Source organism: Mytilus californianus, unplaced genomic scaffold, assembly GCF_021869535.1.
Source record: "Mytilus californianus isolate M0D057914Y unplaced genomic scaffold, xbMytCali1.0.p SCAF_3, whole genome shotgun sequence".
Classification (NCBI taxonomy): Eukaryota; Metazoa; Mollusca; class Bivalvia; order Mytilida; family Mytilidae; genus Mytilus; species Mytilus californianus.
Genome location: NW_026262679.1, coordinates 47,208,421 through 47,352,599, shown reverse-complemented (window position 1 = coordinate 47,352,599; position 144,179 = coordinate 47,208,421). Strand labels below are relative to the sequence as shown.

The 144,179-nt window shown below is 32.4% G+C and overlaps 5 protein-coding genes and 1 long non-coding RNA gene across 9 annotated transcripts in view; 3 read left to right on the top strand and 3 right to left on the bottom strand.

The window, feature by feature from the left end:
- LOC127734702 (gamma-tubulin complex component 4-like) overlaps positions 1 to 18,255 on the top strand; it is an 18,843-nt gene extending 588 nt beyond the window's left edge. Inside the window, exons 2-16 of the mRNA XM_052244708.1 lie at positions 3,540 to 3,675; positions 4,162 to 4,322; positions 5,471 to 5,527; positions 5,918 to 5,997; positions 6,532 to 6,721; positions 7,257 to 7,431; positions 8,332 to 8,456; positions 8,785 to 8,941; positions 9,315 to 9,416; positions 10,221 to 10,350; positions 10,939 to 11,116; positions 12,105 to 12,239; positions 16,780 to 16,896; positions 17,312 to 17,451; positions 17,939 to 18,255. Of these exons, the coding sequence (XP_052100668.1) occupies positions 3,540 to 3,675; positions 4,162 to 4,322; positions 5,471 to 5,527; positions 5,918 to 5,997; positions 6,532 to 6,721; positions 7,257 to 7,431; positions 8,332 to 8,456; positions 8,785 to 8,941; positions 9,315 to 9,416; positions 10,221 to 10,350; positions 10,939 to 11,116; positions 12,105 to 12,239; positions 16,780 to 16,896; positions 17,312 to 17,451; positions 17,939 to 17,945 (1,890 nt within the window). The 3' untranslated portion in view covers positions 17,946 to 18,255. The remainder of the gene's footprint in view (positions 1 to 3,539; positions 3,676 to 4,161; positions 4,323 to 5,470; positions 5,528 to 5,917; positions 5,998 to 6,531; positions 6,722 to 7,256; positions 7,432 to 8,331; positions 8,457 to 8,784; positions 8,942 to 9,314; positions 9,417 to 10,220; positions 10,351 to 10,938; positions 11,117 to 12,104; positions 12,240 to 16,779; positions 16,897 to 17,311; positions 17,452 to 17,938) is intronic.
- Positions 18,256 to 20,849: 2,594 nt separating this feature from the next.
- LOC127734714 (hydroxylysine kinase-like) lies at positions 20,850 to 28,057 on the bottom strand. 3 transcript variants are annotated; one of them, XM_052244728.1, is made up of 7 exons: positions 28,009 to 28,057; positions 26,496 to 26,686; positions 25,275 to 25,597; positions 24,501 to 24,634; positions 23,740 to 23,838; positions 23,161 to 23,245; positions 20,850 to 21,366 (listed from the first exon to the last, which is right to left on the bottom strand). In XM_052244728.1, exons 3-7 carry the CDS (start codon positions 25,588 to 25,590, stop codon positions 20,873 to 20,875), a joined length of 1,128 nt encoding a protein of 375 aa, XP_052100688.1. In that variant the 5' UTR covers positions 25,591 to 25,597; positions 26,496 to 26,686; positions 28,009 to 28,057; the 3' UTR covers positions 20,850 to 20,872. The 3 variants fall into 3 exon arrangements, with proteins under 3 accessions (XP_052100688.1, XP_052100687.1, XP_052100685.1); XM_052244727.1 differs by having other exon boundaries at positions 27,931 to 28,046; XM_052244725.1 differs by having other exon boundaries at positions 27,867 to 28,040.
- Positions 28,058 to 28,070: 13 nt separating this feature from the next.
- LOC127734708 (DDB1- and CUL4-associated factor 12-like) lies at positions 28,071 to 41,156 on the top strand. Its single transcript, XM_052244718.1, has 9 exons — positions 28,071 to 28,226; positions 30,817 to 31,082; positions 31,749 to 31,955; positions 32,466 to 32,526; positions 33,807 to 33,979; positions 35,709 to 35,771; positions 36,319 to 36,478; positions 36,955 to 37,100; positions 38,699 to 41,156. Exons 1-9 carry the CDS (start codon positions 28,211 to 28,213, stop codon positions 38,852 to 38,854), a joined length of 1,248 nt encoding a protein of 415 aa, XP_052100678.1. The 5' UTR covers positions 28,071 to 28,210; the 3' UTR covers positions 38,855 to 41,156.
- A 23,435-nt stretch (positions 41,157 to 64,591) lies between these two features.
- Positions 64,592 to 97,354, bottom strand: LOC127734705 (ubiquilin-1-like). 2 transcript variants are annotated; one of them, XM_052244711.1, is made up of 15 exons: positions 97,219 to 97,354; positions 83,543 to 83,695; positions 82,450 to 82,533; positions 80,814 to 80,936; positions 80,359 to 80,484; positions 80,002 to 80,052; positions 79,419 to 79,496; positions 78,399 to 78,516; positions 77,324 to 77,479; positions 75,861 to 76,000; positions 74,898 to 74,981; positions 74,152 to 74,267; positions 70,132 to 70,381; positions 68,326 to 68,410; positions 64,592 to 66,150 (listed from the first exon to the last, which is right to left on the bottom strand). In XM_052244711.1, exons 1-15 carry the CDS (start codon positions 97,324 to 97,326, stop codon positions 66,086 to 66,088), a joined length of 1,737 nt encoding a protein of 578 aa, XP_052100671.1. In that variant the 5' UTR covers positions 97,327 to 97,354; the 3' UTR covers positions 64,592 to 66,085. The 2 variants fall into 2 exon arrangements, with proteins under 2 accessions (XP_052100671.1, XP_052100672.1); XM_052244712.1 differs by having other exon boundaries at positions 78,405 to 78,516.
- Positions 87,295 to 89,464, bottom strand: LOC127734734 (uncharacterized). Its single transcript, XR_007997728.1, has 2 exons — positions 89,129 to 89,464; positions 87,295 to 88,694 (listed from the first exon to the last, which is right to left on the bottom strand). It is a non-coding gene; the product is annotated as an uncharacterized LOC127734734 (long non-coding RNA).
- Positions 97,355 to 101,933: 4,579 nt separating the features above from the next.
- Positions 101,934 to 127,449, top strand: LOC127734697 (DNA polymerase subunit gamma-1-like). The gene is made up of 23 exons (XM_052244695.1): positions 101,934 to 102,028; positions 104,484 to 105,173; positions 105,759 to 105,954; positions 108,958 to 109,113; positions 109,799 to 109,942; positions 110,416 to 110,495; positions 111,133 to 111,315; positions 111,774 to 111,861; positions 112,462 to 112,562; positions 113,763 to 114,029; positions 115,006 to 115,225; positions 117,754 to 117,813; positions 118,301 to 118,458; positions 118,922 to 118,975; positions 119,727 to 119,844; positions 120,500 to 120,632; positions 120,843 to 120,949; positions 121,671 to 121,807; positions 123,064 to 123,093; positions 123,553 to 123,667; positions 125,088 to 125,339; positions 126,159 to 126,276; positions 126,987 to 127,449. The coding sequence occupies exons 2-23, from the start codon at positions 104,503 to 104,505 to the stop codon at positions 127,094 to 127,096; spliced, it is 3,498 nt and encodes a 1,165-aa protein (XP_052100655.1). The 5' UTR covers positions 101,934 to 102,028; positions 104,484 to 104,502; the 3' UTR covers positions 127,097 to 127,449.
- Positions 127,450 to 144,179: the final 16,730 nt, after the last annotated feature.

Sequence of the window (144,179 nt, the reverse complement as noted above, 5' to 3'; positions counted from 1 at the left end):
TTCACTATTATTAATTGTTGTACAACCAGACCCTCGATATAGCTACGTGTGATCAATAAACAGTACGTCTTCATAGGAGTTGTAACCCATTTAAGGAATAACTGTACTGTAGTTGAAGAGTTGCCACCGTCAATTGGCGATGTGACGGTCGCAAATGCAGTTTTACTGGCAACGCGTAGCGGAGACATTTAAACGGATATTTGCGACCGTCAAATCAAAATTGACGGTGGCAACTCTTCAACTACAGTACTGTTATTCCGATTCTAATGCATTACAAAAGGAAATAATACGTTAAAACTTAAAGCTTGAAAAAATGTATAAATTTGAAATTTAATAGAATTCCACGAAACTTCATGAATGATTTTGGCGCAAAGACGTCATGGCTAAACATGACATCATACAAATGAAAACTTACAAGCTGAAGGTAATTTTGTTACTACTACGATTCAAATTTGGATAATATGACATCAAAACGGCGATTTTGAGGTAGGTGTTGTGTTATTTTCGATAATATTGCAGTAACCGAACATTTCTTAATCCACGAATTCAAAATGGCAGGTCCCTCCTTAGTTACGACTGGTCAACTGTGGATTTGACGGTAACTTTTAGCCAATGAAAAAAATTGTTACATAAAAATTGCATTAGAATTATGCATTTAAGGCAGTTCGATCAGTTTTTCGTAAATTGTTTTGTTATAAATTAGGCTGTTAGTTTTCTCAATTGAATTATTTCATATTTTTGGAAGCAGGACAAATCGCCCCACTTTTTTACCAACTCGCCCCACTTTGAAAAATCGCCCCAAACTGGTTAACCAACTCGCCCCACTTTTAAAAAAATCGCCGAACTTGTGAAAAGGGTTAAATCCCGTTAATTTTTCTCCTGCCAACTCGTCCCACTTAATGAAATAATGTAAACCTAGATGAATATATATTTTCAGGTCTGCCAACTCGCCCCACTTAACCAAAAAAATCTTATACACAGAATACAAAAAAACGAAAATTTACTAAATCATTATTATTGACATTGAGTTGGCATGACTCAACTTGATTCATCAGGTATTTTCTATTTTTCATAAGTGGGTCTAGTTGGCATTACTCAATTCATCAGGATTTTTCTATTTTTCACTGGTTGGGCTAGTAGTACCGGTAGTTGGCATTCACGTCACAGAAAATACTGTTACTCGCTTCTTTATGCTTTATTTCAACAAAAAGAAAAGAACTACAAAATAGATATAAGAAGATGTGGTATGAGTGCCAATGAGACAACTCTCCATCCAAGTCACAATTTGTAAAAGAAAAACCATTATGTATAGGTCAAAGTACTGTCTTCAACACGGAGCCTAGCTTGGCTCACATCGAACAGTAAGATATAAAGGGCCCCAAAAATGACTAGTGTAAAACCATTCAAACGGGAAAAACATGTGTATCTTAGGTTTTAATAGGTATTGATTTTATTTATAAGAGGGGCAGGAACATAGATATACAACGGGATTGCATCTTTTGTCATAAGTGGGGCGAGTTGGCATTACTAAATTCATCAGGATTTATCTATTTTATACAAGTGGGGCGAGTTGGCAGACCTTATATCAGAGGGATTTTTTTCCCTTTTCATAAATGGAGCAATATATCCAACCTATTTTCAATGGGATTTTATCCTTTTCATAAGTGGGGCGAGTTGGTAAACAAAAGTGGGGCAATTTTTAAGAAAGTGGGGCGAGTTGGTGAAAAAGTGGGGCGATTTGCCAGTGGGGCGATTTGTCATGGATTCATATTTTTCATGTTGGGGCCTTTTATCAGTTTATAGCCGACTATACTGTATTGTTTTTTCTCATTGTTGAAGGCTGTACAGTTGCCTATAATTGCTTACATCCACTTTCATTTGAACTTTGGTGGATAGTTGTCTCATTGTTAATCATACCACATCTCATTATTATTATAATAATCCCTATTTGGAATTCTGTGTCCGGATCAATTTTCTGATTTGGCTGCCCTCAGATGCCCTTCTGCCAAGTCAGAAAATGCTTTTGGAAAAATTGAGTTAACTAAAATAGATACATGTACATGTGGAACTGTAAACTAGAAAATTGAAACTTGGTCCTTGGAGCACCTATTTTTTGTTGTTAGGCTCAACAGGTTGGGGAAGATCCTCTTAAATGGGTACCATCCTGATTTATGGGTATTATCCCCAAAATCTGGTATCAATTACAGCAGAGAAATATTATATGTCTCTGATTACAGTGATAAAAAATCAAATTTTGTATTTCATCATGATAGCTGTCATGGCGTAAATATTTATATAAATCATAAATGACAACATTTTTCCCTATAAGACCATAGTTCAAATGAGAACTGAATACAAAGATAATGGCCTCCAAAAATCCTAGATTTTGAAGGCTGTTAACTTTTATCCTGATGATATTTCAGTCATGGAGTCTTTAGCCTACTTAAGGCAAAATGTTTACCTGAATGTTTGCGTCATGACAGAAAATACCTGTAAATCCAAAGTTTATATTTTTATCACTTAAATTCATACCCGGTTTGGGGTATAATACCCATAAATGAGGATAGTACCCATTTATGAGGATCTCCCCAACCTGCTGAATTTGGATACAAAGATTTCTGGAGAACTCCCAAAAACTCAATATGAACCTGAGTACCGATAGATATTAACTCGATTTTGTATAGTGTAATACTGCTTTTATTGATAAGTTTGACTATAAATTTGAGATATTTGTCATTTTTACTTAATAAAAGTACAATTTAACTTCAGGAATTCTATTTGTGTGTCTTCTTATATCTATCTACTTGTATGTAAGTTCCTTGTACAACAATATGGAGGAGGTAATTATTCAAAAGGTAGATAATTATTATTTAAACAATGAAGGTATTTATTTTTATTAGGAAAATTTAATTTTAACTACAACGGTACCCTGCACAAGGCACGTACATACCTTATGTGATTCAAGTTTGAATAATTAAGTACACTCGAGTCCAGAAGGGAACTTGTATTAAAGACACACAAAACGAATTCATGATGTTAAATTGTACTTTTATGGAGTAAAAGTGACATATATCTCAAAATTATAGACTTATTTATAAAAGCAGTATAACTCCATATACAGTAAAGTCTTTGTACCAGCTCAGCATATGGAAATTGTTGAATTAAAATCTTTGTATAATAATACTGGTAGGTGTTTTTGATGAAAAGATGCTTTGCCTGGCCTTAAATTTTAGTTGGCAGTTTAATTGGCATCTTAAAATTTCATTTATAAGTTGATAGTGAGCCCAGGATACATGTATCTTATACATATTTCCATGGACTTTTAGAGTTATTTCATTGCTCAGTGTTAAACTTTGTCATGATCAGGACATAGGGCTAATAAGAAATAGATTTAAAGTTAACAAGATATATATCTACTCTTCATTATCTTATTTGCATGCACAAAACAAGTAACAAACTATTGAGCTTCTGTGTTCTCTTTTATTACAAAGCAGGTGAAACATGTCTTTGTTCTAACTGATGTATTTACATTATTGTAGGTGTTGAGTGATGTTCCTTTTATATCACCATCAGAGGTGGATCAACTGAACAAACTATGTAAACTTGGTACATTCTACAGGGATTTTAATAACTTCATTAGACAATATGGAGGACATCTTAGTCTACAACCAAATGGTAAGTTGCATTTGACTGGAAGACATTTAAATTTGTTATCCTGTTAAAATGCGATTTTGATTGGTTATTACTAGGGAAACATTTTACTCTTTCCCATGGCTTCTAGTATATTATGGTTCATGGTGACGCTGTATCATTTGTGTGCTTTATTAAATATGGATGCTTGTTCTGTACATGACGTCTTAGTTTATTACTTTTAATTGAGAATTTTAAAGACACAAATAACAGAATTTTGACTATGATAAATATATTAATACATAGCTGAGATGCTGATAGAGCAATTTGCTACCCCTCCTTTGCTTTGCCTCGGTTGACAATGTTTTCTCAGGTTAACAATCTGTTCTATCAGCATTTCAGCGATGTTTTGATAAATTTATTTCCATCCCTGTATTGCAGGGAAGGGGAGGCATTCAATTTTACAATGCAACTAAGTAATAGGGTTTAAAATGGTATTTTATAATTGTAACAAATATAGTTTCTTTTCAGACAAAAGAAAGTCAGAGATTCATGGTTTGTACTTGAAGTCTTTCTGTCATGGCCTAGATAAAGTTTTAGAGGACTACAGAGCATCCTTACAGAGACTTGAGATGGAAATACTAGCAGACCCAGACCTCACAATATCCCACCTTTACAGAACATTATTTCAAGTGTGTATTAAACATCTTATGATGATGTTGTGTCAATTTTGATTGGAATGTTGTTGCATTGACATAAACCCCACATCTCTGTTTATTCATATTAAATACTCTTCAAAACAACTAGACTAGTACACATATTAATTCCTCTGGGAAAGGAGACAAAATTAATAAACAGTTCTTCTGATTGAGACAGTATCAGAACTTTAAAAAAAAATTGCTCACATTATTTATTGGATAAAAAAATCCCATAAAAATGCTGTGAATCAGTTTGTTTGCTATATGAAACAGATTTCACTCAAAATTCAGATTTGTAAATGTATAGTGTGTTTAGACTAGTCAAATGGTTTGGCTTCGAAGAATTAAATTAAACTTGACAATCCAGTATACTATAGATTGTTAGAATATTTTAGTAAGTATTACAGTCAGGAGTACTACTTGTACAAGTACTCTTTATTTACTTGAAGAAGTAAATTAATAATAATATACTTATATAATTAAATTATAATGTTTGAATAATCTCCCCTTAATTTTCTCCAAAATTTACTTGTATAAGTAATTTTTTTTTACAATCCTGAATAATTCTCAGGTTAGCTCATAATTTTTTATTAGAGTTCAATGTTTCATCTCATTAATTCAACAAAGAAACTAAATGCGCAAAGATATTAAGTATTTGGGCAAGGCCTTCAAAAATTGCCCCTTGGGGCTTGTAAATGAGCAGTGTTCTGAAGATATCAGACAAATGAGATTTTCATTGTCCATGAAATTACACTTAAATGATAAGAAGACATCTGCAAAGGATAGACAATTAAAAATTTTATTAGAGCAAAGAAGTCCTAAGAAATTCAAGAAAAGAAGATAGGATGACTTTTTACTTGTATAAGTAAAAAATCTGAATGTCTAAGGGACATAACTAAGCCAAAAAAAAAATGTACCTGTACAAGTAAATAAAATACACTTGTATAAGTATCCTACAAATTTACTTATATAAGTATATTACAATTTACTTCTTCAAGTAAGTAAAAATTACTTTTACAAGTAGTACTCCTGACTGTATTAGTTTGAAATTTATATTTGACATAGTTGGTCCTTGACCTTTCCTAATGACAAATAGACCAGTTTTATGAGTTTAGTAAATTTTACGTTGTTTCTGCTTTCAGTATTTTTTGCTGTTTCCAGCTTTATCTGCAATGGTAGAACAGATCAAATCACACAAGGTATTTTTTTAATGGTCACTTTACAGTACCGGTATTCAACACAATATCTATAATATTCTAGACAGTTCTGGTCAGTGATAAAATGTCCAATATTTTGGTAATTCCTATAAAATCCTTGTTATGTATTAGTTCGGTTTGTCAGTTTCAAGAGAAAACAGTTTCTGCCTGCCTTTCTGCAGTTTTCCATAAAATTGATATTATATGTTCAATAATTACCATATCATGACCAGTTTTGCATTGCTATTTCTACAAACTGTATGAAAGTTATGTTATAAAATTAGTGTAAAGGATTAAAATGGTATCAATTGCATGAAATCATTAATATTGTATATATGAATCTTGAACAAGGGAATGATATTGGATCATAATGTTTTCTTTGTGTATTTTCAGGCACATGGCTGTTATATATTAGATATTGTACACAAACACTCTAACTGTGGACAGCCTAGTGTTAAGGAAGCAATGAATAAGTGAGTACATTTTATTGTTCATGAAAAATCGGGTACAATAACTCATCAATTTGTCAAAATAAGCTCATAAACATCGCTGAGGTATTATTGACTTGCAAGTCAATAATTCAATCTCATGTGAATCCGTATTCTTTAAAAAATTCTTTATTCTGAGAGTGATGTTGGAAAAAGCCATATCATATACACTTTATTATATACCTAAAAGTGATGTTTTTTCGTGACATGAGCTAAAAATATAAGGGGTTTGTTAAAGTCTTTGTAACTATGACTGATTTCGTCTCGGATTGCTGACACAGAACAATTGTCATTATTGTTTTACACAAACAGTTTACTTGTAAATGTATTTACTACTAAGTATATAATAAATCATTATACAAGGAGCAAAATTTCACATTTTGGAAAGACATACCTCCTAACAGAATTTTTGATTGATGACAACATTTTCTTTGTACTTATCCTTCTGAACATGCATGAAATATTTGCCACTGGGAGTTAAGCAACCAACAAGCATCAATCAATCTTTGTACTTTACAGAATTCTACATGTATGTCATGACGTGTTGTACAAACAGTTATGTTCATGGTTGTTACATGGGTCTTTGTTTGATCCTTACAAAGAATTCTTCATACAACATTCTACAGGACAGACAACAGGTGTCAGCTCTGAGACACAGGAAGAGGAAGATTATTTAGGAATTATGGGTGTGACGGGAAGGCAGCTGCAGGTAAGGAATTATTGATTGATTGATGATTGCTTTACACAGCATCAGTGCAAAAAGGCTATATTGCAGCGAAGGTAAGGAGTTAAAACTAAAAGGTATGGGGCATAATCTTATTAGAAAGATACTAAGCAATAATACTAAGCAATAATTGAAGAAATATTGGAATAACATCAGCATTTGGTATATCATAGAAGAGTCTTCAACAGTGTAGTATGTTATGGTAGATATCACATACTTAGTATATACTGGATAATATACTATACGTTCTCATGTTTTATTTTCAGAGAGCAATACCCATGACAGTACCTTGTACATACTTAAAATGGCTGCAAACCTGAATAGTGTTCTCCTCAGTATTTTCATATAGCCCCATTGTATTTGAAATAGTACTGTTTCCCTAGAATTATAGCACAACATTTACTAAACATTCTGTTATAAAATCTTTTTAGATAGCACCATGGTACCATGATGCTTTAAGGCTCTTGGGAGAACAGTGCTGATACTTGACATATGCTGCATGTTCTTCTATATTTTGTAGAAAGCATTGTCTATGACCTTACCAGATACTGGTGGTGGCAGTCATCAGACTTTCTCTATACAAGCAGACTTACTTCCTGTTTATATTCCAATACGCGTGGCGAACAAGATTCTTTTTGTTGGAGAATCAATACAGATGTTTGAGACAGATAAGAAACCAGCTACACATAAAAAAGGTAAGTTATCTTTAAAATTGGTAAGTTTTTAGATGCAAATTTTTTTTAAGCAAACATTTTTGGCTCGCCTTGACTATGGCCTGCTGTTTGCAGCGGCAGGGTTGGCTTCAACAGTTTGTAAGTTTGTGATAAAGTTAGTTTATGGGGATCAACTAATGCTAACTCAATGATATTTGGTATACAGTTGAAGTAGCATTTGTACATGTCAATTCCAAGGGGGGATAGGGAGATTTATAGGGTATACATCATTGAGACAGCAACACAATGCCACTAGAAACCAAAAACATGTATTGGTCAATAGGCTGTCTTCATTTTATAAACAAGGTCTATAGAATATTGTCAGCAATTAGATTAGCATCAAGATAAAAATAACTTCTTTTATGAAAAAAAATATGCCAAAGGTTTTGAAATATTCAGTCTCCTAGAAAATTAAAGTAAAATGAAAAAAAAATATTTGGTTATGCTTTCTCAGAGAAATTGTAAACTGTGCTTTTCATTGTACAAAAAAAGAAATCATCACTATAAAATTATTATTTCCTCAGTGAAAACTGAAAGCCTTGGGTGTTTGTATTATAGATGAGTCTTTGAAGGATTTAAACATAAAAGGATATTGTAAGCTTATTACACTGTTCCTTTTAAATTTTATCAAATTATGTGTATGATTTAAACAAGATGCAATTCTGTTTGAAGGAGTCAACTAATGCAAATTATTATTCATTTTCTGCATCTAAATATTTGCATATACTACACTAAACCCTTACAGCTTTATTTGAATGATGAATGTAAGATGAAGAGATATTCATAGTCAAGGATCAAATATGAAGAATATGAATTATTTATGTTTAAAAATAGAATAAAAATTGAATTAGTTCTAGCTTTATAAGGTTGTTTTGTTTCTAGGTAGTATCCTGAAAAATCATGAATCAGAATTTGCCAAGGATCTATATAATTTATCTCTAGAACCAGATTTTAATAACATGTCATTTGAAGCACTGATTGATAAAATCAGGACACATGTTGCTGAGGTATATATAAATATCCTTTTAAAATTATATTGTTATTAAATTTGGATCTGTTCCTGCTTGGATGTTAAACTTTTAGTTTATCTGTTCTATCTTTTTGTATGCAGGTAATCCATTTTAAATTCTTACATTGTATAGTTTTATGACAAAGTTGTTTAAATATTAGAATGTAGTGATGTTTAAAGTTTGAATTGGATGAGTGAAGTGTTAGGATGTATTTAATTTATTAGCCTTTTATACATACTTTTTAGAGATGTTATTTGTTTTATCATGGATATCAAACTGTAACTTGCACTATCTGTAAATTTTAAAATATTTTTCTCTTATCTAGCATTTGTGGATGTTAGTAGTGGAAGATTCAGATCTAGTGCCACATTTAAAGATCATAAAAGATTTTTATCTATTAGGAAGAGGGGAGCTGTTTCTCACATTTATAGATCATGCACAGAATTTATTAAGAGGACCACCTATAGGCACCACAGAACATGGTAAATACAAAAAAAACTCAATTGTAAAACCAGAAACACAAGTAAATCTAACTTGATCTATTGTCCAATAATTTAAAATTCTGTAAAAACTTAACAAAATTTTCATTACTAGACATATTCAATATGTACAGGTTTCAATGTATAAGAATCACCACTGAAAACATATGATTAATAAGTAATATAGTTTATGAGAACTTATTTACTGTGCACACATTCAATTATTACCTATTGACTATGATAGCCCTGCACCGAGAGAAAAAATATGGCGATTTTCACAGTTTAATGGCTTAAATAATTTAGTTAAATGTAACCACTTATGTTTTGAGCTGTTTGAATATCTTGTGTAATACATTTATATGATGATCTGTTACAGATATCAATACAGCATTTCAGCAAGCTGCAAGAAATGTTTTGTTTGATAATGAGAATTTATTACAGAATTTTCATCTCACAGTAGCAGCACCAATCACAAACAGTAAGTTAATTCAAAATGCAATCCCTTGCAAATGTGAAAACCCTGCAGTCCTATTTCTATCTTGATATAATAAAATCTGTCCAATGACATGGATCTAACATACATAATTCAATTGCACACCAAGAGAATAATATGGTATACAAATAAAAGAACAACACATAAATGGAATCAATCAAAATCCTTATGGGACTGGCTTTATAGTTATAAATTTTCCAGACATTATCACTACTTTTAAGATAAAAAAACCCAGTGCATTGAGCAAAACATTCTATACATTCTATCCTTAAACATTTCAAGAACTTTATCAAATGATATATACACTCAGATATTCAAGTTTCAAAATGATATGTATGTGCATAACCATACTTGTCAACAAAATTACACACTTCATTTTTTTTTGTGGATACCAATTTTCATACATGGATTGGTTATTCGTAGATATTTGATTTCGTTGATTTGCCAAACTGCAAAAAATATAGAAAATGTATACTTTGTTGAACATTTAAATTCATTGTTCACCTTTACCTACAAAATCCACAAAAATTGATATCCTACAAATAATACTGAATCCACAGTCATACCGAGAAATCAAGTTGTTGTTACACAAGTCAAATGAATAAATAGTTAAAAACAAATATACAATACATAAAAATTGAGCATCATAAAATTTACATATTTACATCTTAGACATGAAAGCAGGTACTAGCTGTTTTTATAACATTTAGCTTACAATTAAAATGCAGAAAATCACAAAAGTCAAATCCACAGTGGAAAACCAGCTGAAATCTGTTTGTTTTTTTTCAGAATCTACAACAGATTCCACCAGTAGTAGCAGTAGTCAGCAGTCGGTGGAATCGGGGTGGAATTCTTTAAGTCTGACATACACAGTGGATTGGCCATTACATATACTGTTTACACCATCAGTGTTAGAAAAGTAAGTATATTATGAAGGTATACCCAACACACTAAACCAATATATTCATTTGTCCTCATTATACCAAGTGTATTAAGTATGTCCAATTGAATTAATGTTAGATAAATTGGTACACAACAGTGAAGAGCTTTAATGAAGGGTGCAATTATAATTATTGTAAATCAATTGTTTTGGTACTGAGAAAATTCTTTGATGATTATTTCAAATTTATGCATAAATTATTATTTCTAAAAGGTTTTAAAAATTTAATAAATGAGTTCAGTGTGCCAGGAAGTTAATGACAACATTACATTCACTGAATCACAAATTCCCTGAGTCCCATTAAGTGTAAATCTGGAATTCTCTCAAAAATATAAGCCCAATCATGATGTCTGAGAGGGTCTTTCTGTCCCTCTATACTAGATTTAAATAATTGCCAGTGTAGATCATTGATCTTTCAGTACATGTTGTAACAAAATTAGTTATCTCATGAATCAAAAGAACAGTTGAAATAAATTTGCTTTGAATTTGAAAAAAATGTAAGTATGAGAAATGTTTGAGATAGTATGGATTTTGGTATTTTATAAATCCAATAATAATGTATTACAGATATAACAGAGTGTTTAGGTTTCTCCTACTGGTTAAAAGAGCCCAAATAGACATACAACAGTGCTGGGTATTACAGATGCAGTATAAACAAAAAGCTGTTAGTCGTGAAGAAATGACTAAATGGCAGCTACGAACACATATGGCTTTCCTGGTGGATAATTTACAGTATTACTTGCAGGTAAAAATATATAAAATGCAGTCAGTCTGTTGAAAAGAGTCACTAAAATTGAATGGATATAGCACATGTAATGCTGTTAAATTGTACAATTAGGGATTCCTTTGTACATTTATAACATTAATTATAATTCACATGAAGTGATGATTGCATGGTCGGGTAAATAGGGGGTCCTGAAAATGCAATGCTTGTTTTTGTTAAGGAAGTTCGCTACTCAGTTTCAAAATAACAAGCTTTTCATAACACTAGTATATATTGATAGGGGATTAATAAAGGAACCAAAAGAGCGAAAAAAAAATATAGGTCCGTGTGCTTGTTTTTGGAGATATTAGCCATTGAAATTTTGGCGGGAAAATGTTCTCTCTTGATTTTTCATAGCTTTATCATAGACAATTTTAAGACTTTTACAGATGGCTTATAATTATACATGTAAAAGATTTATAAAAAGAAAAAAGAGGGTTATTGGGCAAATTTTTTCAAAGCATTCAAGTGGATAAAACCAGAGGATTCAGAAAATCTGACAAAAATTCCAAAACATGACAAGCGAACATCCTTAAACATGTAAACCAAAATAGAATAATTACATTGTACTTAGCAGGGTGTTGTTGTCTTTAATGTTGTTTTACTTATAACATTAAGAAGAATACTGAATTGATATAACCAGATGTGACATTCTAGACTGTATACAAATATTTTTAATTAAAATATCATCAAGGTAAAATTAGGTTATTTATTATTGAGCTGCTCACATATAAAATTGTCGGGTAAACATGATGTCAGAAACCAATATACCAGCAAAGCAATGAGATATTGACTTTTTGTACTAGGAAATGGTAGGTGCATGAGGTGAAAAATAGTTTTTGCCCATTTTTCATGTAGCGGTTTTAGTTATTTTACCTTTTTTCTTGTATATTGCTGGTAGTCCTTGATATTGTCAGGTTGTTATGGTTACTCATTCTTCCCAGTGTATGAGATATTACTGTTTTAACAGGTAGATGTAATAGAATCACAGTATGGTATACTGGTAGATAAGATTCAGTCTACAAGAGATTTTGAGGCAGTACGATTAGCACATGATCAGTTCCTATCAGCATTGTTAGCACAAAGTTTTGTACATATGAAATCAGTAAGTAAATAAGTGCTCTTCCAGAAAAAAAGTAATAGGAAGCAATGGGAAATCCAGCGTCTTTTCGTGAATATAACAATTTAAAAGTCGGTCTGTGCAGATTAAAAAAATAAAAGATAAATATCTTTAATAAAGTAGGTATCTTTTTACTTTTTTTACATTTTTAAGAAAAGGTCGTCTCGATTTTTGTACATGTAATTGTGGTTTTCTCGATCTATTCACATTAAATGTTTACATTGGAATAAGGTCCGTTTGAATTTGCTTAGTAACTTAATTTCAAAAGTGTTAATCTTTGCTGCATATCAATTGATTCCTTTGGAATTTTCTCTCTGATTTTCTCTGATCTAGCTGCATATGTATACGGCTAATTAGCATGTTCCAGAGAGGTATACAGCCAGTAGAAAACTATTTGTAATAATAATGTTTTTATTTCAATTGATTTCTATTTTTACTATTTACAGAACGTTTTCCTGTGAGTTTATAATTGATATTGTCCTTTCTAAAACTGGACAAACATTAAAAAGATCTAGTTTTCAGTGTTTACAGGGGAGGTACAGGTTTTTTTTGGGGTATTTTGGAAAACAGGACCCTGTGGAGTTTTGGGAATTTTTCACGTGATTTTCAATCAAATTGGAAAAACAACAAATATACCAGATGTGAGTTTTAGTGTGTATAATTCATTAGGGATGATATTTTTTTGTGAAAATAAAGTAAGACCCATTTCTTATGTTATAACAGGAGATCTTAACATCGTTCAAGACCGAGAGTTAAAATCATTCCTCAGTAAAGGACCTAAATATCGTCCCCCGTCAATTATTAATTGGAATGAGTGTCGTAATATCATCCACGACTCACTCCATACTTACTGTTTGAAATGGATAAAACGGGAAAAAGCTGACAAAAAATCTTTGGACTCTTTTTTTAATTCAGTAATGAACATAGTTGATATACGTATTCAACATTTTAAAGAACATTTTACTCTTAACAATAACCACAATAAACCTATTTCTCGTATCAAACATAAACTTAAAGAACTAGCCAAGGAATTTGTTTTTGTCCCGGCCGATAAAGCTGCTAATAATATTATTATTGTTTGACGTAAATTTTACATTGAGGTTCTGAAAAAAGAAATCACCAATTCACCAACATTCCAACTGACTCCATTTTCAGAAATGACATCTGTAACAAACATAAACTTTTAGCTACCGCTTTACAAGCAGAACCAAATACAATGAAAGTCCCAACTATGTATTGGCTTCCAAAGCTACACAAAACACCTTACAAATATAGATTCATTTCGTCTTCAAGTCATTGTTCCACTACTAAATTGTCTATTCTTCTTACCAGTACACTTGGTACAATCAAAAACCAGATAATAAATTATTCAAATAAGGCCTTCGAAAATAGTGGAATTAATTACTTTTGGAGTGTCAAGAACTCGTTGGAAGTACTTGATAAATTGCATGCATATATTGGTGATTTTGAATCTGTTCAAAGTTTTGATTTTTCTACCCTATATACCACATTGCCTCACATTCTCATTAAGAAAAAATTCACACACCTAATTAAATGGGCATTTAAAAAGTCAGAATGTGAATATATATGTTCAAACTCTTTTAGGTCATTTTTTAGTAGCAATAAACAAAAAAACTATGTCAATTGGACATGCTTTGATACTATATATGCCCTTGAATTTTTACTAGATAACATTTTTGTTCGCTTTGGAGATTCCGTATATCGTCAGGTTATCGGAATTCCAATGGGGACTAACTGTGCACCACTTATTGCGGACCTTTTTTTGTATTGCTATGAGTTACAATTTATGACAAAAATCAGCAAAGACCCATCGAAACAACATCTGATACACAAATTCAATAATACTTTTAGATATTTGGATGATATTTTGGCTCTCAATAATGACGACTTCAGTATGTATACTAAAGAAATTTATCCTGTTGAACTTACTTTAAATAAAGCTAATACTAACAATTACCACTGCCCTTTCCTCGATTTTGATATCTATATCATTAACGGAAAGCTTAATACTAAAATATATGATAAAAGAGATGATTTTTCATTTCCTATTGTAAATTATCCATTTTTAGATGGTGACGTTCCCTTGTCACCATCTTACGGTGTTTATATATCTCAACTTGTTCGATTCGCTTGTGTATGTAACAATGTTTTAGATTTTAACGAGAGAAATTTATGTATTACTGAAAAATTATTACACCAGGGTTTTTGATATCACAAACTAGTCAAAACATTTACTAAATTTTATCATCGGTATAAGGACATCATTCGTAAATATAGCTCAACATGCAGACTTCTTATACGTTCAGGTATTTCACATCCAATTTTTTATGGAAATATTCTTTATAAAGCACAAAAATGTCAGTATTCACCTCTGAAGCTAACAAAACCTTTAAATAGACTTATTAAGAAGGGATATAGTTACGATACTGTTGTCGGGTCATTAAAGATTGCATATTTTGGCGTTAATATTGATTCACTTATAGGGTCTTTGCATCGGAACTAAACACATTTATTTAAAAACCAGTTGTTGGCATGACACGGGTTATGTTCTTCTCATATATGTTATGATGGTATGATACTAAACCCCTAACGGGAAGGATTGTGCCTGATATTCATATGATGAAGACATAATCTTTCAATCAGTTTAATTGAAGTCTGGAGCTGGCATGTCAGTTAACTGCTAGTAGTCTGTTGTTATTTATGTATTATTGTCATTTTGTTTATTTTCTTTGGTTACATTTCTGACATCAGACTCGGACTTCTCTTGAATTGAATTTTAATGTGCGTATTGTTATGCGTTTACTTTTCTACATTGGCTAGAGGTATAGGGGGAGGGTTGAGATCTCATAAACATGTTTAACCCCGCCGCATTTTTGCGCCTGTCCCAAGTCTGGAGCCTCTAGCCTTTGTTAGTCTTGTATTATTTTTAATTTTAGTTTCTTGTGTACAATTTGGAGTTTAGTATGGCGTTCATTATCACTGAACTAGTATATATATTTGTTTAGGGGCCAGCTGAAGGACGCCTCCGGGTGCGGAAATTTCTCGCTGCATTGAAGACCTGTTGGTGACCTTCTGCTGTTGTCTGTTCTATGGTCGGGTTGTTGTCTCTTTGACACATTCCCTATTTCCATTCTCAATTTTATTAAGAAACTACATGATTTAAAATTTTATTTTCTGTCCTTTTTTTTTAATTTCACAACAAGGCCATCAAATTTATTTTAGTAACAAAATTATCGTACTTCTAAAACATGTTAAAGCACACATGTAATAAAAATTTACCGCCTTTTTTATCTTCAAAGACAGTAATAGTTGATAAAATAAATAATTCAGGAATAGAAATAAGATTTATTTTAACTGGCCAAGCATGTTAACACTTTTCTAAATTCACTAGCCCTTCTAGATTTTTAATGGCCCTTCAAAATTGAGAAGAAATTACCTCCTAGATCTGTAGTTATATGTGATAAAGAAAAGTGATGTCACATTTTATTGGATTTTGACATGAAAATTTGTGAACTAAAATTAATTTTGAGTTTCTGTATAAAATTTTCCTGTTTCTTCTTTCTTTTTCATATATCTTTTTGTGTTTATATTTTATAGCTGTAATTTGTCACCTGTCTAGATTTTTTTTGGATCTATTTATTGTATTTGATCGGCAAGCCCGGAATTAGTCTTATCTGCTCCCTGAATCTGCAATAATGTCATATTTCAGGTTTATTGTATCCATTTGACAAAGTTGCTTTTGTCAGTCAGATATGTTTTTACTCGGTTTTACACATTAATTGTTGCAAATTTTTAGCATAAAGCTAGCGGTTGAATAAAATGAACATCGCTGTCATGAATAATATAGGTGAAAATGAATTTTGAGATTGTTCGGGAATTTTTTCCTCCCGAAATTGGGAAAAATGTAGGGGTTTTGCCATTGGGAATAGGTCCCAATACCGGACCCTGTGGAATTCTAGAAAAATCCATAAGGTAATATTTTATCACTAGATTTCCCACTGGAAGGTTGGACACCACATATATTTTTCTTTGGATAAAAGGGATGGAAGCCAATACAATTTTGTTACTAATGAAAAGAAAAAATTATGGGCATTGGGGTATTAAAAGGTGTTGTCTAACCCATATATTTGTTCTTGGAATATTTATAATTAAGTTAATGTCTTTAGATTTGATAAACATTTGAAAGCACAATCTTTGAGTCAAATGAGGAAAAACATGGAAATTAAGTATATCTACTCCAGAAAAGAGATATAGTATAAAAGACAATCACAAATTAAATATAAAAAAAAATAAAAACATATAAATCATTATGATAGGAGTGCTTATAAGAATTTCTATCCAGTCTTGTTTTCTCGAATGATGTTCTTTTAATTTTAGTGTTACTCTCTATTTTCTTACTCTAATCAAGATAAAATATAAAATCAGTGAGAGCAACTATAAGTCTATTGACATACTTGTAATTGGTTTTTTTTTAACATTTTTAGATAAAATCTGGATTTTTCAGGTATCTCATTGTTTACATGAAATATTAGACCAGTGTGGGGCTTTTAGTAAGCTGTTGATGCATTGTGAATCTCCTATGGTACATAGAGAACTTAACCAGTTAGAAAGTATAGCTAAAGTAAGTTTTTTATCTATCAATTTATATTTCATTTTGTCTACTTTCCATCAAAGTTAGTGACAGCATTGATTTTTTAACGATTATGGAAATTCTAAATGCCACTAGATTGACAACAACACTTAAGTAATCTGCAAATTTAATAAGTCGACATGTTTCGCCGATTAGATCGGCGTCATCAGGACTATGGAAATTATAGATTAACTGATTAAATAACACTTTATAACAGGTGTATTTTCTATAAGAATGAAGAAGACATTTAATTCCATGACGATTTAAGACAAATCTGAAATTTTTTTATCATATTTTTTTACTGTCTATTTAGTTCAAGTCAAGCAAAATTTAACTCATCATAATACGACTCAAATGGAGTTTTCATGTATTTATTATTATAGTTTTTTGCTTTTGTCTATTTCAGAATTTCCAAGGCCAGTCAAACTTATTATTTAAGATATTATCAAGTGTCCGGAGTCACAATGCCAGTCCACATTTAGCACAGTTGTTACTAAGACTCGACTTCAACAGATACTTCAGTATAGCTGGGGGACAACTTGGAAGGTAAGTACCATTAACTTCTTTGAGGAAAAACCATGAAACCTTTTTATTTGCTGCTTTGGTTGACTGTTTCAAATCTAATGTTTTCTGGATGATTACTTCAGTTTTGCTTCGATTAATTTGACTGATTGTCAAACAGAACCAAATGATTACTGGATGATAAAGATCTTTGAATGTTAAAAAAACAATGAAAACACGTAATTTTGAATGTTAGATCTAGAGAGATCAGGTGAAACTATTGAAAGTTCAATTTTGCTTCGCTTGTGTTGTTGGGTTACTGTCTCATTCATATAAACCAGGCATCTCATTTTATTCATGAATGAAAAATGATACAGCAACCCACCAACCTATAACAAACTGAGAAAAAGTGACTTGAATTTTGATTTTTAAATAAGTAGAAGCAGAAACAAAAAATGTCCATCTGTCCACAATTTTAAGATTTGCTTTACCCATTTTTTGTATGAATAATAATCATATTTTTTTTTTTCAGTTACTGAGAGTAAACAGACTGCCTGTTTAGTTATAAACATTGATTGATAATATCTCCTTTGATTGATGATGATGATGATGATGATGATGATGAAATGTAACAAACAAAGCTTATTTGATATCATCACTGGATTCAGCAGTGAATTTCATATGTAGTATCCAATCTGTAGCTGCCCCAGAGGATCTTAATACACAGGACCATCAGAAAAGTGTTACTAGAAATTGCATATAGTAAAATCACAGAACAATTATTAAGAGTGCTGCTGTTTGTTAATTTATAAAAATTTTAATGATTAAATAAAATTAATAAATATATAATATGTTTTATAAGCTCAAGATTTTATTACAAATCATCCATTTGACATCATTTTCATGGTTCAGCGACTGATTGAGGAATTTTTAGTCATGCGAATTTCTCATTTAAAATCAGTAATAGAACAACTATATTTGGTATATGGGATCCTTGCAAGGTCTACATGTCCTTCAGACAGGGTTCACCCAACTTCAACCTTATTTCATGGATAGGTGATTATTATTTAAGTTTTGTGGTCAAGTCTGTATCTCAGATATTATAAGCAAAAACTCCATTTGGTGTGTTGAATGATTGTAAGATGTACATGTCAGACTGACAGGTTTCATCTGACCTTGACTTATTTTTATGGTTCATTAGTCAATGTTAAGTGTTTCACAGATACTATAAGCAATATATCAGCTGTATTTGGTTTCAGAAATAATTTAAAGTTGTACATGACTGTCTGGCAGGTTTCATCTGACATTGACCTTTTTTCATAGTTCATTAGTCATTTTCAAATTTTTCTGGTTTGGTCTATTTCTCAGATACTATCAGCAATAGGGCCACTATATTTGGTTTCGGGAATGATTGGAAAGTGTACAATGTCTGTCTGGCAGGTTTAGTTTTCATTGTTTATTGGTCAGTGTTAAGTTTTCATGGTGGTGTTCATTTATTGGATACTATAAGAAATAGGTCAAGTGTATTGGATACTATAAGAAATAGGTCAAGTGTATTTGGTGTATGGAAAGATTGTAAGGTGAGCATGTCTGTCTGGCAAGGTTTATCTGACCTTGACCTCATTTTCATGGTTCATTAGTCAAAATTGAAATTTATTTCTTAGATACTAACAAGCATTAGGTCAACTACATTTATATTCTGTGTAAGGAATTATTACATTGTGTTCATCTGACCTTGATCTCATATTGATGGATGATTGGTAATTAATAAATTTTCGTAATTATGTCAGATTCTCAGATACTATAAGTAAAGTAGGCAAGACATTTTAGCATGTGCAATACTATTTAAGAAATAATTCATGGATGCCATAGATTTGTTGGACATTTACACATGGCCTGGGCCTTGATATTCGAATTTTATCCTGAGCGTTAAATGTCCAACAAATCTATGGCTTCCATGAATTATTTCGATTCTAATAGGACAAATACGGTAATTTAAAAACTGAAGCGAAGGTAAGATTGCCGTGGGAATGGCTGTTCTAATTTACCCCCTGTAAGACAAAATCTTCAAATTTCAAATAAATCTAAGTCTTGCTAGAATTATTTCTTAAATAACCAGTAGTAAAAAGGTGTTCAATCCTTATAATTCTTAACCCAAACATTTTTTCGTTGGCTACTATTTACTGTCAAATCCACAGCTGACATGTAGTAACTAAGGAGTGAGCTGCCATGTTGACTTGCTGAAATCCACAAATGTGCAAATGCAATGAATAGAAAATGAAATAACTCCTACCTCAAAAACTCCACTTTAATGTGATATTATCGGAACTTAGGACATATACGTGATGTAAAACTTTGAGATTGAGAGTTCTCATTCGTATGACGTCATGTTATGACATGACGTTGATGCGCCAAGATCATTCACAAAATTTCCCGGAATTTTATTTTGATTTTATACATTTTTAAGCTCTTGTGCATTAATTCTTTTAATTATGCATTAGAATAGGAATAACAGTTCTGTAGTTTCTTTTTCAATTTCAATTTGAACACAACGAAATCGACATGGTGTTTGCACAATAGGTTACGATACATGTGGATTTACATGGGAGGTAAATAGTAACAGCCATCAATATGTAATCTCTGAGTCTGCGCTAAGTATAGCTACATCGAGATTTTTATCACACTGTTGTGTACAAAGCGAAAGCAGCACGTCATTTTAGAATTTTAAATAGAAAGTATTGGAATGATCACTATTTTTTACCAGTATGTACGCCAGGTTTGAATTTCATCAACTTTTTAAAATAAACTCGTAAAAAAAGAACTGAGAATTATCACTTTAAAAGAAACAAAAAAGACAAAACAGAGAAAAGCAGGTACATTTTGTGTAATCCTTTTCACTTTGAATACATCCTATGGAAAATCATATATCAATGTCCAGAAAAGGGCAGAGAAATGCTGTAAGCATTGAAGTCAATTTTCTGACTTACTCGTACAAGTTTAGTATAAGCCGGAATAAAATTAAATGTTTGATAAACCATGTCAGTGCATCAGTGCAGTATTTGTACACAGCTGGTTTGAATCAAAAGCTGTTATAATTGTAAGCTACAAATATGAGAATAAAAACGGGGAATGCATCAAAGAGACAACAACCCGACCAAAGAGCAGAAAACAGCCCAAGGCCACTAATGGGTCTTCAACACACCAAGAAAATCCTGCACCCAGAGGTGGGCTTCAGTTGGCCCCTAAACAATGTATACTAGTTCACCTATGTTTCTTTCCACTGATTTCAAGTGTTTCAATTTCTTGGGTCAAGTCTCACAGATATCCAAAAAGTGATAAAGTCTATATTGTTGCTTCATATTCAGATACTCCAGTGGCAACCTTTTCATGCATATTCATTCTTTTGACACATAAGACTTTCTTTAAAAATAAAAAGGTGTAAATGAATCATGTTAAATTTTATTACCTAGGAGGAATGTATCAAATCAATGTGAAATTCATTTTGTAAGAACTTTGACAGAAATGACATAAAAATATCATTTGTATTATGAAATTCCATAATCAAATGATATGCTTCTTTTGCACCTAGTGTTGCATATTCATTGTCAGACTGTCCATGGAATTTATATTCACTTATAACATAATACTGACAAAGTGATGTCATTATAGAAATAAACAAAATACTTAGTTCATGTTGATTTAATTTTCTGCATTTCAAATAACCTGACAAAAAGGTAACTGCCACTATATAACAATTATCTGGGCATGTTGAAACCATTAAATCACGAATAATCTGTCCAACTTCATAAATATAACAGGAAACACACATATCACTGAAGTCTATTATTCCAAACAGATCTTGAACTGTATAATTCCCAGAAAAATGACAATGTGGCTGAAGTTGACCATCTTTCCAGTTCACAATTAGATTCATATCATGTAAATCTCCATGAACTATTCCTGCAAAAGTACAAGGATATATAAATATATATCATTATGACTATACCAAGATGTCTTGGGATAATTTACAATCTATACAAAATTGAAGCATTTAATTGTTGTCAAATAAGCGTTGTTTGAAAAGAAGGTTACACATACGATCATCATGTGCCATCTCTATCTTACACAGTACAGGAAGACCTTATTGTATAGGGTGGATATGGTAGAGTACGGTCCAAACTTTTTTTTTATGTATTAACGGTAACCGATCTCCAGGTTAGGGGAGGGTTGAGCGCTCACAAACATTTTTAACTACTTCAAATTCTATATGTGCCTGTCTCACGTTGGGAGCCTGTAATTCATTGGTTGGTGTTGCTGTTTCATGTCCAATAGAAAATTCAATGCATATTCAGGATGAGAATATTTAAATGTTACAAAGATATAAACCCTGCTTTGTACTAGGCCACATGTTGACCTAAAGTTGCCCAAAGGGCCAAGTAAGCTTTTCTCATCACTTGGCGTCTGTTGGCCTCTGTTGTCGTTAACTTTTACAAAAATCTTCTCCTCTGAAACTACTGGGCCAAATTTATCCAAACTTGGCCATAATCATCATTGGGGTATCTAGTTTAAAAAGTTTGTCCGATGACCCTGCCTACCAACCACGATGGCCGACATGGCTAAAAATAGAACATAGGGGTAAAATGCAAGATTTGTCTATTATTTTGAAAACTGTTAAAAATAGAGAAAATCTGTCGGGGCGAAAATGTTCAGAATGTTGAGCTCTACCAATTGTTTATATACATCAAAACTGTCAGATGACTTCTTATAGGAGTTATTGCCCTAAATGACAAATTTTACCATTTTTTTCATTTTTGCCTATTATCTTGAAAACTATAATAGATAGGGAGAAACTTAAAAATGCTAAAATGATCAGCAAAAAAAGTTCTACAAATAAGTCTATGAGTCGAAATCGTCAGTCAACTCATTATTAGAGTTATTGCCCTTTGATGACAATTTTCACCAATTTTTTGCGTTTTTGCCTTATATCTTAAAAATTATAATAGAAAGATAGAAACTTAAATTAGCAAAAATGATCAGCAAGACGAGATCTACAATTTAGACAATATGGAGGAAATCGTCCTACAACTCCCTATTGAAGTTATTGCCCTTTAATGACGATTGTTATCATTTTTTTGCGTTTTGCCTAATATGATAAAAATTATAATAGATAAATTGACACTTTAAATCACAAAAATGATCAGCAAGGCAAGATCTACTAACAAGTCAAATTTTGCCAATATAGTTATTAGACTGTCACCCTTTATATGAGTGATTGCCCTTAAATGAGGATTTTTTTAACCCTCTTTTGTGTTTTGAGCAAAAACTAAAGAAAATAGAGAGAAACTAAACTGACTATAAAATGATCAGCAATTTAAGATCAACAAAACAAGAGATTTTTGTCATGAATTCTGTTCTTGTCTACAATGTTGGAGAGTTTCCTTTGTTGAATATGCACATAGACCAAGGTGAGCGACACAGGCTCTTAAGAGCCTCCAGTTTATGTACTAGTTTAGTGTAACATTCAGAAGACATTTCATCCTACTAGGTTACATTACTGTGACTGCAAGACATCCAGTCTTTGCTCTTACTACAAATTTCTGTATGGTAAGCAGAGAAGCAGTAAATACCAATTTTCAAATCTTTGGTTTTACCCAGCATGGGTTCAAACCCATGACCTACCACACTCCAAGGTTAGCATGTTATCTGGGTATCAGTCATGAATCAACCAATGCGATAATTAAATAACATGTTTACCTCTTGTAAAATGTTCTCCATTCTGCTCCATTAAGATAATAAACTGTTTAATTATTGATTCTATTACCTCCCTTTCCTTATCATCCTAAAAAAAGAAAATGAAATTAAAAACAATGTGAACTTAAAACTTTTATTTGTACTGTAGTACAGAGTACTGATTTTCATCAAAACAAAAAGTTATTATACCAAAGGATGTTCATATTTGCTATTGATTTTTTCTGTGTAGAGTCTGAAAACAAAAAATTACAAACCCACAGTCTAATGATATGTCTACAAACCTCCACAAATTCAGAATTTGTATTTGATAGAAAATCTTCCATTGAATTAAAACATTTGCATATTCATCAATATGCAGCTACATACTAATTAGTCAGGTAAATATGCACAGGTATATTTTGAAAAAGTCTAGTCAAACATATTAATTTCCAATTTACATAATTTTTTAAGTCCCAGCCACTATGTGAAATAATATATATCTGGTTGATAAAGACCTTACCAATAACATAAATAAATCAAATGATTAAAAATATGAGATGAATCAGCAGGAGGATGTTCTAAGAAAACTTATTAACCTAGTACCTTGATTGCAATTAAATATCCTAACATAACACTGGCATTTTCTAGGACCCAGGCATCTTCTTCATCTTTCTCTGCAGCCAACAATGAAGGATCTAAAGTCTAAAATGCAAATTAAAAATTGTACTTTAAAGAGTTGTTTATATACTACAAGCATTTAGACACAAAGTCAGATTTTCGTAATTGACATTAAATCCCTTATTGAACAAAAACATGAGCTTGTTAATTAAGAAAATAACTATTTATACAGTGCTCCCTCACTAATCCCAACTTTTTTGGACCAAGCAAATATTGGGCAATATGCAAGGGTGGCAGTATATCAATGGAAGACAGATTAGAAATTACAAAGGAGTTGTGAATGACTGGTTAGTTAAATAAAATTAACACTACAGAACTTCGAGGAAAAATGTACATTGGTACGTGAATTACAAAACAACAACATTATTTGATTTGCAATTATTATTTTTACCACTAAAGACATTAAAAGATCAACACAGCTTTAGATGACTTTCTAAAGAAGAGACCAATCTCAAGTTGTTTTTTGTGAATGAGTTACACCCTTTGACCTGAGGTAAATCGGCGTGAATGATGTTAATGAACAATTGGTTTTTACTGTGATGTAATATCATAAGCATTGTGATCAGATCAACATTTTTCTGCTTAAAATAATAATTCACTGTCTGTTCTGTGCATTTCAAGATCAATTTTGAGGTCATCCATATTTACCCTACTTCTTTACCATGATTGGTCTCTGATTAACATACCTGTAATGTGTTGTGTAAATTAGCTACCATTTCTCCCACTTGTTTAATCACCATAGCCTTATTAAGTTTTGACCAATGGTACATCAATGGGCTTCCTTGTATGTAATTCAAAAGTAGTACTAAATAATTTTTTCCTGAAATTATAAAACAAAATATATATATGCACATATCACAAAAAGTAATTTATACCAGATTCTAATTGATTAGTTTTATCTTATCTTTAGTAAAGCACAGTATTCTGAATTCAAAGTATGAGATGAAACTTCAATTTAATCTCTATTTATATGCTATTCATTGTTGAAGAAAGACTATGCTTATCATTCAAAACTTAAATGTAAAAGCAAGATAAGAATAGGAAAAAATATCTCACTGATGTATACAAATGTACCTTGCATCTTCTACTATTCAGTATTGTGTTTAGTGGACATGCACATTGTATCTTGTGTTCTTTTTTCAATGTACTAGTTTGTAGCCAATATTTTAATTCATTTAAAGGAATCAGTGCTAATAAACTATTTATTAAAATAAAACTAAAAACATATTACATTGGAAAAACTGGGGACTTTATGTCTAAAAGCTGCATACACATAGTAAACAATAAAAGAGTTATCCCCCTTTAAACATTTAAAATGAAAGTTAATATACGAATAAGATAAAAAATGTGGATAAAAGTATATAATTTTTTCTCTCGAAAAGTCCAAATACAAATGCACAGTGACTGTAGTCCCAAGTTTTAAATAATCATTGTACAAAATTATACATGTATAAACTTACCATTCTTCTCCATCTTATATGAAGTTAATAACTTTGTGCAGGTAAAACCATTATGCAGAAGGCAGTTCAATATTTTCTTAAGAGATTTCCACTTTAATTCGCTCATTTCTTCACATTTTGTCACTTTTACTACAAACTCTGTTAAATTCCCTATGTAATCACACTGGTTTTGTTCACTCGTTACAATTCTTAAATAAAAATTCCTGTCTTCATATGCTTTTAGTTCTTCAATATGGGACACTGTACAGACAATATTGGTCTCCAGTAAAGATATCATATCGGCTGCATTTGGTCGAGTATCTTTCTGAACATCCATGTTTTCTCTGAAAATATTTTAAAAAGACATAACATTTATTTATGCATTTTATTCTTCTATGCTACCTGATCAATACAAAACAAGGATTCTCAATAGATGATATATGCCAATAATCATTCATTTGAAGTTTCAAAAGAAGTGGTCTTGTACTTCCCACGACAAAAAATTTAAAAATTGACTCCTGAGAATTAAGAACCCATAATGTTTATCCCATCATACTGAAATAATATATTCATATGAATGATCTTCCATATAATATACCTGATAAATTTGGTTCAGATTATTCATGAAGTTTCAGAAAAAGATGAAAATTTTATCTCCAATAGATTTTAGGGTAATTTATGAGGCATTATTGCCGTCATGGCCCATGCATGTACAAAATGTCATCCAACAAAATAAAAGCAACATAAGGTCAACATACCATATTTGATAAAACATTAAGAAAACAAAAGACAACCACTGACATGACTGACAAGATATCTAAATTTTCAGCCACATTAAAATTAACATGTGGCAGTTAAACTAGATTTTTGAGTTCTCAACTCTCTCTCTATCTCTTTCTTAATCTCAGTGGGGATTAACAAAGCCATTAAGGGTTACATAAAATAATCTAAACAAAATATTGAAACAAGCATGATGATCTACATACAATTTTGTATTTTCAATCAAATCTGGAATACATATAGACATTTAACTCTCTACTCAGGAACATTTCAAGCTCCTAGAGCCCTTTCAATATCTGATGAGCTGACACCTACATTTTGTATTTGAAATGCTCCTGTTGGTACATTTGGTCTATCCTGTACATGTATATTCAAAGCTTTAAGTTGTTGATACATTTTATTACAAACAACGTATTATGATTGCTCTTCAAGACTAATTTTTTATATCATAATATATCTTACCTAAATTGTCCTTGTGGACATCAATTCATATCTTTGGACACATATTGATGGATTACATCTCTGAAATTCTATACAACTGAACATGTTTTGGCTTACACATATTCAAACTTCCATTTCCATTCCAATCTATCTAATGCAATGAGTTGGTATATCTTTTGAATTCTTCTATCCATCAAAGAAATATGTTTCACCTGTGAGTGATATAATATGTTTTTAATTTGATGAAAGTATGTGTGATCAGGACTAGCATGACTAGTTATATTTTAATATGAATTATTACCATCTTATGTCAAAATAAATATAACCAAGGATATACAAAGATAATTCGCCATCATTGTCCATAGTCAATTAATCACGTAAAATGTACATTACATGTCACTGAATATATAATGGAACAATAAACTCTTCCTTGGATTCTGTATGGTTAATTAAGTGAATATCAAAAAATCTCCACAGAATTTCTGCAGTAATCTGAACTCCATATTATATCTATGTTAAACAGTAATAAAACTGTATTAACACATAACTTCACATTCTATGGCAAAAATTCAGTACAATGTATTACTTGTAGTATTACAATACAGGGTTATAGGTTCTCCCAAGTATCTATACTATTAAACGAGAAGACCTCATTTTGTGTGTCGCTTCTCTTCCTTCCCCAATAAATTAATCATCATGCCTCTGTGTCCTATAGGTACCATGCATAGTCGCATTTGTCATCCATTCTTATGATTATTCAGTTTGTGTTATTTTGGGAGAAAAACGAAGAAAAAGGCTTCCGGATATTGTTTCCGTCATCAGACCGACTTTTAAGTCATACCCAAGACTTCCGATTTTAAACTTTAAAAGAGGGGGTAAAGGTTTTTTTTTCGAGCAACATGTTTTGCCACTTTTTATTTCATGTGCAGCCGTGAAAAAGGTTCGTTATTCACCATGTTTCTTGAAATCGATAAAAAGATCAACGTGCAAGAATTTTTTCATTGTTCGCTCATCGTGAAATGGCAATTTTATTTCGCGTTCTTTCGATCGTGCAGATACCTCCCTTTACTCCCCTCTTTAAACATAATTTTCATAATTACTCGGGGACAGGACAATTATTTTCGCGTTATTCTGCATTATACTATGATTATAATCCTATAATATATAGAGACTCTCTATATAAATTATATAGCAGTGATCGCCGTGGATGGAATTGATAGTTAATAGCAAATACACTTTATTTATATTATATGTAGTTCTATGGTCATAGTATACAGAAACGCGAAAATCATGCAATTTAACAGAGAGCAAAAAAATAACAGACTTTGGAAAAAAGGGAGAGGGCTTAAAATAATTGTCCTGTCTCCAAGTGCTTATGACTCAGTTTGATACCTTTTCTGAATTTCTCCAGACATAAAATTTTTTACAAAAATTCACCCTATAACAGTTTACATACTTTCAACCAAGCTCTAAATACCCGCGATTTCGCGGGTGTGTTCTAGACTCTAGTTTTTACTGAAACTGTCAAACTCACGGTGGGTAAGTGAAAGGTTAATTTTCAGGGCACTAATGTTAACACCAGATGGCGCATTTAATTTGACTTCCGTCAGTCGCATTTCCGTTGAGAATGTAGAAATAAACCAAACAGATACAAAAAAATAACATTTTGAGCCCTCAGTTTGACATTTATGAGATTGGAAAATACTGATATGTAGCAGAAAGTCAGCATTGAGAACATGTCCAGGATGAAAAGTAAATGAACCAAGTTTTTAAGAAAACATACAGCTGTTCTTACCGTCTCAAGTTTAAACAAGCAGCTAACAAAAATTATTCATTTGTAGTGTTCTGTTTCTATGAATTATACATAGATATAGATAACTTTATTTGAATTTAGCATAGTATAAAACCTATTAACATTAGCTCTGGTGAACTTTTTATAGAATAAAAAAGGTATACAAAACAATTGAAACAAAGCATTATGTGCAACTGTTGTATAACTTGAAATATAAAGATTGTCTTAACTGGTTGAGTTAGGGAAGATCTTTTTTGGCTTAATCGGTTAAAGCACTGCCTTTGGATCCCATGATTCAGAGTTCGAATCCTGCTGGTACCATCAATGTATTTACAAAAAGTCAATATTGCCATTATTGGTGCTGTGAGCATCTACTACTGGTATATACAAGTGAGTGTGATGCCTGGCAGTTGAGGTCTGATCAGGTCATTAGATCAAGGAACTGGTCAGAGGGTTTCCAAGTGAAAGACTCAAAAAGGACCTGTAAGCTGCTCTGATGGATGGTTCGCAGTGCGAAAAAAAAGGGGGGGGAGAGAGTGTTGTATTTATAACAAGAGATATATTGGTAGTCTAACTGTTTGAGTTAGGAAAAATTTTTTTTGGCTGAATAGGTTAAAGCACTGCCCTAGATCCTGAGATTGAGAGATTCCGCTGGTACCAATCATGTATTTTCACAGTTAATACAAAAAAACATACAATTACATCCGACTTTGCCGTATCATTACTTCAAATAGTATTGGTCTGCCTTTACTACAAATCACAGACGTTCCCAGAAAACTTTGACATCACAAGAGAAAATGATTGATGAGACAAAAGAAAAACGATTGTTGTAGGACGTCCATACATGTAGTTCAAGTGTTGCAAATTCTTCGGTCAAGTGTCACAGATTCTGAATGGACCAAGACGTGCAGAAAAAGTGTAAGGAAAAATATAAGCAGAGGAAAGGACAACCTGCATCCTGAAGCGAAGGAAGACCTTTGAAAAAATTTCAGGCTGAGGCTGGTCACCTAGGAAAGATAGAGGTAGACTGTCACCATAGACACCCCACCAACCAAGAGGACATAATTCCGAAAAGGGCCAGGAAAAGGCCTGATTTAAGTTACTGACATATTTTAAAAGAAGCCTTCTTCAGTAGGATGCAATGAAGATAAATAAAATAAAGATATATTTCAATTTGCATTTATTTAATGATAGATATATATACTGCTACTACTCTTAATTATGCTGCCAGGTTGATAAATATTGGCAACTCATCGGTCCAAATGTCTGGTACAAAAATGTGGGATCCCATATTTTGCTGCAAAATTCAAAACAAACCGGATCCCATATTTTGCTGCAAAATTCAAAACAAAACATGTTAACATATTTTTTTTCTCATCACCCTCATAATGCTCATTGTGATTACAATCTAAAATTATGCACCTGCTAAGTTTTTCTTTTTAAATTTGATTTATTATGTAGAAAATAGCTTAATGCTTTGAAAACTAAAGTTCTTTTTTTATCAGTGCTAGATATTTAGGTGGTAGTTTCTGACAAGACAACTAATATAATCAATGTGCAACTAGATATGATAAACTTAAACAGCTTTGAATTGGAACTGTTACTTTAATTGTATACTCAGGTATAAATTTAACAACAATATAAAAAAAGATACATATATAGCCCTTTATATTATAGTTAAAACCAAACATTGTAGCGCCGCGAGCAACTTTGAATACTCCTCTTTCAAATCTCACCACTTCTCCCTATCACATGTATCAGTTTCAAAAACAGAAGTCACTTCTCGGAATCTCCCTACGAATCTGAAGTAGTGTGAGCCCTGAGATTATGGTATAATTGTCAATGATTGAGACAACACACCCACCCACAGTGACACCCTCCACAATACAAAAAAAAGATTATTGGAATTCATAATATACAAGACAACACATTTATTATTATACATGTTATACCACAGTGACATTGACAGTGTAGTGCTTTATGTATATGGTTGCCTGGCAATATATTTGTAAACTTAACAAAACATTACATGCAGTTCTTTAAATATGATGAAACAAGCTCAGTATAACCTAACACCAAAAGCACATTAATTTTGTATCTTAGTTACTGAGTTATGAAATATTTCATGTAAAAGTAGAACCTAGGATTTAGGTGTGGACCTTTCAGTTTGGAGTGTCAAAGGTCATGGACCTTCCAGTACTAAATGTTAATTTGAACCCCTGATAAAACCACTTGATATATATTTTTTATTGTGTCACCAAATTGAATCATTGAAGTTGCACTCATTTTTCTGATTTTGTACACCTTTCATAACTGTTTGCTACAAATACACACCATGTAAAATGACTGAGAAAAGAGGATCAGGTTTAATAAGAGAATCCGTTGAACATTCGTGACTTGTAAAATAGCATTTTCATCATATACATTCCACAAAAATCGTACTACTGAATATAAATATTAACATACCAAGTGTATTTGCATATATTCACTTGAAATAAATAAAATCAATTAAATGGCAGATCTAACATAAATTTCTTATCTTTTATTCAGGTGGGACACGTAGGAAGTGTAGTACTTGCTGCTCAGATGGACAACAGTATAATTATCATCCAAGCAAGGAAATTTTTCATCATCTATTTAAAAGACAATATTCAGGAACATGTACAAATGCTCAAAAAATTGTCAATGACTATGTTTCACACCAGGCCCCAGGATTAATGAAAGAAAAAGAATATGATCTGGGAAGTAACAATAAAGTATTTGCATCTAAATGGCTAGATGATAAGCAAGTTGTTTTTGGAACAAAATGCAACAAGGTATGTATTTTTCCTGTGTAGTTTTTCTATTCATGTGTCATTCTTTTTTTAGTGTCATCTGAAAGCAAGAGACCTAATTTTCCTGTGTAGTTTTTCTGTGCATGTGTCATTCTGTTTTAAGTGTCATCTGAAAGCAAAAGACCTAAAGACATCAGAGTTGATTGATCTTATTTTTAGTTGTCTTTCTGTTTTACTGTGGTATACTAGTATACATCTGTTCCATAAAATTTTAATAACACTTATCTCAACACTACCAATCAGAGTTTCCCACAATTTGGTATCAAGCTTCATGTTAGCAAACTTTATTGTGTGATGGATTTTGAGATTCATTGCTCATCAACTTCCTGTAACCTGAATACTTGTATATTCTTGATCAATGATCATCATAATGGCAAAATGATAATTTATTGCATTTTTCTAAGGAAATACAAATCAAGGCTTTCTGAAATTTGGAATCAACCTTCATGTGAGCATGCCTTACCTTTTGGTTTGCTTTTACATCCATCAAACATCATCTTTCTGTTTACAGAATACTTACAGCTGGGTGTCATTAGTGAGTAATATTTCACAACTTGTTTGATTCTGATAAATCTCAGACTTTTCTGTAAAGATCATAAACATTGTACATACTATTTGAAAGAATATAAAATAAACTTTTTTTTCCAGTTGATGGTAATGGATGTTTATACAGGACGAAATATTCAGATTCCATCTTTAAAAAGCAGTGATGAGAGTACACCAGCTGATTGTCCATGTGGTATACACGCTATAGCTCTTAACCCATCAGAATCCCTCCTGGCAACAGGTGGAGAGAATACAAATGATTTGGCAATATACATGCTTCCCACTTTTGACCCTGTTATGGTTGGTGAGGTAAGAGTTTGGCTGTCTAAAACAAGGCAATACATGTATATATTGATATTTATGATGGTTAAAATTTTTAAATTACTGCACAAAAAAATGTCAAGCCTGTAACCAATCTAAGGTTGATTGATGTTTAATGCCACTGTTAGCACTATTGGCTATTTTTTTGCGACCAGTTTTTATTGGTGAAGGATGCCGGAGTGCCTGGAAAAAACCACTGACTTTTTGTAGGAAAAACTGACAATACTAGACTATCAAGATTGGAGTCAAACGCAACTGTCACGCACTGGATTCAAACTCACAACCTCAGTGTTGACAGGCTAGCTAGGGATAAGTAGATGAACTAAGAAGACTTTCTATCAAGGAGTAAATTGAAAATCTAAAAAAATCATTTTTAAACTGTTGTTTGAATAATTTTTTAAGTAGCTGAATATATGTACAGAATGCTGGTGAAATTCTGCTAAAGATTATCATAAATTCTTATTTCTTATCAGACGAAATTTTAATATTCTTTTTCAGTGTTCACATTCAGACTGGATATTTGATATAGAATGGGTAGATGATGAGTATGTCTTGACAGGTGAGAATCTCAGCACAACAATTGTTTTCATTAAAATTTTTAGTTTTCAATAATTATGAAAATAAGGAAACATAATATGATTGCCAATAAGACAACTTGAGATGTGATATGATTGCCATTGAGACATGAGATGTGATATGATTGCTAATGAGACAATATGAGATGTGATATGATTGCTAATGAGACAACATGAGATGTGATATGAATTACCAATGAGACAAGAGATGTGATATGATTACAAATGAGACAACATGAGATTTTAAATGATTACCGATGAGACAACATGAGATGTAATATGATTACTGATGAGACAACATGAGAAGTGATATGATTGCAAATGAGACAAGAAGAGATGTGATATGATTGCAAATGAGACAACAAGAGATGTGATATGATTGCCAATGAGACCACATGAGATGTGATATGATTACCAATGAGACATGAAATGTGAAATAATTTCCAAAAGTGACCAAAGGTTTATATATTCGGATATGACAATTGTGTCAGGGTTGGATGAGGTACAAAACCAGCTTTTTGTATGGTGATGTCTGGCAGGGGGGGGACAAGTTGGTACTTGATTTGTGTGCTACAGTTTTTAACCCAGATCCATGAAACTTCACAGGAAGATTGCACATATGTTGAAGTTGTGCACCTGCTATTATGGAATTGTTGAAATATTTTTTTTCTCCAGCAAAATTTATGAAATAGGGTACAAGTAACAAATTCTTCTTCCATTTAATAAGGTAAATCATTTTGATCTAGTCCCAAGATTGGCTTGACATCTGACAGCCTTTTTGTAACTTACTGGTGCCTGGGGACATCAGCTCTCCATCCATATGTCATATAGTTAACATGGAAATTTCTGTCCCAGGCTTTTGGTGGCAAGTGTCTGTCTCAAAATCATAATCGATCAATTGTCAAGCAGATAAATCTTGCATCATTTGTTTTTATTCATTTTCCCCCACTTATATGTACCTTTAATTATGATCACTGACTACCCGCATATAGCATACACAAAAGCTTAATCCCCTCAACCCTTTATTTTTGACAACTAACTTTCACAATCAACAAGTTTTCACTGGACTCGTGAATTAGTTCCCATGATTACACATTTTTTGTCAGAGGTATTTATGCCAAATCACAATATCATAGAAAGTAAAAGTTATGTTGCTAAGTTTGGAGGTGTTTCTTTCATAAGTACTTTATTTATGATGAAATAGACTTATGTTGTTCCATTTGCTGTTTGGTGTTTGCCTATAACATTTAAATTTTTGTTGCAGGTTCAAGAGACAGTCAGTTAGCTTTGTGGAAAGTAGATAATTTAGAAAAAAATGAATCTACAGAAAGCACAAGTTTACAGTTCCCAGAATATACTATTAAGAAACCAGAAGTGGTTAAACTATGTGATAAAGCTCAGAAAGTCAGGGCATTGTGTTTTGATTATAATAGAAAGGTGAGAAATTATCTCCACTGTTAAACTTGGTAATATAGAGTTTACTTTTTATGCCCCCGCCACGGCAGAGGGGAGCATTAAGTGTTACCCTTGTCCGTATGTCCCTCTGCACTTCCGTACGTATGTCCCAAAATTAGTTTCTGTTCTCTAACTTTAGTTTGCCTCAACCAAATGTTATGAAACTTGTACACAATCACAACCACAAAACACAGATCAAGTTCACAATTTGGTGGTGTTACTTTTACTGTTCTTGAGTTATGCCCCTTTATAAATGGAAAAATTGCTGAATTTTTCGTTTCAGTTCTCTAACTTTAGTTTGCCTCAACCAAATGTTATGAAACTAATACACAATGCTTATTACCACAAAACACAGATTAAAGTTTGAAATTGGGTGGCGTCACTTTTATTGTCTAGAGTAATGCCCCTTTTTAACGTGATATGCAAGCGGGAGCATGGACACATTCTCCATTTATTTATCTCTGCACAGTGACTTATCCTAAATGCGCAGTAGATTTTAAAACTGAAATTGAAGGATTAATAACCATTTAATCGTAAGGTATCATTGACGAATTGCTAAAACAATCCCAAATACATGAAAATATTAAATCAATTCCGTTAAAAAAAAATATTGAAGACAAAGTTATCATCAAAATACAACAAACTGGTAATCACTGTGCTCACCTTGTTTCACCGAAAATGGCGCGAATAATAATGTAAACATGTTGAAATGACACGAGATCTTAACAACAAAACAAACAGCAGTAAATTTGAAAGGATCTGACCCGATATGGGTTTCACCTGATGAAAATGTCTATGATAACTGAAAGGCGTTATTACAGAAATTGCTTCTTTGTACAATAACGGACATGTGTTATGTCAACACAATTCATGGCAGGAGGACATAACTCTGTCAGAATTCCCACAATAACAGTACACCTGTTATTTTCTGTAATAACTTGTTTGAGTTAGACCCTTGACTGGTAACTTGGATTACTTGAATCTTATATCTGTAACACATTAAATAATTTATCTCATGATACATGTGATATGTATTAGCACACATTTATGGATAATGATCAAGGCAAAATAATAGGTTTATTAAAATTTCAATAAGGATTTGAATACAGTTAAACGTCTACTAATGTTAAAATATCAGCTCATATAAAATAAAAATATGTTCTCTTTATAAATTCCATAAAGCTGATTTTTATCTCAACAAATATATTATAGCCTGAAGATATTTTGTTGCTGTTCTGAGAATTTTTGCTTTAATGTGAGAGTTTGAAGAATCTGCAAATTATCATTATTCTTTAAGATTATGTATGAACTGGTGGTAAAAGTGAATTAATGAAAGGTTGTCAATTTAAACATTACACCTAACTGCCTCATTGATCTTGTGAAAGTGGGCACACATCAAGTGTGGCAGGTCATGGATTCAACCAAAAATTTGAAAATTGGTATTTGCTGTTTCTCCTCTAAGTGTGTGGCAATTAGGAGTAAGAGCAAAGATTGGTCACCAGGAGGCAGAACAATGTGTTCTGGTAGGGTGACATGTCTTCCTGCCGACTGTTACCTCATACGTTAAAAATCCATTAATCCATCGGTCACTCTAGTAAAAAAGCAGGGTTTATAGTCATTCCACATTATCAATTTCTCTGCCTGGATATGCATTTCAGTTGTCATTGGACATTAAACCACCATCTATCCATCTTTATATTTCTATTTGCAGGAATTAGGTGTATTGTCATTAAATGCGTATTTCCATATATGGGATGTAGAATCATTTTCGCCTGTAAGTACTGTATTTAATTGTAGCTGATAATAGAGAAAATTTAAGAAAAGATGGAACAACAGATTAAGATTATATATGATATAGCTATTTGTAGCTTCTCTTTTTTTGCCATTAACCGGGATATTAATTATTCAAGTAGTACTGATAGTAAATCTATTTACTTTCTTTTTATTTTAATCTAAAGATATGATTTGTGAGTCACGATTCCTTTAGCTTAGGGAATAGACCTTAAGCTTCATAATGTGTGAAGGAGTTAAAATTTTACCTTGTAAAAATGTTTTTGATATGTGTTTTTGTCATTTTATGATTTTTAATCTTTTCCATTTCTATTTTATGCTATTAAATGAAACCAAAGTACTCTAAAACTAAAGTAAGTTATAAACTTTACGACATTCCTTGTTGATAAGACAATAACTGAAGTTTTGATAAAATCGAGTTTATCAATGCACATGTAAAAGATGCTTACAATTCTCTTAACCCTAGAAAAAATTTCATATATATTGTTATGTTGAATGAATTGCATAAAATGTATATTTTTTATTCATAGGTCAGCAGTAGAAAATTATTCCACTCTAGAGAGAATGTATGTATGGCTGTTTCTATAGATAAGACGATGTATGCAGTGGGATCTCAATCTCATATCAATTTGGTAGACCCAAGGTCACCTAATACTTTAACAACTGTGATATCTAAATACAGAGGTGGTGGTAAGTACCGTGTTTCTGCTTGTTTCTAAAGTTGACCAGTTGTTTATTATTCTAAAACGATAAATCTATTAAAACTTGTTATGAAATGAAATGCCTTCGAAAGGACCAGTTTGTTCATTCCATTCAGTCTGTTTAAAAATAACAATATTATTGATGATTTCAGAATTGCGTTGTTGCAGATACTTACACAGTTTTTATTTTTAATTATATATTAAAATAAATACGGAGGAAGACATATTTACACAATATCATATCAATTACTATGTTATACAACTTAACTTAATTTGGGTTCAAAACACATTTATAACCCCCAACCCCTCATCTTTCCCACTAAAAAAAATACTAAGACTTTGGTAAGTGAAAACTGACAATTGGAAAATTTAATCATGGAAACCACCTTCCCTAATACTAATGTCTTTTTCATTTACATTGTCATATGTGTATTGTATTTCATTTACACCTTTATTTGTTGATAGGTGTGCGGTCACTGAGTTTTAAAGGAGACATACTAACAATTGGAACAGGTGTTGGACATGTGTTGTTCTTTGATGTTAAAGGTGGAAAATACATAGAAACTGAATGTGGGGATGTGTGTTCACTTAAGGTTGCCAAAGGCTGGTTGGTAGGTATATTAAATAGAAAAAGGCTATATAGAGAGGATATCTGAAAGTTTAGAAAACATGAAACAAGGTCAAGTCCATTTCTTTCCTTTTCATAAAGTTCACAACATTACTGTGCAAAGTTTAAAGTCAGGTGAAAAAGGATTTGTTTCTCAAGTCAGCTACCAATACCATGTTTTTTTGGAACTAGTAAGGAAAAATCATGCAAAATGATCTCATAAATTGTAGGACACAGTTTTGTTTGTCTTAGAATTTTCAATAAAATGGTCATCATGGGTAATATATTAAAATTAAGGGTTAAATTGCAATTACATCCCAGATAACTGTAGAATAGAAACAATCATGGTTACCCCTTTATAATTTGACTTAATTGGTCGGTCTCAAATATGGAACTTGATGCTGTACTGTGGATTAATTTATTTTCATAGTTACCAATTTTCATGGATATTTGATTTTGTGGTTTTGCAAAAGCCTGCATACAAGCCAAAAAAGAATTCCTTCTTCATTGAACATTTAAATTCGTGGTTCACATATGCATATACCCACTAAATCAACGAAAATTGGTTTCCCACAAATAGTAATGAATCCACAGTAATATCTATACAGTTATTGCATGAATATTGTCCAGAGTAGATTTTATATTACATGAGCTTATATGTGCAATATATATTCTACAAAAGATAATATGTTCATGCAATAACCTTTTATTGAATAGCAAAGCTTGAAAAACTTAATTATATTTTGGTCAATTTGACATCAATAATTAATAGCTCTAGGGCAAAATCATTGAATATTGCACACTAACTTTTTGTTAACATCTATGGGAAAATTTTAAATGCTTTACTATACAGCTTGATAATTACCTCCTGATGGCTTAAATATCAGTTGTTCATTGATTGGTTCATCCACATTAAACTCTTTTATAACAGAGGTTTATAAGCATATCTTGTCTAGTAGGTATACAAGAAACAGCATATCTTAAGCAAATCAAACAAGCTTATATCCCTATAATATGAGTCCAGGTCTGCTGTCAGCTGTGGAAAAGCCTACAGTACTTACAAATTTTGTTGAAGGGATTTGCTGTACTTGATACAATATTAATAAGAGGAGATGAGGGGTATACATCAATGAGACATCAACCCAACAACACATAAACCAAAAGAACATTTAGCATTTGTCTAGGGTTTAACATACAACCTTCAATGGACAAATGTCTATTCAACATGTCAAGTTCACCCTACGTCTAAAAGAAGATTTGGAAAAAATTAAGCACAAAATAAAAAACAGCCACTGATGTGGTTCCTGACTTTGAACAGTCATGAAAACATGTAGCAGGTTTTTCCATGGCACTTAAGTTTCTTCCATCAATAAAGTAAGACCACCATGAAAGTTACTGTAATGTTTGAAGTTTCACTAGGCCACAACTATCAATTGTTCATACTCCATAATCCATAATTTGATTGTTAGTAAACATCTGACATGTAAAAATTACTACAAAATAAGCATTACTATTTGTAATTTGTATCAGGAAATAAATAAAAAGTTAAATTTTTCTTAATGAAATGATGATGTACAAATGATTGTTAATTTGTTTTTTCAGCTGCATGATGAAAACTATCGAGAGTTTTTTATGGAACACCTTTATCCAAATGCTATATATACACATCAATATGACCACACAGGAACTAGACTGTTTACAGCTGGAGGACCATTACCAGCTGGGCTCTGGGGAAATTATGCTGGACTATGGTATTAGTATTTCCATTTCTCGATTGACGGAAGAAGGTAGCCATGTAAGGATGATTGATTGCAAACCTGGACTAAAATTGTTTTCTGGAGTTCATCACCTCAATGGTTTGAATCGTAATACACATGCCAAAAAAGTGTACTGAAAATGGCATTGATGAAGGAATGTTCAAGGAATCGTATGCATGTAAAACAAAGTTCATAAATTCACTTTATTCAATTTTGTTTCATTGTAAGAAACAAGTTATGGTCAGTACTGTTTTGTATAACAACCACAGATCATTGTAGATAATCTCATCAATGGACCTTATTAGAGACACCCCAGTTAGTTCCATTGAAATATTGTTTTATCCATTTTTGCATAAAAAGGCTGTTGTTGAGTCAAGTTTTGTTACATTTTTGCCTTTTTAGTTTTCTGAATATCTTGTATAAAATGAACTAGTATTTTTGGAATTGTTGAGGCTAAAAATTGGTCATATTGGAAGTTACTCAAAGCTATCTATTTTAGTTCTTTCTCTGGGTGTATGTACTTTAAAATTTTCTTAATATGCAATACACTTATTTCAGTGGGCATCAACTGTAAAATGTATTAATTAGGCATAACAAATTCATAATGTTATTAGAACAATAAAGAACATGGAGTAGATGGACTTTTATATAAACAAAAGTGGTTAGAAATAATGGGTATGATACACATATACATATATATGTCCCAATTTATAAAATATATAAAATAACTGGCAAAGTCTTTCTTGGAGTATTGTCATAAGTGACTATAAACAACAGACTATCTTTCTTGGGTACAATATACAATTTATAAAGATATTTGACATGGAAGTTCAGTATTTGTGTAATTAAGAATAATATCCCTTCAATGGGAATATGAGTTACTGATATTCGGATGACTCAGTAGAAATAAACATTGGTTCATATCACCACATCATGTTTTGTATTGGAATTCACATTCATGAATATTTATAAAACCATTTTATAATTTAAATTATTTATTATTTTGATTTTAAAAATGAGAATAAATCAAATAAGAAATGAACTCATTTTGTAAATTTGTTACACTTTTCCCTTTACATATTCATTAATTATTAATGATTATGCTTGAAAAGGAATTTTAATTTTTCATACAAACATTTTTGGTGGCCTTCATCTGTTTTCTGCTCTTTGGTCGGGTTGTTCTCTCTTTGACACATTCCCCATTTCAATTCTCAATTTTATTTTTCTTCAGAAAAGCATGAAACAGGTTTTTTTTTTTATGAGCAGTTTAGTTTGATATTAAGAATATAAAATTTTATTTTGCAATTCTATTGTTAACAGTACCAAAACATATCTTTTGAAGAAATAATGCTTTTACTAAAGCAATGTCTTCCTAATCTAGACATCACAGCTTTGGAAAAAAAACTTTTAATGTATAAAGTGAAAATTTGTGAAAATGTAATGACATTTTTTTAAGTTAAAATTGTTATACACTGCCATGCTGATTTATGTTGAAATAGTTTTATTTAATTTTTTTGTGTATGCCTGTTATGAAAGAGCACAGATTGATGTAGTGAAACCTTTGCTTGTTGTGATAAAGCAAGGATAACTGTTATGAATATTTGTATAAAACATAATTAGATGCATTTAATTACTAAATTAAAGGTTAAACTACTTGGGGAAAGTTTGAAATTTAACCAAATTAAAGAAGATTTTATTTAGATAAGTTGCAAAAATTTTGAAATGAAGTTGCACATATGGTACATTTATGATTTACTTTTCAACCAGAATTTTATCAAGACTAATGAATTTTAAACAGAATGTGTGGCTGAATGTTCAAAAATAATATAGTGAGTGACAGTTTAGTATGATGTGTTCATGTGTTGTTTACACATAAATTTGATGTATGAGAGGTGAAAGCTGTCGATACATAGAATGATGACAGAAAAGTTTGGAAAAGTAGATGAACGGTAATATTAAAATCAGTTGGGTTATCCTGAGATGCAATTAAATATTTTGTGTTTTAATTGAAGTGTTAATGTAGTCTCTGACTATACTGTCTTCATAAATCTGTTTACTATAAACAATATTGCAATATCTCCAAGAGGAAATTTTTATATAAAGTTGACATTCACACTGAATATTACTGCATTGGAATTGTCTCAATATTCTTGGTTAGTGTCTTATTTTTGTTATTTTTTTTTTAAATCACTGTTCTAAAACAACATAAAAAACCTCTGATGATATATCAGAAGTGTTCTATAATGATGTAAAAATGATATACTTTTCCACTGAAAATGTCATACATTAAAAATAGAATGGAATTTTACTTTTTATTTCTTCCCTATAGCTAGTTGGACTATTGGACTACAAAAAAAAATGAGGTCTAATTATGGAACAGTTGTATTGGGATTGTCTTTGTCCATCTGCGGACACAGATTTTAATTTTTTTTTAGTTCACAAGTCCGTTAAGCTTGATGTTAATAAACATGAGAGAAAGGTTTGTATTGACATTTGGAGTTATGGCCATACTTGTTTTGGAAAAGGGGCTTATTGATTTACTAGTTTTACACATGCATTAAAGGATGTTCGCTACTCTTGCTTCTGACTTTTTGTCAGATATTCGGAATCCTCTAGTTTGATCCATGTAGAGCCAATAAAAATTTTGCCCGCTAACCCCTTTTCTTTATTTTATAACATACAGTTTAAAAATCGTATAAAATTCTTGTTATTTTGTCATAGTTTTTGAAAGAAAAAGAAAGTTAAACGTATGAAAACTCAAGAGAGAATCATTTCCCGCCAAATTTTCAATTGATTATACATTGTATGTCAAAAACAAGGACACGGACCATTCATTTTTTTCTGTTTATTAAGTTCCTTTACTTATATACTATCAATGTATTACAGCCTTTTTAAAAAAAAAGCTTTTTATTTTAAAACAGAGTAGCAATCATCCTTAAACACCCTGCAAACAAAAGTTTTTTCTGAGATATTAGGAATCGACCTCTATCCATCCATCTTGTTAGAGTAACTCCTCCCTATAGTCTGAATCAATATGGAAGAAACTTGACCCATTTATAGAACACTTCCTGAGAATGTGCATAAAGGAATATAATCTAGATAAGATTACCATCTGTAGCCTAGATGCTGACCTACTTTCCAAGATACCTCCTTACAAAAGTTAAATAAATGGGAATTGTGTCCATGGGACACAGATGATGCCCCCGCTTGCATATAATGTTATAAAGGAACATAACTCAAGAACTGTAAAAGTGACGCTACCCAAATTTGTACTTGATCTGAGTTTTGTGGTAATAAGCATTGTTTATAAGTTTCATTACATTTGCTTAAGGCAAACTAAAGTTGAGAGAACAGAAACGAATATTTCAGCAATTTTTCCATTTGTAAAGGGCCATAACTCTAGAACGGTAAAAGTGACGCCACCAAACTTCGAACTTGATTTGTGTTTTGTGGTAATTAGCATTGTGCATAAGTTTCATAATATTTGGTTAAGGCAAACTAAAGTTAAGAGAACAGAAACAAATATTTCAGCAATTTTTCCATTTGTAAAGGGCATAACTCTAGAACGGTATAAGTGACACAACCAAAATTCAAACTTGATTTGTGTTTAGTGGTAATAAGCATTGTGTATAAGTTTCATAACATTTGGTTGAGGCAAACTAAAGTTAGAAAACGGAAACGAAAAATTCAGCAATTTTTCCATTAGTAAAGGGCATGACTCTAGAACGGTAAAAGTGATGCCACCAACATTCAAACTTGATCTGTGTTTTGTGGTAATAAGCATTGTGTATAAGTTTCATAACATTTGGTTGAGGCAAACTAAAGTTAGAGAAAGGAAACCAATTTTGAAATGTACATACGGACGTACAGACAGACAAGGGTAAAACTTAATGCCCCCTCCGCTACGGTTTGGGCATAAAAATCCTTGTACTTATTGGTATCAATAGTTGTTAAAATAAAATTTTCAATGTCAATGAAGCATGGAATCTAGGTTATAGTGACCAACTTCATTCCTGATGATGAACTCTCCCTGAAACATCTCTATACATATGATCCTTTATACACTATTAAAAAACAACATAAAAACTGCCCTTTTCCTAAAAATGCATATCTACACATGTTTTATTTTAGATGCTCCTATTACTTGTATGTCACAGTGACCACATAACTTTGCTTGGAAGTTGATCCACATACAAAAATGCATATAGTTAAGCTATTTGCAGCTTATTTTACAGTTTGTTCTTATGTTGTGCTGCAACATAACACTGCCAGGTTAGAGAGAGGGTTGAGAGTTTAACCACGCCACATTCTCTATGTGCCTATCACAAGTCAGGAGCCTGTATGGTAATTCAGTTGTTGTCGTTGGTTCATGTCTGTCATATTTGTTTTTATACGACAGCAAAAAATTTGCGTTCGTATACTGCTATCATGTCATTGTCGTCTTGGTTTCCAGACAATAACTTTAGTATAATTGAATGGATCACCATGAAATTGTACCACAATGTTCCATACCACAAAGGGAAGGTTGGGATTGACTTTGGGGGTTATGGCCCAAACAATTCAGGAATTAGGGGCATAAAAAGGGGGGGAGGGGGGGAAACAAGGTTTTTCTGGTTAATGGACAATTACTTAAGTATTAGTCTATGGATCTCTATGAAATTAAAACACAAGGTTTGACTTTGGAGGTTATGGCTCAAACCGATCAGGAAAAAAAAGGGGGGGGAGGAACAAGGTTTTTCTGGTTTCCGGATAAATACTAATGTATTAGGCAATGGATCTATATGAAATTGTACCACAAGGTTCCATACCACACACAGTAGGTTGGGATCGATTTTGTGGGTTGTGGCTGTAATCGTTAAGAAACTAGAGGCCAAATAGGGGTAAAAAACAAGACTTTTCTAATACTGGCTAAGCTGGTTCTAATGTAAATTATTTCTGATCTATATAAAGAAACAACAAATACTGATATGGCAGAAGATACACACCTAACAGGGTGTGTAAATTATTATATTTAGTTTGTAAACAGATTTACTAAGTATTGTGCAACAGCAAAGTATTGCACAACAGCAAGAAATCTTCAATTGAAAATAAATACAAATCTTTTAACCCATTTCAATGAGGATTGATTTAAAGTCTTGAATTGTTTGAGATTTTTACCATGTATTACTAGGTCTACATTGAGGTCCAAAATTAGATTTTGGTTGATTTCATCAAAAACTGAATTCTTGTGGTTCTATGATATGCTGAATCTAATTGTGCATTCAGATTTTTAATTTTGGGCCCTGTTTTCAAATTAGTCCATATTAAGGTCCAAAGGGTCCAAAATTGTCTTGGTCTCCATTAATTTGCAGTAATTTACAGATAATGGCATTCGTCCTAAAGAGAAATTTTAGTTTTGCAGCATTTTCATTAAACATTGAACCAAGATAACAGTATAAATTAAAACTTGTCTAATAAAGTATAAGTCTTGTCCTTTAATGTATTAAGATACTGAAACTCATGCTTTTTGTTGAGCCTGTGACTTTTGTCACAGAAAGCTCGACATAGGGATAGTGATCTGGCAGCGTTAACTAACTTTTTAAAAGCTAAATATTTCAGAAGGTAGAAGACCTGGATGCTTCATACTTTGTTTATAGATGCCTTATGATATGAAGTTTCCTTCTGTCATATGTCCATTGTCCTTGACCTCATTATCATGGTTCAGTGACTACTTGAAAAAAAAGTTCAGATTTTTTGTAATGTTAATTTCTCTCTTATTATGAGTAATAGGATAACTATATTTGGTATGTGCGTACCTTGCGAGGTCCCCATGCCTGTCAGACAGTTTTCACTTGACCTCGACCTCATTTCATGGATCAGTGAACAAGGTTAAGTTTTTGTGGTTGAGTCCATATCTCAGATACTATAAGCAATAGGTCTACTATATTTGGTGTATGTAATGATTGTAAGGTGTACATGTCCAACTGGTAGGTGTCATCTGACCTTGACCTCATTTTCATGGTTCAGTGGTCATAGTTTAGTTTGTGTGTTTTGGTCTGTTTTTCTAATACTGTATGCAATAGGTCAACTATATTTGGTGTATGGAAATATTTTATGATGTACATGTCAGTCTGGCAGGTTTTATTTGACCTTGAACCTCATTTTCACAGTTCAGTGGTCATAGTTTAGTTTTTGTGTTTTGGTCTGGTTTTCTAATACTGTATGCAATAGGTCAACTATATTTGGTGTATGGAAATATTTTACGATGTACATGTCAGTCTGGCAGGTTTTATTTGACCTTGACCTCATTTTCACGGTTCATTGCTCAATGTTAAGTTTTTGTGATCTGGTCTGTTTTTCTGATATTGTATGCAAAAGGTCAACTACATTTGGTGTATGGAAATATTTTAGGATGCACATGTCAGTCTGGCAGGTTTTAATTGACCTTGACCTCATTTTCATGGTTCATTGCTTATGTTAAGTTTTTGTGTTTTGGTCTGTTTTTCTTAAACTTTAAGCAATATTTCAACTTTATTTGGTGTATGGAATGGTTGTAAGGTGTATATGTATGTCGGGCAGGTATCATCTGACCTTCACCTCATTTTCATGGTTGATTGGTCAATGTTCAGTTTTCCTGGTTAACTTTACTACCCAAAAGCTATTTATTAGAGCAGAATCTATAATCCCTAGCCATACAGAACTGCCAGGGCGATGGTTTTGAACAAGTGGGTGACCCCAGTGCATATTTTATCAAATATGACTTTTTTTCCGTGTTACGGACGAAATTTTCGGCCTTTAAAGAATGCTTACCCCAGAAATTCTTTACCCTCACGTTGTAGTACTATCCAATAGCTATTCCTTTGGGCAGCGTCTATAATGCCTAGCCATAAAGAACTACCGAGACAATGGGTCGGAAAGTGGGTGTCCCCAATGCGTATTTTATCGAATTTGGCTTTATTTCCATGTTTCGGACGCAATTTTCGTCCTCTAGGAATGCTTACCCCAGAAATTCGTTGGCCCCTCGTCGTAGTACTACCCAAAAGCTATTTATTAGAGCAGAATCTATAATCCCTAGCCATACAGAACTGCCGGGGCAATGGTTTTGAACAAGTGGGTGACCCCAGTGCATATTTTATCAAATATGACTTTTTTTCCGTGTTACGGACGAAATTTTCGGCCTTAAAGAATGCTTACCCCAGAAATTCTTTACCCTCACGTTGTAGTACTATCCAATAGCTATTCCTTTGGGCAGCGTCTATAATGCCTAGCCATAAAGAACTACCGAGACAATGGGTCGGAAAGTGGGTGTCCCCAATGCGTATTTTATCGAATTTGGCTTTATTTCCATGTTTCGGACGCAATTTTCATCCTCTAGGAATGCTTACCCCAGAAATTCTTTGGCCCCTCGTCGTAGTACTACCCAAAAGCTATTTATTAGAGCAGAATCTATAATCCCTAGCCATACAGAACTGCCAGGGCGATGGTTTTGAACAAGTGGGTGACCCCAGTGCATATTTTATCAAATATGACTTTTTTTCCGTGTTACGGACGAAATTTTCGGCCTTTAAAGAATGCTTACCCCAGAAATTCTTTACCCTCACGTTGTAGTACTATCCAATAGCTATTCCTTTGGGCAGCGTCTATAATGCCTAGCCATAAAGAACTACCGAGACAATGGGTCGGAAAGTGGGTGTCCCCAATGCGTATTTTATCGAATTTGGCTTTATTTCCATGTTTCGGACGCAATTTTCGTCCTCTAGGAATGCTTACCCCAGAAATTCGTTGGCCCCTCGTCGTAGTACTACCCAAAAGCTATTTATTAGAGCAGAATCTATAATCCCTAGCCATACAGAACTGCCGGGGCAATGGTTTTGAACAAGTGGGTGACCCCAGTGCATATTTTATCAAATATGACTTTTTTTCCGTGTTACGGACGAAATTTTCGGCCTTAAAGAATGCTTACCCCAGAAATTCTTTACCCTCACGTTGTAGTACTATCCAATAGCTATTCCTTTGGGCAGCGTCTATAATGCCTAGCCATAAAGAACTACCGAGACAATGGGTCGGAAAGTGGGTGTCCCCAATGCGTATTTTATCGAATTTGGCTTTATTTCCATGTTTCGGACGCAATTTTCATCCTCTAGGAATGCTTACCCCAGAAATTCTTTGGCCCCTCGTCGTAGTACTACCCAAAAGCTATTTATTAGAGCAGAATCTATAATCCCTAGCCATACAGAACTGCCAGGGCGATGGTTTTGAACAAGTGGGTGACCCCAGTGCATATTTTATCAAATATGACTTTTTTTCCGTGTTACGGACGAAATTTTCGGCCTTTAAAGAATGCTTACCCCAGAAATTCTTTACCCTCACGTTGTAGTACTATCCAATAGCTATTCCTTTGGGCAGCGTCTATAATGCCTAGCCATAAAGAACTACCGAGACAATGGGTCGGAAAGTGGGTGTCCCCAATGCGTATTTTATCGAATTTGGCTTTATTTCCATGTTTCGGACGCAATTTTCGTCCTCTAGGAATGCTTACCCCAGAAATTCGTTGGCCCCTCGTCGTAGTACTACCCAAAAGCTATTTATTAGAGCAGAATCTATAATCCCTAGCCATACAGAACTGCCGGGGCAATGGTTTTGAACAAGTGGGTGACCCCAGTGCATATTTTATCAAATATGACTTTTTTTCCGTGTTACGGACGAAATTTTCGGCCTTAAAGAATGCTTACCCCAGAAATTCTTTACCCTCACGTTGTAGTACTATCCAATAGCTATTCCTTTGGGCAGCGTCTATAATGCCTAGCCATAAAGAACTACCGAGACAATGGGTCGGAAAGTGGGTGTCCCCAATGCGTATTTTATCGAATTTGGCTTTATTTCCATGTTTCGGACGCAATTTTCATCCTCTAGGAATGCTTACCCCAGAAATTCTTTGGCCCCTCGTCGTAGTACTACCCAAAAGCTATTTATTAGAGCAGAATCTATAATCCCTAGCCATACAGAACTGCCAGGGCGATGGTTTTGAACAAGTGGGTGACCCCAGTGCATATTTTATCAAATATGACTTTTTTTCCGTGTTACGGACGAAATTTTCGGCCTTTAAAGAATGCTTACCCCAGAAATTCTTTACCCTCACGTTGTAGTACTATCCAATAGCTATTCCTTTGGGCAGCGTCTATAATGCCTAGCCATAAAGAACTACCGAGACAATGGGTCGGAAAGTGGGTGTCCCCAATGCGTATTTTATCGAATTTGGCTTTATTTCCATGTTTCGGACGCAATTTTCGTCCTCTAGGAATGCTTACCCCAGAAATTCTTTGGCCCCTCGTCGTATTACTACCCAAAAGCTATTTATTAGAGCAGAATCTATTATCCCTAGCCATACAGAACTGCCGGGGCAATGGTTTTGAACAAGTGGGTGACCCAGTTTCAAATAGAAGTTGTGTTGTAGGTATACCATGAAAAAATTTATTTTACATCAAAATTCTATATTTTCAGTCGTTTAATATGAGTTTCTAAAATCGCAAATGTGGGTAAAACATGGGTTTTTACGAATCACATCCTGGACTTATTAACAGATAATACTTTGTTTGAATCGTCATCATGATATTATTGTAAATGCTAATTACAAAACCGTAAATATGAGTTAGAAATTTGCAAACTAAATTTAGAATTTTGTTAATGGGATATACAAATCTTTCATTTTCTATATAAATCTTGTTTTCGAATTAAAAAAATTAAAAACTATGATTTTAAAGAAAAATAAAATTGTCGCTCAAGTAGTTTTCCAAACGCAACTGCAGGATGACGAATTGCAGGATAGATTTTTATAAAGAGAATTGCAGGATGAGAATTGCTGGATAGCTTGACACTAGTCACGAATTCCGTTCGCCCCAAAATTAGTGACCTGTTCGCCCTGGGTCCGTGCGCCCTTATAAAAAAGTAAAATAACAAAAATATAGAACTCTGAGGAAAATTCAAAACAGAAAATCCCTAACTGTTTGCCCTGGGTCCTTTCACTCTTATTTTTATTTTATTTTTTTGTCTTGAATACTGCTTATTATTTGGAAAGAGTATGTTTATAAAAGTTTGTTAAAAATTTTGCCACATATTTTCCTTTGATCTGCACTGTAAAGTACCCTGCACTGTAGAGTACCCTGAATACAAGGTATTTCATATAAAACAACTGAAGACCATAACAGTTATAATATATCTGGATGTATTTATAGAATTTTAAGATAAAATATGAGATCGTTTACAATGGTATAACTTATTAACATATTGTTTCTAGGAGTAACGTGAAAGGTTTTGCATGTAGAGCAGGATCTGGTTACCCTTCTGAAACTCCTGAGATCATCCCTGGTTTTTGGTGGGATTTGTGTTGCTAAGTCTTCAGTTTTGTCTCGCCTTGACGTAGTCAAAAAGCGAGACATAGGTATGCTGTTTCCGGCATTGGCTGCGGCGGCGTCAACAATGTATTAGTTTGTGATTAGGTCTAGTTCATGGTGAACCACTAGTGGTAGGTCAATGATACCCGGTATTTGGTATGTAGTTTTATTAACTTATTAAATTTGCCAGTATATTCAGAAAGTTGAATGTGGGCAGTATATGGAAGAAGAAGAACATTGGCACATCTCATTACCATGGAGATTATTTGGCCCCGCCCCCTCAGTCAAGGTCTATTGACTTTGAAACTTTGCTTAGTTTACATGTATTAGTTTGTGATTAGGTCAGTTTATGGGGAACCACTAGTGGTAGGTCAATGATATTTGGTATGCAGTTGTATAAGGATTGGCATATCTCATTTCCATGGAGATTATTTGGCCCCGCCCCCTTAGTCATGGTCTATTGACTTTGAAACTTTTGCTTAGTTTTCATGTATTAGTTTGTGATTAGGTCAGTTTAAAGGGAACTGTTAGTGGTAGGTCAATGATAATTGGTATGCAGTTGTATAAGCATAAGCACATCTCATTTCCATGGAGAATATTTGGTCCTTACCCCTCAGTCATGGTCTATTAACTTTGAATTTTTTGCTTAGTTTACATGTATTAGTTTGTGATTATGTCAGTTTAAGATGAACCACTAATGTTAAGTCAATGATATTCAGTATGCAAATATATTGGCATTTGCAAGTTTTGTTTCCATGGAGATTATATAACCCCACCCCCTAATTATGGTTCATTGACTTTGAAACTTTTACATAGATTACAAGTTAATGTTTGTGTTTAGGTTTGTTTAAAGGGAACGACTTATGAAAAGTCAATGGTATTTGGTTTGCAGTTGTATTAGCATTGGCACATCTCATTTCCATGGAGATTATTTGGCCTTGTACCTTCAGTCATGGTTCATTGACTTTGAATATTTGCATAAGTTACATGTTAAAGTATTGCTATTTTAATTTCAACATTTGCATTATCAAAAGTACAAAAAGGCGAGACATATCTCTGTGTAAACAGTTTATCTATGTTGTGTTTTGTATACTGTTGTGTGTCTTTTGGTATTTTTTTTTGTCAAAGCATTGTCCATATAAAAATAAGAAGGTGTGGTATTATTGCCAATGAGAAAACTCGCCACAAGAGACCAAATGACATAGAAGTTTACAAATATAGGTCACCGTACAGCCTTCAACAATGAGCAAAACCAGTCAGTTTCTTTTCGACTTATGAGTTTGATTATCTATTTTGTATCTTTCGTCTATCTTAGCTAAGCTTATTTTTTCTGTGGCTTTTAAACTGAATCTAAATTTATGCACATTTAAGGTTTGTACAGTACGTAGCTCGTTGCCTATTGACATGGCCTCTTAAATGTTCAATCAAAAATGTGGAAAAATTTAGTTGTCCAGCTGTAATTTAAGGGCCATGGGCTAGTCGCCCCTTGTTAATTTCCATCCCTGTATTATATGAGTTATCTCCCCTTATATTGCAAATTCGAAAAAAAAAAAATGATAATACAAAGAACAATTGGCATTTTTTAAGATCAATCGTGATTATAACACAAAACTCATAATTTTCATCATATAGATGAACATTCCTTTCTCAAAATTTGTATATAGTATTAAAGATCCAGACAAACTGTGTTCTATTTTACAATCCAAGTTTAAGGAATACAAACAATCCACCTTAACTGCATTCACCAGATCAATTTCATACTTACTATTTACCCCATATCCTTACAAATGTAGTCCTGCTCAGAATAATGCCCTATTGACTCAGACTTTGAAATTTCTGCATAGTTTGAATGTCAAGTTTCTGGTTAGGCAAAGTTTAACAGGAACTGTTTATGATATTTTAAATATATTTGGTATGCAGTTATGTATCTCATTTACAAGGAAATTATTTGTCCCCGTCGTATCAACTTTGGTCCGGTGTCTAAAAAAAAATTTATGATAAAATGAGTTAAACAGCACTGTTACTTTCGTTAGTGTAGTGCAAGTATCAAGTTATCAAAGGGCCAAGTGAGCTTTTCTCATAACTCGTCTGTAAACTTTTACAAAAAATTCTCCTCTGAAACTACTGGGCCAAATTTAACCAAGCTTGGTCACAATCATCATTGGAGTATCTTGTTTAAAAATGTGTCCAATGACCCTGCCTGCCAACCAAGATGACCGACATCGCTAAAAATAGAACATAGGGGTAAAATGCAAGTTTTGTCTATTATTTTGAAAACCGTTAAAAGAGAAAATCTTATGAGGGCAAGAATGCTCAGCATTTTGAGCTCTTCCAATTGTGCATATAAGTCAATACTGTCAGGAGTTATTGCCCTTAAATGACAAAATTATTTTTTTCATTTTTGCCTATTATATTGAAAACTATAATAGATAGAGAGAAACTTATAATTGCCAAAATGAACAGCAAGACAAGATCTACAAAAAAATCTAATGGTTAAAATCTTCAGTCAACTCCTTATTAGAGTTATTGCCCTTTGATGAAAATGTTTACTTTTATTGCGTTTTGCCTTATATCTTAAAAATTATAATAGATAGATAGAAACTTAAATAAGCAAAAATGATCAGTAAGACAAGATCTACAATAAAAACAAATTGTTAAAATTGTTTGACAACTCCTTATTGGAGTTACTGCCCTTTAATGACAATTTTCATCATTTTTTTTTGGCATTTTGCCTTAAATGATAAAAATTATAATAGATAGATAGAAACTTAAATAAGCAAACATGGTCAGCAAGACAAGATCTACTAACAAGTCAAATTTTGCCAATACAGTAAGCAGACTGTCACTCTTTATAGGAGTGATTGTCCTTAAATTAGGATATTTTTCACCTTCTTTTGTGTTTTGAGAAAAAACTAATGAAGATAGAGAGAAACTAAACAGACTAAATGATTAGCAATTCAAGATCAGCAAAACAGATTTTTGTCATGAAATGAATTCTATTCTCGTCTATAATGTTGGAGAGTGTCCTTTGTTGAATATGCATATAGACAAAGGTGAGTGACACAGGCACAAGTCAGCAATATACATACTTTAGCACTAATATTGGACACTCTGGCAAGACAAAAACTGAAATTTAATATCCAAATATTGTTTCAAAAAGTTACCATGTATGAACATTTAAAAAGCTGATTTTGTTGTATCATAATTATTACCTTATTTATAATTTCAGCTTTTCTGTGCATTGTAAGTTTTCCAAGAACATAGAACATGTAGTTCCTGATAAAAAACCAAAAATATTGCTTGGATAAAACTGTTGAGTAACTATTTGTAATAGAGAATGCATCAGGATGGTGATATGCTATATATAATATTGATACTATGATAGATGGGAAAAGGAACTCAAGAAATACCAAAGTGCGGAACAGCAAAGGTATGATTATAACCGTTACTGATGTTAAAAGAAGTGTGTCATTACAGCATCTGCAAATATTCCAAGCAGACCGGTACTTCAGACTTGTTTAAATTTAAAAGAATTAAATGGCTACTAAACTTTATATTTTAACAAAAAGAATATTTAAACTACTAGTCAATAGTTTCCTTCTTAAACATATTGTATGGAGCTTCATTTTTGCATTCTATACAGTGTAATGTATTTTCACATCCGTTGCTATAGCTTATTAACTTCCTGTTAACACATGGTTACCTGTATCATAAGTGAAAAATAGCCATAATACATTTTGTTGATATCAATTTAAAATTGAGAAGCTAATCCATATATTTATCTACTCTCCATTATCTACTGTCATCTTGTTTAGTAAATAAATAAAAATCCTGTTAGTACAAAAATGTTCATGTATATATTTGTATGGAACTAATTGTGGTATAATCTTCATATGGAAACTTGCAACATAAAATTCAATCATGACCATAAAGTAGGCAAGACATTTCAGCATGTACAGTCTTGTAAAAAAAATGTGAAACTATTTCAAAGCATACTATTTGTTTTGGTTTTTTATTTCAGATTAAGATATAATGAGGAAATATCTTCCTGAAGATCTAATTAATGTCTGCAAAGATATTAAAGGTGAAGGGAACACAAGCTATAATTCTTTAAGGAAAAGATACAGAAACACAAGCTCCTGTAGACAGTCATGCAAAGGAAGATGCTTTTGTAATATATGTTGATGTTATAAATTATGACAAATCAATTAACAACAATCATGACAATATGTTCTACAAATTTCCTTTATTTCATAAATCATATTATAAAAGTTGAAAATGTCATTTGATTAATAATTATGCCAAATTTAAGAAAATGGGGCAAATCAAGTTCAAATGAAAGGAAAATACATTTTTCCAAAATATACATATTTCAACTATTTCAACATGTAGTGGGGAATACCTGGTGTTCCTCTGGTTTCAAATCTAGTAGATCTATTACCCTCATTTCTTGATATATTTTTATGAAATTTATTGCATATTAGAATTATCTCAAATAAGTTAGAAAATCAGCTATTGGGGACGAGCCTAGGTGACCATTACATTCCCAAACAAAATTCTAGTCTTTTTTTATAAAAAATATTAAACTTTGAAATTTTAACATTTTATTGTGAATTTCATTTGAAAATAATTAAAATCCCATTAGACAATATAGACATCAAAGAGATTTTATCAGACAAAAACTGCCACATTAAATATTCCAATTGTCAATGTGGCTGTGTCACTCATATTATATAATAAGAAAATAAATATGTTTTGACAATGAAAAAGATGACTGCTGCAACACAGAATTGAAAAGAGAGAGAAATGTGTTACATTGTTCTTACAAAATGGTAATTTTACAATAAATTTGGGAGTCTCTGACTGAAATCTTGTCACATGGCACCTTGTATAGGTCATGCATGCTGTATAAATATATATCTAATGTTTTCTGTAAAATTTTGTTTTAATGGACACTTATAATGTACATACATGTATTCTCATATTAACTATAATTAGATTGATTAAGACTACTGTTTGAACATTAACAACAAATCAACGGTCAAGTTGTGCTAAGGTAGCTCTGTTTAAATTATTGAGACATTGTGTATTTTTTATCACTACTTGTTTATAATTATATGACATGTACCGGTATGTGTAACCAGATACCAACCTATAGATTCAAAATAGATGTTAAGTAATGTCAATTATTTCTTTTTTTGAACTGACTACATCATGCTGGTCAGATGATGTGCTTGTAGGGTGATGCCTTTATTGTTATTTTGCTGCAGTTTGTAATAATTGTTGATCAATATTTCAATATTTTTAAGACAACTTACATACATTGTATTTTTAGCTATTACATAAATATGTAAGGGCTATTCCAGTAAAACATGTAAGGTGGGGGGTGTTAGGTGGTTGGAAGGCACTTTGTATTAATAATACATGGGTGATGGGTATCAGAGCAACTTTTTATACGACCGCAAAAAAATTTTGGGGTCTTATATTTGTATGACGTCGGCGTCGTCGTCGTCCGAAGACAGTCACACATTGGTTTTCGCACTCTAACTTCAGTTTAAGTGAATGGATCCCTATGAAATTTTACCATAAGGTTCAATACCACAAAAGGAAGGTTGGGATTGATTTTGGGGGTTATGGTACCTACAGTTAAGGAATTAGGGGCCAAAAAGGGGCCAAAAATAAGCATTTTCTAGTTTCCAGACAATAACTTGTGGAACGGTGTATGGATCTCTCTGAAATTATACCACAAGTTTCCATACCACAAAGGGATGGTTAGGATTTGCTTTGGGGTGTTATGGCTCAAACCGTTTAGGAATTAGGGGCAAAATAGGGGAAAGACAAGGTTGTCCTGGTTACTGGACAAATACTTTAGTACAAAACATAATTTAAAGCAGTGTAAGGGAGACAAATCAAATACATCATTTGAATTACCTCCCTTACACTGCTTTTAAATAATGTATAAAGTAATGGTTAATGAACAATTAAGACAATTTTAAACAGTGTAAGGGAGGTTATCCACATACAACGTTTTGATTACTTCCCTTACACTGCTTTTAAATTGTGTTTAAAGAAATGCATATTTATAAAGGAAAAGCAGTAAAAATATCTGCAAATGTTGCATCTTTTTTTTTTTACAAAAAAATCCATATGAAAGATTTGACACCATATTTTAAATTCTATTATAAAATAGATTAAGTTAGCACTATGGTAAATTTAAATGGGTAATTGGAAATTTGAATTGCGATAATTACCATATCTTGAGGGAAAGAATTTTTTTGGGGAAAAGGGGGGGGGGGGGGGGGGGGGGGGGTGGTAAACAAGAAATTGTGGGGGGTCAATTTTTTCTCATTTCAGATTTCAGAAATTAAAAAGAATTATTCTTCAAATATTTTTTTTTCAAATTTCAAATATTGAAAAATTTCAAGAAGTAATCTTTAATTGCACAGTATGGCGCATTAGATTTGTAAAATCTTTGACCACATTTATTTATTTGTTATGTCGAATCTAACCATGTTTTTAGATTTTTAATTTTGGGTCCCGTTTTTATATGACGGCAAAAACATTTTTGTGGTCGTATATTGATATGACGTTGGTTTTCGCACTCTAACTTTAGTTTAGGTAAATGGATCTCAATAATGAAATTTTACCATAAGGTTCAATACCACAAAAGGAAGGTGGGGATTAATTTTGGTGGTTATGGTACCAACAGTTAAGGAATTAGGGGCCAAAAAAGGGCCAAAAATAAGCATTTTTATTGTAACTTCCAGACATAACTTGTGTGTAAGTGTATGGATCTCTCTGACATTGTACCACAAGGTTCCATATCACAAAGGGAATGCTGGGATTGATTTTTAGGGTAATTGCCTCCAAATTTTAGGAATTAGGGGCCAAAAAGGGGCAAAAAACAAGCATTTTTCTAGTTTCATGACAATAACTTGTGTGTTAGTGTATGGATCTCTCTGACATTGTATCACAAGGTTCCATATCACAAAGGGAATGCTGGGATTGATTTTGGGGGGTAATTCCCTCAAAATTTTAAGAATTAGGGGCCAAAAAGGGGCAAAAAAGTTAAAACAAGCATTTTTCTAGTTTCATGACAATAACTTGTGTGCAAGTGTATGGATCTTTATGAAATTGCTCTACAAGGTTCCATATCACAAAGGGAAAGCTGGAATTGAGTTTGGGGGTAATTGCCCAAAACGTTTAGGAAAAAGGGGCCAAAAATAAGCATTTTTCTAGTTTCCAGACAATAACTTGTGTTCAAGTGTATGGATCTCTCTGAAATTGTACTGCAAGGTACCATTCCACATAGGGAAGGCTGGGATTGATTTTGGGGGGTAATTCCCTCAAAATTTTAGGAATTAGGGGCCATAAAAGGGCAGAAAAACAAGCATTTTTCTAGTTTCAGGACAATAACTTGTGTGTAAGTGTATGGATCTTTATGAAATTGTACTGCAAGGTTCCATATAACTAAGGGAAAGTTAGGTTTGAGTTTGGGGGTAATTGCCCTAAACGTTTAGAAATTTGGGGCCAAAAAACAAGCATTTTTCTAGTTTCCAGACAATAACTTGTGTTCAAGTGTATTGATCTCTCTGAAATTGTACTGCAAGGTACCATACCACAAAGGGAAGGCTGGGATTGAGTTTGGGTGTGATGAATCATAAGGGGGTTCAAAAAATTTGAGGGGGATTTTTTTTTCCTTTTTTTTTCTTTAAAATTTTCCATTTTAAATTGGTTATTTCTGATTTATATATAAAAGCAAAAATTAACCTCCGCAGTCGTATGAAGCTGCGCCCCAGCTGAGCATTTTATTTAAATTGGTCTACATTAAGGTCCAAAGGGTCCAAAATTAAACTTAGTTTGATTTTAACAAAAATTGAATATATGGGGTTCTTTGATATGCTGAATCTAAACATGTATTTAGATTTTTGATTTTGGGCCCAGTTTTCAAGTTGGTCCAAATTGGGGTCCAAAATTAAACTTTGTTTGATTTCATCAAAAATTGAATATATGGGGTTCTTTGATATGCTGAATCTAACCGTGTATTTAGATATTTTATTTGTTGGCCTGGCTATCAAATTGGTTCATATTGAGGTCGAAAGGGTCCAAAATTAAACTTTGTTTGATTTCATCAAAAATTGAATTATTGGGGTTCTTTGATATGCCAAATCTAACCGTGTATTTAGATTTTTAATTTTGGGTCCTGTTCTTTAAATTGGTCTACATTAAGGTCCAAAGGGTCCAAAATTAAACTTAGTTTGATTTTAACAAAAATTGAATTCTTGGGGTTCATTGATATGCTGAATCTAAACATGTGTTTAGATATTTTATTATGGGTCCAGTTTTCAAGTTGGTCCAAGTTGGGGTCCAAAATTAAACTTTGTTTGATTTCAACTAAAATTGAATATATGGGATTCTTTGATATGCTGAATCTAACCATGTATATTTTTTTTTTGGCCCCGTTATCAAATTGGTCCACATTGAGGTCAAAAGGGTCCAAAATTAAACTTTGTTTGATTCATCAAAAATTGAATTCTTTGGATTCTTTGATGTACTGAATCTAACCATGTATTTAGATTTTGGATATTGGACCATAATAGGTAAATTAAAATTTTTTAAGTTCTTAGACCACATTTATTCTGTGTCAGAAACCTATGCTGTGTCAAATATTTAATCACAATCCAAATTGAGAGCTGTATCAAGCTTGAATGTTGTGTCCATACTTGCCCAAACTGTTCAGGGTTCGACCTCTGCGGTCGTATCAAGCTGCGCCCAGCGGAGCATTTTATTACACTATAATGCACTATGATTCTCAATTACAATTGTCTGGGTGGCAGGTGCTGAAACAAACTGCTTTCCAACCCCCAACCCCCTCATACATTTTTTTCTGGAATAGCCCTAGTGTGACAATTAAATACCTTTCTTTTTAAAACTATTTTTATATGCCCGTCTTAGACTTAATGGTGGTATATTTGTTCCTCTGTCAATGCTTTGTACAATTACTTCAATTAGATTTAAATGATTCTCATGAAATTATGACACAACATTAAGATTGACGTATTTTAAAAATTTGTACTCAAGTATGCTTTAATTGATTTTCTCAAAACTTGACACTAATGTTGGGATAGATGGAAAAAAACTCCCTTTTGATTTTTAATTTTTTAGTTGTGTCATTCCTCGATTTTAAGTCTCAGATTTATGATATTTTTCACATTTCACACACAAAGTCCAGTATGCTTGTATGGATTTCATCAAATTTTGACACTATTGTTTAAAAAGATTTATAAGAGAAAGCTCCCTTAAGCAAAGAAAAATGTTTTCTGGTTGTCATTCAAGATTAATAGGCTTTTTAAGGATGTTCGCTTCTCTGTTTCAAAATAACAAGCTTTTTGAAAGACTGTTATTGATAGTTTTAAAAAAAGCAAGGATTTTATAAGATTTTCAAAAATGGATTTTTATGCCATATATGTAAAAAGAAATATACATAAAAGTTGGGATTAGCAGGCAAAACCTTTTAATAGCACTACATGGATAAAACTATGAGGATTCCGAATATCTGACTTCTGGTGAAAGTAAGAAACAGTAACATTTTGAAGATTTTCTGAATTTTCATTTCAATTTTGTGGAACCCTGGTAAAAGCCATGCACTAGCTCTTGTATGCTTAGATCAAACCACTTCAAACTTGCACTGCTTTTGGGATTAGTGAATTTTCTGGTTTACATTTCCAGAGTTATGGGAATTTTAAACAGTTATATTTGACCCAACTTTTTTATCATATATGCCAAAGGATTTTCTCATGCAAGACTTTCTACAGAGCTATTTTATTTATTTCTGATATATAAAAAAGAAGATGTGGTATGATTGCCAATGAGACAACTCTCCACAAGAGACCAAATGACACAAATTAACATCTATAGGTCACCATACGGCCTTCAACAATGAGCAAAGCCCATACTGCTGCCTTCTAAATATTCCATAATAAAATGGAACTATTAAGTATTGAGATACTAATTTTTTGCTGTCTCTTGATCATATCTAATAACATGCTTGCCTATAGATAAGTAAAAAAAAAAGATCACCAATCAAAATGTCACACAGAATTTTGCAATTTGTTTGCACTTTTTGTTAAAGGAAAATATTTGTTGCATGCTTATTGCTTTGATAGGTGTAAATTTTATTTGTGACATACATTTTAGTTCTAAAAAAACAAGTTGTTTTCCTTCCAGACGACAGCCATTCTTTGTTTAAAATGTATCATGTATGTATATAGAAAGAGGTTCAAAATATTCTTAACGAAGGAAATTATATCTGAAATAAATGTTTGTTAATAAATACTCAGTTTTAGTTATTTTTATTTTAATATTAAAAAAAGATAGTGGAAGATAAAACTATTTATACATTTAAAAAATTGGCAACCCTCTTGTCTCTTTGCATTAGAAGTTGCATGGTTTAGCATTTATAGATGAAAGATGATTGTGAGTAAAGTTCAACATGTGTACATGTAAGACCTTCCATACATGCATCTGTTGTAGTTTTATTTATATTTATTGAAAGTTAAGTATATAGTAACTGCAAGGATCATCTATACACATGAGAGAATATTTTGCTATGATTGAAATGATAAATGTCAGTCAAAGTTTCTTCAACTTGCAAATATATCTCAAATTGCATAAAAGAATAAGGAGATGTGGTATGATTGGCTATGACTGTCTATTTAAGACTCAGATTTAAAATTGCAGGTTAACATACAGCTTGCATTATTTACATGTAGCAAGTATGTTATTGTATAGTAAGTATACTATAAAAGGCTGATGCAAAATACAACAATATCTATGTTTCTATATAAAGGAATTAGCATAGCTCATAGCCAATGAAAAAAAGGAACACCACTAATAAATAATTCAGAACTTTCATGAATTGATTCCAATTCCTCTCAAGGATATGGTAAAAACATTTCATACCCTATCCATTCTGTTCAGTAAACAGTTTTTACATTGGACTTGATATTTATCCGACGACTATTCATTAGAAGTTACATGATAAAGAGACCAAGGTTAATATAAAGGATCTACAATGTAGCATAGCATGAAAGACAAATCATAGAGCAACAAAACATGTTGATTTATACATGTTATACAGACATAATAAATTTAAACAATAAACAAAAACAACACTTACCACTACTAAATGAACAGGAACATTCATGAATTGATTCCAGCTTCTGTCCAGGTTATGGCAAACAAATTTCCACCTCCAATCATTCTGTTCAGTGAAGAGTTTTTACCATTGAAATGATATGTGAACACATTCCAATCTTTTGGCAGCCATTAATATTCCCATTTCAATGTGGCATTTATACATTTTCACAACAGAATAATACGTTGCTTTTTTTTTTTTTTATTTAAAAAAAAAAAAAAATTGCATTTAATTTTTTTTTTTTTTATGAATTTTTGAAAATTTAAATGTTTTTGTAATTTTGCATTTAAAATTTTTTTTTCCATTAAATTTTGAAAAAAAAAATTTTTTTTGCACTTTTTTTTTTTTTTTATGAATTTTTGAAAAATTTGATTTTTTTTGTAATTTTGCATTTAAATTTTTTTTTTATTTATTTACAAAATTTTTTTTTTAGTCCAACTAAGGGGGTTAGACATGCACGCATGGCTAAGGGTTAGTTGAACAATAATTATTATATTTTATAAAATTCAACTAAGGGGGTTAGCCATGCATGCATGGCTAAGGGTTAGTTGAACAATAATGATATATTTTATAAAGTCCAACTAAGGGGGTTAGCCATGCGTGCATGGCTAAGGGTTAGTTGAACAATAATGATATATTTTATAAAGTCCAACTAAGGGGGTTAGCCATGCACGCATGGCTAAGGGTTAGTTGAACAGTAATAATATATTTTATTAAGTCCAACTAAGGGTTAGCCATACTCAAGTTAGATCAAGGCATCAATTACAGACTTAACCATATATTTGCCTGACAATTTGAAGATAATCATATTTGTAAATAACTTCATAAAATTCATCACTTTTTTTAATTTTATTTTATAACTAAGGCTTAGAACAACATACACCAAATCATTTCATATTCCATAATATATAATTATTCCAGATTCAATTAATTCCTTGTTTTTAAGCAATAGGTCAACTATATTTGATGCATGGAATGATTTTAAGGTGTACATGTCTGTCTGGCAGGGTTCATCTGACCTGAACTTTATTTTCATGGTTCATTGGTTAGTATAGAATTTCCATGGTTTGGTTGGTTTCTTTTATACTATAAGCAATAGGTTATCTATATTCTGTGTATGGAATGATTGTATTAAAGTTGTACATGTATTTCTGGCTTGGTTTATCTGACCTTGACCTTATTTTCTTGGATCAAAAATGTTAATGTGATACTTGTAGTAAAACTTTATATGCAGGACTATAAACATATAAAATGCTCCAGCTGGGGCGCAGCTTGATACGACCGCAGAGGTCGAACCCTGAACAGTTGGGGCAAGTATGGACACAACATTCAAGCTTGATACAGCACTGAATTTGGATTGTAATTAAATATTTGACACAGCATAGGTTTCTCACACAGAATGAAAGTGGTCTAAGAACTTAAAATTTTTTAATTTACCTATTCAAACCATATCATTATTATTTGATTTTATATATAAATCAGAAATAACCAATTTAAAATGGAAAATTTTAAAGAAAAAAAATCTCCCCCAATTTTTTTAACCCCCTTATGATTCATCACCCCCAAACTCAATCCCAGCTTTCCCTTTGTGGTATGGTACCTTGCAGTACAATTTCAGAGAGATCCATACACTTGAACACAAGTTATTGTCTGGAAACTAGAAAAATGCTTGTTTTTGGCCCCTTTTTGGCCCCAAAATTCCTAAACGTTTAGGGCAATTACACCCAAACTCAAACCCAGCTTTCCCTTTGTGATATGGAACCTTGCAGTACAATTTCATAAAGATCCATTCACTTACACACAAGTTATTGTCCTGAAACTGTTTTTTTTGCCCTTTCATGGTCCCTAATTACTAAAATTTTGAGGGAATTACCCCCAAAATCAATCCCAGCCTTTCCTTTGAGGTTAGGTACCTTGCAGTACAATTTCAGAGAGATCCATACATTTGAACACAAGTTATTGTCTGGAAACTAGAAAATGCTTATTTTTGGCCCCTTATTCCTAAACTTTTTGGGCAATTACCCCAAAACTCAGTTCCAGCTTTCCCTTTGTGATATGGAACCTTGTAGTACAATTTCAGAAATATCCATACACTTACACACAAGTTATTGTCATGAAACTAGAAAAACGCTTGTTTTTTTCCCCCTTTTTGGCCCCTAATTCCTAAAATTTGGAGGCAATTACCCCCATAATCAATCCCAGCATTCCCTTTGTGATATGGAACCTTGTGATACAATGTCAGAGAGATCCATACACTTACACACAAGTTATTGTCATGAAACTAGAAAAATGCTAGTTTTTTGCCCCTAATTCCTAAAATTTGGAGGCAATTACCCCCAAAATCAATCCCAGCATTCCCTTTGTGATATGGAATCTTGTGGTACAATGTCAGAGAGATCCATACACTTACACACAAGTTATGTCTGGAAGTTACAAAAATGCTTATTTTTGGCCCCTTTTTGGCCCCTAATTCCTTAACTGTGGGTACCATAACCCCCAAAATCAATCCCCACCTTCCTTTTGTGGTATTTAACCTTATGGTAAAATTTAATTGATATCCATTCACTTAAACTAAAGTTAAGAGTGCGAAAACTTATGTCTCTTCGGATGATGATGACGACGACGACGCCAACGTCATACCAATATACGACCACAAAAATTTTTTTGCTGTCGTATAAAAATGAATGGTCAGTATAGTAGGCAAGACATTTCAGCGTGTGCACTCTTGTTTTTTATGTGCTGAATCTAACCATGGACTTAGATTTTGGATATTGGACCATTAAGTAGATTAAATGTCCCATTTCAAATCTTTAAGTTATCTGACCACATTTATTCTGTGTCAGAAATCTATGTGTCAAATATTTAACCACTATCCAAATTAAGAGCTGTATCAAGCTTGAATATTGTGTTCATATTTGCCCCAAATGTTCAGAGTTCGACCTGTGCGATCGTATCTAGCTGCTCCAGGTGGAGTGCATTTTAAGAAAATTGTTTTATAAATTAGGACCTTTATATTTGTTACACATTTTTCAGTGGGGCCTTTTATAGCAGACTATGATGTATTGGTTTTTCTCATTGTTGAAGGCCATACAGTTACCTAGTAGCATTGTTTTTATCTTTATCATTTGAACTCAGGTGGATATTTGTATCATTCAAAATCATTATTTTTAAATATTGATGGAACTTATTAATCTTGAGAGAGATGAGAAACGTAACCAAAGTCAATGAAGAGTGAAATGTAGGTCATGGTGACTTAATGTTTGCCTTGAGGCTAACCTTCATACAATGCATATTTACACAAGTTTAGATGATCCTATTATGTAAATTACCTAGATATGAACTCAGAAGTAAAACTAAACAAAATTTAATAGTGTAAAATGAAGGGTAACCTACTTTTGGCTGGATGCTAACCTAGTTCGAAATTTGCATATACACACATGATGATATGATCCTATAACTTATAGAAATATGCACATGGATGTAAAATATACGCAATATCAACTGGGACAAAATCATAACCAAAGACATTCTTAGGTCCCAAAGTTAGAGGTTTCTACATAGAAAGTTGCAAAAACTTGGCCTACAAGTATCAGGTCTTTTTGGGAACACAGACACCGACTACTGACATGGTGCACAAGCCACATGGAAGTTGAGAGTACTCCATTAGTTTTTCCTTTAACTTGAAACTTATATGAAATGCACTAATTTAAAATATGAACAAACGTCTCAATCCAAGTAATACCAATGTTGTACCATAAAGATTTCAGAGAAATGAACTGAAAAGAAGAACTTTGCCATAACAAACAGACAACTATAAATCTATATATATGGGGAACATAAGAACCAATGTGTCAATATGTGAAATGCTGGCATTTAAACTACATGTAAAACTTTGTTTCCATAAATTACAATTTTAATGTAAAATCTTTTAATTACATATACAGATTGATGACATGATAAAGACATACAGTTCAAAGGTTAACAGAACAAATATTTGTAATTAACAGATAACAAAGGGGAAATAACTCATTATCTATATCCCACCCTATTGCCACAACGTAAACTGCTATCATTGCGAGTTCAACCAAAATATTAATATCTATTAATAAATTCAATCAATGTACTGGTATGTAATTTAACTTATAAGTTTGATTGGATGAATTTATTTTACACACACAAAATGAACACTTTATCAAGCTAAATGCTTTGAATAACTGAAAACTGTCTTGTTCTTCAATACTTTCAGAAATTACAAAAGTGTTCGAGTCTGTCTTCTGCAGTAAATCAATAATTACATTTGCATGTTTTCAAATAGTGTTTTTCATCTTCATAACCATGAATCATTTTGTTTGAAAACGCTTAATTTAATTTTTTTTCAAATCCTTTACTTGCTGTGTTTCTTAATAAGAAACAAAAGATCATTGACTTTTAAGTTTGAATATATTATCATGTCACTATATTTTCATTATCCAAAAATATCGAAAATTCCATGGAACATGTTTTTGTATTTTAGATATATATCATGTATACAAATATTATCCTGTAAATAATATATAGGATGAACTTATTAACTTGGGCACCCCACATCTCCTTTTAGTCATATATTATATTGCATCACATATCAGTCTACAAGTATATCATAATAGAAATGTGCATGTGATACCCTGTTCTAACCTTCTCAAGATTTGGTACACAGGAAAAATTGGAGAAAGTGTGGCATAAATTAAAAAAAAATTGTTACTTTTGCAAGAAATTCTGGTCTGAATTAACTAAGGATGAGCTTCAAACAATGATAAAGGACATCCAGGATCCTGTTGAAACCTATTTGTACAAGTTATGTATACAGATTATGTTTGTGGTACCATTGATTGTCTGACATCTAAAATATTGTCTACCTATAGCAACCAGGAAAAACATATTAAAAATGATAATCTTTTCAATTAAGAGTCTATTATGAATCCTTTGTCCTGCAGATACAAATAATCTGGCATTAAAAAACCATGAATGGTCAATGGGTTCAAGAATTTAATGGTTCAATAAGACATTTTGATAGAAAATAAGATAATTTTAATTAATTCTAAGGACAGATATAAAATTTAAAATTAAACTGAGTTATATTTCTATCAATTGTTCTGTTTAAATCATGGGCAATTCAAATCTCATTTCATTATATAAACCTCTCTGATTAATTATTACATTCCATGGTCTAGCCCTCATAAGATTTCCCTAAAAATTATAAATAAACTAAGTTATGAAAAATCTGTAATTGACTGATAAATTTCTGCATTGGATTAGTTGCTTCATGAAACTCAAACCATGTGTGATGTTTAAGCAAGTTGTTGGATTTTAATTGAAACAGTTTTTTACAGTGATACATGTATAAAACAAATTGAAATATATATAATAACTCTATTTTAAAATATGGAAACTGCAAATATGTGACATAACATAATGAATCTGTTTCCAGTCTGTTGATGAATATTGACACTATATGAAATCATTAAACACGGACACTGATGTCTTTGCAGAAGTTTTTACCACAAAGACCAAAAATAGCATGGGTTTACAGCTAATCAATTTTATCTAGATAAGATTTGAAGTATTCAGAAAATGAAGTTTTATAACACAAATAATTCACATTTACAATAATACTAAACAATAAGATTCAGCTTCTAGAAGATAAAATTCTGTCTATAGCATCATTTACATTTCCCATGGTAGCTGTCAATGCTGAAAAGATAATGAAAACATAAATTAGTCAAATGTGGAAAACAATTGTGTATAAGAAAGCATTTGTATATTTTTTAAAACACAAGATTAAAATATATACTGTAAATTCAGAAATTTTTGTGATGTTTTTATCATTGCGAAAATTGCAATGGGATATGATTTGCATAAATAATAAACTGCTTCGCTGAGCGCAGCTGGATACGCCCGCAGAGGTCCAACCCTGAACAGTTGGGGCAAAAATGGGCACAATATTCAAGCTTGATACAGGTCTGAATTTGGATTGTAATTAAATATTTGACATATAGGTTTCTAAATAAATGTAGTCAAAGAACTTGAAATTGGTTATATGAATTGAATTTATATTCAATTAAAGATTTCTTGCTGTTGTGCAATACACTGTACCGTTGCGCAATACTTAGTAAATCTGTTGTCAGACTATAAACAAATAAAGTTCAATTAATTCTCAATGTCATATTAGAAATTTATGAAAATGTAAAGGGAGCTTACATCAATAGATATAAACAATTTACCAAAGTTTCATGAGAATTGCTGACAGCATTTTTGAGTTATTGTCCGAAAACTGGAAACCCCCCCCCCCCCCCCCCCTTTTTTTAATGAATAATACCCCATAACTCAGAAATGATAAATGAAAAATTTATAAAATTCTAAACGGAACTTACATCAATAGATATATAAACAATTCACCAAAGTTTCATGAGAACTGCTGAAAGCATTTTTGATTTTTTGTCCGAAAACTGGAAAATCCCCCTTTTTTTATGAATAAAACCCTGTAACTCAGAAACGTCAAATTTAAAATATATAAAAATCGAAAGGGAGCTCATGTCAATAGATATAAACAATTCACCACAATTTCTTGCAAGTACTTGAAAGCATTCTTGAGTTATTGTCCGAAAACTGGAAAATCCCCCTTTTTTTAATGAATAAAACCCCATAACTCGGAAACGTAAAAACTAAAATTTATAAAAATCGACAGGGAGCTCATGTCAATAGATATAAACAATTCACCATAATTTCTTGCAAGTTGGTGAAAGCATTCTTGAGTTATTGTCCGAAAACTGGAAAATCCCCCTTTTTTTAATGTATAAAACCCCATAACTCAGAAACGTAAAATCTAAATTTTATAAAAATCGACAGGGAGCTCATGTCAATAGATATAAACAATTCACCACAATTTCTTGCAAGTTGGTGAAAGCATTCTTGAGTTATTGTCCGAAAACTGGAAAATCCCCCTTTTTTTAATGAATAAAACCCCATAACTCGGAAACGTAAAATCTAAAATTTATAAAAAAACGAAAGGGAGCTCACGTTAATAGATATAAACAATTCACTAAAGTTCTATGCAAATTGGTTAAATCATTTTTGAGTTAATGTCCGACATGTTGACGACGGACGGACAGACGGACAGACGGACAGACAGACAGACGGACAGACGGACAACGGTATACCATAATACGTCCCGTAAACGGGCGTATAAAAACTTGTCTTTCAAATTTTGATAGCATAATTTTTATGCTGCATTTTCTGAAATCGCAATTACTAATGTCACATTTTTGTACATTGTTCAACTACTGTCAAAAAAATGCACACACAAATTTCTGAATTTACAGAAGTCAATAATGAGCAAACATAGTTTTACAGGAAAGATACTATAAAATTGTCTATTTCGAACAATTCTCAAACAATACTTGTATATGTCAACTTTAGGTTATTATGCAAACAAGGTCTGCTTCACTAAAAACATTCTGTACATAATGGGTTTACAGAGATTGCATAGTGTGCATGCATCCACAGAAACAACTTTATCATGTATTTTCATTCTGTACAGTGGTTGTAAAGTACCCAACCAATAATGAAAGTGATCAAAGTCATTGGTTAAAGATTGGAAGAGTTGTGTGCATATTTTCAAACCATGTTTGAGTCTTCCATTGAGGTATGGTGGTGGAAAAACAAACACGATATAGCACAATTGCATTTAGTTGCATAACTACAATTCTTTAGAATTGAAAGCTACTTTTTTGCAGTGATTAAGTGCACATATATAGCAGTTCATTTGTGCATATTTATCAATATCATGTACTTTGAAGGTGCTTGATGATTCAAACTGATTCAAATAGCAGTTATTTACCCCTTGGCATTAAATTGTAAAATTTATACCTCTGAGATTCTGTTCTCGATCAATAAATCCCATAGCAGCCATCTGTTCTAATTCTGTAGCATATCTCTGTTCTGGTGGTTGATTCTGCAATAAACAATCCTTTCGTATTTTACATTGAGAAAAAAAAATTGTTATCAATGCAGATATTGATTGGACTTTTGTTCTTTTACATTGAAAAAAAAAAAAGTTATCAATGCAGATATTGGACATGGTACAAAATTTACAGATACAATTTCAATTTTGTTTTCAGGAGTAATATATTAAACATTTGACTTCACAAGCTAAGATTATTTAAGTAGACTTCAAATTTATATCACAAAGACCTGTACTTATAAAAAGAAAACGTTATGTCTACTTTAAAGTAGTACCAAGTGTACCATTTGAACCTGATGCACTTAAGGCCATTGTAACCCAACAATTTGAAAAGACTGTAGTAAACATATTTATGACATCTTTACACTAATTCCATTTAATGTGTAGCAATTGATACTTTAGTCTGGGAAAACATGGTTTATTTATTAGTTGTAATTGGTTTTGAACTAGCTTTCAGTAACTGCAATTACTCTTCAATCAATATTTTGGTGGTTTTTTTTTCTTTAGTTATTTTTTGTGATGTGTGCTAGTCTGAAGACTCAAGATATTAATTCCAACTAATTTTTATAGTTTGTTCCTATGTTGTGTTGTTACACCAATGTCCAAGGTTAGGGAAAGGACTGAGCACTCACAATTATGTTTAACACTGCCATATTTTTTATATGCCTGTCCAAAGTTAGGAGCCTGTAATTCAGTGATGGTTGTTGGTCCAGGTATGTCATATTTGCTTCTCTTTGTTTTGTTATGAATTGGGGCCATGTTTCACATTTATTTTTCAAATACATGCATATAAAATTGAGAATGGAAATGGGGAATGTGTCAAAGAGACAACAACCCGACCATAGAACAGACAACAGCAGAAGGTCACCAACAGGTCTTCAATGCAGAGAGAAATTCCCGCACCCGGAGGCGTCCTTCAGCTGGCCCCTAAACAAATATATATATACTAGTTCAGTGATAATGAACGCCATACTAAACTCCAAATTGTACACAAGAAACTAAAATTAAAAATAATACAAGACTAACAAAGGCTAGAGGATCCTAACTTGGGACAGGCGCAAAAATGCGGCGGGGTTAAACATGTTTATGAGATCTCAACCCTCCCCCTATACTTCTAGCCAATGTAGAAAAGTAAACGCATAACAATACGTACATTAAAATTCAGTTCAAGAGAAGTCCGAGTCTGATGTCAGAAGATGTAACCAAAGAAAATAAACAAAATGAAAATAATACATAAATAACAACAGACTACTAGCAGTTAACTGACATGCCAGCTCCAGATTTCAATTAAACTGATTGAAAGATTATGTCTTCATCATATGAATATCAGGCACAATCCTTCCCGTTAGGGGTTTAGTATCATACCATCATAACATATATGAGAAGAACATAACCCGTGTCATGCCAATATGTTCACAATCCTTTGCTCAAACTTTAATGATCTTTTCCATCTCAACTTCTCCATCTAGTTGAAGAAGAACTTAAACCCTTAATTAGCAAAAGGAGTATTTGTATTCCTTTATTCAGCTATCAAAATCATCATACATATTATCAGATAAATGTTTTCAAACTTGTGCAACACTGACATGGTGTTAGACCTTGCCTAACCGGGACCAGTTTACTGGTACTTACACAAGTTCCTTCTGCCATTAGACTCATCATATAGAATTTATATCCCTTTGCCTGACTGGGACCAGTATACAGGTACTTACATTAGTTCCTTGGGCCATTAGACTCATCATATGGGCCATTAAATTTGACATCTGTTCTGGACTTTGTCCTGGTACTGGTGCTGGTGCTGATGTGGTGGTGGTAGTTGTTGATGTTGTAGTATCTGCTGTTGTGGTGGTTGAGGTACTATCTGTTGACGGTGATGTTGGACTCGTCAGGGAGGTGGATGTTGATCCTGTGGTAGGTGTATCTGTTGTTGTTTGTTGAGGTCTTGTTAGCAATGGATTCATCCTTCAAGTATTATATTATAATATATTGTTATAATAATGACTTTATTGTAAACATAATAACTTATGACTTCAATGAGACTCACAATATTTTTGTTTTCTAAAACAATTTATTTTTGAACAAAAATGCTCCTCAAAATTGTATTGTGTGTACCCAAGGATTTTTTCCCTTTTAATTTCATTTTACTGGTATTTATCTATGTTGACTTCTATCAAACTGCTCTCAAACCAAGCCTCCAAATATTTTTGTGTCTGTACACATTCAGATGTATTTAAATTCATGTCACATCTAAATTTCCAAATTTGGTTTGAATTTCAGAATTTCAGTCATTCATAAGTTGTCTGGGCCAAATGGAAAGTAGGGCTGTTCTCATTTTTATCTTTTCCTTAATATTTTGAAACCCCTTATGGACTTTCCCTTGATGACGCATTTAAATAAATTTGTTCAGTAACCTCTAATTTTTTTAATATCTTTTAAACTTTGCATCTGAAATACAGTGTTATTTACAATACTATTTTTCATATGAATTTGAAATTCATTTCTTCCTTTACATTTCATAGAAAAAATCAACACAAACTTTTGTCAACAAGAGTGCACACGCTGAAATGTCTCGCCTTCTTTACTAATCATTAATATTATGTTGATAGTCCTAAATATAAAGCTTTCTTACAACTGTCACATAAACTTAACATTAACCTAGAAAACTAAACATTGACCAATGAACCATGGAAATGAGGTCAATGTCAGATGAACCATGCCAGGCAGGCATGTACAGCTAACAATTCTTCCATACAACAAATATAGTTGACCTATTGCTTATAGTTTAAGAAAAACAGGCCAAAACACAAAAACTTAACACTGAGCAATGAACTGTGAAAATGAGGTCAAGGTCAAATAAAAACTGCGCGACTGACATAAAGACCATAAAATATTTCCATACACCAAATATAGTTGACCTATTGCATATAGTATTAGAAAAAAATGTGGATAGTGTCCACATGTGGACACAGATGATGCCCCCGCTTGCATATCATATAGTTATAAAGGGACATAACTGAAGAACGGTAAAAGTGACGCTACCCAAATTTGAATTTGATCCAAGTTTTGTGGTAATAAGCATTGTGTGTAAGTCTCATAACATTTAGTTGAGGCTAACTTAAGTAGAGAACAGAAACTAAAAATTCAGCAATTTTTCTATTTGTAAACACGCATAACTCTAGAACCGTTGTGTATAAGTTTCATAACATTTGGTTGAGGCAAACTAAAGTTAGAAAACGGAATCAAAAAATATGTACTTGATCTTAGTTTTGTGGTAATGAATATTGTGTACAGGTTTCATAATGTTTGGTTTGGGCAAACTTAAGTTACAGAATGGAAACTAAAAATTTTGCAATCTTTCAATTTATAAAGGGGCATAACTCAATAATGGTTAAAATGACACTATCCAAATTCAACTTGATCTGTGTTTTATCAGTGGAAGTCAAAATTAAACATTGCATTGTATAGAGCATTGATTGTAGTTGATTCAACTATAATCATGGACAAAGGAAGATAACTCCAATTTTAAAAATAATTTGATATTTAGTAGATAATAAAAATTTTGCAATTTTTCCATTTATAAAGGGGCATAACTCTAGAACGGTTTAAGTGACGCCACCAAAATTCAAACTTGATCTCTGTTTTGTGGTAATAAGCATTGTGTATAAGTTTCATAACATTAGGTTGAGGCAATCTTAAGTTACAGAACGGAAACTAAAAATTTTGCAATTTTTCCATTTATAAAGGGGCATAACTCTGGAACGGTTGAAGTGACGCCACCAAAATTCAAACTTGATCTGTGTTTTGTGGTAATAAGCATTGTGTATAAGTTTCATAACATTTGGTTGAGGCAAATTTAAGTAAGAGAACAGAAACTAAAAATTTTGCAATTTTTCCATTTATAAAGGGGCATAACTCTAGAACGGTTAAAGTGATGCCACCAAAATTCAAACTCGATCTGTGTTTTGTGGTAATAAGCTTTGTGTATAAGTTTCATAACATTTGGTTGAGGCAAACTCAAGTTAGAGAACGGAAACCAATTTTGGGACGTACAGACGGACGTTCGTATAGACGGACAAGGGTAAAACTTAATGCCCCCACCGCTACGGCGGGGGCATAAAAAGACCAAAACTCAAAATCTTAACTTTGACCACTGAACCATGAAAATGAGGTCAAGGTCAAATGACACCTGCCAGCTAGACATGTACACCTTACAATCATTCCATACACCAAATATAGTTGACCTATTGCTTAAAGTGTAAGAAAAACAGACCAAAACACAAAAACGTAACATAAGCAATGAACCATGAAAATGAGGTCAAGGTCAGATAAAATCTGCCAGACTGACATGTACATCATTAAATATTTCCATACACCAAATATAGTTGACCTACTGCATACAGTATTAGGAAAACAGACCAAAACACAAAAACTTAACATTTAACAATGAACCTTGAAAATGAGGTCAAGGTCAAATAAAACATGCCAGACTGACATGTACATCGTAAAATATTTCCATACACTAAATATAGTTGACCTACTGCATACAGTATTAGAAAAACAAACCAAAACACAAAAACTTAACATTGAGCAATGAACCGTGAAAATGAGGTCAAGGTCAAATAAAACTTGCCAGACTGACATGAACATCGTACAATATTTCCATACACCAAATACAGTTGACCTATTGCATACAGTATTAGAAAAACAGACCAAAACACAAAAACTAAACTATGACCACTGAACCATGAAAATGAGGTCAAGGTCAGATGACACCTGCCAGTTAGACATGAACCCCTTACTATCATTACATACACCAAATATAGTAGACCTATTGCTTATAGTATCTCAGATATGGACTTGACCACGAAAACTTAACCTTGTTCACTGATCCATGAAATGAGGTCGAGGTCAAGTGAAAACTATCTGACGGGCATGAGGACCTTGCAAGGTACGCACATACCAAATATAGTTATCCTATTACTTATAATAAGAGAGAATTTAACATTCCAAAAAATCTGAACTTTTTTTTCAAGTAGTCGCTGAACCATGAAAATGAGGTCAAGGACATTGGACATGTGACTGACGGAAACTTCGTAACATGAGGCATCTATATAAAGTATGAAGCATCCAGGTCTTCCATCTTCTAAAATATAAAGCTTTTAAGAAGTTAGCTAACGCCGCCGCCGCCGCCGCCGGATCACTATCCCTATGTCGAGCTTTCTGCGACAAAAGTCGCAGGCTCGACAAAAATTCAATTGCTTGCATCTAAAAAATAAACACTAATACTTATATCAAATTTTTACCATTTCTTTGATGTTTTATAAAATAGTGAAAATTAGAAACTCAGCAGCAACCATTCTTAAAGCTTATTTGATTATGGAATGAGCAACTGGTAGGGCCATACACCAACTTCTGGAAATTCATTGTTGGTTGGTGTGTAACTGTTGTATTGCTGTCTCAATGACATTCTATGTCAATTATTTTTGTAATTCTTAGGAGACTGCACTCTAATTCATGTGAAGATACTATCATTTTATTAATAGACACTTCTTTCCAGAATTAAACTCATAATGAAAACAATTTATAGTTAAATTAACTGACTCACTCCACCAAAGGCCATTGTTTCATGAAGCAATGTTTACATGCAGTCGAGTAGGTAGACTAGAGATAGACTACTGCAAAATGTGTTTGTTTACTTTGAAGAACCCATAACAAGACAAAATAAATTTTACCCTGGAAACAATCCTGGTGCTTCTTGTTCAAGTTCTTGCATTCCTTCCTGAATTCTCATCATGGCCTGCATTGCTCTGGGGTTGGTCAAAAAACTTTGTACATTTGGATTTTGTAACTAAAATGTTAATAAAACAGATGACAGGAAACTCTTATTGATACTGCAGTTTGTACCTGACAAGGCTACTTCAACACTATTATTTTTTTAATTTCTACAATAATTCAAGTTATTAGAAAAGATATTCATTCTCATTTCAACTTAGACATATGTATCCAAAAATGTACTACACTTCAAAAATGAAATCGTGATAACACTGCACTAAAAATACCCTGTTTTTTTTTTATCAACAAATAAATTCATCATTCCATTAGAAGATGTATCTAAGTTGCATAATAACTAGAATATTAGTTGAACCATTTTCTAAACTACTGATTAATTTGTGTGATGTAAAGTCAAATTGTTTAAGGTCAACTACAGATAATTTGCTATCCAAAAAATCTCATTTTAATTTAAGTTTCCAAATATTATAATCAATCCATCCTTAAGCTCTAACAAAGGACCTAGCCCACAGGTAACTGTCAAGACTTCTTACATGGATCCTAACCACCAAATGCAATAACTCCATCCTTTACACTGTCAGATAAACTGCAATACCATCTAGGTTTTTTTGTTAAGTTTTGAGTTACTAGCACCATCCCCTTAAACCAATTTTCCATTCCAAATACCCCTGAAAAAGGTTGTACTTACCTGTTGCACCATATTAGGTAGCTGTGTTCTCATTTGTTCCTGTAACTGTGGGTTACCAGCAAACATTGGATTAGCAGATAACATCTACAAAAAATACATCAAATTAATTTGCCTACAGTGATCATTTCAAATTTGACTCCCATCATAAATCTGATATAAAAATTCTACTTATACTACACTATTAAAATGGCTAAAAAATGCATAATTAATGAGATTTGTGGTTTTCTTAGCTCACAAAATATTTGAAAGGAGTAGGTCCAGTAAGACCCCTTTTTGGCCCCAAAATATAGCAGTTTTACAAAATTGTTAAAATGTAAACTTTTATCTATTTATTGGAAACTAGAGTTCTTCTGTTACATAAATATGGGCTGTTTTTGACAATACAATGCACATCTATCGGGTACTAGCATCATTAAGTCAAGCTAAATCACTGAAATCTTCACAATTTTAGCATTTGAGTTAAATTTTAGACGGTTTCCGTCTTAAATGGAAGTGGCCGCATTTGTGTTCATTCTTAATACTTTAATGTAAGTTGTATTTGATAATACATAATATATATTAAGGTTGAGAGTGAACACAGATGCGGCCACTTTCATTTTTGACAAAAACCATCTGAAAAGTGGCATATTATGGCATAGCTGATAGATTTTTTATATTTAAGCTTGAACTTGATCATCTTTAATGATCAAATCAGTTCAAATCATTCACATAAACTAATTGAATCGACTGAAGTAGACACTTAAGTGTTTAAAAAGTGTCTAAAATCTTTCATCAGAATCTGATGATCAGATGAACCTGAAGTTTGAGGCCAAAATCAGCCCTTACCGGACCTACTCCTTTGGTAGACCACATATACTATTGAATCAACAAAATTCAATATTCTATAAGGTTAAATACCATTAATAACCCAAATAAATAAATTTCCATTTATTATCTATAAGCAGGTGTACACAAATTACTTACATTTTGTGCCATTTCTGGATTTGAAGATAAATTCTGCAACATGGCCTGCATGTATGGAGCTTGTAACATATTTTCCATTAACTGTGGGTTTTGTGTAATCTGGGACATTAAACTTTGCATTCCAGGACTATCAAACATTCCTGTAAATAGACAGTGATGTTATTGAAGTAGATATACATTTATTTTTCAAACATTAAAAATTCCCACCCTTTTGAAAATGCAAATGGAAAATACCAGGGTGAAGTAGCCAATTACCTTGAATTAGGCTTGACTGCTATAAACTTATCATCAGTAGCAACAATAAGAGTTATTTTCTTTTATCCTGACATAAATGCAGATGACCTGCAGCAGTTCCTATACAGTTTAGGGTATTAATTTCAATATCAAAGGAGCCTCAATGTATATCAAAATTTTGAATTTGAGGAACCATATCTCAAATATTTATTAATATGTATCTTAACTTCAAATTTGTCATGGGGAAATTTAGACATCTTGTTTTAAATGTTTTTCAAAATATGAAAGGTTAGGATCCTTAATTTTTAATTCAATTTTTTCTGTCAGTACCACCAATAAGAATAGAGATGGTATGGTATGGAGTTAAAAATCAATTGTAATCAAAATTTTCTCAAATTTGCAAACTGAATATTAATCGATTCACTTTAATAAAATATGCGGTATACCCTACTATGATGTCACTACAATGACATCACAATTAAGTTGGGTCTTCCAACATTAAACTTATATTTTCTTCAGTTACATTTTTTTAAAATTTTAAATTTAACCAAAAATATCATCATCCAATTATTTTGTTTGCGGTCAAATTACAGGGCCAAATAACCTCTAAATGGGACCTTATCCTTTGTGGCATTGCATACACCTCATTTATGGGAGTTTCAGGTTTTGATAGCCAGAAGCTCAACATCATTTGTGTAAAATCATAATAACATATATATGGGTGTTATTACTGTTTCATAAATAAATCTTTGCAGCTGCTTAGAATAGAATATGTATGAGCCTTTAATGAGCCTTCCATGGAACATGTGTGTCCACAGTTGGAATCATCAGGCAATACAAAAATAAAACAGAATTTGTAAATTTCAAAAATTGTCTGAAAACCACATACACTACTGTAGAAAAGAACAAATGAGCTGCCATTATTAAATAAATTAATAAATTATATTTTCAATTTGAAAAAAAAACAAAACAACATATACATGTATAATATAAATTTCTACCGCATTGTTAAAACAAATTTTGGTGTCTAATTGATGCAAATAATGGATTAGACTTGGCATCACAATAAAAAATAATATTCTTATTCAAAGTAGAATTTTTAATTCTAACTTTTCAAAAAAATAAAAAAATATTTCTTGAATCTCTTGAAGTAATCTGATCTTTGTGAAATTATATGCATGCATTCTAATTCAAGAAAACCACATGACTACTCTATACTGTAAACAAACCTTGTGGCTGTCTAGGTGTTGATGATGTCCCAGAAGATGTGGCTGGGGTTGTTGTTGTTGAGGGGGTGCTAGATGACTGAGTTGATCCTGGAGCCCAGGGGTTTGGCAAGGGATCTGTATTTTCTCTACCCTGTTGTTCACTCTCTGTTCCTCCTCCTTAATGAAAATATAAGTACAAGTAAGCTACAGTCATAATGTCATTCATTATATGTCTCCGTATGATTTTATTACACATCAAAACATTCCCTTTTTCTTTTCATTTACATAATAAAATTATTGTTTTATCAATATTTACATCTAATAAGCATGTGAATTAAGGCTTATTTTCAAACTGGATAATACTTCTGAGTTTACCTCAGAACTAAAATTAAAGTTTTGACATTAAAAGGGTGGGTAAGAATCATTATCCCCCCCCCCCCCCCCCCCCCATTTCCTACAGTTTAAGTTTCAATGATCTCATTTGCATAAAACAGACAGACAATGGTATAACAGTATACCCAATCCTTCGAAGGAGGGGTATACAATTAGTGGATTTGTGTCACATGTCACAGTGACCTGCACTTGACTGGTTTCTGACCTACACTTACAGTAAGGCATCCACACACTTATTAACATGATGAAAGTATGTATAATGATAAAGCTATAAAATCAAAAGTCAGTGAAATGGAAAATGTTAGTCAGAAGACTTACATTGACCTTTAGAACACATCTATGCACTAATTCGCAAGATCCTATCATGTTTAATTATACATTATGGATAAGTTTGATTGTTGTAGGCCTAGAAGATCTCTAGAAATTTCTAGCCACAAATGTGCTCATAGATGCTGAGAGTATGCCATTGTACTCCCTTGATCACCAACAAAAAAGAAAATTATAAAATAAAGGTGAACAGTTACACTTGGTATGAAGCAATTCTGAACAGTTTAGTTCCATTTCAATGTCTACCGTATCAGATTTTACCTGAAAAACTTCACAATTTGTGAAAATGACAGACTATGTTTTGCAATGGAAAACAAATAGTCTTGACAAACCTTGAGTCAACAATACATTGTCAACATTGTTAACATAATATAACCTCTACCTATTAAAGCAGAGAATGGATTTTGTCCCATTCCTTCCTGTGCTGCATTCAACATTGGTTCTTGTATATCTCTGTACATTCTTTGTAAGGCATTGAATCCACCGGGTAAACTCTGAAAAATAACAACAAAAATGTTTTACATTGGCTCTTGTATACAGGTATATATGTATTTATGCATTCAACAAATCAGCATAACTAGATGGAGAATTATCACAAAAATGATTATTATTGGCACTTCTATTTTCATGAAATGGATTTTATTAAAAGAAAATCATAAAACAGTAAACAATGCTTAATATTATTAATATATATTATTTTTTTTATACTCGGTAATACTGTGTATCAGAGGCATCAACTAAGGACCTCCACTATAAACATCCTCAGCTCATTTCAGTTCTGTAAAATTCATTTGAAACCCATCTTTTATCTAAATTAGAACCTTGACAATCAACTCTAGCATTTTGCTTTGAAAGTTTTCTGCAGCTAAAAAACAAGAACATCTTGATTGGACAGTACCCACTACTGGTTCATAACCTTAATTTTGCATATATTTTAGAAAATTAACGTCATAATATTCATGTGTACTTAAGTTTCAAGATGAAGTGACTATAACTTAATGTTTACCAACAAGAACGTGTCCATAGTACACGGATGCCCCACTCACACTATCATTTTCTATGTTCAGTGGACTGTGAAATTGGGGTCAAAACTCTAATTTGGCATTAAAATTAGAAAGATCATATCCTGTGTACTAAGTTTCAAGTTGATTGGACTTCAACTTCATCAAAAACTACCTTGACCAAAAACTTAAACGTGAATCCGGACAGACGGGCGGACGCACAGACCGAAAAAAATAATGCCCCTAGGTGGAGCATATAAATGTTAAAGTGTACAAAACGGACTGACTAACTGACGCACAGACTGAAAAACAATATGCACCTACCAGGTAGTACTGCAGACTTGACATAAAAACACAATTCTATTCACTTTCTAAGGGATAAGTAAATTACTCACTTCTAAATTACTCATGGCTCTATCTTGTGATCTCATCAGTTCCTGCATCATGGCTGGGTTTCTTGCTAGTTCCATTGTCTACAATGTAAATGAAACAGATATAATCAAACTTTGTCAGGTTAGTCCCATTGTCAAAACAATAACGAAGCAAACAAATTAGGGGTCTACCAAAAAAAGTGCAAAATAAGGGCTAGGTGTTCTAAAAGACAGAGTGTTAATTAAAATCTTTGCAAACAGAAGTTTCTATCATACTATTGTCTGAAAACTATATCTTATCAAAACATAAAAAGGGTTCCCTGGCTTGGTACAGATACAAAATGTGGTGCGGTTAATACAGTTTTATTTGCACACAAACAAACCTCCTCTTTTTGTCTATCTAAACAATATGACATAACAGTAACTTCACAATAACAGTTGAAGTTTACTGCAAGTATCGTTCAAAACTTTTTTTCTGCAGTCTTCATGTTTAATGAATTTGTTAAATTAAATAATTTTCCTTCAATTCCTGACAGTTAACTTTCCAATTTCCCACACAAAGTGAGAATGGGCACAGTGAGAGCAACCTTTAAAGTAAAATGTTTACCTGTCTCATAAGTTCTGGGTTGTTCAGCATGTGTGTTATCTCTGGATTTCTCTGAAATATAAAACATATTTGTAAACAAAACTGAGAGAATGAAAATGGCAGAAGACAGCAGAAGACTTTTATAAGGCCATAAAAAATTATCTAATTATCAATCATGTTTTATTTTGAATAATGGCTGCAGGCTTGTTTGATGAAATCAAGAACATCTGTTTAAGGACATAGTTCCGTAATAAAGTACGCATTGCTATTGTCAACAATAACATTGCTAAAAAACATAGTAATGATATTATATGTTTCGATCAATATTCCTACCAATAAAATAAATAAGTTTCAAAACTTTCTGTACAATCTATTTACCTCCATTAATTCTCTCATCTGTGGATTGCTAGTAATCATTTGTCTCATCACGTCAGGGTTGGACATCAGAGATTGGACCATGGGATTATCCATCATCTGTCGTAACATATCTGGGTTACCCATCATCTAAAAATAAATTACAATATTTAGACTATCACATGGCCATTAGTGGTTTTTAACTGAAGGTCCACAAAAGTGGCTGGAGTCCTTCCATAAAATTGATAAGAACATATATACAATTCAGGTAACTCCAATTAAACATTTACTAAGTTAACTACCACATTCAGTGTTTATTCTTTCCTTTAACAATGGAAAGGAGAATCAACACTTTCAAAATATTTAAACATTTGAATCTTTTTTTATCATTTTTCACAATATTTTCTGATATTCTGTCTAATAAATACCATTCCAATATGTACATTTTCCTAAGAAATAAAGAATGAGAAATTTCTCACCTCTCTTTGCATTCTTTGTTGCATCTCCATAAAATTTGCTGATCCCATTCCCAAGTTACCAAGCCCTGCTAAACCTCCTAGGCCACCAAGTCCAAATGGGGTCTGTCCAACATCAGGCTGCGACTGTAAAATGAAAAAAATGTCAATTTGGAAAATAATTAATTAACTGACAATTAAGCTACATAATAAAGCAATTTGTAAAGGCAATATAAGTATTTACTTCCCAAAATACCTTTAGAACAACACTAAATAACTATATGCATTGCAGTAATAAACAAACAGCTAGGAAAATCAAATGATAAAACTTTTTCATTTTTTATTTCTAAATATCCATTTTTCCTTCACATATGTAAATAATTGAGATTCGTGTAGGAACTTTTTTTATATTCAACTTGGGAATAATTAAGTCTTAAGCTTTTTTCAAATTTATCATAGTACTGTAGATTGTCTCTTGGATTCATTGTTCAGCTCATTTATGCTTCATTGTTCATCTCATTATGCTAAGTGTTGGCGACCTTTTTTATTTGCTCCTACAATTTAACCTTCAAACCATATCTTAAAATAAACTGTTAACACAGAGATATGTCTCGCCTTTTTGTAATTTTGTTAATGCAAATGTTGAAATAAAAAGAGCAATACTTTTAACATGTAAGTTATGTAAATATTCAAAGTCAATGAACCATGACTGAAAGTACATGGCTAAACAATCTCCATGGAAATGAGATGTGCCAATGCTAATACAACTGCATACTAAATACCATCGACTTCTAATAAGTCGTTTCCTTTAAACAAACTTTAAAACAAACATTAAATTGTAAACCATGTAAAAGTTACAAAGTCAATGAACTATGATAAGGGGTTGGGGCTATATAATCTCCATGGAAACGAGACTTGCAAATGCCAATAAATTTGCATACCAAATATCATTGACTTAACATTAGCAGTTCATCTTAAACTGACCTAATCACAAACTAATACATATCAACTAAGCAAAAGTTTCAAAGTCAATAGACCATGACTGAGGGGGCAGGGCCAAATAATTTCCATGGAAATGAGATATTCCAATGCTTATACAACTGCATGCCAAATATCATTGACCTACCACTAGTGGTTCCCCATAAACTGACCTAATCACAAACTAATACATGTAAACTAAGCAAAAGTTTCAAAGTCAATAGACCATGACTAGGGGGGCAGGGTCAAATAATTTCCATGGAAATGAGATGTGCAAATGCTAATACAGCTGCATACCAAATATTATTGATCTACCACTAGTGGTTCACCATAAACTAGACCTAATCACAAACTAATACATTGTTGACGCTGCCGACGCCGGAAACAGCATACCTATGTCTTACTTTTTGACTCTGTCAAGACGAGGCAACAAGGAAAGTCAATACTTGCCTCCAAAATTGAATGTTGTTTTCCTTAGCAATTCTTTACAAATATAGTAAATCAAGGATTTTTTTGTAAGTTTCTAAAATCTTTTTTTCCTTTAGAAAATTAGGGCAAGCAAATATTGTATGTTAAAAGTTCCCTCATTGTCTTGTTGAAGTGCCTGTAAAACTTTCACTTTATAAATTTCATAAAGCTTGTATGACGATCTAACCTGACTTAACCTTCCCCAAAAACTTACCCCAGGTGTAGAACTAGGTATTGTTGTTCCTCCAGCTGATGGACTGGATGCAGGGGCAGCTCTCTGTGCAGCTTGTTCTTGTGACTATAAAAATAAATCATACTGTGAAGAGATGAATAGATGATCATTCCTGTACACTTAATAAATGGTGAATGTGTCCATGGGAAACAGATGATGCCCCCGCTTGCATATAACGTTATAAAGAGACATAATTCAAGAACTGTAAAAGTGATGCTACCCAAATATGTAATTGATCCGAGTTTTGTGATAATAAGCATTATTTATAAGTTTCATAACATTTAGTTGAGTCAAACTTAAGTTAGCGAACATAAACCAAAAAGCATTGTTTATCAGTTTCATAACATTTGGTTGAGGCAAACTAAAGTTAGAGAACGGAAACGAAAAAGAAAAATTCAGCAATTTTTCAATTTTAAAGGGGCATAACTCTAGAACGGTAAAAATGACGCCACCAAAATTCAAACTTGATATGCGTTTGTGGTAATAAGCATTGTGTATAAGTTTCATAACATTTGGTTGAGGCAAACTAAAGTTAGAAAATGGAAACCAATTTTGGGACGGACGGACAAGAGTAAAACTTAATGCCCCTCTGCTATGGCGGGGGCATAAAAATACTTTGTGTATTGTTATTAGACAACCTTGTTTAATACCTAGAGGAGGGGATAAGTTGTCTGTGCAATGCTAGGCGGTGTTGTCGTAGAAGTGGTAAGTGAAAAGTACAGGTTCCAGCCTGCTTGGGAAGGAAGTAAAGAATCTAGTCTACTCTAACATTGTTAGGTTGATTTTCTAGGCACTTTACACACATATATATATATATATATATATATATAATCTACTAATATATGATAAATACATTAGGATATAAATTTTTGTTGATTACAGAGTTTACTTGATTTAAAAAAAATATTTTAATACCATACAAAATGTATATTTTCAATGCTTAAGTTATGTGCATGATTCAAATATAAACCACTGATCAAAACTATCTTCATAAACCAACCATCAAATATAAAGGTACACTTCAATAGTTAGAAAGGACAATGAGTGTTTGGTCATGTGAACTACAAATGCTTACCCTGTTTGATGATTTTATCACAAGATGAACTGTCAAACCATCTTTTATTTGATGCTGTTCTAGAGTGTCTTCATCTTTCAGTATTTTTCCAGCAAATATCAAACAAAGCTGTTCAACTGGTGCACTAAATTTTTGTGACACCATTTCTCGTAACTGTGAAAAAAAGAAAGAAAAGATATATTACCAGGGGCGAGTAGCACTACACTCGGATCAATATCCCTAATGCGCCTCAAAGTGAGGTACTCAAACTATAAATAGAAATAAATAAAATGCTCCGCTGGGGCGCAGCTTGATACGACCGCAGAGGTCGAACCCTGAACAGTTGGGGCAAGTATGGACACAACATTCAAGCTTGATACAGCACTAAATTTGGATTGTAATTAAATATTTGACACAGCATAGGTTTCTGACACAGAATGAATGTGGTCTAAGAACTTAAAAAAATTTAATTTATCTATTCAAACCATATCATTATTATTTGCTTTTATATATTAATCAGAAATAACCAATTTAAAATGGAAAATTTTAAAGAAAATAAAATGCTTCGCTGGGGCGCAGCTTGATACGACCGCAGAGGTCGAACCCTGAACAGTTGGGGCAAGTATGGACACAACATTCAAGCTTGATACAGCTCTGAATTTGGATTGTTATTAAATATTTGACACAGCATAGGTTTCTGACACAGAAAGAATGTGGTCTAAGAACTTGAATTTTTTTAATTTACCTATTATGGTCCAATGTCCAAAATCAAAATACATGGTTAGATTCAGCATATCAAAGAACCCCATATATTCAATTTTTGTTAAAATCAAACAAAGTTTAATTTTGGACCCCAACTTGGACAAACTTGAAAACTGGGCCCATAATAAAAAATCTAAACATATGTTTAGATTCAGCATATCAAAGAACCCCAAGAATTCAATTTTTGCTAAAATCAAACTAAGTTTAATTTTGGACCCTTTGGACCTTAATGTAGACCAATTTAAAAAACAGGACTTAAAATTAAAAATCTAAATACACGGTTAGATTTGGAATATCAAAGAACCCCAATAATTCAATTTTTGATGAAATCAAACAAAGTTTAATTTTGGACCCTTTTGACCTCAATATGAACCAATTTGATAGCGGGGCCCACAAATAAAAAATCTAAATTCATGGTTAGATTCAGCATATCAAAGAACCCCATATATTCAATTTTTGTTGAAATCAAAAAAAGTTTAATTTTGGACCCCAACTTGGACCAACTTGAAAACTGGGCCCATAATCAAAAATCTAAACACATGTTTAGATTCAGCATATCAAAGAACCCCAAGAATTCAATTTTTGTTAAAATCAAACTAAGTTTAATTTTGCACCCTTTGGACCTCAATGAAGACCAATTTAAAAAACGGGACCCAAATTAAACATCTAAAAACACGGTTAGATTTGGCATATCAAAGAACCCCAATAATTCAATTTTTGATGAAATCAAACAAAGTTTAATTTTGGACCCTTTTGACCTCAATATGAACCAATTTGATAGCGGGGCCCACAAATAAAAAATCTAAATACATGGTTAGATTCAGCATATCAAAGAACCTCATATATTCAATTTTTGTTGAAATCAAACAAAGTTTAATTTTGGACCCCAATTTGGACCAACTTGAAAACTGGGCCCATAATCAAAAATCTAAATACATGTTTAGATTCAGCATATCAAAGAACCCCATATATTCAATTTTTGTTGAAATCAAACAAAGTTTAAATACTGGACCCTATCTTGGACCAACTTGAAAACTGGGACCATAATCAAAAATCTAAACACATGTTTAGATTCAGCTATCAAAGAACCCCAAGAATTCAATTTTTGTTAAAATTAAACTAAGTTTAATTTTGGACCCTTTGGACCTTAATGTAGACCAATTTAAAAAACAGGACCCAAAATTAAAAATCTAAATACACGGTTAGATTTGGAATATCAAAGAGCCCCAATAATTCAATTTTAGATGAAATCATACAAAGTTTAATTTTGGACCCTTTTGACCTCAATATGAACCAATTTGATAACGGGGTCCACAAATAAAAAATCTAAATACATGGTTACATTCAGCATATCAAAGAATCCCATATATTCAATTTTTGTTGAAATCAAACAAAGTTTAATTTTGGACCCCAATTTGGACCAACTTGAAAACTGGGCCAAAAATCAAAAATCTAAATACATGTTTAGATTCAGCATATCAAAGAACCTCATATATTCAATTTTTGCTAAAATCAAACAAAGTTTAATTTTGGACCCTTTGGACCTTAATGTAGACTATTTTGAAAACTGGACCCAAAATTAAAAATCTAAATACACTGTTAGATTCAGCATAACAAATAAATAAATGTGATCAAAGATTTTACAAATCTAATGCGCCATACTGTGCAATTAAAGATTACTTCTTGAAATTTTTCAATATTTGAAATTTGAAAAAAAAAAAATATTTGAAGAATAATTCTTTTTAATTTCTGAAATCTGAAATGAGAAAAAATTGACCCCCCACAATTTCTTTTTATCCCCCCCCCCCCTTTTTTCCCCCAAAAAATTCTTTCCCTCAAGATATGGTCATAATCTCAATTCAAATTTCCAATGGAGTTGGCAACCATAATTACCCATTTAATTTTACCATAGTGCTAACTTAATCTATTTTATAATAGAATTAAAAATATAGTGTCAAATCTTTCATATAGATTTTTTTGTAAAATAAAATGATGCAACATTTGCAGATATTTTTACTGGTCTTCCTTTATAAATATGCATTTCTTTAAACATAATTTAAAAGCAGTGTAAGGGAAGTAACCAAAACGGTGTATTTGGATTACCTCCCTTACACTGTTTTAAATTATCTTTATTGTTCATTAACCATTACTTTATACATAATTTAAAAGCAGTGTAAGGGAGATAATTTCAATGATGTATTTGATTTATCTCCCTTACACTGCTTTAAATTATGTTTTGTACTAAAGTATTTGTCCATTAACCAGGACAACCTTGTTTTTCCCCCTTTTTTGCCCCTAATTCCTAAACGGTTTGAGCCATAACCCCCCAAAGCAAATCCTAACCATCCCTTTGAGGTATGGAAACTTGTAGTATAATTTCAGAGAGATCCATACACTGTTCCACAGTTATTGTCTGGAAACTAGAAAATGCTTATTTTTGGCCCCTTTTTGGCCCCTAATTCCTTAACTGTTGGTACCATAACCCCCAAAATCAATACCAACCTTCCTTTTGTGTTATTTAACCTTATGGTAAAATTTCAAAAAGATCCATTCACTTAAACTAAAGTTAGAGTGCGAAAACCAATGTGTATTCGGACGACGACGCAGGACGACGACGACGGACGACGACGACGACGCCAACGTCATACCAATATACGACCACAAAAATTTTTTTGCGGTCGTATAAAAAATGAAAAAAAAATCCCCCCCCCAAATTTTCTGAACCCCCTTATGATTCATCACCCCCAAACTCAATCCCAGCCTTCCCTTTGTGGTATGGTACCTTCAACTTCAAGTTCATACATGTGATGGACTGTGAAACTAAGATCAGGAGTTTGGGAAATTTTGGTCAGGAGATTAGGACTCAGATCAGGAGGTTTTTAATCGACATAAATTCTGTCGTCATTGTAACTGTGTGCAGTAGAAATTGTCTGTTAAAGTGTGTTTTCTTCAACTTTCCATCCGAATGTATTATGTTTATAGTACCCTTGTACTTATTAATTTTCTCTATCTTTTTAAACTTTCAACTTGTTCAATCTAACATTCTTCTTTTTTAGTATGTTCTCTAAATTTTTTAGGTCATATCTGTTTTACCATTATTCATTGCAATCAAAACAATTACTTATCTATCTGCAAGTAGATCTTTTGTTTTATCCTTATGCAAGTAGATTTTTTTTTTTTTTATCTTTATATTATGCAAGTAGATTTATAATGCTTGATAAGTAATACGTTCAATCTGTATACATGGGTCATAGTTATTATATAAATTTCAATTTAAGCCTTGAAAGGAAGTATAGAACCCTCAAATAATTTTCAAATAATTATTTTTTTATTTGTCCTAAGACATTTTAAATCATTTAATTACCATCCTTTTATGATTATTTGTTCAATTTATATTTTATTTATATTCTTTTAAAAATTTGCATTATTTAAAGGAAAGTAACTTAAAACAGGATAAATCAAGGGAAGTAACCCAACATTCATTTTAACTACACAAAGTTTTATTACACAACGGCAGTTAGCCTGAGGTCAAAATCGTTGATAACCAGTATGTTTGACACCCAAGGTGACAAGTGAAGCCATATAATTATGCATGTTAATTGATTTACAGGTAAAATATAACTTCAGGTAATGTCAGTTACACCAGATATGTTGGGCTGAAATTTTTCATTCATGAAATATTTCATACACGGGATTTTTTTGTCTTCAAAGGGAGGTCAGGAGGAAACCCCTGAAAACAGGATTATTGTACTCCCGTCGGGAGGTTCACATGTACAATTTCAGAGAGATCCAAACACTTGAACACAAGTTATTGTCTGGAAACTAGAAAAATGCTTGTTTTTTGGTCCCTTGTTGGCCCCAAATTCCTAAACATTAAGGGCAATTACCCCAAACTCAAACCCAGCTTTCCCTTTGGGATATGGAACCTTGCAGTACAATTTCATAAAGATCCATACACTTACACACAAGTTATTGTCCTGAAACTAGAAAAATGCTTATTTTTTTTGCCCCTTTATGGCCCCTAATTCCTCAAATTTCTAGGGAATTACCCCCAAAATCAATCCCAGCCTTCCCTTAGTGGTATGGTACCTTGCAGTACAATTTCAGAGAGATCAATACACTTGAACACAAGTTATTGTCTGGAAACTAGAAAAATGCATATTTTTGGCCCCTTTTTGGCCCCTGATTCCTAAACGTTGTGGGCAATTACCCCCAAAATAGATTCCAGCTTTCCCTTAGTGATGTGGAACCTTGTAGTACAATTTCAAAAAGATCCATACACTTACACACAAGTTATTGTCATGAAACTAGAAAAATGCTTGTTTTTTGCCCCTTTTTGGCCCCTAATTCCTAAAATTTGGAGGCAATTACCCCCAAAATCAATCCCAGCATTCCCTTTGTGATATGGAACCTTGTGGTACAATGTCGGAGAGATCCATACACTAACACACAAGTTATGTCTGGAAGTTACAAAAATGCTTATTTTTGGCCCCTAATTCCTTAACTGTTGGTCCCATAACCCCCAAAATCAATCCCCACCTTCCTTTTGTGGTATTGAACCTTATGGTAAAATTTCATAGAGATCCATTCACTTAAACTAAAGTTAGAGTGCGAAAACCAATGTGTCTTCGGACGACAATTACCCCCAAAATCAATCCCAGCATTCCCTTTGTGATATGGAACCTTGTGGTACAATGTCAGAGAGATCTATACACTTACACACAAATTATTGTCATGAAACTAGAAAAATGCTTGTTTTTTGCCCCTTTTTGGCCCCTAATTCCAAAACATTTGGAGGCAATTACCCCCAAAATCAATTCCAGCATTCCCTTTGAGATATGGAACCTTGTGAAACAATGTCAGAGATATCCATAGACTTACACACAAGTTATTGTCATGAAACTAGAAATATGCTTGTTTTTTGCCCATAATTCCTAAAATTTGGAGGCAATTACCCCCAAAATCAATCCCAGCATTCCCTTTGTGATATGGAACCTTGTGGTATAATGTCAGAGAGATCCATACACTTACACACAAGTTATGTCTGGAAGTTACAAAAATGCTTATTTTTGGCCCCTTTTTGACCCCTAATTCCTGAACTGTTGGTACCATAACCCCCAAAATCAATCCCCACCTTCCTTTTGTGGTATTGAACCTTATGGTAAAATTCCATTGAGATCCATTCACCTAAACTAAAGTAAGAGTGCGAAAACTAATGTGTCTTCGGACGATTAAAACAAACAAAAATTTTTTTGCGGTCGTATAAAAAAACCTGTATGCAATAAAATTGGACATGATGCAGTTTTTAGTAATTGACTGAGCTTTATCATTTGTGCTTTTTAGAAGAGCAGTAGGCTGTACAATAAAGATGTAAAAACTTAGTAGTTATTAATTGTTAGTAGTACAGAACTGAATTTCCAGTGAATTAAATGTGTGAAAATAAGGGCTTTTCACTTGCTGAAGCAGCATCACATGGAGCCTTTCGGGGTTGCCTAATTTGTGAAAAATTTAATCTCACTTCGTACCTCGAAAATTTAACTACATGTGAGAAAATGTCTCAGCTTCGAAACGAGCCATCATCAATATCCAAGTTTACGATATGGACAGACAATGACAGAGGAATGGAAGTAAGGCTACCATTGTCGCCTATGGGAAATAAATTGCACATCTTGACCCACTTAGACACTAGTGTAGTCTAAACAATATATTGTCATTTGCCAATAAAGTTGTCACCTTAATTTTTGTCAAGTTTATTTTTTATATAGAAGTACCATGATTTTCAATCTCAAATATGAGGTGTTCAAAAATGATATTGCTGAGAGTATTTGCAAACAAAATATAGCTATAGAGCTTGTCCAACAAAACCATGAGCTATTAGTTCAGTAAAATCATCAAAATTTCCATTTATACATCTTTTTTTCTGAGGAATTTTTCAGATGTACCAGGGATCGCCATGGATGAAAATTTAACGATGGAGAAACTTTCACCATGACAAAACCCCGTGTCTATGGCATGTCGTGATCGAAAGTATTTCATTCCTCCATTTCTATGTAAGGAATGGTGAACAGACTGATATATTGCTTATTATATTTATTTCATTATAGAATAACCAATATTTTCATTAACAATTCAAATGTCAAGCCTGCATGGCTCCCCCCTAGTCAAGAATGACCATAAGCTGCCCTTAAGGTTCCCAAGTTGTTTTCTTGCTATTTTGGTAATGGTTTAGGACTTACCAATCGGGGGGGATCTTTTTTTCATGGTCAAATTCAGAAGTCATAAACTGGTATTTAAGATTTTCAGCATCATCAAGAAGTTGCGTACCCGTTTTGTAAAACGTTGAAAAAAGATTTGGAGGGCAAACGTTTACAAATGGTTTTAATGACTTTAAATTTAAAATTTCATGGTAATAGACTATGCAACATGCATCTTTCGATTCTGAATTTAAACTGGATGTTTTAATTTGATTGTAAACTACGAAATGAATTCAGAATGACTATACAAAATTTCTTCAGATTATTGCAGTTAATATTCATGTATTTACTTTTAAACCTGTAAAGTGATTCAATATTATCGATAATTGTTGTACTCGTGTTATTTGGCATGAAGTTATGTTCTGTTTTACTTCTTACTTTGTGTTCGTTTAAAAAGGAGGATGCTGATTGCGCAAGTCAATTTAAAAGCATGTGTTCGATTTGTTCAACTTTTTTCTTCGTAACTGGATTTAAAATTTATTTTTTAATCTTAATTTTCATCAGCATTTGCTGAAACGCAATTAAATAATGCAATTAATCGTCTATCTTGATCAAGTGTTCTCCTGTCAGGTGTGTCCATCTACCTGTACAAGTGATTAGCGATCTTAAGCCGGATATCCCTCAGGGCTTCTGCAATTAGGAGGACCCTTCGGATTATAATACAATAAGGGTTATGCAATTACATGCAATTGATTATAGTTGCTAAAAAAAATTTTTAAAGGGGCATTACTCTAGAACGGTAAAAGTGACACCACCAACATTCAAACTTGATCTGTGTTTTGTGGTAATAAGCATAGTGTATAAGTTTCATAACATTTGGCTGAGGCAAACTAAAGTTAGAGAACGGAAACTAATTTTGGGATGTACAGATGTACGGACAAGGGTAAAACTTAATGCCCTCTCCTCTACGGCGGGGCATAATAGAGAAAATTTTTCAATTCTGCTATATCATTGCATGAACAGTAATAAATATTTTTGTCCAAAATTTCACTTCAAAAGAAAGAGTCAAATTTCCATTGTTTCTAACACAGATTACACTATTCCTATTGTCCATTTTAACTTCATTTCAATTTGTAAATGTGTATTTTTACACCTACATTGTATATGAATGTATTTCTTTGATATTCCAATATAAACTGTTATCACAGAGATATGTCACTCTTTTTTGTAATTTTGATTATGCAAATGTTGAAATTAAAATGGCAATACTTAACAAGTTAGGCTAATATTCAAAGTCAATGAACCATGACTGAGGTACATGGCTAAACCATCTCCATGTAAATGAGATGTGCCAATGCTAATACAACTGCATACCAAATATCATTGACTTATTATAAGTTGTTCCCTTTAAACAAACCTAAACACAAACATTAACTTGTAAACTATGCAAAAGTTTCAAAGTCAATGAACCATGAAGAGGGGGTGGAGCTATATAATCTCCATGGAAACGATACTAACAAATGCCAATAAATTTGCACACCAAATATCATTGACTTAACATTAGCAGTTAATCTTAAACTGATCTTACCACAAACTAATACATGTAAACTAAGCAAAAGTTTCAAAGTCAATAGGCCATGACTGAGGGGATGGGGCCAAATATTCTCCATTGAAATGAGATGTGCTAATGCTTATACAACTGAATACCAATTAACATTAGCCTACCACTAATGGTTCCCTTTGAACTGACCTAATCACAAACTAATACATGTTAACTAAGCAAAATTTTCAAAGTCAATAGACCATGACCTAGGGGCTGAGCCAAATAATCTCCATGGAAATGAGATATGCCAATGCTTATACAACTGCATACCAAATATCATTGACCTACCACTAATGGTTCCCCATAAACTGACCTAATCACAAACTAATACATGTAAAATAAGCAAAAGTTTCAAAGTCAATAGACCATGATTGACTGACGGGCAGGGCCAAATAATTTCCATGGAAATGAGATATGCCAATGCTTATACAACTGCATACCAAATATCATTGACCTACCACTAATGGTTCCCCATAAACTGACCTAATCACAAACTAATACATGTAAAATAAGCAAAAGTTTCAAAGTCAATAGACCATGACTGAGGGGGCAGGTCCAAATAATCTCCATGGAAATGAGATGTGCCAATGCTAATACAACTGTATACCAAATATAATTGACCTACAACTTGTGGTTCACCACAAACTAGACCTAATCACAAACTAATACATTGTTGACGCCGCCAGCATACCTATGTCTCGCTTTTTGACTCCGTCATTCAAGCGAGACAAAAACTGATGAAATTTCATGTAAAAAAGATGTTATTTAAATCATCGTCTAAAATATTTTCAAAGTCTGATTTATACTTTATTGTATTTTCAATAATTTTTCAAACTGCTTATAATCATGATAATATACAATGTATATTTATCTAAACTTGCTACATTTTTTTTTAATATTGTAATAAAATTTGTTGATTTTTTGTTGTTGATTTTTTTAGGGTATTAAAGAAACTTTGTCTATTTTTGGCTTACTTCAATGCTTCAGGTGTATGGAATGATTCCGTCCATGTATAATGCACTGGATTCAGAGATGGAAAGAAGCAGGGGCCAAGTAGCCTATGGCCCCTAAAGTTTGAACTGGGCTACTAATTTTTTTAATTGTTTGCTTGGTCATATCACATGGCCACCAAAAATATTGGCTGGGCTTCCATGCACCATGACCACTTGAAAAGGTATATGATAGGAGCCATTATTTGGGCCCTAAAATTGCAATAGTAGTAAAATAACTCAAGCCTTTCAAATCTCAATTAATATATATTGATAAATGAATAGGTTATATATAATCTGAAAACTTCAGTGAAGAAGGGTCACTTGAGATGTCACAAATTTTTGGACAAAATAGATATGAACAACAGCCTGATCCAGAGAGATATTTCACACACATTAACATCTGTATAAAATACATCTTCTAAAAAAATATCTTTTTCAGTAAAGCTGTTACTCATATCTAAACATTAATGCCCAGATCTCAAAATGCTTCTATGTTTGCAGTAGATGCAGTTTTGCACTAAATTCAAGAAGTTTGAAGCCCTAAAGCAAATATGCAAGACAAAATTCAAAAATATAAATTACAATATCTAACAGATTAATGCCTTCTGAACTTCTGGTGGATTTATGATACTTTTCATATGATAATGATTTTGGAATTCATGGGGCGAATAAAGGAAAACAAGACATTTTGGTAATGGAACCAGTTTGGCCTTGGATGTTACAGCCTTTGTTGTTTTGACCATGTAATGAAAGTCTGTTTGGCTATACTTTTTACTATTTTCAAAAGAATTAGGTGTATACACTATCAGATTTATCTCATTTTATTTTTAACTTTTAAAAAATAACTTAATAACACGTTCACATACCTGCCTACTTTTGAAAATCCACATGGGGTTTTTAGTGTGTGACATCATTTTTAAGGGCAGGCCATAATCTTGCCGGCGAAATGACGATTTAAGTCGCCAAAGAATTTTGAAAATCGCTAAATCTCGCCGGCCGACTGACTTCATAGCGAAGTCAAATCGCTATCAAAATCAGTAAAAGGGAGACAACTTGTGATTGACAAGTCTCACAGGTAAAAAAATGGCCGCTGACAAGGAAAATCGAGATTAAATTAAGGGTTACAATTTTTTGTGGTGTGTTTGCATGCACATTTTTCAAAACTAGAAATAATGTCATATGGCTTCTTTTTTCTTTATATTTTTATTTAAATGATTCTTGTACTGAATATATATATCATTGTGTAGAAAAGATAGTACATGTAGCTAAAATATTTTCTTGTGACAGTGTAGGAATACATGTAAGTGACTGTTGACTTTTCCCACTTATAAATGTAGTCAAAGACATTTATCTGATTCCTCCAGGAAAATTGAAGACAAAACTTGAATTCATTTGATAATTTAATATTAACCAGAATGACAACACTGGATATGTTGCAATAAGTGTCATGTCCATATAAGCTACTGTTTAATATGTTCGTGGTAGCACTGCAACTCAAAATGTATCAAAGCAAGCACACTTCATTGACTTATATTAAACCAGATTCATATTTTAATAGTTTGATTTAACTTTGAAGCAACAAAAATGTCTAATGTACAGTTACTTTGTATTAAATGTACATACATTTTGTACTTGCTTGACCGTTGGAGTTGGTCATTATCTGGTCGTACAAAAAAGTTATTGACAGACTTAGTAGTGCTCTGAGGTACATCTATGTAGGACTTCTTATGCAGTTAACAACTTCCTTGTCAGGCCGCCATGTTCATCATAGGGGTATCTAGTGCTAACTTTACAAAAAGGCATGTGATATCCCTATAGTTGAATTGTCAATTAGCCAGCTTTTCTTTTAAGGCGGCATAAGCAGTGATTTTGCTAGCGCTCGTCACTTTCATCATTTACGAAACTGTTTTCAAAATGACGAAAGTATTTCAAATCAATTTCGTCACTTAAATTTGGAAAATGTAAAAATATTTTCGCATGAAACTACTATAATTCTACATGTCTACATGTTTCTGACAAGTTTATGACCCTCAGCTAATTAACATTTACAACAGGTGTTATAAAGTTGTGATTACAGCTAATCCGCTTATCGCCATCGGATGGGTCACTAATCCGGTTAATTATATCCCCAGTAAAATTAGTCAGTCTGCATTTTAATTTCAATATTTCTCAAGGCCACCGACCACAATTTGCAGTTCGCTTGTCGTAGTTTGAACAAAATTGTTTTCCCCCGGACAGTTCGCCTTTTAATTTCAATATTTCTAAAACGATCATAATTTGCAGGTCGTTTGTCGTAGTTTCGTCAAATGATCGTATTTTCGTCATCTTTGATATAAAACGTTCAATTTCCATTCAAAAGATAGAACTTTATTCAAAACGTTCAGAAATGTTTTCACGTTAAAAAATTCCATCATCATCAACGAGTCAAACAGGTGCTTCCTTTATGATATACTGCGCATGCGTGAAAGGAATTCTATGAATTTATAGACACTAAAACGTAAAATACGTTTTTCGAAATAAATTTAGTGCCAAAATAAATGAGAGAGACAAATATAGTTCTTACTAAGCAAATTGAAATAAGAAAATGATAATTTCCTGCCTTTTTTAAACACGAACCAATCCGTAGATGAATCCGGATTCATTCTGAATTTATTATCTACTTGTCACTTCCCATTTACATTTCATTTGAAAATCGAAAGTAAACGTGATCAATTCTTGATTAATTTACAACTTACAGTTATTGGAATCGTTCCATGTGAATCTGTACAAATCCTTGGTTCCAACTTTATAGAAATTAATTCAAAATATTGATTTTAATGTCTTATAAGGATAATGATTATGCAGTGTAATAGTCTTACAAAGTTCAACAAGTTCATTTATACTGTGATTCCTTGTTTTAAAAAAAGGAACCCAACTTTTGTTGATCAGGAATGTCCCCTGAAACTAATTGAAGTAAAATTTTGAACTAGATTTTCAGATCTTATATCCTAATCTTCATATTTAAGTGACAAATCAGTCAAGTCATGCAATTACTGCCTAGTAAATTTATGCCTTAGTCCTTCAAAGTCTGACAAAGATGTATAGCTATTAATATACATACATCCTTGGTCCTTTGCTGTTATCCAAAATAATGTTGATTTTCATCTCGCGCAAAAGTGACTAAAGCCCTAAAAATCCTAGCTTAAACCCTGGGCATAAGAACCTTCTTCAAAATTATCATTTGTGCCCCATGGATGATTTTTGAAATTCTGACATACATGTACATACACAGGAATTAAACTTAAAATGATCCAAACAAGTTCTAATTTTTCTTGCTGACAATTCCCCATTAATCAGGAGATGAAAACTTGATAATGAAATACCAATTTTGATTGGTTAATTATCGCCGATCACGATTGTCTCCCTTCGGGAGAGTTCAAAATCAGGAACCAACAACATTTTCATGTAAATTTAAAATAACTGTGTTACTGGGCCTTTTCAACTATCATGATACTGCAATTAGAACAAGGGGTCAAAATTGTAGTTTACGCCTTCCATGCCTTCATTGCTATCGTAATGATGACATCATCACAAATTAGACACTTACAACCAAGGTCTCACTGGTATATAACCGAAACAACATATGAACAAAATGATTTACGGCCCCAAAGGCAAAAAAGTGGCATCATAATACCTTTTTTTTTTTATTTCCAACCTAGGGTTTGAGGTGTAAATAGCTCATTGAAATATTGAAGTGTTTATTATTGGCTTTGAAAAATGACTAAGTGGGCGGCATTATCAGAGAATCATTTCAGACACAGAATCACCAAGAATTACGAATTAAGGCAAAGTAAGTAATGTCTAATGATTATAATTTATGTTAGAGGGTTGCACAGTCTGACTCTCCAATTTCCAACCTGGGTTTGGCCAACTTTGGGTTTAGTTAGTTTTACGAATCTTTCCCAAGTACGATAATATTTGTGGAGTTGAGCAAAGCCAATGTCTATTAAAAGTGATAAGCTGATGTAATTGTATGCTTCTGGATGGATTAAATAGAACATTCTAGATAATGAATATTATTGACATATGCGGTGTGTGAAGTAAACTTTGATGTGGAATAAAGAGAGGATTCAGGAAAATTTTATAGCTTTCTACAGACGGATTTACCTCCTTAACGTGGGCATGAGTATCAATTTCCATTTCCTGCTTTTCTTTCGGTGTTTTAACCGTGATTTTCATGGTTTTACGAGACTCATCCATTCGTTCGTCCGCCATAATGTCTGTATTTTGACCTGTCACTATTCTGAATCAATGCCGCGTTTGATGCATACTAAGATTGGTGTGTTCTATTAACTAGCTTTAGAGTCTTTAGGTTAGGTGCTACTCTAACAGAAGTATCACTGGGGACTTTGTTATAACATGTATAAACAATACTATAATATCTGTAAGGCTTTTGGAACAAATATTCTATACTCTTTATTCCGTTAAGTAGAAAATATTGTAATATTTCTTCCAGTGGAACTTCTATTGCATGACAAGCTTGCCTTAAAAATACGTTTTGTTTCCCCATTATAGATATAACCTTAGATTACTACAACACATAGTTAAAATAGTATCAGATATAATATATATTATTTTATTTACTATGGTTGGAATTCGCATCAACGCAAGTTTGTATCAGACACAAGCACACTGCCGATAGACTGAATGTCTTACATTTGTGAGTTGAACATGGTACAATCTGATTGAGAATATCTAAAAAAAAAAGATACAAAACAGTACATCTATAATCATCAAAATATGTAAAATTCAAAATAGTTTGAAAATAATGATGAGAAACGAAGATTACTATACAGTCCGTGCAATATATAAATAAAATATTAGAAAACAAGTTTTTTTTTTCAAATACAAAACATGAAGAGGAGCCATGATGTCGTATGATTGATTGTCAATTGATGAGTCATATCCACCAGAGACTGAAGGAAGATGATCTGCCCCTATATTATTAGCACTCTATAATGAAAGGCATACATTAAGCCACATCTTGTCAGTTTGTGTGTTTTTTTTTATATTATTTTTTTTTTAAGTCACGTCAACTTGATTTGCAGAACCAACCAGCCATCAGGGAAGAAAAACGCACACAGAAACCAAACTAAAAATAAACCTATAATAAACTAAAAAGGTGTACAGTTTAACACCAATTTTTAACATCAAAATCATAATTACTCAAAACTTTGTGTTTATTTCTTCGACCATCCAAAACCCTATCAACAAGCTGACGCCAAGCTATAAGGTAAAAATAAAATACACAATGTTGGTCAAACTTGAGTACATTGAAATAAACAGTTGCTGCACCAAATGAGCATTTCTACAAATGATGTTTCTGCCGTGATACCGCTTTTGTGACGTTACGTACTTTTTAGCTCCAATACAAGTATTAGTGCAAGCAGACGGTTTTCTTAGCCTTTCGTTGTGTCCGATACAACCACTCTACGATACAAGTATAAAAGAGCTGCCATTTTATATTTTGTATATTCTGTATATACCCAGTTTGTTTTATTTGGGTAAACTTGATAGTTATCAATTTCTAGACTTTCAGTACTTTTGAGATTAAAAAAACATAGTGCTTTGAGCAAAATATACTTTACATCCTATCCATGAACGTGAAGAAGTTTACTAATGAATTATATACTCAGATTTCAATTTACAAAACGATGTGCTGGTATATGCATAACCATACTTATAAAAATACATAAATTGTGCATCATGCACATACGTAATATTCAAAATTGAATTTATCTTCCTTTGTCCACAATTGTAATCTAGTTGAGAACAAAACTTTACGACAATAGAGATGATTTCAGCTTGCAAATGTGAACTTTCCATTTTTATGGACCTACATTATAATTCCAGGAGAGCCTGCATATGGAGTATATATATCTCCCAGTGTATACCATATTACAGAGCTTTCATTTCCTAATCATGATTTCCTTGATAGAAGGTTACTGCTTACAAAGACGTCATTGAACCAAGAGTTCTAACTGGTGCAGTTAAAATCATCATCCCAGCTTCGAAAATTTTGCAGTCGCCATGTGACGAGTTGGTTGACCGTTATGGAATATCTGTTTCACAGATGTGTTCCAATTGTCGTAACCACAATCCCGTCTTCTATTCCTCGAATGTGACCTACCGAATAAGACTTATCACCGGGTTTATACTTGGATGAGCAACACGATGGGTGCCACATGTGGAGCAGGATCTGCTTACCCTTCCGAAGCACCAGGGATCACAACCGTTTTATGGGGTTCGTGTTGATCAGTTTGTCTGTTTGTTTTCGACTTATGAGTCTGAATATCCCTTTGGTATCTTTCGCGCCTCTCTTTTGAACTAACTAAAATTATGGACAAAGGAAGATATATTCAGCTACCCGCAACGTTTAATACAACGCAATGTTTAATTTTGAGTTACCGAATTTATTAGGTATGGGTTATTCTCATTGTTGAAGACCGTATGATGGCCTATATCCACTTCATTTGAACTCTGGTGGATATATATATATAGTTGTCTCATTGGCAATCATATCACATCTCCTTATTTTTACATTACTACACCTGATGCGCATTTCGACAATAAATGTCTTTTCAGTGATATTCGAAGCCAAAACATTTAAAAATTCATAAACTTATACAAAATTATTGAACGTTGATGAGCTGCTTTAACCGAAAAGGGCAAACAGTATAGCAAAACCCGGACAAGGTATCGAAGCTTTGCATGAATGAGACACATTTCTTAATTTTGAATGATTTCCTAAGTTTTACAGTTTTCAATAAAACAAAATCTGTATTGTCATGCAACTACCGAAGTACTGTGCCTCATTTCTGCAGAGACAGTAATATTATATGTAGATATAAGAAGATGTGGTATGAGTGCCAATGAGACAACTCTCCATCCAAGTCAAAATTTATAAAAGTAAACCATTATAGGTCAAAGTACGGTCTTAAACACTGAGCCTTGGCTCACACCGAACAGCAAGCTATAAAGGGCCCCAAAAATTACTAGTGTAAAACCATTCAAACGGGAAAACCAACGGTCTAATCTATATAAAAAACGAGAAACGAGAAACACTTATGAACCACATCAACAAACGACAACAACTGAACATCAGATTCATGTCTCTGGTTTATCTTAGGGAGCCTTTTTATGGTAAGGAGAACAGCCAAAGTTTGGGTTACGTTAGGGCTGGTTTTACGGTTAATGGTTAGGTTTTAGGATTATACGCCTAGTGCTAGGTCTGTGTGTTAGTTGGGGTTATGTAAGTATAGCAATATATGATTGGATAAAGCTTGGTTTGGTCCCCAAATGCAAGTTTGGAAATGAGCAATGAGCTACTAAACTTGTAAAAACGTGTGATTCGTCTGGCATTTGCCGCTTTGCGAGAGGATATAAAACCATTTTACTCCAATGAAAAATTAAATCGAATAATTTAGTCTAAACGAATTCCACTGTGAAGTATTGAGTTTTGATATCAGACTTGTTCCTTGGTCGTTGTGAATTACAGTTTATTGTCAAACTCAGTAAACATTCGTCTAGATATAACAGAAAAAATAATAACCAGTTACCGTTATCATGGTAATACTCTTGCTTAAAATGCTCCACAAATTTCTATTCATACTGTGGAAATTCCCTCTATGGAAATCACCTTTTAATAAATGAAACAGCATTAATTAGATACTTTTCTAGATTTGGATATTTCAAATGTACACTTTTTAGGGCGGTGATATTTTCCAACTTGTTCCATATGCTCGTGTCTGAAATGACATTTTGGATTTCAATAAACGTACCATATGATCTATGCATAACTTGTAAATTAGTCAGGTATTTCGATACCACAAAATTACTTAAAGCATTCACTAAATACTTTCATTGATACAAAGATTTGGTCTGGAGATTCTGCATTGTACAACTAAAAAACCTTATTTATCACAAACGGGATATCACATGATAATTTATGCTATAGAGCCCGTAAATTAAGATACGACTCATGTACACTTATTGAATGATCCTTTGAATAAATTCATTCTCACATGTTATCAATTTAGAATTGTTATTAGTTCTTTATTCAAGGATTTTCAACGGTAGTAAGCACATTACCTGCTAAAATCCTTGCTTCAACGTTATTGTTTTATTTTGAATAAATCAAAAAAGAAATAAATATGTATTGTTATTCGGTTAATAACTCCTATGGTCCTAATGCTGTCGATACTTGTTAGCATTGCACAAAGTCATGCTCTTCTCATACTGTTTTGCACGACGTCTTTAAAACCATATAGAATGAAAACATATTTATGAACGGATCCTGGCACTTTAAATTTTCACGAGGTGGGATCTCGGGGTTTTACCTCAAACTGTACGGGTATTCACAATCATTAAATCTAATTTTGAAAAAATGGTTAAAGATACCACACAAATATATCATCTATAAACATATCTAAAATGATCAGGATATTTTCAAAATCGGTCTCAAACTATAGTGATTCAACAAAAAAATATTTTTAAATTTGTATTATTATATATGGTAGACTAGGATTTGTCACAGCTTCAACTCTGGTATTTAAATAAATAAACACAATCTAATTATCTGAATGGTCAACTGCTTAAGCTGTTACGTAAGCATGACATTGTGTAATGGATGTCACGGTATTTCTGCTTCTGCCAGATAATGAATAATATTTAGTATAAGTCACGCCGTTAGTTATATTTTGTCCGGTCGTTAATTCCCTTAATATGTGGTCTCTCTATCGTTGGATATTTGTCTCATCGGCAATCAATCTTCTTATTTTTACATTTTGTTACTAAGGGTAGTTTTCAAGAACGCAAACAAGCCAGAAAAAGCTTTTGGCTGACTATGATTTCAAGAGAAATAAGAAATTGCAATTTATCGAAGCATTGCGACTAAAATGTGTTATTGTTTCAACAGGTATCTGCAAGAAAGTACCTTTTATCATCAGGACAACAATCTGATGAAGTTTATTGATTTTCTGATGACTAGTTTGCAGATTTCTGCATTTTCGGTTATTAGTAAGAGTTACGCCCCTTATCCCGCTAAAACGACCAAAATAAATTGATAAGACATTTAAATAAAAAGGTGGCATTTAAGTGAGTAGCTCATCTTTAAGAGCAGTCACAGTAGGGGTCTGTCAGTTGACTGATTTTTTTGGACATAAAGCAGGTGTCGGAGAAATTTCTGTTTATCCTCATTTTTCACCGTTATTGTGCTTATAACTGTATAAAGACAGTGCATATGCACCTGTCTTACTGTTAGCAGATGATTTTTTAAGACAACAAAGTGATATAATTATTAAAACATTGTGTGTTTTCATTCATTTGTATTTTTGTTGGTGCCAACCTAAATCAATCAACAGGAAAACTTCCCATGTGACGCAAATGCAGGCCAAGAAAATAATTCTTTTTTTTTTAATCGCAATTTAGTTGGAAATTAGTAACAATTATTTTATTTATTAGAATATGATAAAGCATGTTAATATTTTTTACAAGTTAAACCAATATTACATATGTACTGCCAAGATGCAAAAACAGGTAGATGAAGTATGCTGTCTGGTTTCTTTCCTTTATAGCTCACCTGGGTCTGTAATGCCATGTGAGCTAATTATAGCTATTGCCAGCTAGCTCCTGTCATTGTCTGTCATCATATTCTTTTTTCAAGAAATTCTCCACTGAAACTACTGAACCAATTTCAACTAAACTTGGGTTAAATGATTCTTATGGTATCATGTATTAAGGTTGTACATTTTTTTCCAGTCAGTCAATGAACATCATCAGACCACCATCACTAAAGAAAAACATAGGGGTAAAAGGCATTACCCCGGTAATTGTAAAAAGTGCTCTGAATTTCAAGATCTTTAAAATGATTGATTTGCAGAAAATTTCCATAAAATATAGGTCAACCATTTTTCTGACTGCTCAATGGACTATACATGATATATTCATTTTAATCAAAGTTATATGGTATTGAAGATGAAGGATAATAAAGATTAATTTTTAGTTCCAGAATCTACATTTTTATTTTTGATATCCACAGCTGAGGATATTTGATGGCAAATTGTATCAATTCCAGGTATGAGAGTGAGACTATTTGATCTACAATACATATGATTTGACTTTAAGCAACAATCTAAATTTCAATAAAATATTGACATTGTGATACATAGAAGTGATATATATATATATATATATATATATATTGTATACATTGTATATGACTAATAAAAATGATTAAAGTAACTCTCCTTAATAAAACAATATAATTACATTCAAAGATAATTAACTGCTATTGTACTAAACTGGTTATCAATTATTTCTTTTTATCATTCAATTTTCTCCATAAAAAGCTTCAAATTTGAGTTGCAGATGGTATTTTACAATACATTTTAATTTATTTTTGTTCCTAAATGTTATATATTTGTTATATATATTAACAAGTCTAAATTGAAAACAACATTCAAACCTATGATTGCGTTGGATAAAAACCGCAATTTTTATACATGTGCATGCAAAACAAATTTCTTGGTAGACATGGGGTCTAAATACAGCACAAACAACATTTTCCAAAATATATACTGATATACATGGACAGTTGAATGGTTGATAAAGAGCAATATTTGCAAGTTATCATTTTCTTAGGTAAACATGGTAAACTAATGACATACTAGGATTATATTCATTTCAATGTTCCTATATGATTTTTTTCATCATTTTGCACCAAAATATCTTTATATGTAAGTAATTAACCATTTATTTGTTCCCTTTGCACAAATTTATCTGAGCAGGTTTATTTTCTTCTGCCATTTTCCACTAGCAGGGGTTGACATATCTGCTGTAAAAGTAAAAATAAAATATCTGAATAAGGGAGATAACTATACCTCCAAAAATTATTTACCTGTATCAGTACACAAGTAAAAACGAAACAATAATAAACTATAGTATAACGTATCATGTCAGCGACTAAATTTAGCTTGAATACTTTAGTAATGAAATAGTCTGTTTTTACGATTCCAATCTCATTTTACACACAACAGTCACGTCAAAAATTTATGCAGTGTTGGGATCTACACACTGTCGTCTACTTGAAAATATCAACTTTTAGGTAAGAGTCAAAAAAGAATAAATGTGGATGAATATTTCAAGTGGAAATTTTGTCTATTAAAATCATTTATAAATGCATGTGAAAATCTAGGCTGATGCATAGAAAAATTTCACTTGATACAACTATTTCAACCTCCACATTAAAACAACAACTATCTTGAATTTCTCCTTAATTCAGCAGTCTAGCCCTCCTGCTTTCAAATTGATTATATGTAATGAGAATTGTACTATTGTGAGTATAAATGAATTATAAAACTTTTTATTCTCAGCTCAAGCACATGGTAAAAAATGCACAAAATTGGAAAAGTATCATGTGGATGTTTGAAATCTGTCAAAATAGAATCAGATGGACAAAAACTTTCTTGGTGTCTTAGGAAATATAAGTACAGACAGAGTAAAATAACTTCTAGACATGATCTTTTGAATCACAGGAGCGTACACCAAAGGTTTGCCCATGTACGATACCTTCATGACAGTGGTGATGTAAACAAAGCACGATTAAGTCCAATCAACATTCAAATGTTGTCAGAAAAGTTACATGAACAGATTTTTGGTAAAATCGAGAAAACACCTAATTCTGTCAATCCTGAAACACTGAAGAAAGTTCAATATCATTTGGAAAGTCATGGTTTATGGGATAAAGATTGTCCTATTATTCCTGATGTTCAGCTCCAGTTACCTAAACTCTTAGACAAAGACATCGACAAACATTTCTTAGAGTTGGGTAAAAAACAAACAGAATCATACAGAAAGCTGGCAGAGATGATAATTGCGAGTAAAATGCCAAAATGTCCAAACAAGTGGGTGATGTCTGCTGGATGGACGAAATATGACTCAGATACAGGGAAAGCTGTACCTGTTGACTTTCCAGAAGAAGATGTATGTGTTTTTGATATTGAATTAGTGGTACAGGAAGGACATTACCCAACTCTAGCTACTGCTGTTACTCCTAAACATTGGTAAGTTAAATGCTTTAGGTATTAGATATATGCCACACAATGTTTGTCAACATTATGACAAATCTTTTAGTTCATTTGATATATCACTACTTCTTGAGAATTTTGCTTCATGATATCCTTTCATTCCCAACTTATGAAATATGTTATTTTCCTCTTAGTTTCTGACAGGGGCATATATAGTTTAACCCTTATCCGTCATTCCGTCATTCAGCAACAAACAGTTATACAGAATTTTTTTCTAAATGCCTTCACATATTGAACTTTGAAAATTTTGTAAAAATAACAGTTATACAGACTTTCATTTTCAAATTTCCACTACTAAAATTGGCTTCAAGCTTTTTTGTAATGGGCCATTCATGTCGTTCCGACACATTTAGTTTTTTTTTAATTTGAAATATATATACTTGTTTGTCATCTACATGTATATACGTCCTCTGGACTGGAATATTGAATCTTTGATTATTACACAATAAATAACTGATCTTTGAACCTTGTTAAAGCTTTGTCTCAGAAAACTGTAATTTACAATTCCATCATCAAATTCTGACCAGTCTTAAATGATGTTTTCTTCATTTATTTTTTCAGGTATTCTTGGTGCAGTGATCGGGTAATGGAGGATAAGAATAAGCTTGCTACACAAATCTGGCCTGAAGATCTGATACCACTAGAAACGTCAATGGACCAACATGGACCAGATAAAAGTAGATGGAGAGACAGACTTGTCATTGGACATAATGTTGGATTTGATAGGTCATTTGTGAAAGAACAGTATTATATTGAGGTATTTGTTAAGATATTTTAGAAAACATTTGTCAATTTGATTAAATTAGATAAGGTTGATAGATGGATGACATATACAGTGTAATATTCAATAACAACTATAATAGGCTTATTCAAACCATATTAATCCACAAAACTTGTCTCACCCAGATCCTGCCTTTATATTGCTGTTGATGAATAAGGGCCAGTGGTACCAATAACTAGTGACTATTCCTTATGTGACCAAACCAAATGCTGACGAGTTACAGTGCAGATAAAGGCACCTGATTTACACTAATCAGAGTTATGTAAAGGGACCAAGACATATAATCTAGCAAAAAATTAGTTGGTTTAAATTAGTTATGTTCAGAGGGTGATTCATTTGTACTTATTGTTATACGACCGCAACATTTTTGTGGCTGTATAATGGTATGGCGGTGTCATTGTCAGCATCGTCGTCCGAAGACATTTGGTTTCCAGACAATAACTTGAGTATAAGTGTATGGATCTCTATGAAATTGTACTACAAGGTTCCATACCACAATAGAAAAGTAAGGATTGGTTTTTGGGGGCTATTGTCCTTATTGTTGAGCAATTAGGGGCAAAAAAGGGGCCAAAAACAAGCATTTTTCTTGTTTCAGGACAATAACTTGTGTATAAATGTATGGATATCTATGAAATTGTACCACGAGGTTCCATATCTCAAAAGGAATGTTAGGAATGATTTTGGGGGTTATGGCCCAAACTGTTTAGTAATTAGGGGCCAAAAAGGGGTAAAAAAACAAGGATTTTCTGGTTTCAGTACAATAACTTGAGTATAAGTCTATGAATCTCTATGAAATTGTACCACAAGGTTCCATGACAAAAAAGGAAGGTTGGGATTGATTTTTGGGCTTATGGCCCTAACTGTTAAGAAAAAGGGGCAAAAAACAATACTTTTCTAATATTTTGGATAATTTTCTTAGTTCTTGACCAGTTTCAATGGAGTTTAATTCAAAGTCTTGAATTCTATGGGTTCTTTGATATGCTGAATCTGACCATGTATTTAGATTTTGGGCCCATTTTTTAATTTGTCAACATTGAGGTCCAAAGATTCCAAAATTAATCTTTGTTTGATTTTAACAAAAATTGAATTCTTGGGGTCCTGTGATATGTTGATTCCAAACATGTATTTATATTTTTATTTTGGGCCCTGTTTTCAATTAGATCCAAATCAGGATCCAAAATTAAACTTTTTTTGATATCAACAAAAATTAATATACCAGTACATGAAGGGGTACTTTGATATTCTGAATCTAATAGTGTATTTAGATTTTGGATTTTGGACCCTGTTATCAAATAGAATGAGTTCGTATCATTTCCATCAAAAACTTTGATTTTAGTGAACATAATTCGTGTGTTTAGGTGCATCATCACCTACTTCTCATGTTGAGCGAGCGGTTGAAAAAATATGATGCTGTATTGCACAAATTATTCGGCAAATTAAATTCTTATAATGGATAATCAGCACTGCTGTCATTAGGGAATTGTGATTAAGTACCTAGGGAACAAACATTATGTCCATTTTATCCTGCATAATGACGAGCACGTAGACGCTTGATGAACTTTAATAGCGGGGGATATAGGCAGTCCCCTCTATCTGGTAAATGACGTCAGAAAGTTGCCCATAATTGACGAACTTTTCCAATGAAGGACATAACTCGAAAGTGGTCTATTGGTCCACATTGAGGTCCAAAGGATCCAAAATTAAATTTTGTTTGATTACATCAAAAATTGAATTCTTGGGGTTCTTTCATATGCTGAATCTAATGTATTTAGATTTTGGATATTGGACCATAATAGGTAAATGTCCAATTTCAAATTTTTAAGTTCTTAGACCACATTCATTCTGTGTCAGAAACCTATGCTGTGTCAAATATTTAATTACAATCCAAACTCAATGCTGTATCAAGCTTGAATGTTGTGTCAATCAGGCATGGGGTAATGCAAATTTGTAATTGTAATGCATGGTAATGCATTACATTTTTCCAAGTAATTGCATGTAATGTGTAATGCAGCAATTTGTGCATTACATGTAATTGTAATATAATGCATTACTTTAGCAAAAAGTTGTGTAATTTCATGCATTACATGGCATTACATGTCATTACTTTTTTTCACATACCACATCTTTAACATATTGTTGGAGTTTTAACTAAACCAAATTTAAGATTTCTTGATTAACTAGGAATATGTTAATCATGAGAATATATTCTTTATTTTATCTTATTTCATACATTTTCCATGCATAAAAAGATTGATATTTGAAAAGCATAACTGTATTGTTGTCATAAGATCAAAGAATATCTTGTCTTGCTTAAATAAAAGATAATTAAACTTTGTTATAAAACACTAATTAGTTTGTTTTACAATCAATATTTTCACCATTTAGACAATTGTTCATTAATTAAGGTCTATGTTTATTTTATAATTAGGGAAGTAATTCATAGTAATTAAATATTTCGTTTAAAATTAAAAAAAAACAACAAAGAGTATATTTATAAAAGTAAAGTCAACATTAAATTAAAATTGTAAAAGCTGAATTAAATAGACTTTTTACATGTATACTTATATTCAATTCATGGAACAGTTGCTGCATATGCTAGAATCTTTTGTGACTTCTAGTTGTTTTTCAAGATGTTTTATTTTTCTATTCACTTCATAAAATTTTCAAATGTAATGTGTAATTCAAGGCATTACTTTGCAAAAGTAATTGTAATATAATGCATTACTTTGATAAATGCATGTAATTGTAATTGTAATATAATGCATGGTTTGGTCAAATTAATTGTAATATAATGCATTACATTGCAATGTAATTCGCCCCATGCCTGGTGTCAATACTTGCCCCAACTGTTCAGGGTTCCGCCTCTGCTGTCGTATCAATTGCTTATGCTAATATTGTCTAACAATAGCCAATAAGAATCTCCAAAACTAGTTGACACATCAATATTTGGCCATGCTTATTAGTAAATGTGTACTACAGAAATCAAAACTGAGATTTTTAGACACGATGTCATTACATATTGGTGTGTGTGGTCAGACCAGTTTCCAGAGAATTTTGTATCAAGCAACAAAGAAAGGAACCAATAGGAAGGATGTCAGAGAATACTTAGCTGGAAAACAACAGAAGCATGTACAGGTATGTTATTTAAGTAAAAAAAAAGAAATTAGAGAATACTAAGCAGGAAACCATAAGAAGCATCTGCAAGTAAGATCACAGTAATGATGTCAGAGAATGCAGGAAAACAATCAGGAACATGAATAGGCAAGTAACAGAATTAATTTTGAAAAAACTCAGCAGGAAACAACAGATAAATGTACAGGCGAGTATCAATAAGAATATAAGAGAAAATCAGCTGGAAAACTACGGAACAGGTCAGAAAGTGTTCTCTCCAGGACTTTATTGCACCAAGGTACCATGTTGCTATTTTTTTTTTATATTTGTTCCAAATGAATAGATTTTACAATAGAATGTAATATAAATGTGGTGCTATTATTTTAGATAAATGGTGCAATTTCAAATCATGTGGTGCTATTTGAAAATACTGGGGAGAATGCTGTAAGTAACAGGAATTTATCAACAAAAAAAATGTGTAGAGGAAAACAACATTTAATTGACTTTTCAGATCAATGTTTGAATCATAAATATATTACTGTGACTAAAATTGATGTTTCATCAGTCAATGAAATCTTTTTTTTTAGTTATGATATCAGTTTTAGACTAGCAATATCGGAAGTGATTCTTTGTCCCTTTTCCTGTTTAAATATTATCTTCTTAAAACAATAGAATTGTAGCTTTAAACTTAATAATCATTTCATTGTAGTCAGATGATACTTGGAAAGAAGTCAGTACAATGAACAATCTAAATGATGTATATCAGCTACATTGTAATGGTAAACCTTTACAGAAAGATACCAGAGATGTCTTTGTCAAAGGCACAATGAAAGATGTCCGAGAGAGGTTTCAGGTAATTGTTGTAATCATTGTGTGTAAGGAGTGGGAATTATAGTGATAATCCATAGTTACTCTAGTATAATTACTACATATTTGTATTTGTTTGCTAAAATTAAAATTAGTACCGTAATACTGTGTCCTCCATATTGCTTTTCAATCTTCTCCTATTTCATACCTGATATGCAATTTTCAAATCAGTAATTATTTGAAAAATAATTAAACCCTTCGCTGAAAAAAGGATAATTTCCCCATGTTGTGTGGTAAATCAAGATAACTGTAATTCTTGCAATAAAATATAACAGCAATTGATGAGAAAAATGGCACTTGTCTTAATGTCTTTGCTGGAGAAATAACATAACCCTGGTGCATCTGATTATTGAGAAAAGTTCAATGTTTTAGTTTTTATTCAATGACTGTTAGCACAGTATTCATCTAATACTGAGTATTATAGATTTACATTTCATTTCAAATTGCCTCTATTTATAGGAACTGATGAAGTATTGTTCCAGTGATGTGATAGCTACATTAAAGGTTTTTAAGGTGCTTTGGCCACAATTCTTAGACAGGTATGAAAACATTTTGTTTTACATGAAATCTAGATATTCTAATAGATGGTATATTTTGTGTTTTTTTTAATAGATAAGGAAAATTGAAGTTTCTTTATATTATAAACAAGTTTACCCAGGTAAAGTCTAAATACAACCAAGAATATAAAAAATGTACAAAGTAACCTTTGGTTGATTGGTTACAAAATTACAATCAGTGAATGCACCTAAATACATGTACTGTAAACACGAAAATTTCGCATGGGTGTAATGTTTGCTTATTTTGTTATGATGTCAAATGCACAAATAGTTTGTAAGAATCAACAATATTGATGTGTAGGACTGAGTTTTCAATCGATACACAAATTTAATCCCTGTGCTGAAAGGATCAGTTGATATTGCGAAAATAACAATTAGTCTTCCTGTTCAGAATGTGTGAGACAGTATAAATAAAGGGGGATTTAGGGCTACATCAATGAAACAGAAAATTTTCAAGACATTTTGAGGTCCACCTATAGACTGCATCATTAGACAATTATCTATATTGTACATCATACCCTAAGTCAAGACAACTCTTTACAAAAGCTTCAGGAACGAGAAAAAATTCAAAGCTTTTAAATCTTGTTTAATAACATCCAAATATCATTTGATTTTTCAGATTCCCTCACCCTGTGACATTAGCTGGCATGATGGAAATGGGGACAGCCTATCTTCCAATAAATCAGAACTGGAATAGATATATTCAACAGTCAAACTCTGTGTATGATGATCTCCAGAGAGAACTTAAAACCATTCTAATGAAATTGGCCAATGAAGCATGTACTAAGATACATGATGAAAGGTAAAATCATTTTAAACTGTATGTTGTGTTGTTTCATTTGTATGTATGTGATATTCAGAGGAGGCACTACCAGTAAAGAAGCATTTAGTCACTACTTATGTATTGTGATTCTGTAAAAAATGTAGAAGATGTCTACTCATAGAAATAGTTTTGATGTCTCTACCAATGTTACAATAAACAGTTCATGACTGTTAATCATTTAAAGAAAAATATAATAAATTCTTGTTACTATTTGGAAAGGGTTCGTACCATTGGATTAGCCATAAATCAAAATTATCCTCAACTATTTAAAGCAGGAATTTCTAAAGTATTAGGAATGTGCTGTTTTGCTTTATCAACATTAAATTTTAATATTATTTTTTGTTGAGCACAACATTAAGTGGACTGATCTATTTCTTAAGAAGTGCCTGGGTTGCAAAATATCAATGAAAGTACTGTTAAAGGGATTTCTGTTTCAGGTATAAAGATGACCCATGGTTATGGGACTTAGATTGGTCTACAAAGGACATAAGGATTAAGAAGGCCCCTAAGACCAAGGCCAAAAAGGTTTAATAAACTTTATAATGTGTATGAAGTACTATTATAAGTATGATACTTATTTACATGGATTTTTTGAATATTTCAAATCATATCTTTAAGTCCTCACAAATAGTAAATTCTCCATTGATTTAATATTTTTTTTAGTCTTGAACTATGAAAATTCAAAATTAGGAATAGCAGGATTGTAGGACAAACCCTTAGAAATTTGGATCTGCTGTATCTTTGGTAAGCATGTTCTATTTAAGAGGAAGAGCAAAGGTTGGTTGGCTTATAGTCAGAATAATGTCCCTGATTGGTAGCATATCTTCCTATGTACTTTGTGATTTAGCATGTTCAAAATCTGTCTGTGTGTCAGTCTTATGCAAAGTAAGGTGCATATTTGTATTAAAGGTCCAATAACAAATAAATAAAGTTAATACTTTTTACAAATCATAATTCAATCTTCTATTGAAGAGATCTTTATTTTATTTGCTATTTTCTTCCCTAAATTAAGCCTATGCAACAATACTAATGTTTGGGCTGTGACAATTTTGACCTGTTTGATGAAATCTTTTAGCATATGATGCATACATTTTATTCTATTAAAATTTGATACAAATGATTCAGGTGGAAGAAAAAGATGAGACAGCAGACGACAGAATCAACAGAATTTTAGCCACATCAGAAAGATTATATAAGATCAGATCTCATATGGCAGGATACCCAGGGTAGATATTACTTACACATTGTAAAAGGTAGACAGCATTCTGATATTTAAAGGCAGTACATTTTATAACATTTTGATGAATAAAAGGATTTGTGAGTTCACTGAAGGATTATTTCACATGAAATATGTCATAGATAGTTAACTATTGTTGACAACCATATATTGACATCTAGATGTCTTTTGTGATTTTCGTATTGTTGGATTGCTATCTCATTGTAATGTACCAAAAATCTTATTTTTATAATGCATACATTATCATGTCAAATGACTATGCAACTCTGTAATTTGATCTTTGAATATTGTTTTATTGGTACAAATATTGATTTTGTTATCAGTAAATTAAAACCATACTAAATATTATTGTTATACACATATGCACCTTCATGGTACTACAATCTAGCAATACCTATATTTTGGCATTGTACAAGGTCATGTTTTTCTCTGACTGTTAGTGTCGTCTTTACTGTAAATCCATTGGATGTTGGACTGACTGATATTTTAATCTTAGATACATGATTTTTTTTTATCAGTTGTTATTGGCTTTGAACTAGCTTTCAGTAACTGTGAGTACTCTAAGATCTGTACTTTGTGTCTTTTTTGTTGTTAGGGATGTATAGATACACTGCCGCATCCATGCCTTTTCCAAGTTAGAAGCCTGTAGTTCAGTGGTTGTCGTTGGTTCATGTCTGTCATATTTGTTTTTCGTAAATTGTTTTTGTTATAAATTAGTTTTCTCAATTGAATTGTTCCATATTTCTATGTCAGGGCCTTTTATAGCCAACTATACGGTATGGGTTTTTTTCTCATTGTTAAAGGCTGTACAGTTGCCTATAATTGTTAACATCCACTTTATTTGAACTTTGGTGGATATTTGTCTCATTTGCAATCATACCACATCTCCTTATTTTTGTATCAAAAGATGCAGTCTGTGAATTATGATCAATTTAAACAATAATAGAATGTATTCTTAAAATATTATTTGACATATTTAGTATAAAATTTAGTTTTTAATATTCCCAAAACCATGAACAACAACATTCCAAGAAAAAGAAATAGCCTTCAACATCTATTTGTATCAGATTTCGAAGTTTCTTAAATCTGAAACCCTATACAGGTAGATAAAACAAGATATCCTGATAATGCCTTGTTTAAATTGGATGATAAAATTCTTCAAGATCAGTATTTTTCTGTGGCCTTTCAGATGGTATAAAGATATATGTATGAGACTTAACAAAGAGGATTGGTTACCAGGTCCTAGTTTGATCAGCCTGCAAATGAGAGTGGCCCCTAAATTGACGAGGCTCATGTGGGAGGGATACCCTGTACATTATGACAGTAAACTTGGTTGGGGATATGTCGTCCCTGATCCAGAGAAGCTTGAGGATGACAAGGACATGCTGGAAGATGTGGATAGTGACAGTGATGGAGAAGAGAAAACAGGAGAGGAAATGTCCAAATACCCTGTCAGGTCATTAAATACACTAAGACCCATAATCTGTCTAAACTCTTTGTTTAAACAGGTCTTTATAAAAGTTATAGATACTGGGAAAATTTCTTGTACATAAAGATAGTTTTTAAACATTGATGGTATAATAAAAGAGGGAATGAGGTGTATTGGACATATACTATGTTTTTATATTCAGTTGTATATTTTTCACAAAAGATAATAGGATATGAATGATACTAAAAAATATCTTGAAATAAATACACTACAATATATAGGTCTGTTCTTATCACACAAAAGAGATGTTAGTCATAATACCTGCTCTGATAGTTGTACATTACACATTATGTTAATGCAATGCAGACTAGAAACATTACTTCATTCAGACTTTAAGGATAATGTACCCTTGTTGTTTCAATGCTTAAACATATAGAAAATTCACAGCCTTTCCCCGTCTACTCTTATATTTGACAATTATGTACTAAAAAGAAATGAGATTACTGCATGCAGTGCTAGCAATGGTTTCCCTAAAATAAGTTTTTAAATAAAAAAATTAGTGTAAACAAGTAAAAATATGGATCAATTCAAGTACACGTATGGTGCACTCGACTTTGATGACTCAGCTGAAGGTTTTTTAGATTGAAAAGGGGTTTTAGGGCTTTTTGTAAACAATAAAGGCTAGCACACCATGGAAAAACTAGTGAGTAATCTAGATTTCAAATATTATCACGAAAGGCTCTGTAATAAAGTCTGTGGATTTTTTATCAAAAAATTGGCTTGAGTTGACCCAAAATCCATATTTTTCTAAATTCAATTAGACAATAATTATAGTTTTTGTGAACGACATTCCTTTGGTATATGTTCAACTTGATATGTCTCTTTTATTCAGTGTTTTGATATTATATCACTTTGAAAATTTCATAATACACAATGCTACAGAAGGGGTCATAAACCTTAACTAAAACATTTTTGTTTTCAAATTGTTTACTCTTTTGTACAGATCTGTCTTCAAACTTTGTGGTCTCAATTATCCATTGAAATCAACCAAAGAATCTTTGTTTAACTTGGAGGATACATTACCAGGATATGTTCCCCAGGCAAAAGTTGATAAAAACAAGATGGCCGAGGTAGTCCAGAGTGGTGTGGATGGTAGTATGACTTGGGACGAGAAAAAGAAACATCTACAAGCTGCTGGAATAACGCCTAGGAATATACCTCCTGTAGGTTGAAACTAATTAAGGACTGTTCCATATAAACATACATAAAAAAATGTTTCTGTACTCCTAACAACAAAATTATTATATTTAAATTTACCTGTGTACGTTACTTTATTTAACGCCATTTTGTCCTAGGTTAAAGTTGTCTTTTTGATATTGAAACATCTTTTTTATTTATATTGTGTCATAGATCAAACTTATTTGTTCAGTGTATATTTACTTGTTTTTGTGTATTGTCTTTTTGATCGAGTTAAGCCATTTCAATTGATATTTTATTGTGTGTCTTTTTATGTTGTAATGTTATACCACTGTTTCAGGTTAGGGGGAAGGTTGGAGCCTGTTAAAAAGTTTAAACCCGCTGCATTTTTTACACCTGTCCTAAGTCAGGAGCCTGTTATTCAGTGGTTGTCATTTGTTGGTGTGGTTCATAAGTGTGTCTCGTTTCTCGTTTTTTATATGATTAGACCGTTGGTTTTCCTGTTTGAATTGTTTTACACTAGTCTTTTTGGGTCCCTTTATAGCTTGCTGTTCGGTGTGAGCCAAGGCTCCGTGTTGAAGGCTGTACTATGACCTGTGATTGTTTACTTTTTACACATTGTGACTTGGATGGATAGTTGTCTCATTGGCACTCTTACCACATCTTCTTATTTATATGGTAGCCAGGGATGGCACTTTCAAAACTGGATAAATACCTACAGAGGTAAATGTATAATTTCGCTTACATTTTCACTATTTTTGACATCCACCTGTAGATGAGATTTCAAATTGCCTTCCCTCGGTTCCCTATATGTTTTAATGGAACTGCACTAATGGACGGGGGACACATTTATCATCCTTTGATTTTCGTTGTCTACAAATAGAGTCCATAGTGTGGACAGTGTATAACTTGCAAATTTATTTATTGGCCTGGCCTAACGGCTAGTTTAAAGGAAGTGAAATGTGAGGAACTATGTACATAAAAGTTGAAGTCCATCATAAAGAGTTCACTAAATCTGTATAAAAAGCACTTGACAATGATTGTTGTACCTGTTTCTTTTCATATACCACCTTTTTTTTCTTCTGTAGGATAGTAAGTGGTTCAAAAATATGTCTGTTGATACTAATATTACATGCAAGTTTTCCACTGAAAAGTGAAAAACTTTGCATCAGACTGTACTGTCTGCAAAAAAAGTTGAATGCAAGAGTCGTATTGCACTCAGACTTCTTGAATCATATCACTTTAGCATAAAAATGACAAAAAAGAAACAAATTTCTATTTTTATAGCTTCTGTATGCATTTTTATAAGTAAATATGTGTTACAGTCTAAATTGACCATAAACAAGTTTTAGTCTTACATGGCTTAGGACCTATTATACTCATGTGGTATCCTATTTGTAACTGTTCTTCATAAAACATATATGGAAGAATTATTTATTACAAAATTACATCACAAACTTTAATTTTGTGTACAATTTTATATAAGCCACCCCTTCATTGGAAAATCTCTATTTTCAGGCACAGGCTCATATAAATTTGACTTTTGAAGAATTGTTATCAATCTGATACATCAAATGAGTGTTCAGCTGCTATAAATACGTTCTACATTATATATTAAGGCATTTAAAAACCCAATTTTTTGCAATATTTAAATTTTGTTGGCCCAAATCTTGAAAGTTGAAATTGTTTGATTTAAATGTCAAAAATAAACATCCAAAGTTCAAATATAAAAATGACCATATAGTCTATAAAATATATTCTATTGCCATAAAAATTGGTAAACTGTCATATATTCCCTAAGATTAGATCATGCCAAGTTTGATTAAAATTGGTCAAGTCTTTCTACTCTATGAAATATGTCTGGGGACACAGTTATTGTCCTTTGATTTTCGTTGTCTACAAATAGAGCCCCTAGTGTGGACAGTGTATAAATTGCAAATTTTGTCCATACACATCCAAAATTTATTTCTTCTTTATTTTATGCATAAAATAGTAAGTAGGGGGATGAAATTACATTCATAAAAAAATGGGGCATTTTCCAGTTTTCTGACTATAACTCCAAAATGCTTTGTGCAATTTTCATGAAACTTTGGTGAATTGTTTATATACATGTATATTGAAATAAGCTCCCTTTTGTTTTTTTCTATAAATTTCTGATATGACATTGCAGAGTTATGGAACTTTATTTTTTCACACTTTGGATGGTTATAAAATCGTTCAAAAATAGTGCTAAATTATCCATGTTTTGTGTCAATGGGTGCCACTGTGAGTGCATCATTGCATGTCTTTTTTTTTTTTTTTGTGGAGGGGTCTTTTTGAGCTGTGCTCACAGTATTTCTAGCTGATCATATAAATTCATTAAATGCATAAAGACCAGCTAAATGGGTAACGGGCATATCATGTGCTCATGGCACAGCTCTTTACTGGAATATTCTTGAATCAGAAACCTCAAACAGTAGTACTAAACTGTCAAAAACCATGTAATATGTATAGATGGCCTATCATACTAATGAACAGATTCAAATTGCTATACTAATGCTGTATGCTTTTTCAGAAAGAAGGAAGACATGATATTGGTATTCCAGGCTGTTGGTTCTATCAAATTCCACACAAGGTATGTCTTGCTTGGTACTACATGAATGAGCATACCATGCATTGTGCACTGACCTTAATGCACCTGACTCCTCTAACCATGAAAGTTTGTAAAAAAAAAAAATTTATACACAATATCTAGAAACCCCAAACTATTAAAAAGATTGTTCTGAATACTGTTAATTGGAAAATATTTGTGGCGGTTTTACTTTTATTGTGACATACAAAATTAAATAAAAGACACAAAAAAACAAATTTAAAAGTAGATCATGAAAATGAAATTCCAACAATAAATTATAATTTGAAATAATACCATTGTTGTTTGCTTTATTTCCAGTTGGTAACAAAGATTAAAAAGTACTAAAATGATACATTATGGTTACAAAGAATAAAAACCACCTTATCAACAAACCAAGATTCAAATGCAAATTTATCATTATTTGTTATTTTAGTAAAAGGATCTTGTTCTGAGAAAACACCTTTGTCAGTATAAAATATTTTCTTTGAAGGATGGTAAAGGAAAGAATGTTGGAAATCCTCTAGCCAAGGACTATTTAGCTAAAGTAGAGGATGGTATTCTCAAAGCTTTGTCTGGAACAGATGCTAACAGGGCTCTCAAACTCAGTATTATGTGTTCTTACTGGAAGAATGCAATGAAAAGAATTGAGTGAGTTGTTGCTTTATATGAAACATGAAGGGTTTCTTAAAATATATTCACAGTACATGAATTTATGAACTTTTACAATTTCAATAACCTCATCGATGATTTTAACTAACAGGTTTCTGATAATTTCAACTGTAAAAACTTATCAAACATTCTAATTCAAAAAGAGTCCATGTATGATAGCTGGTCTTATTTTATTTTTTAAGATAATTTGTGTTATATTTATTCAAATAAACCAGACATTTGGCAGTTCTAATTTCATTGTTGATAACTTTTTTGACACAATAAGAAATTGTTGGTTGTTTTGTTGGAAGAAGAAATCGTTGGTTGTTTTAATGTATCCATATTGTTGAAATAAAAACAAATGCAACAGTCACATTTATGTTTTCTTTTAAATGTACATTTAGTGAAGGTTTGATAAATTAATGTAACAGTACATATCAGCCATTATGAATTTACTTTCCAGGGGTCAAATGGCATTGGGTTTAAAGAAAGAAGACCTTCCATCCAATGTTATAAAGTAAGTAATTACAACATTATACATTTACTTTAAAACTTTGGGTACTTAGTATTACAAACCTTTGAAAGCTGCACAGACTGTTATAGAATTGGAATGATGAATTCACTATTGATAATGAAAGTTTAATTAATTCCTGCTTGATTAAGATCTTTTTTATTTAATTGCTGTTTAAAAAAAAAAATTTAAATTTAAAGTATGAATATATAATGCATTAACTTGGGGCTACAGCTGCTATGCATCTGTATTTGGACTTTTCGATAAAATTGTATACTTTTATCATCCAATTTTATCTTATCCCCCAAGTTTTCTGTATATTAATTTTCATTTATATGTTAAAAGGGGGATAACTCTTAATGTTTATTATGTGTATGCAGCTGTTAGTCCCCAGTTTTTCCAATGTAATATTTCTATTTTCGTATTATATATTAGTTTTAATAAATAGTTTTATTAGCACTGGATCTTTATTTTGTCTGAGGATACAATTATTCCACATTGAAAAACAACACATAGATACTTGGTCACTTATCACAATACTGGATATCAAAGGAGATGCAAGGTATACATCAGTGAGATAGTTTTGTCTTGGAAACATAAGACATTATTAGGGTCACATACAGTCTTCAACAATAAAGTTATTTCTCTCTGTGTCAAGTTTAAGGATGAATATAAAGTATGAATATATAATGCATTACTATGATATTGTAAATAAATTTTTATATTTTGTAAATAACATACCAGTAAAACTTTGTAGTTCTAGTACATATGAAGAGGATAGATACTATGGTGCTATAGTCCCAAGAATTGTATCTGCTGGAACCATCACCAGGCGTGCAGTGGAGGCAACATGGCTGACAGCCAGTAATGCATATGTAAGGAGGCAGAAGAGTGTTAGACTCTCAGGACTTATAGTTTAAGATGAGCAAGTTGATAATGTTACTGTTCAAAACTTTATATAAAAGGCACCTAAGGGAAGATAAGCATGTTTTCCTTATACAGAGGTTCATTTTGTGATCTTTAGTCATAAAAAGATTATTTTTACAGTGCCCTTTGTAGGCAGTTAGCTGCTATACATAGATGACCCTTGAAATTTGTTTGACTGAACTATCAACTGATGTAGACTTGTGTTTCAGTTAATTTAAAGATGGTTGGCCAGTGAAAACTTTACTAAAATTGTTTTTGAAAATGTTATATACTTTTGAAGACTGTTCATGCTTATATAGTTAGAATATTAACTTATTGGATATCAAAGGTCAAGGTCAATACATGACCTATAGCTAATAGAATTATGAAAACAGACAGTCACATTCACTGTTCTCGTCTTGAATTATTTACTTCTTTGCTCTTGTTTTCCAATGTATTAAATAAGAGTGTTCCGAGACTATCAGGAGACATCTTGATTTGAAATAATACTGAAAAATACATTTCTGATTATATGATGAGCAAGAATTCATTTGTGTTTTGATATATAGAATTAAATTCAACTGATAAATAAAACTTAGAAATTAAACTAGTGTTTATTTTTAGCCTGACAGAGTAGGTAGTGAATTGAAAGCTATGGTACAGGCACCACCAGGGTATAGCTTTGTTGGAGCTGATGTAGATTCCCAGGAACTGTGGATTTCTGCAATTATAGGAGATTCATATGCTAAACTTCATGGTAAGATTTTATTGATACTGTGAATTCAGAAACTATTTTGTGCATTTATTATTGCAATTTTTTAAGAATGGACAAAAATGTGGAAAATTTTATTCTTTTGTACTTGATTCATAAAAATATACAATTTCGAAAAATCTGAGAAAACATCTAAGCATGTAAGGTCTTGTAACTGAAAGTATCAAAGCTACCTAAAGTTATACTTTTATACAGGTTGTACAGCTTTTGGTTGGATGACATTACAAGGAAACAAAGCTGACAAAACAGACCTCCACAGTAAAACAGCAGAAACAGTTGGTATCAGTAGGGATCATGCTAAGGTAGGAAACATCAGGCACAGTTCCATATGTAACACACTTTTAGTTTTTTATGTTGATTCAGTGCTACCTATATAAATAAGGAGATGTGGTTTGATTGCCCAAATGCAAAAATGTAAACTTATTCAAAATAAAAATAAGAAGATGTGGTATGATTGCCAATTAGACAACTATCTACCAGAGACCAAATGATACAGAAATTAACAACTATAGGTAACCATATGGCCTTCAACAATGAGCAAAACCCATACTGCATAGCTATAAAAGGCCCCGAAATGACAAATGTAAAACAATTCAAACGAGAAAACTAACAGCCTAATTTATGTACAAAATAATGAACGAAAAACAAATATGATACACAGCAACAAACGACAACCACTGAATTACAGGCTCCTGACTTGGGCAGGCACATACAGAATGTGACAAGGTTAAACAGTTTGAAGGCGCCAACCCTCCCCTTACCTGGGACAGTGGTGTAACAGTACAACATAAGAACAAACTATAAAAATTAGTTGAAAAAGGCTTAACTCATCAGATGGACTCATCAAGCCTTTCAAAATTATGTTAATTTAAATGATAAATGAACAGGTTGATATAATCTGGATACTTTAGTGCTAAAGGTCACTAATGATGTCACCATGACATCATAAACATTTTAAAATTTATGTATTTGACCTATAATGGCCATTTTATGCATACTTTTCGTTTATTTTTTGTTATTTAGGTTTTTAACTATGGGAGAATTTATGGAGCAGGACAGAAGTTTGCAGAGAGATTGTTGATGCAATTCAATCATCGACTTACACCAAAAGAAGCAGCAACCAAAGCTAAGATCATGTATGGTACAACTAAAGGTAGAAGGTAAGATTTTAATGCCAAGGCAGTTGACAATTTGGACAGATTTAACAAAATGTATGATCTCATCAACTAGGGGAAAAAACAACTTCATCACATTGGTTAAGCCTGTCTAACAGAGAGTGTCTGAAAATTCATAATTTATGGGTTAATCATGTTGCTTGTTTATTGCTTATTTAAGTGTTTTCCCGCCACTAAGTGGACGGGGCATATCATGTTACCCATCTCAGTCATTTAGTCATTCCATCACTCTGAAATCAAATGGTTTTCAGGTTATTTATTTTGTTAAGACTTCAGATCTTGAGCTTATTTCTGTATATATTTATAGATTATCGTTGGTTATCTCAACGAGATTGATTTTCTCGCTTGAGCCGGTACGGCGAAAGCGAGAAAAGCAATCGAGTTGAGATGACCAATGATAATCTGTTTATCGCTATTTTACCTATGAAGACGTTGTTAATTTCCTTGAAAACGGCACGTGTTCCCTTAGTTTCTAGCGATAATTTTCATATCACTCGACTCTGCTGAGAATGGAAATTATCAGTCAGCAAGATCAAAGAAAAAATTTGTAAAATAGCGATAATACTGTATAATGATAATTTGCAGATGGAGTTTCTTTAATTTCCTCCTAATTGGCTTTTGATAATAAGGCTGCAAGCAGGGACATTTCTATCATACTGAAAAATATAGTTTATCAGAATGATTTTAGGAGTTTCACTTAGCAAACCATTGACTTTAGCAATTTTACACATAAAGTTGTGACTTTCATTAACAACACCCTCAACTAGTAACTAGGATTTCTTAATTAGTCAAAATTTTTGTGGTTGAAAAATATAGTTTATCAGAATGATTTTAGGAGTTTCACTTAGCAAACCATTGACTTTAGCAATTTTACACATAAAGTTGTGACTTTCATTAACAACACCCTCAACTAGTAACTAGGATTTCTTAATTAGTCAAAATTTTTGTGGTTGAAAAATATAGTTTATCAGAATGATTTTAGGAGTTTCACTTAGCAAACCATTGACTTTAGCAATTTTACACATAAAGTTGTGACTTTCATTAACAACACCCTCAACTAGTAACTAGGATTTCTTAATTAGTCAAAATTTTTGTGGTAATTTAAGAACTCTTGTTTTTTGCTAGGAGTAGGGGTATAAATTTTGTCAGCTCTGCTCACTTTACAGTCTGACAGGTTCACAACATACATCATGATTTGATCCATATAATTGAATTGACCATTCAAACAAATCTTTTTTCAGAATAAAAGGTGGTAAATGGGCAGAAGGAACGTAAGTATAATTTTGTTACTGGTATAATTAGACAATGGTCTATTGAACTAAAGTATGTATCAGAAGAAGGCTCATCATAAAAATATGTTGCACTTAAAAATGTAGGTCTTACATACCATTAAAATAAAATCTACTGATAAAAAATCCGATTAAACATTTAATAAGTATTACATTTTATAGGGCCTCTTTGGCAGAGTGGTCTAAGTAATTCTCAAGTATCACTAGCCTGTAAACACTGAGGTTGTGAGTCTGAACCCCACATATGGAAAGTACATTTGACTCCAATATTAATTGACTAGGATTGCCATTTATCATGCCAAAGGTTGGTGTTTCTCTCCGAGCACTCTAGCTTCATCCACAAATAAAAAGCGACTGCCATGTTTAAGCCAATAGTGCTGAAGGTGGCGTTAAGTATCAACAATCAATCAATCTACATTTTATAAAGGTTTAAATTTACAGTGAGAGTGAGATGTTCAACAGACTGGAAGATATAGCTACTTCAGATCTGCCTCGTACTCCAGTCCTTGGATGTTGTATCAGTAAAGCACTAGAACCAGATAATGTTGGTGATGATGTAAGTATCAGATCGCAGACTACTGACTTTGAGTGCATTTATGGTGATGTTTTATTAGACTTATAACTTAAGTCTACACTCTCTATGGGTTTTACCAGAAATGCAGTGATGTATTCGTCAAACGGTGAAGAATTAACACTAAATTGTCTTAGTTAGCATGTTTTTATTGTATAGAGCCTGAAACTTTCATGAAAATCATGACCAATTGATTGTGAATATACTCAGTTAAAATGAATGATTACATAGACAGTATTGCTATTTATTCAAAAGAAACATGTTTAAACTATTGTAAACTCTTCAAACAAAGTGTTTTATTGCTTTAATTTGTCCTTAAAAAATTGGTTCTTAAACTATCAAAATTTCAAAATGTTCTCTTTTGAGACTTTTTCCTCCCTCAGCTCATTTCTGGTGACCTTTGTTTTTGCAACACTTGTACCTCAATAGGAAGTTTTCTAAGTATCTGCTATTTTCTGGATTGGACTTAAAAGCAATAAGGTCTATTTGGTTCCAATTTGTGATTTATAGTTGTCTGTCTCCCTTTTCACAATTAAAAAACACAGCATAAAGTTCAATTCCTTTAATTAAGGAATGACTGTAATATTTGTTTCTGTCTATGAAGAAATAACATCAAAAATGTGGTGCACACTGAATAACCCGCATAGCGGGTTATTTTAAAGTGTGCACCACATTTTTTATGTTATTTCGAATAGACAGAAAAAAATATTACAGTCATTTCTTATAATTTAATTCTTAATTCCATTTTAAACCGCAGTAAATCATGAAAAAACGTTGATGACGTCAAGGTCATATGACAAAATTATGTCTATGAGCTGATAAACAAAACAACGTCAGCCAATGGGAAGACGTGTTACATACAAAATTAAATTATAAGATTATAACATGCCACCTGTTTATTTTTCTCTAACTTTGCATTATAGAATAAATAGAAGGGTCAGTTAAAGCATATGTATTTTGAAAAGAAATATATGTTATTCAGGTTAAAAATATTTGTTCACTAGTCCACGTTATGTTGAGACAATGTGGATGCTCTAGCATACAATCATACATACAATCTTTACCACTCTGTCTTAAAAAAGTTAAATGTTTAGCCACAAAACGCTTTTTTTAAAACAACAATCATTGCTCTGCAGCCAAACTTTTGATCATTGCTATTGAGCACTTTATATTGAAAAAGTTCTAATCCTGTTGGTCTAGTCTTAGTTGTTGTCTGTCTGTACACATTGAGCTTCTTACTTTTTTGTTCTGTTTTTAATTGACAGATCTTTATGAAATATTAGCACATTGTTCCTTAAAACAATGTAAAATTTTGATTCTTTTTAATGAACTAATATTTAGTATCTAGATAATATCTTTTATTTTCAAACTGCATATTCTTCATCTTGGTATGTCTCTGTTTTAGTTTATGACAAGTAGAATTAACTGGGTCGTACAAAGTTCAGCAGTTGACTTCCTACATTTGATGTTGGTGTGTATGCGATGGTTGTTAGATACATACAACATTGATGGAAGATTTGCCATTAGTATCCATGATGAAGTACGATATTTGGTGAAGGAAGAGGATCAATATAGAGCAGCATTAGCCTTACATATAACAAATCTATTAACTAGGTCATTGTTTGCCTACAAACTTGGTATGGATGATCTTCCACAGGTAATTTTTTTAGTTTAAACATGTTGTTATGTTTTATAGAGCCTTTTATTTACAAGCCAAATTTGTCTCACTATAATAAAAATTAGTTGATGTTAGTAAAAAAGCCTACATTTTTATAACCTCCTTCGTAAATGTTCTAATAAATGAATTTGATATTACAAATGTATAAGCAATGTCTATCTCATACAGGTACCGGTAAAAGTTCACAGTTACATTTCATGCATTCATGGTAGGGAAAAATTATTAAAAATTAAAAAAAATCCAGTTTAAGGTGGGAATTTTGATGAATGTGGATACTTTCTGGAACACATATTCCTATAATAACCAATAACATAACTTCTCAACTAGATTTTTTAAACACTTTAATTAATCAGGTTCAAGAATTGGTACTAAGGGATGAATATTAACTTAAAAAGGATGTGTTATTGGTTGAACATTTTTGGGAGGTCCAGTTTTGATGAAGAAAGATTTTCCATGTAAATTATTCTTTGTTTGAGAATATAAAGGATTCTGGGTAATGTTATTGTATGTACACCAAAATGAAAATAATGTTAGCCCATTAGTCGACTTTACTTTGGTGTGGAAGTTATCAGCCATAACAATTTATTTTTTGTATGCTTTGTAAAAAATTACCCAAAATGCATCAGATTCTGAAATCGCAAATAATATATGTATTTAAATCTTGTTGGATGACCTGAATAAGAGGCCACAAAAATTTACTTTTCCAAAAGATTTGTAAATTTTGAAAGAAAGGCCAATTAGGAATTAATTTATTTAAAGCTGCACACAAATTAAATAATTGTGTTTTCTAAATTTCAGTCTGTAGCATTTTTCAGTGCAGTAGACATAGATCAATGTCTGAGGAAAGAAGTAACAATGAAATGTGTAACTCCCTCTAATCCACATGGAATGGAGAGAGGATATGGTATTCCAACAGGTATGGATTTATCTTATCTAAATGAAATTGAAAGAGGATATGGGATTCCACCAGGTATGCACTAACTTATCAAAATGAAATTGAAAGAGGATATGGGATTCCACCAGGTATGCACTAACTTATCAAAATGAAATTGAAAGAGGATATGGGATTCCACTAGGTATGCACTAACTTAACAAAATGAAATTGAAAGAGGATATGGGATTCCACCAGGTATGCACTAACTTATCAAAATGAAATTGAAAGAGGATATGGGATTCCACCAGGTATGCACAAACTTATCAAAATGAAATTGAAAGAGGATATGGGATTCCACCAGGTATGCACTAACTGTATCCAAATGAAATAAGGAGAATATATAGCGTTTCACCAGGTATGTATCATCCTATCAAAATGAAGTTGAGAGGATGTGGTATTTCAACAAGTTTATCACCTTATCCTGGAAAGAGAGGATATATGCAGAAGTTTGTTAAAAAAAATATATGTAACAGTTAACATTGAAAAATGTGGGGGAAGGGGTATTTGTATTTTTAAGAATACACTTGAACCTCTACTTTTACATGTAAAGTAATCTATACAAGGGAGATTTGTATGATTCTTGTGATATAAAAATTTTTTTTGATCAATTGTTAATAGAAAAAATACCTTTATAAATTTAGACAATGATAGACATAATAGAAAAGCACTATATTTCTGTTTTGTCATTGTAGGTCAAGCATATGACATCATAGAAACCTTAAAAATGACTGGTGGGTCATTATCTGAGAAAAACTTACCAAGTGACAAGGATTCTGAGGTTGAAATGAAACAGGCTGTATAACTGTGTATCAACAAAAGCAGACGCTAAAAGATTACTGTTGTTGAATCAACTAGAACTGAAGATATTACAAACTAAATCTGAGCTTGACCTGAATAAAAATCGATGGATCTAAATTGGAACTTGAACTTAATACAAATTGATGGATCTAAATCTGAACTTGAACTTAATACAAATAGTTGGATCTAAATCTGATTGAAGTATTAATATGTGCAGTCTTAGGAATCTCATTGATTTAGATTAAAAAATCTGTAAAAATCTATAGCATTCACAAAAACAGAATTGTTGATGAAAAGCTTTATTATTCTTTTGAAGGATATCACAGTCAGTACTTAGTCAATAAAAGTGATAACATGTCTCTTTTTATTTTAAAAAAAGTTTATGGGTGGATTTGTATTTGCATAATTGCTACTTATTGTGATATATAGACTCTGTTTGTCCTTAATCTGTACTTTTGTACCTCCTTTAGTATATGTTCATTTGGATGATTTTTGGGGCTTACTTTGGCATGGACATGCTCATGTTATTACATCACAGTAAGAGCTGATTGTTCAATACGTCATTTATGCCGATTGACTTCGGGTCAATCATAAAAAGGCATTTATAAAAAAACTTTGAGATTGGTTTATCCACTTCTTCTAAATCCCCAACAGAATTTAATGAATTTTCAGAATCTTTATGAAAGAACTCAAAGATTTTCTAATCATTGGCTTTTCCCTCATATAGACAGACTAGAAAATCACAAGCATCATTTTTGTTGAGCCTGCGACTTTTGTCACAGAAAGATCGACATAGGGATAGTTATCCGGCGGCAGCGGCGGCCAAAACGGCGTTAACTAACTACTTAAAAGCTTAACATTTTAGAAGGTAGAAGACTTGGATGCTTCATACTTTGTATATAGATGCCTTATGTTATGAAGCTTCTGTCTGTCATATGTCCTTTGTCCTTGACCTTATTTTCATGGTTCAGTGACTACTTGAAAAAAAAAAGTTAAGATTTTTTTGTAATGTCACCTTCCACAGTCCTCATGCCTGTCAGACAGTTTTCACTTGACCTCGACCTCATTTCTAATACTTTATGCAATAGGTCAGCTACATTTGGTGTATGGAAATATTTTATGATGTACATGTCAGTCTGGCAGGTTTTATTTGACCTTGACCTCATTTTCACAGTTCATTGCTCAATGTTAAGTTTTTGTGTTTTGGCCTGTTTTTCTTAAACTATAAGCAATAGGTCAACTATGTTTGGTGTATAGAATGATTGTAATGTTTATATGTTTGTCTGGCAGGTATCATCTGACCTTGACCTCATTTTCATGGTTCATTAGTCAATGATAAGTTTTCGAGGTTAAGTTTGTTTCTTAGATACTATATTTGATACATCAACTATATTTGATCAACGGAATGATTGTAAAGTGTACAATTCTGTCTGGCAGGGTTCATCTGACCTTGACCCCATATTCATGGTTCATTGGTCAATATAAAGTTTTCATGGTTTGGTTTGTTTCTTGTATACTATAACCAATAGGTCCATACATTTTTTTTTTAGGTCAACTATATTCAATGTATGAAATGATTGTAAGGTGTACATGTATTTCTGGCTTAGTTTATCTTACCTTGACCTCATTTTCTTGGATAATGATAAGTTAATGTGATACTTGTAGTAAAACTTTATATTTGGGGCTATCAACATAAAATCAATGGTCAGTAAAGCAGGCGAGACATTTCAGCATATGCACTCTTGTATAACATAAATGTAGTACCTTTTTTACTGTAATCTAGCAGAAATATAACACTGAATAACATTTCATTACATCTGACTTTGATATTGAAAACAATACCCCTAGTTCTGACAAATATGAAAATTTGAGGTTTCATGTGGTAATCTTCATACCAAAATTGAGGACAATTTTCCCTTTGTTAATTTTTCTTTCAATGTTTCACACATCTTGGTTTATATCTTTATATTCTATTGCAAGATTGCACATATAAAGGGAAGAAAATCCGTATTGATGGGTTTGAACCAACCTCCAAATGATCCAAGATTTTGTTATGAAGAGTACCTAAATTTCCCCTATGCTTATCAACACATCTGTAAAAATCTAATAACTGATATTTTGTTTTATTTCTTCACATTTTTGGAACACTTTGAAAATAGCCATGCTTGCTATGCATTTTGTATGAAATGGATGTCTTAGACATATTATATTTTTCATTTTGAAAAGTTGACTTTTTTTAGACATCTCATGAAACATTTCCGTTAATTTAATACAAATTGTTTAGTCTCTAAGAAAACCTAAAAGATTTCCATCTGCTTTTTTATACGACCACAAAATTTTTGGGTTCGTATTATGTTATGGCGATGTCTTCCTCCAAAGACATTTTGGTTAGCAGACAATAACTTGAGTATAAGTGTATGGATTTCTATGAAACTTTAGCACAAGGTTCAATACCACAATAGGAAGGTTGGGATTGATTTTGGGGGTTATGTAGTAGCTGTTTTGTAAAAAGGGGCCAAAAACAAGCATTTTTCTGGTTCATAGACAATAACTTGGTTCACAGACAATAACTTGAGTATAAGTGTATGGATCTCTATGACATTTTAGCACAAGGTTCCATACCACAATAGGAGGGTTGATATTGATTTTGGGGGTTATTGTCATAGCTGTTTTGTAATTAGGTGCCAAAAGAGCCCAAAAAACAAGCATTTTTCTGGTTCACAGACAATAACTTGAGTATAAGTGTATGGATCTCTATGAAATTTTAGCACAAGGTTCCATACCACAATAGGAAGGTTGGTATTGATTTTGGGGGTTATTGTCAAAGCTGTTTTGTAATTAGGGACCAAAAGAGCCCAAAAAACAAGCATTTTTCTGGTTCACAGACAATAACTTGAGTATAAGTGTATGGATCTCTATGAAATTTTAGCACAAGGTTCCATACCACAATAGTAAGGTTGGGATTGATTTTTGGGGTTATTGTCTAGCTGTTTAGTAATTAGGGGCCAAAAACAAGCATTTTTCTTTTTTCAGGACGATAACTTGTGTATAAGAGAATTGATCTCTATGAAATTTTACCACAAGGTTCCATACTTCAAAAAGAAGGTTGTGATTGATTTTTGGGGTCATGGCCCAAATTGTTTAGGAATTAGGGGTCTAAAAGGGCCAAAAAACTAGGATTATCTGGTTTCTGGACAATTACTTGAGTATAAGTATATGGATTGCTATTTAATTGTGCCACAAGGTGTTATACTATAAAAGGAAAGTTGGGCTTGATTTTAGGGGTTATGACTCAATTAGGAAAAAGGGGCCAAAAACAATACTTTTGCAATGCTTTGTATGAATTGCTTATTTGTTGACCAATTTCAATGGGATTTAATTCAAAGCCTTTAGTTCTTGGGGGTATTTAGAATTTGAATTTTGGGCCCTGTTTTTGAATTGATCCATATTAAGGTCCAAAGGGTTTAAAATTAAAATTTGTTTGATTTCATCAAAAATTGAATGATTGGTGTTCTTTGATATGCCGAATCTAACCTGTATTTGGATTTTTGTCGAGCCTGCGACTTTTGTCGCAGAAAGCTCAACATAGGAATAGTGATCTGGCGGCGGCGTTAGCTAACTTCTTAAAAGCTATGCTTCATACTTTGTATATGGATGTCTCATGTTACGAAGTTTCCGTCAGTCACATGTCCAATGTCCTTAACCTCATTTTCATGGTTCAGTGACTACTTGAAAAAAAAGTTAAGATTTTTTGTAATGTTAAATTCTCTCTTATTATAAGTAATAGGATAACTATATTTGGTATGTGCGTACCTTGCAAGGTCCTCATGGCCGTCAGACAGTTTTCATTTGACCTCGACCTCATTTCATGGATCAGTGAACAAGGTTAAGTTTTGGTGGTCAAGTCCATATCTCAGATACTATAAGCAATAAGTCTAGTATATTCGGTGTGTGGAAGGACTGTAAGGTGTACATGTCCAACTGGCAGGTGTCATCTGACCTTGACCTCATTTTCATGGTTCAGTGGTTATAGTTAAGTTTTTGTGTTTTGGTTTGTTTTTCTTATACTGTATGCAATAGGTCTACTATATTTGGTGTATGGAATGATTGTAAGGTGTACATGTCTAGCTGGCAGGTGTCATCTGACCTTGACCTCATTTTCATGGTTCAGTGGTCAAAGTTAAGTTTTTGAGTTTTGGTCTTTTTTTCTAATACTATATGCAATAGTTCAACTATATTTGGTGTATGGAAATATTTTATGATCTATATGTCAGTCACGCAGGTTTTATGTGACCTTGACCTCATTTTCAAGGTTCATTGCTCAGTGTTAAGTTTTTGTGTTTTGGTCTGTTTTTCTTTAAACTATAAGCAATAGGTCAACTTTATTTATTGTATGGAAGAATTGTTAGCTGTACATGCCTGCCTAGCATGGTTCATCTGACCTTGACCTCATTTTCATGGTTCATTGGTCAATGTTTAGTTTACTTGGTTAATGTTAAGTTTATGTGACAGTTGTAATAAACCTTTATATTTAGAACTATCAACATAATATCAATGATTAGTAAAGAAGGCGAGACATTTCAGCATGTGCACTCTTGTTAATTTTGGTATCTGTTTTCAAATAGTTCCACATTAAGGTCCAAAGGGTCCAAAATTATACTTTGTTTGAACTTTTAAAAATTGAATTCTTTGGGTTCTTTGATATGCTGAATCTAAGTGTATATTTAGATTTTTTATTTTGGACACAGTATTCAAGTTGGTCCAAATTGGGGTCCAAAACTATTCTTCTTCTTCTTCTTCTTCTTCTTCAGCCGCTTTTAAATTTGAACTTGTCCCCACCCGTTTTCCCAAAACCACTTGTCAGATTAACTTGGGGTTTCACAATATGTTAGACTAACATGTCTAGTGGTGCAATCAGGGTTTTGTTTGTGCAATGGGGTTTATAAAGGGGTACTTTGAGGGGCAAAAAGAAAGGAGGGTTTTACTATAGAACCCTATGGGATTTTATTTTTTTAAATTTTAAAATTATTATAAATTGAATACCAGTTGTGATAGACACAATCTTTTTAATTGAAAATGTTCTAAATGGTAAAGCACATTAAATGAAATACAGGGTTAGTCCCCAGGGGTCACCCCCACCCCCTGCCATTTAAGAAAGTTCTAATATCTTGTAAGTGGTCAAGATCCCCACCCTTAAACCATATATATTCTGGTTTGTCATGCTAAGATGGTTTGAATGATATACAGGGTTAGTCCCCAGGGGTTATCCTGACCCCCTGCCATTTGAGAAAGGTCTAATATCTTGTAAATGGTCGAGATCCCCACCCCTAAACCATATATATTCTGGTTTGTCATGATAAAGCACATCAAATAAAATACAGGGTTAGTCCCCAGGGGTCACCCCCAACCCCTGCCATTTAAGAAAGTTCTAATATCTTGTAAGTGGTCAAGATCCCCAGTGTTTCCCCACCCTTAAACCATATATATTCTGGTTTGTCATGCGAAGATGGTTTGAATGATATACAGGGTTAGTCCCCAGGTGTCATCCCGACCCCCTGCCATTTGAGAAAGTTCTAATATCTTGTAAATGGTCGAGATCCCCACCCCTATACCATATATATTCCTGTTCGTCATGTCTCGAACATTTGAATGACGTATATGGTCAGTCCTTAGGGGTTCCCCCACCCCCAATGTTCTAGTATTTTGTAAATGGTCGAGATCCCCACCCCTTAACCATATATATTCCTGTTTGTCATGTCTCGAACATTTGAATAACGTATAGGGTCAGTCCCCAGGGGTTCCCCCCCCCCCCCCCCCCCCCCCACCCACAATGTTCTAGTATCTTGTAAATGGTTGAGATCCCCACCCCTAAACCATATATATTCCTGTTCGTCATGTCTCGAACATTTGAATGACGTATATGGTCAGTCCCAAGGGGTTCCCACCACCCCCAATGTTCTAGTATCTTGTAAATGGTCAAGATCCCCACCCCTTAACCATATATATTCCTGTTCGTCATGTCTCGAACATTTGAATGACATATAGGGTCAGTCCCCAGGGGTTCCCCCCCACCCCCAATGTCCTAGTATCTTGTAAATGGTTGAGATCCCCACCCCTAAACCATATATATTCTGGTTTGTCATGCCAAGATGATTTGAATGATATACAGGGCTAGTCCCCAGGCATCATTAATGCATATAACTTTACTGGACCAAACCAATTTTCACTGGACTTTGCCCATTGTCAGGCATTTTTTTGTTATCTTGAAAACATTATTGAGAAAAGCTGTAAACAGCGAAATTGATAAATAATTAAATTGTGATTTACACTTATTTGTTGTTTACCTTGTGAAGACTACTTATGGCAATTAATTTAGAGATTGCTTGGAAGAGTTTGTAAATAATATTTTATAATTATTATCATCTTATTTAATAATGGGATCCTGCATATGGCACTGACGAAAAAAATATTTATTGGCCTTAATTCCATTTCAGTGCATTCAAATAACTGTATATTATTTGTAACTGAATAATTTTGTTTTCAAAAGAAAAAGTTTTCAAAAATGGTGAAAATAAATATCAACACGACATATATTTGCCTAGTGAACTATTTCAGGCTCTTATGGCCTGTAGTTTTATATCATCTTCAAAGTATTAATTAATACAAAGAAATTGATAAAGATAAAAAAAATACAGAGAAATTGTAAACAGAAAATTTTATAATCGAACAAACTCAAGAGCTCTACAAATCATTTTACTGGTCATTAATATTGTGATGACTATTTAGGGTATGTGCACCTGATTTGTGATTGTTTAATACTTGATATAGAGAAACTGTGAACAGAAAAATCGATAATCACAGAAATTGAGAATGACAAATCATTTTACTGGTGGTTAATATTGAAATGTCTACTTGAGGGTGGGGCACTGAAGATTTTTTAAACAGTAAATATTCTCATATACAAAAATGTATTTGTATCCTTATTTTACCGATACCAATAGCTTTTGTACCAGTTTTTACGTAAATAAACAATCTAATACTGCCACATGTGTAAATTTGTTGGTCTTGATTTCACTTGAAAAAATTTTGAAAATAAATTATTTGCTTCCAAAAAAAATCGATCATGAAAAAATTTGAATAAGACATGCATGATGTGGGCTCCTAGATATAAATATATAATACAGGACTCGTGACAACGTTTTTAAAATTGCTGTTTTTCACCCTGTCCGCTGCTGACAGGTCTTGAACAATGAAAAAGAGAGATATCTCTAAACGGAAGATCTAATGCTCCCTGTATCGTTTTTTTATTGGAATTAGAATTAGAGAGGCCAGAGACGTATTATATGTCTCTGGTGACGTTCACACCTCGGACAAAGGTAGTTTGAGTTTTATCAGAGAGTTCAAAATGCTTTCCGAAGACAAAACATAAAACAAACGCGGAACATGGTCCGCATAAAAACGGAAATCTAAAGAGCATGTGTCGTTCACCTAGATCTTTGTGCATCTTCGTCAAATGACACTATCCGACATTTTAGACTAGAATATCAGTTATGACTAAAATCTCTTTTATTGAGCCTGTATTACTGATCATTTTTTCTGTTTACAGTTTATCTCTTTAACTCTATCTTCAATAAGGGGCCTCAGTGGCCGAGTGGACGAACTACTCTATCATGGCAAGAAGAAGAAAGTAGTTGAACTACTATATCACTAGCCTGTCAACACTAAGGTTGTGTGTTCGAACCCCGCACGTGGCAGATGTGCTTAACTCCAGTTGTGGTTGCCCCCGGGCACACCAGCTTCATCCACCAATAAAAACTGACCGCCTCGAAATAGCACAGTAGTATCGAAAGTTGCGTTAAAAACCAATCAGTCAATCAATTAATCTATTTTCAATAGCTTTTGCCCAAAACTCAAAAAAGGTGTTGATGAGATAAGTTGACAACTGACAAGTTCATATGCATTGTATAGCTGATATATTTGCAGATCTTGGCGGATCATTTTTTGCTTTTTAAAGTTTCTACCTTGATGTTATACTTTATGTAAAGTCGGGGGAGGTGTAAAAAATGTCATTGAAGGTGATAATTACTATAAGCAGAGACATATATACACATGTGTATATATGTCTCTGCTATAAGCAGTCAACTGACGATTTCCGCAATTTAAGTTTGTTTAGGTCTTGTAATACTGATCATTTTTGCTTTTAAAGTTTTGTGTCTATCTATCATAGTTTTAAGATAGACAAAAACTCGTTATACTATACAAATCCTTGGTCGGATGGAATTGTTAACAAAAATCTGAAAAACCTAAAACTTCGCATTAGTAATTTAGAAAATATAAACTGGAAATAATTTTTTAATAATCATAACACTTATTTTTACGCTAGGGTCCTAGCTGCCAGCCAACATCTGTTTCTAATTCACACCTTTGACATTTTGACACGTGGATAATAAATAAACTGAATGGCCAGTTTTATAGGCGATTAGGCGAATCTGTTACGATTGTGATAATAAGGCATAATTATAAATAAATAATTACAATTGTTCAGACCTAATAGATACCCAATGGAAATAAATATCTATGTTACCTCCTTGGACACACTTTTGTGTAAATATTTAAAGACAAAAATTTATCTGAATAAGAATGTAAAATATATTTCTCACGACAAAACAAGTTGATATTTCAAATAAATGTTCTTAACAAACTATTTTCATGAAATTTAATTGATAATGATAATATATATAAATGAAGCGATAAAGAATGTTATTATAAGCAGTAAAGGGTGTTTAAAAGCACACTCAGAAATTTCCCTCAAGGTCATCCTTGTAAAAATCATACTAAATTGTTGTCTCATTGGCACTCATACCACATCTTCCTATATCTAATTGACATTATATGGCTTATCCAGCGTTTTTTAAATATTATTTTGATACACGTATTCATGGACATTGGTTTTGCCATATATCATTTATTATGAATGAATTAATGGACATGCGGCAAAACATTCAGTCCATACATTCATTCATTTTAACAACAGAATTAAAAAATAATACATTTAAAATGCATTTTGCAAGAAGGTCTGGGACTAATTTTTGTATATTTTTTGGCATTTTTTAATGCTTTTTGCTGGACTGAACTATTAACTAATACTTCATTAACAAAAAAATTACATTACGCCGCTCGATGAACCGTCCTCTTTCCAATCATACAAAAGTGATTAAAAATGAATTATAAGGTAAAAAGGAAGATGTAAAAACCGATACATCTTCTAAAATAAAAAAAATGAATATTTTGCTTAAAAAATTAAAAATTCTCCAACTTAAGACATTAGAGTGAAATTTGACAATGAAATAAGGGATATGAAAGTTATCTTACTTTTGTATTGTGTACTGTTGTTTGTCTTTTTCATTTTTTGCATTGTCAGTTTATTTTTTTGACTTGTGAGTTTGAATGTCCCTTTGGTATCTTTCGCCCCTATTTTACGCCACCCTACAATCTTTCATCTTCAATGTCATATATAATCTTTACAATGAAATTGAAAAATATTCTTAGTTGCATGTCTCTAAATTATAAATATCTATTTGTCCCAGAGAAGAAACTACGGTCTTGTCGTGAAAATATAGGTTAAAATTTGTTGATCTTATTTTCCTAAAATTTAAGCTAACTGAATTGGAAAATTTGGAAAGTTCCAATATATACACAACAATTATAGATTCTTTTTGAAAGATGTGTTTGGCCCTGAAAAGGGCCTTTGAACTGATTTTCTCGCCAAGGTTGTCATCACCATGTCCCACGTGAAACCTTCTACCTTCAGCTTTTAGACCATTGGACTTTTCTTGAAGCGCAATCATTATTATAAGATTAATGCAGCACAGTCATTCTTCACATTCATCGTATATCCGTCTAATGCAACACTTTCGTTATCTTCCTATTCGTCGCTGCTTTTCTTCCTACGTACGTCTAATGCAACTCAGTCTCTGTCATTTCTGATCTATCATCTTCAGATTCATCGCTGCTCTCGTCAACTTCGATGACCACTTGATATCCGTACAGTTTTCCCTTTATCGTGGCAATTTTTTCTGCCTCTCTCAGAGCGTACTCGTAATACATATTCCGGACACCATCAACCACGGCTATCTTAAGTCGGAGTGGGTACCGGAAACTTCTTCTGTCATCTGCTTTGGCTTTGTCGTAGCGAACTTGGAGGTCGTCAAGCTTTTGGTTCAGGAGAACAATGTGTTCACAGGAACGCTTGAACTTCTTTTCTGCAATCTCCAATCCCTCTTCTGTACACTCAGTTTTTCTCTTTACCATGTTTAAGGAACTTGTGCTATTCTACGAATGATGAAACAAAGAAATACATAGGGCAATTTATATAGCAACTAATTTCCATATGCAAATCAGGTATCGGATAGATATGACATTGATATGTTTGCCTGATTAATTATGCATCGTTATCAACTTTGATGTTAATGACGTGTTGTTATACCAATTAACCCCATAGTCACACAGATATATCACATTAGCAATCGAAAGGCAAAAGGAGCTGCATTTGATATGTCAATTTAATAAAAAGATAGTTTATTAAACGTGTACAATCAAACCTTTTTGTTCGTAAATAGAACGCAAACTTCGGACAAAATACAACAAAAAAAAACGTTTTTTCGATACATTACTCAATGTAAAATAACTGAAATAGAACAACACTTCTTATAATTTAGGTTTTTAATTGCTGCAGTTTCTCTGAAGAAATAAGCAAACTTATGAAAATCGGGTATTTTTCTGACTACTTAAAATAAGTGTTGCCATTATCTGATCCCTGTGGTTTTTCCAATTAAGCTCTGTAATCTATTTTCTAAGCAAACATTTTAATATAGGTAGTTGTATATCAGATATAAATTTCATTATATGGTCTACCTCTTGTTATTTTTCTTTATATAACAGAGTATACCGAGTACGGTTCGATGGCTCAACTGTTTACAGATAATAATTATATATTACCAGAGACATACAATGTATTATATGTCTCTGATATTACTACAGTATGTTTTTAACAATACTGTGGTATGAACCAGTGTGTGGGATCCTGTCATATTTTCTGAATGGGTCTCTGAAGGTTGTTAAGTACTGCTTTTTGGTCTTAAATAATGAAAGCCTCGATTTGTTGTTGCTTCTCTTTGTTTGTGCGTATATTTCTTTCTGATGAAGTGGACCACTTCCGGCGAACTGATTTAAATCGTTGAATCGGGGGTCTAAAACGGATATGCTTGTTTTTCTTCTAAAATTAATACATAATATGGGTATCAGTACATTTCATATTATAGTAGGCATCGCATAATACAGTTTAGTAACTAGGAGCATAATACTTATTAATACAATTTAATTCAATTTTGGAGCATGAAATCAGTAAATAATATAATTTTGGAGCATGTTACACACATTTAATCACTATTTAAAAAGTTATAAACAATAGAAAAATTTACTCCGAATGAATTAATGAATTTATGTGTTTCTTTTGTTTTCCAGTATACTTTAATAGTAAGAATTTATTTATATTTGATACCTTCTAAAATAAAAAGATATTCATCCTCAACAGAATTACAAATGCAAATATTGCATAATCTGACATGTCTGTTTTTTTTTTTTTTAAACCTTAAGGATTTATTATTCAAGTGTGATTGTAACCGACATTTGCTAATATAAGGGCTACAATTAACAGGTCCACTGATATGTAAAACTGCAAACAATAACTGTCACGCACGTATTGGTAAACCAATGAATGACTATTACTTCATGTGAGAGTAATGTTGTCCATTTCAGACCGACCTCATTTGAACGATCAAGTCACGTCTTTAAGTGTGGGGATATGAATATTGATACTAGCAGTGAATATGCTTATCTGGGCCTTGTTTTAAATGAATTTCTTGACTTTAGTATTACTGCAAAAACAGTTGCTAGGTCGGCAAACAGAGCTTTAGGTCTGGTTACAGCTAAGTGTAAAGTTATTGGTGGCATTTCATATGACGTCTATAAAAAACTATTTGATTCACTTGTAAGTCCTAATGTTGAATATGGTGCCGCGATTTGGGGCTGCAAGAAATTTTCATTTATCAATGCTATTCAGATGAGAGTTTGTAGGTTCTTCCTTGGTGTTGGTAAATATACACCAAATCCAGCTATTATGGGAGACATGGGGTGGGTTCCAATTTACCATAAACAATGGAAAGCAAGACACTGGCATAGATTAGTAAATATTGAGCCAGATCGTATTAACAGGAAAATATTTATATGGGCAGATGAGGTCAGTCTGAAACAAAAAATTGTAAAGAATTGGAATTTCATGGTTAAAAAACAGTTCACGGAACTTGAATTGGTTGACTTTTGTTATACAAACACTAATATTATAAAAATATGTTTGTTGATACAGTCATGTCAAGAAAGTTTGATAATTATATTGATGAACGGAAAAGCATTGTTAAATCATCCTCTTCCAGACGGGGAAATGGGCAAAGAAGTCGAAATGAGGTTTACCTTGAAAAGGCCACCCTCCAACCCAACCCAACCCAAACCACCACCCCAACCCCTACAGTACAACAACCAAACAAAAACTAGCCATTATATATATGGATGTTGATTTTTTAAATATATTTTGTAGTTTATTCAATTCGAAAAAAATAAGACAACGACGAGTGATGAAAAGGATGGGATTTGTCTGAATGAATATTTCGAACGTTCACTAAATTACTGATACTCAAGATCTTTTTGGAGGAGGTTTTACAACGAAACTGTGTTAGAGCTCAATGACAATACAAAAACGTCTTTTAATACAAGACTATTTATATCTTGAGGATTCAGTTGAAATTATGAACCATAAGCGAACCACAAGCACGTTAAATTATTTATTTTAACCTGAGACTACTATAACACACGTTATAGTAGTCTCCGTTTTAACATGCGTTAATTTGGGTTCATTTCAAGATATTTTGCAAAATAAAATGGATCAGAAGTATAGAATGTACAAATTCGCTTACAGGAAGACATCATTCAATAAGGGTATCTGAAGTATTTATATAATGAATTGATTATAAAATAATGCAACAGACAGCTGATCAAAGGCGGCAGTATACCAAGATGAGATCTAATCTACATAAACAACATCCAGTAATTAGACAAAAGAGTTATCCCGACACCCAGTGATTAGACTACAGAGGAATGCAGAACATGCAAATGCTATACATTTCGATATGGTCATAAGAGCTTTTACCGCAAATGATTATTCTTCAGTGATATCAATTTCTGCAACGAATTACTGTTAAACATTTACATACGATTAACATAATTTTATGCATTCAGTGTATTATACAAACTGCATGTCTCAGATACAAATTGCATGTCTCAGTAAAGATTGGTGATTAATCTGCATGGGCACTTTTGGATATTATGCATCGGCACTGTTTGAACAACATGGGTCCGCGGCCTCTTATTCTACAAAGTAGATGTTATTCAAACTGTTCATTCGCCAAGTAAAACGTACAAGGTCGATCATGCTAAATAAATGAATAACATGATTGCATCCTTAATATGAATCAAACAGCTGATATGCTTCATTATTTTTTAACACCCTGGGCAAAGACATAAAATACTGTATTATTGTATTATATGTCTCTTCCCTGGGTGTGTCCCATTTTTTTTCTCTAGCTATGAATCTTTTAGAAAGTAATAAAGTACAAAAACTTTAAGTTTGCTTTTAGAACCTGCGAGCATTTTTCTAAACTGTATTTAAATTTGGTTTTTTAATGTCTCTTTACTATATATTTCACCTGAGACTACTATAACACATTTATATATTCTGTGTTATAGTAGTCTCAGATTTCACTGATCATTATATAAGAGTGTGTATGCAGAAAGCAGTTTTTAGGGTAATAGTTGGTTAAAATTTATATATAGTTTTCTGGCATTTTTCTGGACACTTAACTATCTTAATTAAGAATTCAATAAGCCTTTTCGCGAGACAAAGGTAAATTAACAAATTATTTATGAGTGTATATTGTTTTGTATATTGTCATATTTGTTACACAGAACATCTACATGTGATTAACAGAAATTATTGGTGGGATAACAGATTCAATAGTTTATTAAAGTCTCACCACATACAGAATAGATAAATATTTATTTCCAATAGAAGACTTACAAATTAGAAATTAGAAATTAGAAATATCAACAAAAACAACACGAGTTACAGCGTAATTTTCGGTGATAATTAACCATGTAACAGAACCAACATCATATCTAGGATTATCACCAGAGATTATCACCGTGGGGAATATTATCTAATAAGTCCCTGACCCATGCCGTCTATACTAAAATGATAATACATAAAAAGTAATATATTATGATAGGAATTTTCCCCCACAACAATACTTCTACAAATACAACGAATTATAAGAAATAATTTTAATATCCATTCAAAATCGAAATTTTGTATGAATACATTAAAAGAAAACTTTTGTAATAATAAGGAAATATGGTATGAATGTAAATGAGAAAACAAATATACTAAAGCAGTAACTCCATTGTTCAGTATAATTGTTCATTTCCTTTTGATTTTGTTTGCTTTTACGTTAAAGATATTTTTATACATATATTGCTGATGAATGTATATAATACTAATAGTGTTTGTTATCTGCTGAAGAGAACCTTTGTAAGTTGGATTAATTTGTACCCGAATCTTTTGTGCAGTGAGCAATAAACTACATTTTAAACTAAACAAGCCAGTATCCTGTCATCCTGGCTTACTGTTCTATTGACACGAAATAGAGATAAGGCCCCAACCATAGGCTAAAATACTGAATATACTAAGCATTCTGGTACTCGCAAGTAATTTTATCGAAAGCTTTTCTGATGACACAGCCATCATTACTTTGACCATAAAGTTCTGTTAAATCACAATCTGATTAAAATTCAGATCTATTGTAATTCGCTAATTCGTCGAAGCTCTTATAAGCAAATCGAAATCAGTCATCTATAGTTAGATTGTATAAATCAATTTACTTTTGTATCTCTGATTAAAATGTATATTAGACTGCATGAAATACTTTTGATACGATGCAGATATGTATTTATGTGGTGCAAAGTAGATGCATTGCACGAACGCAGAGTTAAATTATACTGCCCGATGTTGGAATACTGCTGTGCATGCACGTTCGCAGTAACTTCGAAATCATTAAATGATTTAACGTGACCAGCGAGTCCATGGATTACTTAGCCGTAAAATAATAATTTCATGGGAGATCATATAAAATATCCAAACAAATAATCATTATTTTTGTATCAATATTGAGATATTTTGTGTTGGCAAATATCAAAGATATAAGAGTTTTATCAAAAATCGAAAAGGTACGCACACACTTCCATATTCAGCAAATGTCAATTAGTATGGATACATATGGAAAGCTTTCAGTATAATAAAATAAAAAAGACATGGCTTTCCAGAGTAACTTTTTTTTTCTTTTTTATTCGGATAATTTGAAACACATTTCGAAAAATCCATACACGAAGAATCTCCCATATTACAGAACATGCAACAATTTATCATTTTAATCCTGAATTATTTATCTTTAGAATAAAATTTCAATTAATTTTTAATGCAACAACAATTATGAGACTCTTTTTGAATAATTTGTGTGGCCCTAAAAAGGGCCTTTATGCTGAAATTTCAGCTATTTCTTTGGTCAAGGAGTTGTCTAGTTGTGTTGTGACCTCGTAATTAGCTTTTTCCTGCCATTCTGCAATACAAATGCTACTAGATTCATGCCGTTTCACCGACACTGTCATCGCTGCTCTCGTCTTCAACGATTACCACTTGGTATCCATGCAGCTTCCCTTGTATCTCTGCGATTTCCTGTGCTTTTCTCAGAGCGTACTCATAATACATATTCCGGACACCATCAACAACGGCTATCTTAAGTCGGAGTGGATAACGGAAACTTCTTCTGTCTTCTGCTTTAGCTTTGTCGTAACGTACTTGAAGGTCGTCAAGTCTCTGATTAAGGAGAACAATATGTTTACAGGAACGCTTGAACTTTTTCTCAGCCATCTCCAACTCTTCACCTATATACTCAAAGCTTCTCTTAAACATCTTTACTGTTTTCAAGTATGAAGCGGAATGGTTAAATTCTACACAAAATCGGCAAATTTATACGCTCTAATTTGAATATGCAAATGAGATAAATTAAAGGATAACGGTGATATATTTGTCATGTTAATCATGTCTCGTTATCGGAGTGTTCTTGAAAACTGCCATGACGCCCCCTGCCATGTTGTAATTAATTATCGTAGAGGTATGAACAACACAGGTTATTATAGACTATAGAGAATTAAGAGAATGCAATGTATGTTTAAATATCAGATTTCGACAGAGTAAAAATTGTTTTGTTTTTTTCAATAAGTTTAATCAAAATATCAAGCCATGAGTCTACTAGTCTATAAAACTTTAATAAGATTGTAATTGTAAATGCTGAAAGCTTGAGAAAGATAACTCTTACCTAACCAATTTGCCTTTGGGTTACACCAGTGACTTAAAAAATGAGACTCTTCTTTTTGTTGAAAATTTTTATTATAAAACAAACATACACCTCTCAAATAATTAAAAAAATATTTGTATGTATCAAAATGCAATAAATAATGATAAATCCTAATAACAAATGATATGAATAATAGTCCTATTTCAGGTCTGAAAGGTATTTTAGTAAAAAATAACAGTAAATTCTGGCTATATCCACGGGTTTAAGAAAAGATTAAGGATGTTTTTATAACATTTCATACTGTAAACTGTATATAGTGTATCACAAAACATTCATATCTAGCATATACAAGTGTTATTTTGATATATTTTCATGTCTGTGACTTAAAACGACCCAAATAACATAGTTTTGCATGTTTTTTTTTTATAATGACCCAATTTATGCGAAACAAGTTAGGCAAACTTGTAGTAAAGTTTTCACACTTATTGTTTAGCCTAATTCGAAATCTAAAACAACAATGTTGTTGTATTGCTCTTGCATTGACTAAACCATTACCTTTGCAACAAT

What these genes read in the sequence shown, in the direction of transcription:
- LOC127734714 (XM_052244728.1), bottom strand. Translation starts at nt 25,590, where the DNA reads ATGGATGTTCAGAAAGATACTCGACCAAATGCAGCCGATATGATATCT. An exon ending in ATATAAGATGGAGAAGAATG is followed by an intron (nt 24,635 to 25,274) that starts GTAAGTTTATAC and finishes TTATAATTTCAG; the next exon opens with GAAAAAATTATTTAGTACTA. An exon ending in ATTTACACAACACATTACAG is followed by an intron (nt 23,839 to 24,500) that starts GTATGTTAATCA and finishes TTTGCATTTTAG; the next exon opens with ACTTTAGATCCTTCATTGTT.
- LOC127734708 (XM_052244718.1), top strand. An exon ending in ACCCTGTTATGGTTGGTGAG is followed by an intron (nt 31,956 to 32,465) that starts GTAAGAGTTTGG and finishes ATTCTTTTTCAG; the next exon opens with TGTTCACATTCAGACTGGAT. An exon ending in GTTTTGATTATAATAGAAAG is followed by an intron (nt 33,980 to 35,708) that starts GTGAGAAATTAT and finishes TTCTATTTGCAG; the next exon opens with GAATTAGGTGTATTGTCATT.
- LOC127734705 (XM_052244711.1), bottom strand. Translation starts at nt 97,326, where the DNA reads ATGGCGGACGAACGAATGGATGAGTCTCGTAAAACCATGAAAATCACG. An exon ending in TACCTAGTTCTACACCTGGG is followed by an intron (nt 80,937 to 82,449) that starts GTAAGTTTTTGG and finishes TTCATTTTACAG; the next exon opens with TCGCAGCCTGATGTTGGACA. An exon ending in AGATGAGAGAATTAATGGAG is followed by an intron (nt 80,053 to 80,358) that starts GTAAATAGATTG and finishes TTTATATTTCAG; the next exon opens with AGAAATCCAGAGATAACACA.
- LOC127734697 (XM_052244695.1), top strand. Translation starts at nt 104,503, where the DNA reads ATGCACAAAATTGGAAAAGTATCATGTGGATGTTTGAAATCTGTCAAA. An exon ending in ACTAAGATACATGATGAAAG is followed by an intron (nt 111,316 to 111,773) that starts GTAAAATCATTT and finishes TTTCTGTTTCAG; the next exon opens with GTATAAAGATGACCCATGGT. An exon ending in CTAAGACCAAGGCCAAAAAG is followed by an intron (nt 111,862 to 112,461) that starts GTTTAATAAACT and finishes CAAATGATTCAG; the next exon opens with GTGGAAGAAAAAGATGAGAC.